At 42.1% G+C, this 107,864-nt stretch overlaps 1 protein-coding gene across 1 annotated transcript; it reads left to right on the forward strand.

Moving 5' to 3' along the window:
• Positions 1-22,068: 22,068 nt before the first annotated feature.
• On the forward strand, positions 22,069-96,286 carry TBC1D22B (TBC1 domain family member 22B). The gene is made up of 13 exons (XM_049891047.1): positions 22,069-22,360; positions 35,653-35,709; positions 45,836-46,143; positions 49,318-49,497; positions 50,031-50,101; positions 51,782-51,910; positions 53,230-53,295; positions 56,688-56,802; positions 72,450-72,556; positions 73,281-73,356; positions 75,746-75,873; positions 76,177-76,272; positions 94,299-96,286. The coding sequence occupies exons 1-13, from the start codon at positions 22,305-22,307 to the stop codon at positions 94,425-94,427; spliced, it is 1,518 nt and encodes a 505-aa protein (XP_049747004.1). The 5' UTR covers positions 22,069-22,304; the 3' UTR covers positions 94,428-96,286.
• The last annotated feature ends 11,578 nt before the right edge of the window (positions 96,287-107,864 follow it).

Genomic DNA, 107,864 nt, shown 5'->3' on the forward strand with positions numbered 1-107,864 from the left:
CTCAGGTTTTTTTTTTTTTTCCTCAGGTTACCCCTTCTCAAACACCTTCACTGTCTTCTTTCTTCTTCTTTCTAAGTAATATTTTATTGTTTTTTTAAATCTCTAAAAGATGAAAACTCTTTATTTTTAAAAAGGGTCAAAATACCACTACCACACTTCAAAAAAAGCTTAATGGTAATTTCTTAACATCCAACCTGAGAGGGTTCAAAGCCGTTGAAAGTTTTTTTTTTTTTTTAATTGTGATCTAGATGAAGGTTTACAGAGCAAATTAGTTTCTCACTGAACAATGAATACACATATTGTTTTGTGACATTGGTTGCCAACCCCACGATGTGTCAACACTCCCCGCTTCTCCACCTTGGGTTCCCTCCCCATTTCCATTCATCTAGCTTTCCTGTTCCCTTCCTCCTTCTCGTCCTTACCCCTGGGCTGGTGTACCCATTTTTTTTCACATGCATGGTTCAGCTTCGTGTATTGTTTGTTTTATGGGCCTGTGTAATCTTTGGCTGAAGGATATTTTATTGTGTTTTTGGTGAAGGTTTATACAGCAAATTAGTATAAGTACGGTGGAACCTGTGGTAGCTGGAACTCGATGGGACTGCCTTGTTTTTCTGGGTCTCACAAGTTTTCTGCCTTTGACAGGGTGCAGTCTTACTCTACTAGTGGAAAATATTTGTGTTTTCCTTCTCTGACAGACTTCTGCCTTACATGGATTTCAGCTCTTGCAGGTTTTACTGTATATAATTTTTAAGCCATACTAATATTTTAATTTCCTAATGTTAGGTTTTTGGCACACTTTTCTTGGAAAGGTGGGATATGCAGATACAGGTGAATGTTTGCACACTCTTAACTTGCAGTACAGTTGTAATAACTGGATAGAGGTTGCACGGCTTTCACTTTTAACATTTCCGCCTGATGGTGTTTAATACTAGTTTTGTATCTTTCTTGATGGTATTTCTTTCTTCTCTTTGCATGATCGCAGCATCTCTTGCTTTTCTTTTGCCATTAATGCCAACAAGGGCTATAGCAACTGTAGCAGCAACAGAAAATGCAAACACACAAAAAGCCTATTCCTGATTTTGCAGGAGAGATAGAAGCCTGCTGCTTCGGGGAAGATGGTGATGGCTCCATTCAGGCCATTACTGAAGTTAGAGACAAAGAGGTAAATAGGAGGGGAACTAGAAGAATGGAAGGTGGTTGCCTTTGGGAAGTGTGACCAGGGGTAGGATGCGGGAAGCAGAAGACTGCTGTTTTTTGTTACAAGCCTGTAAGTATTATTACTACACAGTATATGCTTTTAATAAAAATTAAAAAATATTTTTGAAAGTGCAATCATTTCATGAGTTCCTAATAAATCCAGATCATTAAATAAAACCCACTGGCTTTCATTAATACAGTATCTCTTAGCCTCAGAGGTGGGTAAAGCTCGCATTGTGGAGGGACAACTGGATAACTGTCATAACGCAGGAACCGGGAGCTAAAAGTGTTATCACAGAAAGTAGCTGGGAATAGTGCTAAGCCTTTTTTGTTTGTTTTTATTTATTTGTGAAAATTTCTCAGAATGATACATTATCTCAGATGCTACACCATGAGAAGTGACCTGATTCCCTCTTTGAATGTTTACAATATTTTGATTAGTTTTAAATTAATGATCTTTTTTTCTTATGTAGATTTAAAATATTCATACCAGAAAAATAAAAAGTAATTTATTAATAGAATAAAACATTGCAAAATGAAGATTTTTTTTTTTAAATCTTTCCACCTCACTTCAACATCAACATATATAAATGTATGTAATGTTTATTTTAAAATGGTCTTTGTTTTTTAGTCTGTAACCAAGCTTTTCTTATTTGGGCAGGTCTCATTTGTCAATCTGCACATCAGTCTAGTCCTTTCTGAGGGGGCTATTTTCAGGTCATGGGTGTATGTATATTTTTGGCGGTACTACTGTTCTCCCAAGGAGCCCTGGTGGCAGAGTGGTTAAAGCACTCAGCTACTAACCAAAAGGTCAGCAGTTTGAACCCACCAGTCACTCCTCGGGAGAAAGGTGTGGCAGTCAGCTTCCTTAAGGATTTATCCTTGGAAACCCTATGGTGCGGTTCTTCTCAGTCCTACAGGGTCGCTGTGAGTTAGAATCAACTCAACGGCAGTGGGTTTTTGTTTTTTATGTGTACTGTCCTCCCAGGTTCTATCTCATGTGAAGGGGTGAGTTAATTAGTTGTGTTCTGAGCCACCAAGGGTATCCTGAAAATGCAAGAGAAGAGATAGATTATAGACAATTATAAGGGCAGTATCAAGGTTAAGAGCAGCAAGTTTTACAGTCAGATGGCCAGAGTTCAAATCCTGGCTTCCCCACTTACTATGTACTTAGACTTTCTAGGCTTCAGCTTCTGCATCTTTAAATCGAGTTTTTTTTTTTTTTTCTACTAATTTGCATGAAAAGTTACTCCAAGGCTTAGTGGCATAAGACAACAAGGCACACGTGGTTAGCTTAACTAGGTGCACGGTGGGGAATTTGGACAGGGCATGTCCAGGATGACTTGTCACTGCCCACGAATTTTGTCACTGCCACGATACTTTGGGGCTTCTTCACAGCATGTTCACTGCCCTTCCCAGAACCAGTGTCCCAAAAGGAACGAGCAAAGTGGAAGATATATCACCTTTTCTAACCTAACCTCAAGAGTTCCACAGTGCCACTTCCACTGCACTCTGTTGTTTAGAATCAAGTCACAAAGACCAACTCATATTTAAGGGGGAGGAATCAGACTCCCCCTTTTGTGGAAAGGATGTTAAAGAATCTACTGAGGTGCAGGGGTTTTTGGTTATCTGAGTGTTCAGGATTCAAGTTCCCATGTTTGTCAGGGTGGGCAGGCAAGCAAAAGTTATCATAACAAGGAAATATTCACCAATGAGCTGACATCTCCCACCATAAACATCCTTCCTGGCTGAACTAAGGGGTCTCTCTGTGCATCAAGTCACCAGCCTCTTCCTGGTAAACCAAAAAAAAAAAAAAATCTGTTGTTGTTGAGTTGATTCTAACTCATAGCAACCCTATAGGACAGCGTAGGACTGCCCCATAGGGTTTCCAAGGAGTGGCTGGTGGATTCAAACTGCTGACCTTTTAGTTAGTAGCCAAACTCTTAACGACTGCTTCACTAGGGTTCCCTGAGTTTATAACCAGAAAACAGAAAATCAGTAAAAATTAATAGGCACTTTAACAAAGAATGGTTTGAGGGTGAATAAACTGCTCTGTCTACCACCCATCTTTCATACTGTGGTGGCTTGCATGTTGCTATGATGCTGGAAGCTATGCCACTGGTATTTCAAATACCAGCATGCAGTGGCGTCACTAGAGGAGTGTGGGGGGTGCAGACTGCACCAAGTGACCCTGTTAGAGGGGGTGACACCAAAATAACTGTCTATAAAATTTTTGTGCAGTGTTTCAGTAGAAATTTATTATTTTTAATAAATATATCCCTGTGGTTAGCTTTAACAACACAAAAAATTTTTCATAAGCCCAGCTTACATGTATCAGCTTAGGTATATTGATACCTACAAGACGAAAACTCTACGCTAATTTCCTTTTCAAACTTTCTAATGCGCTCAGGTCAGAGCTGTCAGTACTCAATTACAATGATGCTCTGAATCACATTGTTTCATGGGAATGTGCTACAAGGAGCGCTGTTTTTTTGTTGTTGCCGGTGTTTTTACAGTTGCTGATTTTGTCAAAATTTCTGGTATTTTAGCTACAATATTGTGGTAATTAGCATGGGGAGGGTGACACCATGAGTTATTGCATTGGGTGACACCAACTCTAGTGATGCTGCTGCCAGCAGGACCACCTATGATGGAGAGGTTTCAGCACGGCTTCCAGACTAAGACAGACTAGGAAGAAAGGCCTGGTGCTCTCCTTTAAAAATTAGCCAGTGAAAATCCTCTGAATCACACAAGTGCTTGAAGATGAGTCCCCTAGGTTGGAAGGTACTCAGAACACACAGGGGCCAAAACAGTGGATCTGAGCATATCAACAATCATGAAGATGGCTCAGGACTGGGCAATGTTTCCTTCTGTTGTATATGGGGTCTCCACAGGTTGGAGCCAACTTGATAGCAAATAACAACAATAAACAGCTATAAATTCACAAAATGGAATGTTAATGGTTATCTAAAAGGAATGACTATAGTTACACATAACAATATGGATAAATGTTAGCAGCGTAAAATTAAGTGAAAAAAGTAAGTACCAAAAGAAGGCATACAGTTAAAAACAACTATACATATATACTACACGCACATGCACGCACACACGCACACACGCACACACACACACACACACATTTTAGGACTATATATGTTGTTCTGTGTGATGTCGAGTTGATTCTGACTCATAGCAACCCTACAGGACAGAGTAGAACTGACACCTAGAGTTCCTATGCTGAAATCTTTATGGGAGCAGATCGCCAGGTCTTTTCTCATGTGGAGCTGCTGGGATGAAACAAGATCCTAACTTTTATTTGGGGTAGAGAATTCTAGAGTACCTATTAAATATATATCCCGCTTCTGACACAGTTCTACTATGTTTAATAAGAACTTTTCTGCTAACCCAAAGGTCAGCAGTTCAAATCCACCAGCTGCTCCTTGGAAAACCTATGTGACAGTTCTACCCTGTCCTGTAGGGTCACTATGAGTCCGAATTGACTCGATGGCAATGGGTTTCATTACATTATTAAAATAACTGATATTTGAAAAGTAAATAAAAGAGAGCTATGCATAGAAAAAAAAAATGCATAGACCAATGAGGAATACGTTATGAACCAAAGATTATGATAAATCTAATTGTGAGCATATGAGGTACCAAAAAAAAAAAAAAAGTGCAAGGATAATAACAGCATTTACCTCAGTAAATTGCTATGAGAATTAAGTGAATGAATATATTTAAAATACTAGAAACAATGCCTGGAACTTTAGGTGAAGGGAAAGACAGCACACAGTACAGGGGAGGTCAGCACAACTGGACTAAACCAAAAGCAAAGAAGTTTCCTGAATAAACTGAATGCTTCGAAGCCCAGAATAGCAGGGGCAGGGGTTTGGGGACCATGGTTTCAGGGGACATCTAAGTCAATTGGCATAATAAAATCTATTAAGAAAACATTCTGCATCCCACTTTAAACAGTGGCGTCTGGGGTCTTAAATGCTAGCAAGCAGCCACCTAAGATGCATCAATTGGTCTCAACCCACCTGGATCAAAGGAGAATAAAGAACACCAAGGACACAAGGCGATTAAGAGCCCAAGGGACAGAAAGGGCCACGTGAACCAGAGACTACATCATCCTGAGACCAGAAGAACTAGATGGTGCCCTGCTACAACCGATGACTGCCCTGACAGGGAACACAACAGAGAATCCCTGAGGGAGTAGGAGAACAGTGGGATACAGACCCCAGATTCTCATAAGACCAGACTTAATGGTTTGACTGAGACTAGAAGGACCCCGGTGGTCATGGCCCCCAGACCTTCTGTTGGCCCAGGACAGGAACCATTCCTGAAGCCAACTCTTCAGACATGGATTGGACTGGACAATGGGTTGGAGAGGGATGCTGGTGAGGAGTGAGCTTCTTGGATCAGGTGGACACTTGAGACTATGTTGGCATCTCCTGCCTGGAGGGGAGATGAGAGGGTGGAGGGGGTTAGAAGCTGGCGAAAAGGACACAAAAAGAGAGAATGGAGGGAGAGAGCGGGCTGTCTCATTAGGGGGAGAGTAATTGGGAGTGTGTAGCAAGGTGTATACGGGTTTTTGTGTGAGAGACTGACTTGATTTGTAATCTTTCACTTAAAGCACAATAAAAATTATTTAAAAAAAAAAAGATCAAAGCCTGGAGCATAGTAAGCATTGCACTTATAGTATTTTTGCTATCATTGGTTTTGCTTTATGTCAAAGATAACTACTATTTATTATGTATATAAAATTACCATTTATTAAGCTGCATTGCAGCAGACACCAATAGCTTCCTTCCCAATACGTGTTTCTTTATTCTTTGCTAACACAAGTCTGCTTTTGTTCAAAATGGCAATAAGCCCAGATCTAGGCAAAATATTTACTTTTCTAGATACACGTATTTGCTATATCAAGGGTGACCATGAGATGTAGTTCTAGCAAATGATGCACAAGCAGAGACCTGCTACAGGCTCTAGGAAGGCTTTTGCTTTTCCTGGTAAAAGAGGATTATATGACTGGCACCACCCCTTCTTCTTCGTTTTCTTGCCTTGAATACAGTTGTGATGTCTGGAGCCTCAGCAGCCATTTTGTTACTATGAGGCACTGGCATGAAGCCAAAAGTAAATATGCTAAGGATGTAACACTGAAAGAAAGAGTCTTACTTTTTACATTTCATTGACTACATTGAGTTCAAGCATTCCTCAGTATTGATACGTGATTAAAAATTCTGTCTAAATAAACCTAAAAAATTATTTTGATAAACAGAAAATAAAAAATTTGAAGTCATAAGAAAGCACTCAGGCATAGTTTTAAAAAACTATGTAGTATGTTTACATAAAGAATTAAATTATTTTTCTCAGTGGTAACTAAAATAACGGCGCTTCTTACAGTTGGTAGCATCTTAAATTTACTCAATTATGATAAGAAACTTATATTTTCAGTTGCTGTCACAGTTTGACTTGTAAACCCAGCAGAAGATAAAAGCTCCTTTCAGTCAGATCTTTTTACATCATTGTGTCAGGGAGAGGAAAATAATAATGACAGTGAGCAATTATAAGGCTTTAAGCCTAAAGCATTTATATCAGTTAAGAATGCATTTGGCAGTAGGGAAAAGAGATCCAACAATTGTATTTAAACAAATAGGGAGTTATTTTCTTTCTATAACAACATGTCTGGCAGTGGTAATCTAGCGCTTGGGCAGTGGCCGGTGGGAAAAATGCCTGCATGGCTAAGGAGTGGAATAGAACACTGCTATTTTTGTTGTTATTGTTGTTTGTTTAATTTTAAGCCTTTAAGTAAATATGACTGCCCCCCCCCAAAAAAAACTATCATATTAGTTATCTATCTCTGTGTAACAAATTACCTCAAACATATTCTACAGGGCAGTTCTATTCTGTCTTATAGGGTCGCTATGAGTCGGAATCGACTCAACGGCAGTGGGTTAGTGGTTTATTAGAAGTTTGTGATAACAAATATTTATTATCTCACCATTTCTGTGAGTCAGGAATCTGGAAGTGGCTTAGCTGAGTGGTCCTGGCCCAGGGTCATCTCATGATGTTGCAGTCAAGCTGTTGGCTGGGCTGCAGTCATCTGAAAGCACTACCTGGGGGAGGGAATCCTTTTCCAAGCTCACTCATATGGTCGTGGGCAGGACGCCTCAGTTCCTTGTTGGCTGTTGCCCAGAGACCTCCCTTCCTCATCCTGTGGGTCTTTCTATAGGCTGCCTGAGTGTCCTCACAACATGGCAGCTAGTCTTCCCCAGGGCAAGTGATCCAAAGCAGAGAAGGAGAACAACCAAAAGAGAAGCCGCAGTGTCTTTTATAACCTAATCTCAGAAGTGACATCCATCACTTCAGCTGTATTCAACTAGTCATACACCTCAACCCCAGTACAATGTGGAAGGAGACTACAGAAGGTGGGGGTTATTGAGGGCCAACTGGGGGACTAGCTACTACACTATGTATTTATATGTGTGTGTATATATATATTATACATTCTATTATATCTAAATTATATGATAATGGTGATCTACTTCTAAAAAATCAGCCAATAAAAGCCCCATGGATCACAATGGTCCAATCCTGTCGTGCTTGGGATCACCATAAGTCAGGGGCCCACTTGATGGTAGCTAACAATTACAATATATTATATATATGCATATATACACATATTAGTACATATATGTATCTATATATACAGACACATATACATGCACATACTATACATAAACATATATTTGAATTAATAAAATTAATTTAAAATACAAAAGTAAACAATTTAGAAACACTAGACTAAAACAAAACACCAAATGGCTGTTACTAATTCACTCTTCCACCAAAAATATCTATGCATGCCTATTTTAGTACATATTTGGCAGCATTTGGTATTGTTATTTAAAAAGTATTTTCTATCTTGATTTATTCTTTCTATTTAACCTATGTAGAAAGTGAGAAAATAATGCACTAATTTTTGCATTTTATCGATTACCCCTGAGGGTGGGCGTTTTAAAAGTATTTGTCAACCAGTTTTTAGTTCCCTTTTCACAACTTATTTGCTTATGTCTTTTACCTAATACAGTCATGTATTAGGATGTTAGTGTTTTTCCAACCCAATTTTGTTTGAGTTCTTTGTATAATAAAGTTATTATTCTTTGTCCAAAAAAAAAAAAAGAGAGTGGCCATCTAGGTGGTAGTGAGTGTGGAGACCGTGCATTCTTAGGGAAGGGTTCTAGGGAGGGGGCAGTACCTCAAAAGGGACGTCTAGGTGTTGTAGCTGAGGGGAGGACTGGACCCCAAGTAGTAGGGACTCCCAACCTAACCTTAATCAAGATGCCTGCAACTCATATGGAACTAGAAACAGGAGCTGGCGGGCTTCAATGCCCCATGCTGTGGGCTTGCATGAGGTGGATGTCAGCAGCCCCCGTGATGGCTGCGGTGAGCGGCTGCCCCTGTTCCTGCACCCAGGCCTTATGTTCAGATTCTGAGGCATCGCTGGCAGCCAGAGGAGCCCCAGCAATAGCAGAGATTGAATTCGTTGCGAGCATGGCAGTAGCAGGCCAATTTAATTAGATTTTTAGACATGAAAATGGATACTTTACATACATACACATTTGATTTCTTAGAGACATAATTTCTACATTTTCTTTCAAAAAATCCACTGACATAAAAAAGAAAAAAGGCTACTGAGATAGTTTATGACCTTTTCCCACCCCCATTCCCTTGGCTTTGTACAGCACAGTATGAATTTGCACTGTAACTGGACACTCTAATGAAAGAAGTGGCTCTTTTCTTTATTTTTCTAAATAATATAAAATCTCATTCAGCCCTCTTCCTTAAGGAGTTAGAGCTATTCTATCTTGATCAGATTGTTTCGCTGTCGCCTCTCCCTACCACTCCTTGCTTGGGTCACGTAGACACCCTGGGTCACCCAATCTTGGAATCTTAGGGAAGGGCTCTGGACTTCAGGCTGGTGGGATTACTGTGAGGTGCCTGATGTCTAAGACTCGGTGGTCTCATTGCTCATAGCCCTGAAAGCTGGGGCTTAAGGCTCGAGCCCCAGCAAGGTGCCCACACAGCCAGCATGCCACCCGAGGTGCTGGTAGGGAGTTGAACACAGCCCCCAACATGCCACATCTCCATTCCCCCAAGGGCAGGGAAATCCCACTTGCTGTAGAGGCCTGGGAACCAGTCCCTTCTCTCTCAGCTTTTCAAAACAACAGCCCCCCACATAATCTAGATCTCTGCTTCAAGAACAGAGACTTTCCAAAACAAGTCTTTTAACTCTCCAATGAGGGAAGGGACAAACAGCCCTCTTGAACCGGAAAAGAAGACATGCCTGTCAAGCTTTGGTAGTGAATCAGCCAACATCCAGGAAACCAGCTCCAACTCACTGAGGTAATGCTGACAAAAAAACCACGTACAAAGTTCTCATAACCTGACTCCAGTTCACCTTTCCAGGTGTGTGTCTGCGTTCCTTCTCATGTATGTAATGCTCTCACTTCCTAAAATATTTCTTCCCCTTCTCCACCTGGCTCACCCCTACTTATTCCTAAGGGTCACTTAGATCCTTAAAAAGGTGTCAGGGCTGTAGCCTGGCATCTGTACTTCTCTTGGTCTTTCTTTTGTGGTCATAAACTGACTGCCACAGTGCTTCACACCAGTTTCCCAAGCAGGGGTACACCATAAAACATTCTCCTCTGTGTTTTTCATAGGAAGCAAAATATTTCCCAGAAACTCCTGGTAGTCTTCCTTTCATGGCTCATTGGTCAGGACTGGGTCACATAGCCACCTGTAGCTGCAGGGGAGGCTGAGAAAACAAGTTCCTGGCAAAGCAGAATGGGATTGCCATAACTGGCTTAGACAAATCATGAATTTACCATTTGAGAACACAGTTGCCCCACCCCTCCAAAAAAAGTGTCCCCTTACCAAGCAAGAGAGAAGGAAATGGCTAATAAAATCTAGCATAGTGATGTTGTTTCATTAATTATCCCTTCTCCACTGACATAGCAGGGACTATTACTATCTTTTTTGCCCCTTCTTCTATAGAAACTAAATTTTTAGATATGAACATAATCAGCTAGAATAAAGTTTACATTTCCCAGCCTCCCTTGCAGCTGCGCATGTCCACGTGACCAATTTCTGAGTGTGGGATGAAAGGGAAGAAATGAATGTAACTACCGGGTATTCACAGAAAAGGTCATGTCCTCTTTTTCCCCATCCCAGTGGCTGAAATATGGATGTGATGGGAGCCATCTTGGACCAGCTGGACGAGGGCATGATGGAGCAACAAGGCAGAAGGATCCTAGGTCCCTGAAGATTTCACAGAGCAGAGCTGCTGTACCCACTTGGACTTTTACATGAACAGAAACACTATTCTATCTTGTTTAAAACACTTATTTTCCAGCCACACTCATATCCAACAAATATAACTGCCTCCAATCTTCTGCCTATAAGCATGCTAAAGTCTCTTCCACCTCAAACAATATCTCCCTTGACCCCACGTTTCTCTCTAATTCAGTCTTTCTCTGTGTTAGAGCAAGCAACAAATACCTACTCTTGAATTTAAACAGAAAAGGCATAGCACATGGACTTGCAGAGAGGGCTGGAGAACCACATATATCAGTTGTCTATTGCCACACTAATGCCACAGAACAACCACAAAACCTCAGCAGCATGTAGCAATGAACACTCATTTAGTTCACAAGTCAGTGGGGTTCAGCTGACGGCACTGGGCTTGGGTAACCTTAGCTGGACTCACTCAAGTGCCTGGGGTGGACTGTGGGTTGGCTAGATAACTCTCTGATTTTGGTTGAGCTCATTCATATGTCTCAGCTCAACCGGCTGCTGGCTGATCTAGGATGGTGTATTTAGGGTTGCCATAACAAATTACTACAAACTGGGAGGCTGAAAACAACAGAAATTTATCATCTCACAGTTCTGGAGGCCAGAAGTCTAAAATAAAGGTATCGGCAAGGCCATGCTCTCTCTGAGAGCTCACGGGGAGCATCCTTCCCTGCCTCTCCCTAGCTTCTGGTGGTTGCCAGCAATTCTTGGCCTTCCTTGGCTTGTAGACACATCACTCCAATCTCTGCCCCACCTTTACTTAGCATTTTCCCCATGTGTGTAACTGTCTCTATTTCTCTTCATATAAAGGCACTGGTCATTGGATTAGGGGCCACCCAAGTTCAGTATGACCCCATCTTAACTACTGATATCAGCAAAAACCTTATTTCCAAATACGGTCATGTTCCGCGGTTCCAGGTGGACATGAATTTTGGAGGGACCACAATCAGTACAGATGCCCTCAGCTGGGACAACTCAGGGAGACTTAGCTTAGTTCCACGTGTCTTTCCTCAGCCAGCAGGCTAGCCCCAACATGTTCTAATGGCAATGGCAGGAGGCAAGAGTGGGAGCAAGCACAATTACACAAGCACTTCTCAAGTCCCAATTGTGTAATGTGTGCTAGCATCCCATTGACCAAACAAGTCACATAGGTAAGTCCAGAGTCCGAATGGAAAGGTCCTACAAGACAACACAGATCCAGGGAGAGATGAAGAGTTGAAGCCATTAACGCACTCAATCTACCACACCACGTTTAGAGGTTTTGTTTTACAGGGTGCTAATCAACATCACACTGCAGATCTGGGCCACTCAGGACACTGCTACTGCCACTGATGAGCATTTAATGCCACAGTTACATCAAGAAACCTTCTAGCACTAGACACTGGATGCTGCTGCCACCACGGCTCTTCCTCCCAATTGGGCACTGCTGCTATCTGTGGCACTGACCACCACTAAATGAGTTCTTTTTTGTTTTTGCTTGTTCGCACCACAAGCTCCTCCTGATTCAAAGTCTAGGGTGGTACATCTAATTAGCAGAGCCTGCAACGTGTACTTAGTTTCCAAGGAAGGGTGGGAAAATGAGTAGCTGGCATTTTCAGCTACAAAACTGGGAGGTGGGCTCTGCCTCCCACAAAGTTCCATGGAGTGGAGAACTCTCCATCAATGGGAAAGAAGTTCATATCACGGGCAACTAAAAAATCAAAATAGAACAACAAAAACAACAACAAGAGAGGTATCCACTAGTCTCTCATTCCCTTCACAGCTAAGCTTCTTGAGAGAGTACTCCCGTTTCACTTTTCTACTTCTCCATTTCACTCCTGTAGTAGTCAGCTTTTGTCACAAAAATGATGCAAAATTCTGTGGCTTTTGTGACCACAATTATCTCTTTCTTTTTCTTACTCATGGGCCTGTGGTTGGCTGAGTGGCTCTGCTTCAGGCTGTAGGTTGGCTGGATTTGGCTCCAGGCTTCAGCTTGGTTTCTATCTGTTCCACATGTCTCTTATTCTCCTTGGACCGGCAGCTCCCCAGAGCACATTCTTCTCATAGTAAGCAGCAGGAATACAAGAAGGTGAGTGGAAACACCCAGTGCCTCTTAAGGCACACGGTCACTTTTGCTCACCTTCCATTGGCCAAAAGAAGTCTAGCAGGGAAATATACTCTTGTGCACTACAAGTTCACATGGCAAGAGACAGTGAAGAACTGAGAACAATAATCCAAACTATCACAACTCTTCCTCTGGCTTCTGACCCTGCTGTGCCATTACGGGCAACAATAAGCCCATAATTGCTAAATTAATAGACACTTCTCAGAGGGTACGGAGGCAGGCAGGCGCTAGATCATGCAAGACCTTTGAGGAATGGTTAGGGATTTGGATTTCATTCTAAGTGTAGCAGAAGCCATTTAGTGGTTGGAAATGTGACTGAAGTAGTCTTTTTACAGCACAAATCTGGTCATGCCATGTTCCTGCTTAAACTTTCAATGGCTGTCCCATTGCCTAGAGGAAAAGGTAACACAGTCCTTGAAACGCATTAGAAGTCCTCCATGATAGGCCTCTGCCCCATTATCTCCTGTCACTCTATCCCATTTTTTGCACTCTTTGTTCTTACCATGTAGAGCTACTTACAATTTAGTTTGGGTTTTCACAGAAGCTGACCCTGGGACAAGGATTTGAGCGCAAGTAGTTTACTTGGGAGGTGACGAAACACCAGTAGGGAAGAGGTGGAAGGAGCCAGTAAAGGGTGAGCTATTAAGCTAATTACCACAGTGGGCAACAGGAGCTTAATCCTGTAAAGAAACTCCAGGAAACCCACACCTCAGGATTATTCCACATGAAGAGTGAGGGAGCTGGAGTATTTATACACCACCTCCTGAGAGTCATTGGTTGAGGACTGCTCCCGGGAGGTGTTAACTCCGAGGCATGTCCAATATGCTATGGGTGTGGGTAGCATGGCTTTCTGCAGTTCTGGGGAGCTGGAGGAAGAGCCTTCAGGCAAACAGATGCACTGAACACATTGAAAGGTCAAGGCACTGGCAGCCTCTCCTACATAGCTTCCCAAATGCAACTTCTCTCGTAGACCTCTGCAGTTCCATATATGTGTCATCCTTTTGCCTAGGATGCTTTGCCTTCGCTGTGTATCTGGTAAACTCCTACTTATCCTTCAAGGCCTTTCCTAGCTTCCTAAGCAGAGAAGACCACACCCCAGTGTGTTTTCTTAAGACCTGGAATACACCTCTATTATTTTTTAACCACTTTTATCACTAATATAGATGCTATATTCTTTAAGGATACCAACATAGGGAGAAAAGTACACAGAAAAGCAAGAGGACGGCTAATACAAAATTCTGGACAGTGGTTACCCCTGAAGGGAGGAGAAAGGAGGAGGCCCACAGGAAAGAACCCTTAAGAGCCTTCTAAGGTATGAGTAATGTTATAATCCATAGCCTGGGGAGTGGGTACATGAGTTCAAATGCTGTTATTATTCTTCAACCTGTACACATTAGTTTTATACATTACTTTGTGTGTATGATATATTTTATACCTATGAGAAAATTCTATTATAGGTGAGGATGTAGAACGATGGAAACTTTCATTCATTGCAGTCAGGAGGGGTATAAATTGGAAAATCCATTTTGCAGAGCCTTTTGCAACATTGAGTAACGTTAAATTTGTGCATATCCTGTGATCCAGGAATGCTTTTCCTAGGTATATACATTAAATCAGTGGTTTTCAAGTTTTCTGACCACAACCTCTTATAAAGAAATACATTTTACATTACAACCAAGTACGTTATATATATATGCATAATTTACATACACATATCATTGCTGTGGGATACAGGGTCACATTACAACCAAGTACATTATATATACATATATACACATATTGTTGCTGCAGAGTACAGGGTCAGTGGAAAAGAGGAAGACCCTAAACCAGGTGGATTGACACAGTAGCTGCAACAATGAGCTCAAGCATAACAATGGTTGTAAGGATGGCTCAGGACCAGGCAGTGTTTCGTTCTGTTGTGCATAGGGTCGCTATGAGTCGGAACTGACTTGACGGCACCTAACAACAGCAACAACATTGTTGCTGTTGTTAGGTGCCATTGAGTCAATTCCGACTCATAGCAACTCTATGTACAACAGAACCAAACACACACATATATACACATATAAACACACATAGATACATGTATGCATGTGTATGTATGTATAAAACTGAAACAAAGATTTTGCAAAAACAATACCTATCCAAACTCCATGCAACAGGCTTTGATCTTTATTATTCCTATCTATTTTATTCATTAAAGGCACCAATCTTTAAATTTATATCAACTCACTAATATTTGACAAGGTGAAAATTGAAAAAGCCTTCACTAGAAAGTGAAGTAAAAATAATGGCAGTGAGTAAAAATAATGTTGACCACCAAAAAAAAACCAAACTAAACCTGTTCCCGTCAAGTCGATTCTGACTCATAGCAACCCTATAAGACAGAGTAGAACTGCCCCCTAGGATTTCCAAGGAATGGCTGGTAGATTTGAACTGCTGACCTTTTGGTTAGCAGCTGAGCTGTTAACCACTGCGCCACCAGGGCTGCATGTTGACTACAGCACTGTTCAAAATAACAAATCATTGGGAACAACTACTGAGGAATGTTCACACAATCGAACACTATATCGCAGTTAAAATGATTAAACTAGAGCTCCACGTATTAACATAATGTTGAGCAAACAAAGCCAGTTGCTGAAGCGTATGTACAGAGTGATAGTATTTATAAAGTTTCAAAACATGAAAAACATGTTGTTTATAGACAGCCACATATGTAGTGAAAGCCTATAACATGCATGGAAATGCTAAACATGGAACGCAGGATAGTGGTTTCCACTGGAGGAAGGGAGGGGAATGGGATCAGGAAGGAGCAAAAAGGAGACTTTAATCAGATCTTAAGGTTTTTTGTTTCTTAGTCTGGGTTATGAGTATAGAATATGTGTATATGTTATTTGTCCTTTATTGTTCATCATAAAAAGGGGTTGGCAAAATACCACCGTGGGTCAAATCCGGCATGCTGTTTTTATAAAGCCTGTGAGATAAGAATAGTTTTTATATTTCTTTAATGGTTGAAAAAATTGAAGGAATAATATTTCATGATGTGAAAATTATATAAAATTCAAATTTCAGTGTCCATAAATAAAAATAGTGGTTGAATAGAGTCATGCTCACTCACTTACATATTAGCCAGTGTTGCTTTTACACTACCCCTGCTAAGTTAAGTAGTGGCAACAGAGATTGTATGGCCTAAAAAGCCTAATATTTACTATCTGGTCCTTTATAGAAAAAATTTGCCAAATCTTGGTTTATTGTATGACTAATATGTTTCATAATAATAAAAATATGGCAGCATTAAAGAAACATTCTTAAAATTAAAGATCTATAATTCTACCATCTAACAAAAATTGCTTAATTTTTCCATGTTTTCTTCCAGTCTTTGACGAAACCCATATATTTTTATTGAAATCAGGGAAAGACATTTTGCATTCTACTTTTCACCCACTCTACATCATTCCATAAACTCTTTTTAGATGAAGGTTTACAGAACCAACTAGTTTCTCATTAAATAATTAATACACATATTGTTTTGTGACGTTGGTTACCAACCCCATAACATGTCAACACTCTCCCTTCTTGACCTTGAGTTCCCTATTACCAGCTTTCCTGTCCCCTCCTGCCTTCTAGTCCTTGCCCCTGGGCTGGTATGCCCCTTTAGACTTGTTTTATGGGCCTGTCTAATCTTTGGCTGAAGAGTAAACAAACCTCAGGAGTAACTTCATACAGGGTGCCTGGGGGCCATACTCGGAGGGTTTCTCCAATCTCTGTCAGGCCAGTAAGTCTGATCTTTTCTTGTGACTTAGCATTTTGTTCTACATTTTTCTCCAGCTCTGTCCAGGACCCTCTATTGTGATCCCCGTCAGAGCAGTCAGTGGTAGCTGGGCACCATTTAATTGTGCTGGACTCAGTCTGGTGGAGGCTGTGGTAGTTGTGGTCCATTAGTCCTTTAGACTAATCTTTCCCTTGTATCTTTGGTTTTCTTCATTCTCCCTTGCTCCCGATAGGGCGACACCAGTGGAGTATCTTTGCCCACAAGCTTTTAAGACCCTATACACTTCCATAAACTTTTTCCCTGAGCTACGTAGCATATAAATTCATGTTTTTTTAAGTTACATTTATAAATTTAAATGTATATTACATTATAATATGGTTCATCAGGTTTATAAACCACACACCATAATTTGTGTAACCACCTTCTCATGTTTAAACCTTTATATTGTTTTCATCTTCCCCCATTGGTTACAAGGCAAACAAAGAACATCTTTGTGCACAGAGATTTGTCCCCTCCTTTTTACTTATTTTCTTAGAATAAATTCCTAGGAATGAAATATCTAACCTTTCCCCTCACCCCCAAACTCTAATCACTCTCTCTTCCTCTCTTCACTCCAATAACTCTTGCTTCTTCAGTCTTCTGCTCATTCCTTTGCATTCTCTGATATAACCAATCTCTCGTTTGGCTCTTCCTAATAGTTGCTTAGTCCCTGGGTAGTGCAAATGGTTAGGTGCTTGACTACTGGCCAAAAGGCTGGCGGTTTGAACTCACCCCGAGGCACCTCAGAAGGCAGGCCTCCTAATCCACTTCCAAAAGATCACAGCCTTGAAACCCTATGGAGCAGTTCTACTCTGCAGACACAGGATCACCACGAGTCAAAATCGACTTGACAGCAACTGACAACAACAGCAGTACTTGTTTAGCACCCCAGGCAGCACACACCATTTGTGCTTGACTGCTAACTTAAAGGTTGGCAGTTCAAACCCACCCAGCAATGCCAAGGAAGAAAAGGCCTGGTGATCTGCTTCTGTAAAGATTACGGCCAAGAAAACCCTATAGAGCAGTTCTACTCTGTAACACATGGGGTCACCATGAGTCAGATCCACTCAATGGCAACTAACAACAACAATGACTGTGGTTGCTTAGGTACTGAAAAAGCTCTCTTGTTCTTAAATCCCAGCTTGGCCCCACCATCCCTCTGGCAGCCTAACGTTTTGCAGTGCATTGTGAGGGCTGCTTCTTGTTTGAATTCTTACCCCTTCTCCTCATCAGTGTCTACTTCCTTCCACTTCACTGCTTGAAGTTAAAGTCTGCCTGTGACCTCTTTGTAAGTCCAAAAGCTTTTTTCTCTATTTTTATCTTCCCCATGGAGCCTCTGCTCTAAAACAACCTCCATACTATTCTTCAGGTCTTTCTCTTTTTTTCCTGTGTGTCCCCACTCAGGGCTTATTTTTTCCATAAAATTTCCCTGCGGCGTGGGATAGCCCCACCTCTTTTTAGTCCACATTCAGCCGCTGCATATCTCCTTCTCTTAACTCTACTTCGTCCCATAGAATTCTTGCCTTCCACGCTGGAGACCAAATTCAATTCCAGGCCAATGCACCCTTTGTCAGCGGAGGCTTATGTGTTGCTATGATGCTGAACAGGTTTCAGTGGAGCTTCCAGGCTCAGGCAGACTAGTAAGAAAGGCCTGGTGATCTACTTCTGAAAATAAGCCAGCGGATCACAGTGGTCTGATCTACAACTGACCATAGGAACGGCACAGGACTAGGCAGCATTTTGTCCTATTGTGCGTGGGGTTGCCATGAGTTGGGGGCCAATTTTACGGCAGCTAACAACAACAAAAGTTGTTTTACTCCCTTTATAAATGAAGATGAAGTTAAGGAGGGGAAAGGTGAAAACCTGCAGGCAGACAACATTGAGAGTCCTTTACGTATAGCTTCAAAATAATCAAACCTCTGGGATAAATTCATCACGGAGCCATACAGTGCTATTAACAGATGTACAGCATTGGTGTCACCTGGGAGCTTGTTAGAAATGCAGGATTATAGGCTCCACCCCAATTTACTGAATCAGAATCTAGGCTTTTAACAAGCTCCCTAGGTGATGCATATGTACGTTAACAGATGAGAAACACTGGTCTAGTGGACCAGTCTGTGCCTGCCACTATGGACCTCCATCAAAAGGGCTCTAAGGACCCCATGGGAACCTCAAACTAGTGATTTTTACCTCTAGTTAGGCAAAACTTGATGTGAGGGTGATCTGGCTGCCACAGTTATCTCCCCTTTGATGGGCAGGGTCGATTTGATTAATCTCCTGGTTAGGTGTGTGGCCTCTCTCCCTCATCACTCTAGGTACAGAGACATTTCTCAGAAGCTGCAAAAGGGTTTGAAAATGACACTTTTTCCTAAGTGTGTAAGACTGTTCTTCAAAAAAGGGTATGGGCGAGCTTATAGAATCTTTGGTAAATGGACACATCCTACTAGGAGTTAGGAAACATGGTTTTCATAATCACTCCCAACCAGAAATGTATATGAACAACATAGAAGACATGAATTGTTTACACTCTCTGTTTTCTAGCTCAATAGATATTTATTAAGCACCCACTATGTGCCAAACAAGGAGATCTGGTAGCATAAATGGTCAAGAGCTCGGCTGCTAACCAAAAGGTTGGTAGTCTGAATCCACCCGGTGGTTCTGTGGGAGAAAGACCTGGCAATCTGCTTGCCTAAAGACTGCAGCCAAGAAAACCCTGTGGAGCAGTTCTACTCTGTAGCACACGGCGTTGCCATAATTCAGAATCTACTCAACAGCAATGAGTTTGGTTTGGATGTGCTAAATACTAATCTATGTGATGAGAATATAGTAGAGAACAAAACCAAGTCCCTGCCTGGGGAGGGTGGAGTTTGCTTTTCGTGGGTGGAGACAGACAAAAAACAAGTACATGATATGGCAGATAGTAAAAAAAAAAGCACTATTTAAAAAAAAAAAAAAACTGAGTAGGTGGAGCCTACTATTTAAGATGGGTGATCAGGGAAGTCTTCTCCAAGGTGAAGACATTTGGGAATACACAGGAATGGAATGAGGGACCAAGCCATTCAGATATCTGGGAAAAGAGAATTCCAAGCAGAGGAAACAGCTAATGCAAAGGCCTTGAAGTAGGCAGTGTTCAAGGGACAGCAAAAATGCCAGTGTGATTAGAACAGATTAAGCAGGGAGGAGAGTTGAATGAGATGAGATTGGAGGTGGGTGGCACCACATCATGTAGTGCATTTAAGGAATTTGGATTTAATACCAACGGTGATGGGAGCCATTACTAGGTTTTGAGCAGAGGAGTGACATGATCTGACCCGTATTTTAAGAGGTTTTCTTTGGGTGCTATGTGGAGGATAAACTACAGTAGAAGCAGGCAGCCTAATAGGAAGCTGCTATAAAGGTTCAAGCAAAGATGTGGTTGGTTTAGGTTTGAGTGGTCGTGGCGGTGGTGGTGAGAAAGGGTCCAGGGATTCTTGACCTTCCTACCAAAGACTATTTAAAAATTTATGCACCAGGATGCTGGGGTGGATTTTTCTTGTCTTGTATTTGAAACTGTCTTAGATGTAGAAGACAATGAATAGAAATAATAAGGGCTTCTCTGGGTTCAACAATGTTAACAGCATCCCCTGAGAATCAGTGTTATGTAACATTTCATAAACGATTAAGAAAAAGGAATACTTTAAGACATGTCTAGGTATACAAATTATACTCTGCTTTCCACATAGCGAAATATCAGGTCAATAGGGAGCTTCTTCTGGAACATTTCTAAAGCCATGTGAGTAGGCTGGAAAGAGGCAGGTGTCTTACCCTGTGGACAAGTGTAAGGGGGCTCACGTAGGGAAAGACAATGCAGATGATATCTTTAAGAGAATGAAATCTGAACTGTCAGTTACCACCAAGGAAAGCAATCTAGAAGTCTCTGTAGATCATTCCTTCAAGACATCAGCTCTTCTAAAGTCTGAAAGACCAGCAAAAGTTCTGGATGTCCAGAGTAAAGGAAAACATCAGCATCAACAAAAGCTCAGGACACACATCTCTGGGCTCAGTGTGCAGTGCTGCTCGCCGCATCCAAAGAAAGAAAAGAGCCCTAGAAAGGCAGCTAAAATGATAAAAAAAAAAAAAAAAGAGGGCCTTTTGTGTGATGAATTAAAAGCCCATAAAGGTGACTATCTGAGAGAAGATAAGATGAAAGTCTGTAAAAGGACCAAAGATTTGGAGAGGGTAAAAATAGCTCCTTTCATACAAGAATCCCTTAATTCTGGAATTAAGAGACAAAAGAAGCTTGAAAATGGGGGTAATGTACTTCTTTGGGGAGGGGGAAGGTCTTTAAGTAAGTTCCAACATGTGCTAGGACATGTAGTAGCAGTAAAATATGGGTGGGGAAGGGACAACCGGTTTGCCTCAAAAGTCTCTACTTTCAAAGAGGCAAAGAACATCTTTGTTGGGGCAAAAACTACTTCTCACTCCCACCCTCTGTAAATCACCATGGTATACAACCACAGAAACTTAAAAAGAGCAAAATATCAAAAAGGCATTTAAAGGATTTAAAAAGCTAATTTTAAATCTCATTCTGAGCCAAAATTAGATTGACAATGAATTTAAGGGTGAAAGATTTACACTAGATTAGTAAGTGAAATCGAAACCCTGGTGGCAGAGTGGTTAAGAGCTTGGCTGCTAACCACACGGTGAGTAGTTTGAATCCACCACCCGCTCCTTGGAAACCTTATGGGGAAGTTCCACTCCGTCCTATAGGGTCTCTGTGATTCGGAATGGACAACGGTTTTTAACCGGTAATAAGAGAAATTAAGTGGGGGAGGGGGAGAGGTACATCCTTAATCTTTGTGATTCACACCGTGGAGAGCTACTATGTTTTAGCAAGAAATAAGACCTGGTAGTTTGAACTGAAGAGCCCTGGTGGCGCCGTGGTTAAGACCTTGGCTGCTAACCTAAAGGTCAGCTGTTGGAACCCACCTGCCACTCTGAACGAGAAGGATGTGGCAGTCCTTCCTTAAAGATTTACAGCCTTAGAAACCCTATGGCTCAGTTCTAGTCTGTCCCATACACTGTTTGTCAGCATCTGGGTTCTTATAGTAAGTTATTGATTGAAACAGGGATTATTAGGTCATTTGAATTTCACCCACAGCACAAGTATTCAATTAACAGAGGCCGGGGATACTCCGTGCAGAACCAGCCGTTACTCACAAGTTGGACAGTTAGCAGCTCTAGGCTATAGAATCTGTATCATCCTCCTTCACAGATTAAAAAAAAAAAAAAGCAGAGCCCAAACCCAACAAGGAAGGGGGAAGGGAATTTGACAGGTGTTTAAAGACGGGCAGCAACCAATACATAGGGCCTTACTTTCAGGTTACAGATTTATGTATACATTATCAAGCTCTCTCTTTCCAAGAAATATTAGATTCAGGATCCCAAGAGGCTTCATCCCCCAAAGAAAAGGGAACCCTTTCTTCCTTCCAATAGGTCCCTTTCTTTACCTGCTTCTCCTGAGGGGTAGGAACTTTCAGCTCCGCCTCCGTGCTCGTCCAAGCTCCGCCTTCCCGGTCCACCTGTGTGCCCGGTCCCTGACGTTGACGTTCGGCTTCAGCAGCTTGCAGGATTTTGGCTTTCGATTGGTTCTCCCGTTTACAGCCTGCATAGCCCACCAATGGCAGCGGCGCTGGGTAAGGGGTTGCCCACTTCCAAGATGGCGCCCCCAAGAGCTGGGAGCGGGTGACCCGCGGCAGGGAAGCGGCCTGGGTTGGCCCTCCGGTTGCGGGGTCCTGGGGGCGTCTCGCCGGCTCCCCCACGGCCCGCCTACAACGCTTTCCCCGGGCCAGAGCAATGGCCTCCGAGAACAGCAAGCAGTTTTGGAAAAGGAACGCCAAGCTGCCGGGGAGGTGAGCCCAGGACGCTGACAGGGAGAGAGGACTGGACCAAACTCCTCCAGATCCTACGGTCTAAATCCCGCGGGCCTGGGGCGTCGCAGATTCCGGATGGCTGGTTTGGAGAATCCCGGTGGGGGAGCGGGGACCGCCTGTGGCTGCAGGGCAGCTGTCAGGAAGAGGAACGGGCGGCAAGCTTTGGGGGACAGCTGTGTGTGGGAGCAGAGCAGAATCTGGGGTCGGAGGTCTCTGGAGAGGCTGTCCTCAGTCAGGAGGTGGCCAGAGACCGGACCTAAGGGGCAGTGGAGTTGGGTGAGTAGCCAGAGTCCGTTCTGGGCTCGGAGGGTTGCTTCTCACTTTAAACAAAACTCCCTCTCGGGGGTCTCCACACAGGTGGTTGCTTGCACGAGGACGGCCCCTTTCCTGGGATAACCCTCAGTTTGACACATACGAATCTTTCACTTGGGTTCTCCAAAGATTCTGTTGGCGCCGCCTTCGGGGGCAAAATTCTCCAACCAGATCTTACTTTATCTTGAGTTGGCCCTTTCCCATTAGGAATTATTACAAGGTGACCCCAAAATCGGGACTATTTCTTTAGAATTTCCCAAGGATTTGGCCAGCCCTAGAGATCTCATCCTCTCCTGTGCTGTAATGCTTGCTTGTACAAATGTACCAAATCCTGTCAATTTCAGTTGCTTAGTTGAAGAGCAGACCTTCTAAGCTACTTTTTTTTTTTTTTTTGGTGTATGTTGAGGCTTTTAGCAATTGCCCATCTATCATCCTGCTGTTGGTTTACAGTCTCAATTTGTTTTGGGCACAGTTCTGAAAGTATAAGGAGGAATGTGTTTTAGTTGTGCATTTAGGATTTCTGCCAGCCACCGTCTGCCTGGTGATGAAATTCATGTTTGGTTGTGCCCACGTGCCACCTTTCCTAGTTGATTTAGCCGTTTCCCTCTGGGATAATCCTTTGAAATTGTGACTTTTAGCAAGAGAGAAATGAAGGTCAGTGGTACCTATATATAAAAAATTTTTTTTTTTTTTATGTATAGCGGACCTATTTTATATAGGATCTTAATAGACCTATGGAGAATAATGCGGGAGCCAGCTTTTTAGTAATACAGTATTAAAATAATACAAGGGAATGCAAAGATAGGTTCAGATTAAAGTGCTGTGGAATTACAGTGTTAATGCTAAAGACCTTTGATGTTTTTAGATTAGCACCACTTCCTGCCAACTGATTCCCTTTTCCTTCCCTGTCTAGTCGTGAGCTCTCCAGCTGTGCCAACTGCCAGTTGTTTGGGGGTTTTCCATAGTGAGATCATTACATTTTGACATCCTAAAATAATAATTAGAATCCATGGGAAAACTGTTAAATCAGGAAGGAATATATGAGATGTGGGACATGGCATGGTTCTTTTGTGCCTACTGACTACTGGTTACTTTTGATGATCTTTTGTTTTCCATGTTTTCTTTACTGGACTCTAGGAACAGTCAACTTTTTGAAAGCACTACTTTTGTGAGATAGGAAGAAGAGTCTTCTTTCAGTTTTTTCAAGTTTCTGGCTTCCCTTTTTGTTTCGGAGAGGAATATGGAGGCATAGAGGAAAGAACATTTAACTGCAAAAAGACCTGGGCTATTGTTTGGGCTCTCTTACTTACCTTTGGGACCAAGGACAAATAATCTATTTAATCTCTCTAGGCCTCAGTTTACTGAGATATCTGTTATCTATGAGATTCAGATAAAAATAGCTTCTTAAGGATTATCATGAGGACTCAATGAAATAGTCTATTTGTAAAGAACCTAGATCAATGTTTATTTAGCACATTATAGTTGTTCAGTAATAGTAATTATTAATATTACTGTTACTAGAGCAAGTAAACATTTAAAATAATATTTCTCACACTAGGTAAATACTAGTTTGTCTTCATTGTTTATTCTTAAGGCATTAAAACGTTGCCACAATTCACGATAGTTTTTGCTACCTCGAATGTTGAAGAGAAACATTGTTCAGCACTGTGATTTTAGCAGGGAAGCCTCAAGAGCCCCTGGTTATGGGAGAAAATTAAGGCTTTTTTAGGAAAGGTGCTTTGTCTTAAGTAAAAATGTTAGGGCATTTTCTCAAGAATAGATTTTTGCACTTGTACTGTTTTGGCCGTAGTGAAGACCAACTTTCTCCTAGGTGGGAAACAGCACAAATGACCGGGTAGTAGTCCGTGCAACCTAGAAGTGAACCGGTTTATTCTTATTTGCAAATTGAAAGTTACAAAATCAAAGTGATGGCAGCTTACTTTCAGTTTCCTGCATCATGACCCAGAGACCTTAATGACAACAAATAGGAATTTTATTTCATAAAAATAACCTAAGTTCAAAATGAATTAAGACCCTTAAAAAAAAAAAAGCTTTATTGAGATAAAATTCACATTTCATAGAATTCACCCTTTTAAAATGTATAATCCAGTGGGGTTTTTTTGTTTTTTGGGGGGCTTTTTTTAGTGTATTCAGAGTTGTGCAGCCGTCGCCACTAACTTCGAACATTTTCATCACCCCAAAAAGAAACCCCAAACTCGTTAGCAGTCTGTCCCCATTCTCTCCTCCCTCCAGCCCATGGTAACCACTAATCTACTTTCTGTTTCTATAAATTTGCCTATTCTGTACATTTCATAGAAATGGGATCTATATAATATGTGGCCTTTTGTGACCGGTTTCTTTTATTAACATAATGTTTTCAAGACTCATCCATGTTGTAGTATCTGCCAGTAAATCATTCCTTTTTATGGCTGAATAATAGTCCATTGTATGGAAATACAATTGACATGCTATTGTGAATAATGCTGCTATGAACATTTGTGTACAGGTTTTTGGGTGGACATATGTTTTCTATTCTTTTGAGTTTATACCTAGGAGTGATATCGCTGGGTCATATGCATGTAATTAGACATCCTTTTAAATTTTCCCTGTTATTCACAAAAGTCCAGGTACTTAATGCATCAAATAGTCTTCGTATTGATATCTAGTAAGATGGGAGACAGTATGTACCATTGTGGTTAAGAATACAGGCTCTGGCTCAAACAGATACTTGTACACCAGTGTTCATTACAGCACTGTTCACAATAGGCAAAAGGTGGGAATAACTCAAGTGTCCATCAACAGATGAATGGATAAACAAAATGTGGCAGATCTATACAATGAGGTATTATTCAAGCATAAACAGAAGTGAAGTTGTGATACATGCTGTGGCACAGAGAAACCTTGGAAACCTTATGCTAAGTAAAATAAGTCTGATAGAAAAGGACACATATGGTATGATTCCACTTGTACAAAATATCCAGAAATAGACAAAAGTTTATTAGTGGTTACCAGGGGCTGGGAAAAAGGGGAGGGGGAGGGAATGGGAAGTTATTACTGAAGGGGCACTGAGCTTCTGTTTGGGGTGATGAAAACTTTTGGAAATACTGGTGATGGTTGTACAACATGGTGAATATAATTAACATCACTGAAATGTACACTTAAAGATGGTTAAAATGGCTGATTTTTTGTTAAATATATTTTTCTACCTTAAAATTATTAAAAAAAAAATGAATAAAGGCTTTGAAATCTGACTGCCTGGATTCAAATCCCACCTCTGGCATTTTCTAGCTGTGTGACCTTAGGCAAGTTACTTAAACTGTCTGTGCTTTGGTCTTCTCATCTGTGACATGGGGACAGTCAGCGTATCTACTTCATGAGACTGTTATGAGGATTAAATGAGGTAATGCATAGAAAGTACTTAGGAGGCACTCGATAATCTTAGTTAATATTATATTGACAGTTATGGTTATAGTAGTTCCAAATTTTATCTTATTTCCTGCCTTGCTCTAGTTTGTTTCTGAAACTAGAAATGAAAAAAACTTAAATCAGTGGTGTGTCTAAAGCCCTTAGTAAGCCCTGGGTGAAAAAAAAAACACCATCCATTCTAATTAGGCAGAGGGTTTATGAGGCACAAAGAAGCCTAATGCTGAGTAGCTGTGGCTATCAGGTATTCATTAGTGATGAGGAGCATGATTTTGAGCAGTAATTCTCAAACTTTAGCATGTATGAGTCACCTAAAACCCAAACCAAATCAAACCTGTGATGTTAAGTCGATTCCAACTCATAGTGACTTTATAGGACTGAGTAGAACTGCCCCATGGGCTTTCTAAGGAGTGGCTGGTGGATTCAAACTGCTGACCTTTTGGTTAGCAGCTGAGCTTTTAACCACTGCGCCACCAGGGCTCCATGAGTTTTGTTAAAATGTAAATTGGTGAGCCCCCTACCGGAGCTTCAGATTCAGTAGGTCTGGGGTGGGGCCTAAGAAGTCAAGTTTCTAATGATTTCCCAAGTGATGCTGATGCTGCTAGTCTGGGCCTACATTTTGGGAACCACTGGAAAAAGAGCTCTGAATTAGACTGAAAGAAACCTGGGTCCTGGTGCTGGACTTTTGCCATACAGGTCTTGAGCAATTAATGCATGTCCACTTGGTTGCCTAATCGGTATCTCAACTTAGTATGTCTGAACAGAACCCTTGATTTGTGCATCTATACACCCCTGCAAACTGCTCTTTTCACTTCAGCTAGTACCACCATTCACCAAGTTCTTGTTCTCTCACTGCCATATCCAATTCACCTGAAGTCCTGTTGACTTATCAAGATATATCCCAAATCTGAGCAGTTTTCACTGCTTCCACCCCTACAACCCTGGATCAAACTAGGTCCTCTCTTGACTACTGCTGTATTCTCCCTGTTGATCTTCCTGCAGCTCTTCTTGCCCCTCCACATGCCTTGCATTTGCAGTTAAAATCCAAACTCTCAGAGGCACTTCATGGTTGGAAAAATAGGCCAGGTTAAGGACTTTGATCTTTATCCTAAGAGCAGTGGGATGCCATTAAAAGGTTGATAGTGGTGGAATGCATCACAATGAGATTTGCGTTTATAAAATATCATCCTCAAATGGGCACACCAGCCCAAAAGCAAAGTTGAGAAGGCAGGAAGGGACAGGAAAACTGGACAAATGGAAATGGGGACCCCAAGGTTGAGACGGGGAGAGTGTGGACGCATTGCAGGTTGGCAGCAAATGTCACAAAGCAATTTATGTATTAATTATTTAATGAGAAACTAATTTGCTCTGTAAACATCCACCTAAAGCACAATTTTTTAAAAAGGAAATAAGAAAAAAAATGTATATATATATCATCCTGGCTGCCCTGTTTGGAGCAGTGTTTCTCAATGAAGGTAGAGATGGGGACACATAGTATTTGGGCCAGGTTAACTCTGGGTTGCACTCTGGGTTGTTTAACATCCTTGGGTCCTGCCTACTCAATGCCAGGAATGCCTACCAGTTATTGGGTCAAACACCCTGCACCCACACACTTACACATTTCCAAACACTACAGCCCCTACCCTTCAGCCCCACTGAGGATCAGAGTGAGCCTAGGAGGCGAGTTAGGAGGCTACTACAGTCAATTATGGAAGAGACCATGATGTCTTGGACTAGGGCAGTGGCAGTGGAAATGAGAATAGTTGTCAAGTTTAAGAGCAACAGGACTTGGTAAATCTTTGGATTTAGGGAGTAAGGGAGGAGGTGCCAACGAGGTGTCACTCTCAGGTTTCTGGCTTAGGTGGTCAGGTAGCTTGTGATATCATCTTGAGAGAAAAAGCCAAGCTTTTGGACAGAGTACTTAAATACCTGAAGCTCAATTTCTTTATCCATGAAATGAGAGGTTTAGATAAGTGATCTCTAAGGCTCTTACCACTTCTGAAGTTCAGTGTTGAATTTAATTTACCAGCTCTATTTTTTTTATCCAATTCATGTCAGCGGATATTTCCCTTTTGTTCTGTCAGTTATACCAGGCATGGTTGATACACAGGAGTGGTTTTTTTGTTTTGTTTTTGGCTGAAGGTGGGCTTTCCTGTTTTGTGCCTTAAATATTAGCTTTGGAAAGTAGCAGATTGCTGGCCCTGCTGAACATGAGTGTCATAGACTTGTAGAATGTTACAACTCGAGTCTTAAGACCATTACAGATGAAGAAGCTGAGACCCAGAGGGAGGAAATGACTTGCCCCAAATCACACTACAGATGTCTTGACTTCTGGTCCAATGCTCTTTGTACTACTGTCTCCCCTTCTTTCAATCTTTGCTAAGGTTAAGATATCCTCTGTCATATCATCTCATCCACTGTAAGGGTGTGGACACTTGTTGTGGACAGACAGACGAGACTTAGAACAGGAGAGACAAATGTGAGCCAGAGCCTGGCTCACCCTGCTCGTTCTCATTTCCAATCCTGATGGGAGGGGCTGCTCCCTCTTTTTAAGCAAAAATGTTTTTTATAATAGTCAAGGAGAGCTTATTAGCATTAAACAGAGTTGATAAAAATGTCTAATCACTTGAATTACTTAAGAGCTCATAGATTTTTAACTAAAACTTTCTGTCATTTGATCATTTTTCATAGTATTAATGAATCTGATAGGTGGACTCTGTGTCATGGTCCTGGCCTGCCTGGTCAGATCATTACGATCTATTCTTGGCTTGAAAATGTTATCCTGATAAAGTAAGTGACTAAAAAGAAAAAGTGACTAGAAGATACTAAATTATCACTAAAACAGCATAGATCCCCAGTTCTGGAAGACTTCCATCGAGCAAGCGTGTGAACCTGAATCAGTTGCCAACATATTTGGCCTTAAATTGGATAGCTCTGTTCCCATGTTTGCTTCAGCTCCTTTATCAGCGCTAAACAAACACCTGTTGATTTTTCCTACCAAGGTTTTTGGACTGTTCCAACTACATAAAACAGCCATGCCAATACACTCGGTGGTATTGGTTTTATTAAAGAGAATGACTAGGGGGTTGACACAGATTTTGGCTCCCTTTGGTACCAGTTGCAGCACATCCCACAGCATTTCTTTTCTCTCCATATCTGAACTGCAGTGTGTTTGCCTCTAGGTTTTAGGTCTAAGTAGAGAAGGGGCAGCTTAAGCAGACGTTAGGTTTTGTAGAGTCCCAGTCTGTATTCAGTACTAAGTGCCTGTTTATGTGTGTTATACTCTGCCAGGCAGTGAAGGGACTACAGGAGAAGACCTGGCCCGACCACTGCTTCCTAGAAGAGGAAAATCTAGTTGGCACTATGGTTTCCCCTGGGCGAGGAAGCTGTGTATTGTTGTCTTTCCAGTATTTCCACTAAGCTTATGTCAATTTTGTAATCTAAAAAACTTAAAAGTGAAGCTAGGCAAAAACACATTGTTGAATGAAGGAAGCAAGATGTAGAATGATGTGTACAGTGTGCTGTCTTTTTACACAAAGTTTAAAAACAAAAAAATACCGTATGTGTTTATGGGTACTTGAATATATAGTAAAACAACAGATGGGAAGGATTCATACCAATTTCAGGATAGTGGTTTATCTCTTGGGTAGGAAGGATACAATTTATATAAAATTTTAAAAGCATGTGAAATAATATTGCTCGTTGTTTAGTAATACATACATAGAAAATAAAAACAAAAGTAAGGGTGAAAAATGCCAGATATTTATAGAGTGGTTTGCTAATAAGGGCGTGCTGGGTGTTTTAATGCCATAGTGTTGTATTTCTTAAACTGGGTGGTGGGCATCTACCTGGGTGTGCCTTATACTATGATCTCAACTATATATCTAAAATAGTTCATTAAACAAAAGTGATTTAAAGCCTGATTATGTATTTTAGGGATCAAAGAAGGTGGGGTTAGTGAATGCTGGGGGCAGGGTCAGGAAAGTCTCATATGGGTTGTACAAGTTGAAGGGAATGTTGCAGGACGGATACAATTTTGAAAAGACGTGTAGAAAAGCATTCCAAATAGGGAGAAGAGCCGGCTTTAGTAATAAAAGTATATTTGGAGGGCAGAGTGGAGACCAGCTTACCCCAGAGCTGAGTTTGAGTCTGGAAGAAGTGGGGATGGTAAGGTTAATTGGTGAATGTCAGGAAATTGAGCACCGTAATCACTGGGCTCTTTCCGTCTGTCTTCATCTAGTCTCTGTGATCATCTTGATTTCTCTTTTCTAAGTTGTCACCTACCTTTTCTGAATGCAATGAGCTGATTCATTATTATACAAATTGTTCCAGGTACAAATATATGGTGGCTTATTTCAAGAATATGTTAACAAATTCAATTTGGGTTTTGATACCTTTGCTGATGAGGTCCATCATTTATCTTGGCTTTTCTGGCTGTGCCAGCACATTGGGCTGATAAATTTAGAAGATAGTCTACTGTGATTTTAAGATCTGTTTCTTGGATGGTGATTAAGCCTGCACAATTAGCTTAGCTTTTTACCTGCATGGATTATTGGCAGGTGGTAAAACTCATTTAAGGAAAGGATCTATGAGTCCTCTCATTTTTCTACTCAGCCAACTAACCTAACTGGCCCATTGAGATCTCCCCGCAGAGTTTATCCCCTGACCTTTATATTTTACTACAAAGAGGACTTGTGGATGTGGAAAGTTCAAATGTGCTCATTTTAGAATATTTGCAAACACTGAAATACAAGTCATTGGCCATTTTGTTTTAATTTTTGTTTTGTCTAAGTCCTCTCTGTCTCTAAAGCAAACTTTTCCATTTACCCTTTGACCCGTCTTTTTTCTTTCCTTTCTCTCTGCCTAGGAAACCCTTGAAACACATTAAAGTAGCATTGTTTGCTTTCCAGAGTTTGTATTTCTATAGGAGTGTATGTAATGGTTTAGGGAGTAGGAATTCTTATAGCTAAAAAGGAGCCATATCCACAACTAAAGATCGAACACAAAAACATTCCCTCTGAAATCTTAGTAGAAATCCATGTGAAAATGTTTGAATTGGCTACATTTTTATTTAAAAGCAACTTTAGGATCACATCTATTATGTCAAACAAGGTACTTGGTAAACTTGTTTTTAAATGTTGGGTAAGGATTAAATTACAAAAATGTGAGCGGCAGGGCCAAGATGGCAGAGTAGTCAGATGCTTCTGTTGATCCCTCTTACAGCAAAGACCCAAAAAAACAAGCAAAACGATTATGACAAGCTATGAGCCCTGAACATCAAAGGCAAAGTTAGAAAATGGACTGAGCAGCAGGGGGAGGGAGAGATGTTTCAGAAGCGGAGAGGAGTTGCTGGACCTGAATCGCCAGGAACCCTCAGGCACCATTCCCTGGAAAGACTGCAGCAGGGCTGGCAGTAGCATTCCGGACATGGTTCTCCCCTGAGGGGAGAGACAGTGAGCCGCACAGTCTACTCACACCTCCAGAACCAGAGAAGAACAGAGCTGTCGGCAAAAACTAAGTACTTGCGTTTATTTTACCGCGCTCCCGGTCTCCAAGCTGGCTTCAGTGGCTGTCGATTTCCCTGGGCCTGAAATAGGACCTGCTGCACGCTCTGAGCCATTTTCCTGGCCTTGGAGAAGGAATAAATTCACAATTAGGGGAAAAGATAATCTGCCAGTTCCACTAAGCTGGGGAGCTCAGGACAGAAGTGGCTCTTGTTCAGGCATAAATGGCCTGTGGACTTTGAATACCTTTCACCCCTGCATGGACCTGTGTGGGCCCATTTCAGGAGAATAGGCCTGTGTTGGCAGACTGCAACTGCTTCAGCTGTGCAGTGGAGAGGTGGGTGTTTGATGTTTGACACCACTTTGCCTATTAAACAGGGTCCTTACCTACCCACATCAGGGGCCTAAGGTCTGGTGGCTCCACCCATGTCTTCTAGCCACCCACGACAGGGGTCCAAGGATAAGTGGTACCTCCCAGTCCTTACAACCAAAAGCATTGGGTACCCACGGTCCATCTGCAGAACCCACCTACCTGTGCACTCTATAGAACAGGGACACACTTTCCTCACAGACACTTGGGATGGTTGTCAGCCCCCTGACTTGTTCATAGAGTGACCCCCTGCTGCAACCAGACACTTATACCTACAGCAGTCACCCCTGCCCCCTAAGTCTGTAGGACAGAGCCTGTACCACACACTTGATGACCAGCTACCTGGATACCTGGATGACCAACTAGCTGAATCCATACAAGAAAAGTGAATGGACTCCTAGGCTTAGATACCTGGTAACACCTCTAGCCATCTGATGACAGGACATTAGAGCTTCAAAGGCAAAAATAATCAAGCTAGCTCACTCAAGCAGACTATTTGGGCATATCAAAACACAGCAAGAAACTAGGATATAGTAAGCAAACATAAAATGAACTAATACAATAACTTATAGATGGCTCAGAGACAATAGTCAATGTCAACTCACATAAAGAAGCAGGCCATAATCCCTTAGAAAAGCTCTCAAAAACAAAGAATCAAGGAATCTTCTGGATTAAGGTGCCTTCCTGGAATTACCAGATGCAGAATACAAAAGATTAACATACAGAACTCTTCAAGACTTCAGGAACGAGATCAGGAAGATGAGGCAATACGCAGAACAAGCCAAGAACACACAGCTAAAGCAGTTGAAGAAATCAAAAAGATTATTCAAGAGCATAATGAAAAATTTAATAAGCTGCAAGAATCCACAGAGAAACACCAATCAGAAATTCAGAAGATTAACAATAAACTTACAGAATTAGACAACTCAATAGAAAGTCAGAGGAGTAGAATTGAGGAAGTGGAAGGCAGAATTAGTGAGGTTGAAGATAAAACACTTGGCACCAATATATTTGAAGAAAAATCAAAGATTTTAAAAAAGTGAAGAAACCCTAAGAATCATGTGGGACTTTGTCAAGAGAAATAACCTACAAGTGATTGGAGTATGAGAACAGGGAGGGATAACAGAAAATACAGAGAGAATTGTTGAAGATTTGTTGGCAGAAAACTTCCCTGATATCATGAAAGATGAGAGAAGATATCTATCCAGGATGCTCATCGAACTCCACATAAGGTAGATCTAAATTACAAAAATGTAAGGGAGGAAGAAAACCAACATTTCTTGGGTACTTAATGTGTGCCAGGTAGCATTCTAATGTTTGCATACCTACCTCACTACCTGCCAGGAATTGTGCTAAAGGGCTTTTTTACACATTATTCCATTTAAACCTTCCAGTCCTTTTAAGACTGTTTATTTTCTAAAAGGGTGATGTATGTACCTGGTACTAAATCAAAAAGATCTGAAAAGGTTAGCAATGAAAACTAGGTTTTTCTGCACCCTGTCCTCCAGTCATCCAGTTTCTCTTCCTGGAGGCAAACCACTGCCACTTGTGTCTTGTGTACTCTTTCAGAAATACTCTATGAATATATAGACCTGATCATATGTAAATATGTATGTGTATTTTAAAGATTTTTACAAAAATGTTGGCATTTAATATATATGATTCAGTGCCTTCTTTCAGTTACTGTCTCAGAGTTCATTTCATGGCAGTGGGTATAGAACAGGCTCATTCTTTTTAACAAATGTCCTGTAATTTGCTTAACCTGTCTCCTGTTGATAATAATCCTTTTTCTTTTAATAGATAAGCTTAACACATATTTATTGGGATGACTGATATGTTTGGTATTAGTTCTATGTATAATATTCTCTTTGAAAAAAAATCTTTTCATGTATGGACAGTGTTTGCTTTTGGGGGGCATGCATGAGTATATTTGATAATTTGGGAGGTTTATCTTTTTATTCTAATGATTGAATTTATAAGTACAACTGTATACCATATTTCATTAGAAAATATTTATTGACTCCCTACCATGAGCAATGATAAAACTAGTAGTTATATTTTCTGCTGCTTCCCCTTCCCGCCTGCTTTTAGCTGATTATATTCTTTTTCTTAGTTTTACTTTATACATTTAAACATCCTCTATTACTTGAGCTATCAGCTTTAAATATCTTTTGAATCCTGTCAATAAAAGATAAGGAAACCAGCATACTTATTTATACACTTTTTCCTCCTTCCCATTTCAACATTTGCCGATTATATATATATTTTTACATTATCTTCTGCAACCATAAAACCTCAAAGACTTGGTCCTAAGATTAAATCAGTTAAATGCTCCCACTACTCCTTTGCCATGGTTTCTCCTAGGATCTCATGATTAGTTGAAATTTGTCCTCTAGTAGTTTCTTCGGGAAGGAGTCAAGGAAACCATATTCCCTGAGTTCTTACATGTTGGAAAATGTTTTTCTGTTGACTTTATACTTAAACAGCTTAACTTGATGTCAGTTATTTTTGGGTTGCTTTTTTTTTTAATTGTGAAATATTACACACAGAATAGTGCATAAAACAAATGTTTAGTATGATCACTGATGAATAAATTGCAAAGTGAACACCTGCGTAACCACCACTAAAGTCAAGAATTAGAACTTTACCAGCACCCTAGAAGTCCCTTGTGTTTGTTTTCTATCACGCCTCCCTCCTTCTCCCCAGAGAAAACCACATCCTTTTATGTTATTCACTTCTTGCTTTCTTTATAACATTACTACTGTGTATGCATCCCTAAACAATACCAATCATTTTTACCAGTTTTGAAGTATATATAAATAGAATCATGCAGCATTTACTCTTTTATACTTTTGCTCAACATGAGTTTGTAAGATTCATCCATGTTGTTACTTGTAGTCCTAGCTCATTTATTTACATTGCTGTTTAGTATTCTTTTATCTTTTAACTGATCATATTGCAGCTCATTTCTCTATTCACTGTTGACGGATTCTTTCTAGTTTGGGTCTAACAGGATCCATGATACTATGAATACTTTTATACATGTCTCCTGATACACATATGTATATATTTCTCTTAAGATATATACTGGGGAGTGAAAATACTGGCTCTTAGGGTACACATATTTCATTTTTCCTGGACATGGCCAAACCTATCTTTGAAAGTGGTTATATTAGTTTATACTCCAATAGCAATGTGTGAGAGTTGTCGGGCCACTCTTTCCTTGCTATGTAATGTTGCTTCCTTGTCTTTTAGCCCAGTGATCCTTTGAGGTAGGTAATATTCCCATTTTACAGATGAGAAACCAGGTTTAAAGTAGTAGAATAACTTGGTGCAGGGTTACAGTGGTATTGGATGCCAGAACTGGCTTTGAACTCCGCTCTCTCTAACTCTAAAGCCTGTTATCTTTCCAGACTGCCTTCTTTACAGATAGGACTTCCTGGCAATCAGATAAGTAAGGCACTGAAACTTCCTCAGGGAAGGTAAACATTCTCAAAGACTTGTTTGTTTGTAAAGAGTAGGTTGTTATCTTTTGGGGATGAGCTGGAGGATAGTCCTTCTTGGGAGTAACCTATTTCTCAACGTCCTTTCCAATTTTGTATGATACTCATCCAATATTTAGTTTCCTAACAGCTTGCTTCTTCCTTTTTTCTTGATTTTAGCATCCAGCCTGTGTATGGAGCACAGCACCCTCCTCTGGACCCTCGGCTCACCAAAAAGTAGGTCAAGACATTTTTTTTCCCATGCATGTACTTCTTACATCCCACCACCACCTCCCGCCCTCCCCCCACCCCCTGCCCCCGCCACCAGCACCCTGACCTGATTTGTCAAAATGATCTTTCTACTTTGGCCTTTGGCCTTTCCACTTTGACCTTTCCTAGCTTCTCTTTGCTCTAATTAAGCAAATTTTTTTTAACCTCCAAATGATCTATTACTAAATGGGAAATTAACTTACATCAGAGATTTTGTATTTTCCTGCATTGGAAGCTCGTATATGTAGGGTTTGGTGTGGGAGACTGTGTTCTGGTCAAAAGGTCTATATTGATTAAATATTGCCCTGAAAATCATAGCCTTTATTAGCACTCATTATTACATAGATTTATTTAAATTATCAAAGGAGCCCTGGTCGTGCAGTGGCTGAGCACTTGGCTACTGGTTGAGGGACTGGCAGTTCAAACCCACCAGCCATTCTGCGGAAGAAAGATGTGGCAGTCTGCCTCCATAAAGATTACAGCCTTGGAGGCCCTATGGGGAAGTTCTGCTCTGTCTTGTGGGGTCACTATGTGTTGAAATTGACTTGATGGCAGTGGGTATTTAAATTAGCCTTACTTATAGCATGGTCTTTAGAGTATGATTTATAATTGAAAATTCATAAGCTTTTACCTGAAACAGGAAAAGCAATTGACTCCTGGAAAGCCATTCTTCAAAGACAACCAATATTTTGTCCCATTGGTTCAAACTGATTCTGAATATTTTGCCCCATTGTCTCATCAAGTACTATAAGACAAATCATGTTTTTTTATTTTTATTATTCAATAAATATTTACTGATGATCCAAAAAAATATATATATATTTCCTTGAAACTGAATGATTGAAGACCCTCTTTGAGCAAGGAATCTAGTTTCTGGGGCTTATTGCTTCTGAATATAGCTAGGTCTGCCACCTTTTTCTCATTTAGGAGAACTAGGGCAAATAGAACGTACTATGGGCTGGCATTCTTTATGTCCTCTTTCTCTTTGACACACTCAAGGAAACCCATGCATACAGTAGAGTAAAAGGTCCCCGGAGGCTATTTCTCTAGTAACTCTAGTAAATTATTTTCAAACACAACAGAGACCCTAGTTAAATCTAAGGTATGTGGGCATGTATCCATACCCCCAGTTATCACTTTAGCACACCATTCTCTCAAGGGCCATCACTCAGCCACAATGAATTTATATGAGTCAGGAGGTGGGTCTCTTTCTCAGATTGTCTAAGAACTATGGCCTCTATCTTTGTGCATGCTTAGTCTTAGAGACTTGTTCTTAGAAAAGCTGTAGCTTATAGTGAAAATGGGATGATTTGGGAGGTACAGGAGACCTAGGTTCTCGTCCTCTTGGGGCCGTGTAATCTTCCTTCACACTCAATAGGGAAGTAAAGATAATGTGCATTAAAGTATTCTGAGTACCTAGAAAAAAATGCTAATTAAATATGCATTACCAGTACTTTAATGTTTTTTAAAATAATGTGTAGTGCATTTACTATAATTCTACCAACTCATTCTTGTAATTTAGCCAGTATATAGAAGGTACTATCTTCTGAATCACTGTGGAAGCATGATTGCTGTTTTCTTCTGTTAGATGCACAATTTATATTTCAGAAACCACTAGAGTGTAAGTGCCTTGAGGGCAGGGAATTTGTTTTGTGTACTGCTATACCCTGAGCACCTAGAACAGTGTCTGGCTCACAGTAGAACTGAGTAGACATTTATGGAATGAAGGAATGAAACTATCTCATTAGCTTGGACAATGGGCTTTTCTTTAATGTTTCTTAGTTTACACCTTGTGTTAGCTCTTCTTCTTAAGGGCAGCATGCCTTCTGTGATATTTCCATTCAATAGAATGAGTTCTACCATTTCCTTGGTTTTATCAAGAATAGATCATTGGCCACTGTGGCAGGCACTGTTGATTATCCACCCAACAGTCTTCACTCCTCTTGCTTCTTCCTTGCTCAGGAACCATGATTTTATTTAGATATTGAGCAGTTGGCAGTGCACGTAGGGCAGGTATCAGGGTTGGCTTAAGCCTTTTATAATAATTCCATGGTAAACATGTTTTTGGTTTTGTTTTGGTTTTGGCCAATGAGATGTAAAAAAAAAAGGCAGGGAGGGGGAGTTCTTGTAAAACTTTTCTTTTGTGATCAGAGAGAGATCATTTTGCAAAGAAAACCTGTTTTTACTCCACTCACCTGTTTTCTGCTTTTGAATGTGGTGGTGTGAAAATGAGACGCTAAAATCTGTAGTGGTTAACTCATAACCCTGAGAAAAGGCCTAGAGAATTGCAGAGATACCAGCCCATGGCATCATGGTCTTTACTATTTAAGCATCATAGTTGAGTATTCTGTTACTTGTAGCCCAAAGCATTCCCATCACAGCCAGGATTTATTGATTGGTAATAGATCTATTCCAGCACATTTTATAATCAATAGCCTTTGATAAACATGTGGCTAACGATTAAATCTGTCCATCCACTCCTACTTAAGGTAGTGGGGTATGCTGTCCCATTTGATATTTGGGTCAGTGTCACCAAACCGTTTCTATATCTGTCATCGATTGAGTTTTCCCATAGTCCGTCTTTAGGACAGGTCTTGAGGATATCACTGTATCCCAAACTGCCAAACTTTTGTACTCTTCTTTTCCCACCTATTAATGATGTGAAAGCATGAATGTTTTTCACTGATCATTGAGCAGAGTTGTCATCATACTTAAGTAAATATAATCACTTAACTTGTCAATCTGGGAGGAATATAATTGTCATTGAATTCATTGCTTCCCTTTTTCATGCACATGGTGGTTTGGCATTAATACTCTACAACGTGGGACAACATCTAGGCCTGCTCTGGACCATTTTACAATTCCAGATTGTTGCTATAAAACATTTATCACCCTTATTTTAGTACCTTTGTTGGGACATTTTTATTACTTTCCCTTCTACATGATTATTGTCCCACTACAGACTGTCATTAATTACTGTGTGGTTAATCCCCATCAGAGTGGAAACCTTTACATTGGGTCTTGAATCATCTGAACTGCATGAGCACAGTAGGTCATTGCCCGTCTGTGTATATTGACTTCAATTTGCCAAATTATTACCATTAGTGATATTATTACCTGCAATAATTTTTATTGCTCAGATAAAACAATTCTTCCTGCAGAGTGGCCTCATTGCCACTTGATGTTATGACAAGGTTCTAAATTTATTGTTTTCTGCATTGATACCGAAGTAGGGTAAGTCTTAGTTCTGAATTACAAAACTAGTTCACATGAAGCCACACTATTACTGAGATGACTAGGTTTATTTGAATGTTATTAAATTTTCCCACATGCTTAATGTCCCTTATCAGAATCATTGTTTTTCTAAATAAAATTGTGTCATATTTCTGTTAAGTAGAACAGCCCCATATCACTAAAATAGTGTAGTATTATTGAATTACTAGGAGCCCTGGTGGCACAATGGTTAAGCGCCTGGCTGCTAACTGAAATATTGGTGGTTCAAACCCACCAGTGGCTCTGTGAGAGAAAAGACCTGGAGATCTGCTCCCATAAAAATTAGAGCCTAGGAATGTCAAATGGTGCAACCACTTTGGAAATCGATTTGGTGCTTCCTTCAAAAGTTAGAAACAGAACTACCATACGATCCAGCAATCCCACTCCTTGGAATATATCTTAGAGAAATAAGAGCCTTTACACGAACAGATAAATGCACATCCATGTTTATTGCAGCACTGTTTACAATAGCAAAAAGATGGAAGCAACCAAGGTGCCCATCAACGGATGAATGGATAAATAAATTATGGTATATTCACACAATGGAATAGTATGCATCGATAAAGAACAGTGAGGAATCTGTGAAACATTTCATAACATGGAGGAATCTGGAAGGCATTATGCTGAGTGAAATTAGTCAGTTGCAAAAAGACAAATATTGTATAAGACCACTATTATAAGAACTTGAGAAATAGTTTAAACTGAGAAGAAAACATTCTTTTGTGGTTACGATAGGGGAGAGGGAGGGACGGTGGGAGAGAGGGATTCACAAATTAGTAGATAAGAACTACTTTAGGTGAAGGGAAAGACAGCACACAATACAGGGGAGGCCAGCACAATTGGACTAAACCAAAAGCAAAGAAGTTTCCTGAATAAACTGAATGCTTCGAAGGCCAGCGTGGCAGGGGTCTGGGGACCATGGTTTCAGGGGACGTCTAAGTCAATTGACATAATAAAATCTGTTAAGAAAACATTCTGCATCCCACTTTGAAGAGTGGCGTCTGGGGCCTTAAACTCTAGCAAGCAGCCATCTAAGATACATCAATTGGTCTCAACCCACCTGGATCGAAGGAGAATGAAGAACACCAAGGACACGAGGCAGTTAAGAGCCCAAGAGACAGAAAGGGCCACATGAACCAGCGACTACTTCATCCTGAGACCAGAAGAACTAGATGGTGCCTGGCTACAACCGATGACTGCCCTGACAGGAAACACATCAGAGAACCCCTGAGGGAGCAGGAGAGCAGTGGGATGCAGACCCCAAACTCTCATAAGACCAGACTTAATGGTCTGACTGAGACTGGAAGGACCCCGGTGGTCATGGCCCCCAAACCTTCTGTTGCCCCAGGACAGGAACCATTCCCGAAGGCAACTCTTCAGACGTGCATTGGACTGGACAATGGGTTGGAGAGGGATGCTGGTGAGGAGTGAGCTTCTTGGATCAGGTGGACACTTGAGACTATGTTGGCATCTCCTGCCTGGAGGGGAGATGAGAGGGTGGAGGGGATTAGAAGCTGGCGAAAAGGACACGAAAAGAGAGAGTGGAGGAAGAGAGCAGGCTGTCTCATTAGGGGGAGAGTAATTGGGAGTGTGTGTGTGTATATGGGTTTTTGTGTGAGAGACTGACTTGATTTGTAATCTTTCACTTAAAGCACAATAAAAATTATTAAAAAAAAAAAAATTAGAGCCTAGGAAACCCTATGGGGCAGTTCTACTCTGTCACATGCAGTTGCTATGAGTTGGAATTGACTCCACACACCTAACAACAACATCATCAAATTGTAGACTGATTAATCTTTTGTGGAAACCCTGGTGGCATAGTGGTTAAGAGCTACGACTGCTAACCAAAAGGTCGACAGTTCGAATCCACCAGGCGCTCCTTGAAAACTGTGTGGAGCAGTTCTCTGTCCTATAGAGTCGATATGAATCGGAATCGACTCAACGGCAGTGGGTTTGGTTTTTTTTTTTTGGTTTTTATCGTTTGTGTTCCTAACCAGTATAACCTGTGGCTGCTCTTTTTCAAAATATCCATAGGGTTTGTTTTACCATTTAACAAGTTACTGTTCCCCAAACAACCAAGTTGCTCTCAACATGCCATTTATTGTGTTTTTGAGAGTTTTTAGTGTCACCAGAGCTTCTTGAATTTCTTTTTCTTTGACACTTCCTAGCAGCATAGCCTTGGGCAAATTACTTAACCTCACTGAGCCTTAGTTTCCTCATTATAAAACAGAGAAAAGACTGGCATCACAGAGTGGTTGTGAAAGTGCTTTCTCGACTGTAATTTGGCATATAATTTTAAGGGAGTATGGTGAAGATGCCTGTCAGAAGCCAGTTGGCTGTAACTCTGATATAATTCTGTTTCAGTAATCTTGGTTAAACTTCCAGCCATACTGTGGCATTCTTGTACCTTGGGTTAGATACAGATTAGTTGGGACCATGTTAAAATGGGGCAGCCTATAAAGCGAAGGCACTTGTAGCTAGAATACCTGAATTAACTTTTTGCTGAGGCTTTTTTTTTTTTCTTTCCAGTTGTTATTGAGTCATTTCCGACCCGGGGTGACCCCATGTGCCTCAGAGCAGAATTGTGTTCCGTAGGGTTTTTAGTGACTGGTTTTGCAGAAGCAGATTGCCAGGCCTTTTTCCTAAGACACCTCTGAGTAGATTTGAACCACCAACCTTTCGGTTTACAGCCAAGCTTTAACCATTTGCACCACTGGGGTCAAAAGAGAGGAGAGATGTTTCTTCTCCAGGGATCTCTAGTTGTGGCTTCTCAGAATGGACACATTGCTCATTCTGAGTAGACAGGAAATTTTTCCTACAAGGTGAAAAAGTTGGAGCTATCGGCATGTACACATAGAAAAGTTATAGCCGTGATGTTGTATGACTCAGTTTGCTTGGCAATTCCCCTTCCCAAGCTGCAGATCCTTCTCGGCCTTGGCCCTCTTCTTTTTAGCCAGTTTTTCTAGGTATAGTAGTTAGTGCATTCAGACTCTGGGGTCAAGTAGACCTGGATTTGAGCCCAGACTCCATTGCCTGCTCTGTGTGACCCAGCCTCAGTAACCCTGTTTCCTTATCTAGTACCTACCTTATTAATGAGCATTAAATGAGAAAATGGATATATATAAAAGCTTGCACAGGGCCTGGTACCTAGTAAGTAGCCAATAAATTTTAACTATTATTTATGTATGTATGTGTGAACTTATGTATCTCCTCTGGAGGCAACAAAATTGATAAACATTGAAAAGCTTCAAAGCCATAAGTCTTCATAGCATTGTCCCTGGACTACAGACTGTTTTGCCTTCTTTCAGTGGTGACGCAAAGTGCCTCTTCACACTCCGCTCTCCTCTCATTCTCAGGGGTGTTTCTCACCAACCTTGTTTTGTCCTCAGACTCCCACCATTTTCTAGGTGATACCAACCCCTTCCTCCTTGCAGGCCTCTTTTCTTTAAAAAGGCAGATCTGACTTTTTTAATTGGTTTGTTGAGTTTTAGAGTTTGTGGAGCAAATATCCCTAAAATAATTTCTGGCAGCCTCCAAATGGTCTGCCTTGAGTCACATGTCTTTCTGTCATAGGAAACAATGGCCTTTCCTCCCTTCTTTCCTCTTCATTGTGTTGGAATGTGTATCCTTCTGATTCCTATTTGGCAGTAGTCTTCATCTGAGTAAATTCTAATTCTTAATCTACTTCAATTATACTGAATCTTCATCTCCTTCAAAAATAGAATAAAATATTTTAAATCATGAAAAGGTATAAAGAAATGTAGCGAACGCTCATGGCGCTATCACTCAGCTGATTTACCTTCTTCGTCTGTACAGGAGGCTCAGCATCTCTTGGAGCCTGACAGTCAGCCTGGCCCTTCTCTTGCTATAGTGATTCTGTCCAGTCCAGGGTGTGCGAATGCTTCACCTGTTAGACTCTCAGCATTGGTCAACCGTTTGGCCCGAGTTAAAATTTAGCGTCTTGATTTGATGGCTTACTTGAAGAATTCCCAAAACATCAAGAGTGTATTTAGGAAACATCAACTAGAAAGAAACCAGTAGTTAACCTTGGGATCCAAAGTAGATTTATCATTTACAATCCTCATGTACTCGTGGCCTCCCTCCAGGGAAGAAAACAATAATAATAAACACTCCTACGTAGTTTTTTATAGATGACAAATCTTTCTTATACATCTGCCTATTCTTTACAGCAACCCCTCTGAGGTGTGTACTGCAGGTGGTGGATCCCGGGTTCCCTTTTGTATGGGAGAAAATGGTCACAGTGAATGAGTGCAGAACACACAGCATTGGTGTGTCTGCAGAAGAGTAATTTACCTTCTATCCAATGAGTGGATTTTTGACATATGTAGATATTTGCACTGTGTTGCCTGTTTTATTTTATTCGGCTTGGGCTCTGGTTCATTTCTGATTGTTCATTTAGTAGGCTTATGAGTACTCTTTCTCTGGAGATCAGTGAAAGCCAATAAAACACCTTAAAAGCAACCTTTTCCACTGATTAATATAAGTAATATGCTTATTGTAGAAAACCTGAATAATTTAGAAAAGTATAAAAATGAAATTAAACATCACCTACAATTCCACAGGTGGGCCTGGCAATCTACTTCCAAAAGATCATAGCCTTGAAAACCTTGTGGAGCGGTTCTGTTCTGCACACGTGGTGTCGCCGTTAGTTGGAGTTGACTCCATGGCAACTAATGACAACACTTTGATGTGTTTTCTTCCTGGTCTTTTCTATGCATATACTTTTTTTTTTAATAAAAGAGGTCATATGAAATGTATAATTTTGGGTCCTATTTTCACTTTGTTGAGATCATTTCTCTTGTTAATAGATAACTTTCCAACACATGATTTTTAATAACATTTCATTTGGTGTTGGAACTATAACTTATTTGATGAATTCTAATTTGTAGGTGTTTATGTTGTTTACAATTTTTAACCAAAATAAGTAACACTGGTATAAGCTGTCTTGGATAATCTTTGTCTGCATCTCTGATTATTTTCTTATGGTCAGAGATTATGAACCATTTTAAGGCTCATTAGGTATACATTGCCAGCTTGTTTTCTAGAACGGTTTTACAACATACACCCCGACCTGCAGTGTAAGAAAGCTAGCCTCACTACACCCTGGTCAGCACTGAAGAGTATAGCTTTTTAAATCTTTGCTAATTTAATTGGTGAAAAATTTTACCTTACTTCCATCACATGTGAACTGTTATGTCTTGTAGCCTCTTTTGTATTTTGTGTGATCTATTTTCCTTTACTCTCTGTGAGACTAGTATTGAAAATAATACCATAGTAATATCTTACCCCTTTTTTGGTGTTAATGATAGGGACAAAATGATGAGCTGTCTGAGTTATCAGACTGTATTTAATGCTGTTAATAATAACTATCTTTCAGAATAAATGTTGGACTTATCTAGGGAGATGAGACAGATTAGCAAGCCAGGCACCTCTACCGAAAGGGTAGAAACATCTCTTGAAGATGGGGCAATATCAGCTTTTTCTCCTGACAGAGCCTTATTTCTACTTTAGAGTTGCCTTGCCTTGTGGGGGTTTGGGGAATAGAAGGTGAACAATGAGACATTTCAGTGGTATTTTTACCCCCATTGTATTCTAGTCCCCAAGTACTGTAAGCTTACATAAGGCTATAACTTCTACTTCCCTGTTTGAGTGAGAGGGATGCCAGATAAGACTGAGTTAGAAATGTCTTAATCAGATAGTCCCCTAGAACCAGAATAAGGGTCCCCAGGGAAGGTGGAGAAAAAGTTCAGGAAATTAGGAATGGTCTACATGATTCTTAGGATTCTTTTTCCTCAATGGGTTAATCTTGTGTTCCCCAAGCTTTAGTCATGTGCCACCTTCATAATTTTTTTTTTGTTATATTCTATACTAATATTTAGTAAATACATTTTTTTAAAAAAATAAGCTCATTTTATGTACTCAGATTTATTTTAAAAAATTAACTATTCTATAAATGGAAAACCATTATCACTTGCCATAAATCAAAAGTAACCTTAAAAATCAACACAGTGAAAAACAACAGTCTTATTAAATTCTAAGCCAGATTCTGTTGCTTGCAAATGTGTTGATCCTGAGGCTGCCCTCCCTTTGTTAAAAAACAGCCTTATAGACAGAGTAGCACCATACTGAGACTTTCTCCTCAAGGCTAGCAGAAGGACTTTAACAGAATAAAAAAAAAAAAAAAAAAAAACTTTTTAATTCAATATTTAATGCTATGTATATATGGACTAAAAATTATCTCCTGTTCTAGGGTTAGGCTAGGTTATGTTGCCATAACAAATTAACCCTGAAATCTCAGTGAATTAACCCAACAGTGGTTTATTTCCTGCTCATATTATACATACAAAATGGGATTAGGTAGGGGGTAGAGGAAAGGCTCCGTGTAGTCATTCAGTGACCTAGGTTGAGGGCTCCACCATCTGAAAGCTCTCCAGTCACCACAGCAGAAGAGTGCTTATACAGAACCCACACTTACTCTTTTATATTTCAGCCTGGAAGTGATAGCCTCACTTCTCTTCTCAACCTGTTGACCGGAAGTAGTCATATGGCCTTGCCTAGCAGAAGGGCTGGGATATATAGATAAGCACATGAATTATTTGGTAAACATTGCTATGTCTGCTATAAAGTACGGCTGGTTTAGATGCATTTGATGAGGAACGGATAGGAGTGTTTTTTATTTGAAGAAGGTTGATTACATTTGGGGTAGTTTGTAATATTATTAATATTATACTAAGCAAATGAAGATGGTCAGATACGTCAGACTATCTATCCCTTGGTAATGGTGTCTCCTCTCTCAAAGTTTCATCAAAGAACGGTCAAAAGTCAACACAGTTCCTCTGAAGAGTAAGAAGGCTTCCAGTTTTCATGAATTTGCCCGGAATACCAGTGATGCTTGGGACATTGGCGATGATGAGGAAGAGGACTTTTCCTCACCTTCTTTCCAAACTTTGAACTCAAAAGTTGCTTTGGCAACTGCAGCCCAGGTCCTGGAAAACCACAGCAAGCTGAGGGTGAAACCAGAACGGTCCCAGTCAACAACATCCGATGTTGCTGCCAACTACAAGGTCATCAAATCCAGCAGTGATGCCCAGCTGGCCAGAAATTCCAGTAAGTCCATCCTGCCCCTCCATAGCCACAGCCATCCCAACAGAGAGCGTTTTAAATAAAAAAGATTTTTTAGGAACTCACGCAGATCTTCCATTGGATGATAAATAAGTAAGCTCAACCCAGAAGTACAACATCAATGAGCCTAACTGATCATAAGCTCTGCTGGCCCCCTCCAACCTTGATGGCTGCTTAGCCCTATGACATGGAACTTTACTTCTGACTCTCAAGTGTTGCCTGCCATTCTTGTCTTTTTCTATTCTTCCCTATGGTGGGGTCCAAAACTTTTATGGTTTGATTGTTTCATCTTGCTTTAGTTAAGCCTGGTCAGGTTTAAGAATATGGACTAAGGGATTTCAAGTTGCTAGTGGCTGAATTTCGCAAACACTTGGCACCATTAATGGGCCTCCTTAGCTCTGGGAACAGCCATTAGCATGAAGTTGTCTTTTTCCTGTTTCTGAGGGACTGGGTCACGGCGCCCTGACTGCCAAGCATGCCCATCAGGTTGGATGGGGTGAGAGGAGATGCCAGGCCTGTTTCTTTTTAGGAAACTGGTCTCAATAACCACTTGGGGTGGTGATGGTTTTATAAGACGTTTGGAGACTCTCAGTATACCTTTTTAGCATCCATTGTTGTGTTTTAATGTTGCCCTAAGGGGTTTTGTGGAAGTTGGTTATTCTGAGCTGGAGAGGGAAGTTACCATCATTCTAGTGAAAGCTAAAAAGGCTGGTAAAGCGTGAAACCGAAAACCAAGCCAAACTCTTTGCTGTCAAGTCTATTCCAAGTCATAGCAACCCTGTAGGACAGAGTAGAATGACCCTATAGGGTTTCCAAGCAGCAGCTGGTGAATTCAAACTGTTCACCTTTTGGTTAGTAGCCTGAGCTCTTAACCACTACATCACAAGGGCCCCAAAGGGTGAAAAGGAAGTAGAAAATATCAGAGCCCTGAAGTGTATCCTGGCTCATGTTGTAAGAAGATTTCTCCTTTTATAGTTTCAGACTAAGCATATGGTCATGAAATTAGGCTGTAAGGCCTTTAAAAATCATTCAGCAGTCACTTTCCTTTGCTGATTCAGGCACTAGCTTGAACCTTCAGTGCCATGTCCAGACAGTCATTCCCTGTTGATTGACCACGTGGCCACAGCTGCAGGCTGTGGAAAGTGTCTATGCACCGTGATTGAGGGTCTCCAGAGGTTTCCAGGGTGAGGGAGGAACCCTCTCCATGATTCCTAATGAGCTGCCCTTGTGCAGCCAGGGCCTTCCAGAGCATTCCTCTTATGGAGGTTCCGTCCCATGAGCAAATACCTCTTAATAGTAAATATCAGAGACACACATCTGTCTCAGCTTTGCAGTGTGTGGTCTGTATTTTCTAGGCCCCATGTTACGCTAGACCTCCCAGCTAGGTACCTTGGGGCAGTTGTTTCTGTAAACCTCATTGTGCTGGTTTGTTAGTATTCACTGTTTAATTCTTGTTGTGATGACTACTTTTTAATACCCAGATATGTAAAAAATATGTAAGTCATGAATTAAAAACTGAATTTTGTTGAGGGGTGTCTTAGTTATCTAGTGCTGCTGTAACACAAATAGCACAAGTGGTGGTGGCTTTAACACACAGGAATTTATTTTCTCACAATTTAGGCAACTAGAAAGGAGCCCTGGTGGTATAGTGGTTAAAGCCCTCGGCTGCTAACCAAAAGGTTGGCAGTTTGAACCCACCAGCTGCTCTGTGGGAGAAAGATGTGGCAGGCTGCTCTCATAAAGATTTCAGCCTTGGAAACCCTATGGAGCAATTCTACTCTGTCCTATAGGGTCGCTATGAGTCAAGATCAACTTGACAGCAGTGAGTTTGGGGTTTTGGAGGTGGTAGCTAGAAGTCCAAATTCAGGGCACCAGCTCTAGGGGAAGACTTTCTTTGTGTCAGCTCTAGGGGAAGGTCCTTCTCTCTTTTCAGCTTCCTCTCTCTCTCTGCATGACATCTGCCTTCCTCCGCCTCTGTTTGCTTGCTTAATCTGCTCTTTTGTATCTCAAAAGAGATTGATTTAAGACACAGCCTACACTAATACTTCCTTAAAAACCTAACAAACCCATTCCCAAATGGGATTATAACCACTGGTATAGGAGTTAGGATTTACAACACATATTTTCTTGGGGACAAATTCAGTCTATAACAGGGGGCAATAAAATAAACAAAGGTTTTGCTGTCAGACATAATACCTAAGGTGGCATCTTATCTCTTACTTGCAAATTACCTAACCTTTCTGAGCCACAGTTTCCTCATCTGTAAAACAATAATAAATTCCTACCACATGTTGTAAGGATCAAATGAGAGATCATATGTGAGTGACCAGCATAATGCCTTATACATACTAAGCTCTCAATAAATGTTAGTCCTCTATTGCTCATTTCTCTTACCCACCATCTGTTGAGACATGTATGGAGCCAGACATAGAGTTCAGCTTGAGTCTGTGTTCCTGTTAACTCAGTCAAGTACTGGCAGAATTAAAAGCTGGTAAAAAAAAAAAAAAAAATTTTTTTTTTTTTTTTTTCCATTTTGTCAGGAAATGTAGGCACACAGAATAACTGCAACCACTCCAAAGCAGGATTGCCTTAGGCCAGAGCTTCTCAACCGGTATGCAGGGCACACTGGAGGGCCAAGAACAGGCTCCAGTTGTGCCACTGATATTGATCCTCCCGGCCCTTGGGGCAGTCGGATGGGGCCTGGGGCTGCTGGAGAGCAGCCACCTCCTTCCATTGCAGTGTACTTTAAATTGTCATCATTTGTTATGTGCTCTGTGATGTGGAAAGGGAAAGAAAGCACTGCTTCAGACCACAGTGCCATGGACCTCACTGTTAGCGCAGAGGAAGGTTGCAGGCTGGAGTAGAAAGAAAACATTTGAGTTTCTTCTGGAGTCGCCAGAAAGTTCTCATAGTTGCTGCAGCATCTGAAGTGTCTGTTACCACCCAAGGCGCGTTGGTATGTACGGTGAAAACGCAGTCCTTCCTCTGGGCAGACGGACGGAGCATGAGCTGGATTCCCCAGCTAGGCACCTTCAGGCGGTGCGCACTGCAGTGGCAGCTCTGGGAGAGGAGACACCATACTGAACAGTTATGTTTAAGGTTTCTTGGAATCTGTGTTCTTCAAACAGCCTGTTATGTTTCTCTTCCAAATTGTCTCAGGTGATACATGCCTGAGGAACCCTCTTCACAAACAGCAGTCACTCCCACTCCGACCCATCATCCCCCTTGTTGCCCGGATCTCAGACCAGAATGCTTCTGGGGCTCCCCCGATGACTGTGCGGGAGAAAACTCGCCTAGAAAAATTCCGGCAGCTTCTCTCCAGCCACAACACAGACTTAGGTGAGTTCCTGTGAGCCCCAGGCAAGGTAGGACCTCTTGGTGACTGGAATTCTCAGAGACTCGGAAGCTATTGCTCTTTATTCTTCCTTCTTTTACTTTTCCAGCATCTCCTGATCTGATGCCCATTGCAGTGACATGCAGGTATTAAGTCAGAAGTATGTTTCTAGAGATTAGGGACCAAATGAGGTGGGACTGGTTTCTGTGGCCTGTAGACCCTAGTGCAACTATTCTGGCTTTGGTCTCCTTTACTTCCAGGCGATTCTTACTGAAATCCACACCCACTGGTCTTCAAATTCCCCTCTAACTCTAATCTCTGAGCTGACTGGATCGCTACAGCAGAGCTGTGTCCTTGGCACTTTGCTGCTCAGAGCTGCTGTTTTGGGCTTTTTCCCTTTGCTTCTCAGTAGCAGGTGGCAGCGGCAGTGGTGGTGGTCTTACTTGAATGACGGGAGGCATCTGGCAGTGCTCCTTGAGGGTAGTTTTAGGGCATGCATGGGAATTGCTAATCCAATAAGACTGTTGTCTGTTTGCAGATGAATTGAGAAAGTGTAGCTGGCCAGGGGTTCCCAGGGAGGTTCGACCTGTAACCTGGAGACTCCTGTCGGTGAGTTCTACCCACTCCGTAGAGAAGTGTGAGCCTCACACAGCCCTTATTGCCTCATGAGGTTAGTCTGGGCATGTTAGTCTTTCTCCATAGGCTTTTCTAATCCTGCTGGATATGAACAGAACCATGGGGTTGTGGTCCTGATTCTGTGCATAAAGCAACATTTTTTTTTTTTTTTTTAGCTTATAAGACTTTTTTAAAAATGTTTTTTATAATTTATTTTTGTTGTTGTTCGGAATATACACAGCAGAACATATGCCAACTCAGCAATTTCTACATGTACAATTCAGTGACACTGATTACACTCTTCAAGTATAGCCATTCTCACCTTCCTTTTCCGAGTTGTTTTTCCCCGTTGACATAAAGTCACTGCCGCCCAAGTTTCCTATCTAATCTTTCAAGTTGTAAAGCAATGTTCTTGAGAGTGTATTCCCACACATGTAGAGTGGGAATATATTCTTATTCCCACACATGTAGACAAGCACAGCTTGCTCCTGTAGTCATGACCTCACTTTCTCAACAGAAAGGAGGAAGAATATAGTGAGCCAGTGTGATCTCAGCGCTTGCTTTGGGCAAGCTCCCACATTCCCTGTGCTTCACTCCTTGACCATTGTGAATCACCAGAGTAGTGGAAACCAGCTCTGCGACTGTGTGGAGTTGATAAACGGGCCTCCATTGGAAGCCGGTGCTCATCCTGATTTCACTGAGTACGGAGCACTGTGCCAGCCACGGCAATAGGAACACTTGGATTTCCTGAACCTGTAAAATTCATTCGTTCATCTGATAAAGATTTGTCGAAGTGCCTGCTGTTTGCCAGGCACAGTGCGAGGTGCAGTGAGGGTATGTACAAATGAATAAACTACAGTCCCTGCTCTCCAGGCGTTCACTATAGAATGCATTACGTAAATGTCTACAAGAGGAAGAATCTCTCTCCTGACTGCCCTCCCACAGCCTCAGTCTTGCAACCATGTAGTCATTGCCTTTGCACTTGTAATAAGTTTGAATGCTATTCAGAGTAGAGTTGGTGAAAACGGAAGGGGAACAGGAGATGAAAGAACTGAGAATGGAATCTAGACCAGGGATAAGAATGAAAGCTGGCCTGGAGCTCTGGCCAGGAGGGAGGCTGTTCCAGAAGTTCTGTGGCTCTGTGTTGTAGCTGCCATGTTGGAGGTTCCATTCAGTTTCCTAAGCTAGAAATTCTGAACATTTCAGTGGAAAAGAATGTGTAACTGGCACCAACTTACTTGGCACACCACAACACGCACCGTAGAGGTTTCTGGATCCCCGTGATTCTCAGGAGTCTGGCCCTGCACACACATAGCCCTCAGAGGCCGTGACACGGGCCCAGGTCCCTCCCACTGACCTGTACTGACTGCTGTACTGTGCCAACTCTGCAGCTCTGGAAGCTCAGCAGCCACACACACTCCAAGTGCAGTGTGGGGCCAAAGGAGCAAGTAGCCCTGGGAACTCGGCCCGGCTTCATCTGCCCGCATGGGGATCTCACTGAATGGGGAGAGGGCAAACTGGGTGGCCAAACCAGAAGAAGATTTACCCTCGTCCCCTTGGCAGCTTGTCTGCTGTTCCTTTGATCGTTTCCAAGCCACTGCTCAGGCTTAAATAAAAATTAAGGACTCATCCAACCAATGTCTATCCCCATCTGACTGGCAGTCCTGTCTATAGGGCTATCTCCCAGCAAACACTGAGAGGAGGAAGTTGACCCTGCAGCGGAAGCGGGAAGAATATTTTGGCTTCATTGAGCAGTATTATGACTCTCGAAATGAAGAACATCACCAGGATACTTACAGACAGGTACAGCCATCACTTGCTACCTCTTCTTTCTTTCTTTAATAGTGATAATTTTCAGGTATATCTCCTGGTAATGCTATCAGGGTATGGGTTTTTCCAACTCTTCATGCAATAGCATGCTGGTTAGGAATTTTTTCCCCCAGCGCTGCTGTTTTCTTCCTTTCCATTCAGCAGCTCTAATTTTATCTATCTACCTATATAAATTTTTTTTTTGGTTGAGGGGACTGGTCATTGGCAATGCGTCTCAAAACTTAATATGCATACAAATCACCTAGGATCTTGATAAAATCCCACCTAAGGGATTATGATAAAATGCAGATTCTGATTCAGTAGGCCTGCGTACTTCTCACAAGCTCCTAGGTGATGCTGATGCTGCGGGTCCACAGACCATATTCTGAGGAGTGAGGGTTATTGGACACAAGGCAAAAGATGAGTACACTCAGCAGTGGTTCAATCCCTCTGCACTGTGACATCATTGTGTTCTTTGGCAGCTGCAGTGCCTATTCAGCACCCAGTCTGCCTGTCTGCAGGAGTGTAGCCATCAGCAGCCTCGATGGGGCACTTCCTGTCATTGCTCAGAGTGTACCCCACTGCCTGAGAAAGATCTGCAGGAAACATCATATGTTGAGGGAGAGTAGTCCCTTGGTTACAGAAGGTAGAAAAAGACTGCGGGGTGGGCAGCTGTCTACAACTGGGGAGTGTCATTTTCAGCCCAAGAACTAAAGTAGCTTCTGCTGCTGTTGACATGTCCTTAGGATTGTTACATTGGACATTGGGAAATCCCCAAAGGCCTCTCCCCTGAAGCCGAAACCAACCATAGTGACCTCTTTGGTAACAGAAGTAAGAACTTTCAGCTGCAGTTACTGAAGGCCAAGTCCCCTGGGTCCCTCCCCACTTCTTAGACATCATGATTCGTGAGCAAGTCCTTCTCCCTATCCTGGCATAGTATTGTGGCTACAGGGCTCTTTTAGTTCTTGGGAACTATTGGAAGAGGGGTACACATTTTGACTATACCTGTGAAATAAGTGCCAGTCCAGAGTGAAACATAGATTCTAGAGCAATAGGAAGAAGCAGTTGATTCTCTTAGGTTGTGAAGCCCATTGCTTTTTGACATAGGCTATTGCTGTCGTGGAGACACACTCCAGATGGACAGGTAGGTTTAACTAGATTTTTTTCTGTGCCATTCAATTGTTTCTACAGATGAATTGTGCTCTAACTCTTCCTTTCTTGATTCTCAGCTCTTAAGAAAATTACTTCTTAAAATTACTTGTCAAAAGAACAAACTGGCATTTGTGTTTTTGGACATTGCTTCTCTTTTTCAGATTCACATTGACATTCCAAGGACGAATCCTCTCATTCCATTGTTCCAACAGCCACTTGTACAGGAGGTGAGGGAAATACCTAACATTCCCCGGCCCTTCTCCCCGCTTCCCCTGTGGTACCCGTTCTGTGTGGCTGAGTGCGGTAGTCCTCCCTCCAGCCATGGGCAGGTTTATGGCTAATCATGATAGTACCTTATATTCACTTATGGAGCTTTGGTCCCATCAGAGTACTTTCTCATGCATTCTCATTTGATCTTAATAGCAAACCTGGGAGCTGAGTAGTGCTTAGAGAGATTGAGTCTTGCCCCAAGTTTTGAGATTATCTGGTAGCAGAGTGAAGACTACAGCCCACATCTTAGAATTCTTACTCCTATGTTTGCTGTACTTTATCGAGCTGTAGGTAGTGGTATTTTGAGAACTAAGGAGTTAAAGCTTTTCATAACAAAGTAGTGAAAGGCCTCAGTGGGACTAGTTCCTCTTTAGTGAGAAACCTTTGTCAAGGTCAGAGGTGCTGTGAAGGTACTAGGGGAAGAGCCAGGAAATTATAAATACTGTCCTTCCCATCCCTCATGGAAAACTTGAGTGCCTCCTTTACTGTTACCTCCTTCCTGATAATGCAGGCCTAACCTTACAGCGCACCTATAATGTGAGTCTGGGGCCTTGATTCTGTTTGGTATTGTTTTCTAGTTGTTTATATTGTGAAAGTGTTTTGACCCAAACAATAACTTTAAACTCCTCGAGATTAGGGGTTTCATTTGCAGCTTTCCTGTAGGTAGGCCACTCTTTGAATTGAGCTTTCAATTATCTCCATAATCCATAATAGAGAACCAAAAAAAAAAAAACAAAAAACCCGTTGTTGTCCAGTCGATTCCAACTAATAGTGACCCCTATAGGACAGAGTAGAACTGCCCCATTGAGCTTCCAAGGAGTGCCTGGTGGATTTGAAGTGCTGACCTTTTTGGTTAGCAGCCGTAGCACTTAACCACTACACCATCAGGGTTTCCACACATAATAGGGAACGACAGTGGTAAAAATGACCAAGATGATTTCTATTTAACTTTGGATTATATTCATAATTCTGTTCAATAGACGTCTCCACTGGAAGATTTTTAGGGTAGCACTATTATTTTACCTATAAGATTCATCTCAAAGGAAGCTTAAAACCCATTCAGGATCCCATTGCTAGTCCTATTCTGTTTCCCGTGGTTCAGTCCTGCTTATTCCTCACTTTAACTTGGAGATATGCAGATACTTACCTTTTACTTGTGCATGTATTCTAAACTTGGGAGTGGGGAAAGTTTGCTTAAGAGCCTTTTCCTAGTAGTGGAACCTGAATGCAAAGAAGGAAACTCGAACTATATTCTTTCCAGTTTTCTTGAATCATTTTTTCATCTAGTAGACTGTAGTCATCTTAAGGATAGTAAAAATGCCAACTGAGGAACAGAGAACAAAGTGGTATTGAATACTGAAAGGCTGGCTTTGCAAGCCTGAAAGATACTTGAGAATTGACTACAGTTAAGTCAGAATTATCCACACTAGAAGAAGAGTTGTAGGAAAAACCTTCAGGGTTATCCCGTTCACGCCTGTCTATAAGGCAGGATTATCCTGACTTTCATTGTGAAGATTCACTGGTCTCCCCTAGTAACGAGACTTGGTGCTCTTCAGTTTCCATCTCTTTGGCATCTTCACTCATACAGTGTGAATATGTCCATCTGCCCTGTCCTGTCTTTACTAGAGAAGGATGATTGCAGGTCTCCTGATTCTAAACAGCTAGCTTCCATGCACTTGGCCATTGTTAAAGTCAATGATCAAGAATTTGTATTTTCACAAGGGATTGAGAGTAGCCCCCATGAGTCCTCAGAAGGACTGACCTGGAGGAGTGTACTTTTTAACAGCATCCAGCATCTCCTGATCTGATGCCCACTGCAGTGACATACAGGTATTGAGTCAAAGCTATGTTACTAGAGATTAGAAACCAAATGAGGTGACCACAGATATGCACAAGGCACAACAGGTACAAGGACACAGGGAGTGGGACAGGGAAACCTTGAGATCTTCCTGAACAAGGTGGGTTCTAGCTTGAGCTACAATTTCAAGAACGGGAAAGGGGTCATTTATCAACAGAGAAAGTGACAAAGTCTAGTGGAGGCAGAGGCTTGTTCTCACTGCTGGTGAGAGCAGGAGTGTTGATAGTGAAAGTGTTTACTCAGCTCTGTCAATCAGCTGGGCGGCTGACTCAGCTATCCATGACACGAGAGCCAGAAAATATGTTTTATTGTGTCTCTAGATTTTCTGCTTCTCTCCTATTACTAGCTAACCAACTCCAAAGTCATATAGCCCTTTGCTTTTTATTGGTCTCCCTGGGAGGTTTTCCTCCTTTACATTTGGCTTCTAAGAGGGCCTCTTCAATCTGACGCTAGAACTGACTGGCTGGGACTCTGCTGAGTCGATGACTATGGCCATGTCCACTACTGAGGCTCTCTAAAATCCTATCCCACCTGTATGTATTCACCATTACCTCTGCCATCTGTCTGGTGTGGTTCACAGAGATGTGAGGCATCCCAGTCAAAGACAGTCTTAAGAATGTGTCTGATTGAGGAGTTGTGGCCACCCCAGAGTGAAGCTAGGAACAAGTGTTATCAGGTTGAGAGATGATGAGGGGTGGGAGAGAAACTCAGAGGACCTAATGAAGGCAGAGGGAAGTGTAGGTGACTGAGACAGGGCAGGACTCTGTAAAGGGATCGTAAAGGCCTTCCATTTCATCTCAGCCTAGGCTTTCCCATGGGCATCCTGGCTGATATCTCTGTTCCGAAATTCCTAGCTGTCGGAGTCCATAGGATTTAGTTTGTTTGACTTCCTGTCCTCAGCAAACATCTGGGTTGCATCCTGATATATGAAGTGACTTCCTGTATGTACAGTCTGTCACTTCTTCCTAGTCAAGCTGGGTTAGAACTAAATCTATATTTGGATCTAGATCTCCTTCCTTTTTCTCAGTGGTAGATGAAGAAGGATAGTAGAGAAGGTATTTCCTTTCTAAATCCCGCAAAGACCAAAAACGATTTAGAAAAGGGTATCAGAACTAAGATGTTCCAGTGTCTCACTCCTGGACATAGAAAAACATCATCTACAATGAGAGTGCGGTGGCCTGAACTAACAGCATCCATAGCAAACCTTTGCTAAGCTATTTGTGTCACTGTTTCTTTTCCTTTTCCCAATATCCTATTAGAGTGATCAGATACTGAAAAGATAAAGGGCAACAGGTACCTACCCCTGCGTGAAAACAACTAATGTCTTAGAAACGTATTGCATCTATATACTTCTTTGTCCCACTGTATTTTAAAATTTTCCTAAGCATTCTTCACCAGCCCTAGGATAAATTATGAGGTAGATAAATGGAAGGTGGGGAGAATGTTTCCCCATGATTTAACCCTCACGTCTTTTTCTTTCTCTTTTTCTAGATCTTCGAACGAATTTTATTTATTTGGGCCATCCGACACCCTGCCAGTGGGTATGTCCAGGGAATTAATGACCTGGTCACTCCGTTCTTTGTCGTCTTCCTCTCAGAATATGTGGGTAAGAAGCACGAGTACCAAGTTGAACAAGCTATTGCTCTTTCTTATCTGTGATCTGTCTGTTTTTCCAAAGAGTGCAGCCAGTGGATATGTCTCGCTAAAAAGGAGACAGTGACTTTGGAACACACAGCTAAATCTGTTTTAAAAGCAGCGGCAGCAGCCTGGAATTTATCTTTTGAGATGGTCACACCTCTCACCTAAAAAAACCTGCTGTGTCACAAGAATGGCCAAATTGGTGTATTTATGTTCTGAGATTTTGATGGTTATTTTAGGATTATTTTGCACTTGTCTCAAACCCAGGCCCTCACGCATGAAAGTTGGAATTTGAGGTTTTACGTCAGGCTTTCGTGCTTCAAGTCACGTGCTGTATCTTAGAAGCAGAATGTGGGCGTATAGAGGAGGAAAGGCCGTGGCCCCAGGATCCATCTCATGTAGGAGGCAATGGAATGGGCCAAGAAGAGCAACAGGACCTTGGTTTCTTCCTCTTCCTTCTTCACCTCTTGCCCCACTGAGAGTGTCGCTTTGGATAGAGTGGTTAGAAAACCCAGCCATGGCAGTGAGGTTTTCTTTCAATCCCAGCCACCTCCTCTAGCCAGCCTAAATTAAAAGCAGTTGAGGATCCTCTGCTTCTCCTTTTTGGTTTCCTTAATCACTTGTGCTTAGGGATTCACGGGAAAACCCATCCGTCATGACCTGATGCTTTGGTTCTGTCTTTTCTGTCAGATAAGGAGAAGCTCACGTAGGAATCAGAATGTTGAAAGGGACCTTAGAAATTTTCTTGTCTGGCCCCCTCACCTCACAGATGGCTTATAAGAGTCCCTGCCTCCTTCCTAGTGGCAGAGCTAGAACTGGAGTCCCTTTCTTTAGAGGTGGTGGATGATTGTGGCTTTTGGAGGAAGCCATGGTGGGGAAGGGTGGGTAATGAGAAGTAGAAGAGAATGGAGCCCCATGGAGAAGGAGGGTGTCATGGACTGAATTATGTCCCCCCCAAAATGTATGTATCAATTCGGTTGGGCCATGATTCCCCATATTGTGTGGTTGTCCTCTATTTTGTGATTGTAATTTTATGTTAGAGAGGATTAGGGTGGAATTGTAATTTTAAGTTAAAAAGGATTAGGATGGGATTTTAACACCCCTACCAGGCCACATCCCTGATCCATTGTAAAGGGAGTTTCCCTGGGGTGTGGCCTGCACCACCTTTTATCTCACGAGAGATAAAAAGAAAGGGAAGCTGGCAGAGAGTGGGGACCTCATACCACCAAGAAAGAAGCACAGGCAGCAGAGTGCGTCCCTTGGACCTGAGGTTCCTGCGCTGAGCTGCTCCCAGACCAAGGGAAGACTGATACATCACAGGGACCTTCCTCCAGAACCAACAGAGAGAGAAAGCCTTCCTCTGGAGCCGGTGCCCTGAATTTGGACTTCTAGCCTACTGGACTGTGAGAGAATAAACTTCTCTTTGTTAAGCCGTCCACTTTTGGTATTTCTCTTAGAGCAGCACTAGATGACTAAGACAGAGAACGTAAGAAAGATCTCACATGGTCCATCCCATTCAAGCTTTCTGACAGGGCTCAAAGGGATAGCAGTCTTCAAAGTGAAGGTAGGTATTTGACAGAACTTTTGTCAGCATCTCTGTGGCTGGAAGGAAATCTAAGAACACCATAGTTTAGGACTGAATTTCAGTGTCGAAAAGTTCAGGGGAAAAACTGTAGAAAGGCGATGTAAATCTCTTTCCAATTAAATTATATCCAGAATTCCCTGCTGGTCTATAGATATTGATCATAATTTAATGTGAGAAACCTAAATAACAGTAAACTAAGAATTATGTGCAAATATAATAAAATTATAAAGTAATAAACACAGCTCCTGGCATAAAAGAAAGACGTTAAGGCAAATGAATGACACAATCCCTGGTCCCTGTGCAGTAGCAGCAACCAGGGTAGCACTGGGAGTGAGGGTGAAAGGTCGCTCTTGTCCGTGCCCACAGGCGATCCTGAGCAGCAGGCAAGAATAGTTAAATTTCAGCCTCCAAAATCATAAATTAAGCTTTTGTAAGAGGATTTTTTCGTCCCCCCAGCCCCACATTAATAGGTCAACTTTTGGAGGCAGCGTAATTCTGCTGTGTTATTTTTCTTAAGAGAGCAGTACAGCTGATCTATGGAGATTTCGAGGTTGCTTCTTGCAATAGAGGAGCCCTAGTGGCACGGCGGTTAAACTGGTTGGCTGCTAACCGATGTGGCAGCCTGCTTCCATAGATTCCAGCTTTGGAAACCCTGTGGGGCAATTCTACTCTGTCCTGTAGGGTCGCTATGAGTTGGAATCGACTTGACAGCAATGGGTTTCATTTAGGAAAGGAGCCCTGGTGGCACAGTGATTCAAGCACTTGGCTGCCAACCAAAAGGTCAGCCGTTCAAACCCACAAGCAGTTTCGCAGGAGAAAGATGTGACAGTCTGCTTCTGTAAGATTGTAGCCTGGGAAACCCTATGGGGCAGTTCTGCTCTGTCTTGTAGGGTCACCGTGGGTTGGAATTGACTGCCGACGGCAACAGGTTCTTGCAATAGTAGTTTTCTAAGGTAGTACTAAAGCACAAGCCTAGGAAGGTATCATTCCATTCATTAATCTACATTTGAAGCCAAATGCTGGCATGAAGTCTCAGTAACAGTATCATGCCGGTTAAAAATAATCCTCGAAGCTGCAGGTCTGATTGGATATATAATTATCTCATTAGGTATTATTTTAATACCAAGTTTTCATTTACTTTCTGCTGGCATCCATCCCATTGCTGCCTCGACCCCATTAGTCCCATCACACTCTGTGCCTTCCTTTGATAGCTAGGACTGCCTTCTAATCTTAGCAGTTGGTTGATCAGCCCCACATGCTGACCAGTGAAACTGTTGCTGACCCACAGCATTTACTCAGTGGAGTGTGGGCTTCTCTGTCCTTTCTAGGCTCCAGTCTTGGCAAGACTTAGTTTCACCCCTGTAACAGGCTTCCTGTGAGTCTTTGGCACCTCTTCCTATAGCTAAAAAACCAAACCAAACCCACTGCCGTTTAGTCAATTCCGACTCATAGCGACCATGTAGGAGAGAGTAGAACTGCCCCGCAGTTTCCACAGAGCACCTGGCAGATTTGAACTACCAACCTTTTGGTTAGCAGCTGTAGCACTTAACCACTACGCCACCAGGGTTTCCCCTCCTATACCTAGAAAGGTGGAAGCCATTCTTTTTTTTTTTTTTAATTGTGGTAAAATGTATAAAAAGTTGCTGTTTAAGCTATTTTTAGGTGTACAATGTAGTGACATTAATTACATTCACCATGTCGTGCAATCGTCACCACTACCCGTTTCCAAAAATTTTCCATCGCTCCAGGTATCCTTCACCCGTGGAACGGGCCAGGCAGTTGCCCTCATCATCCTGGGCAGATCTCACCAGGCAGCCTTGTCGTACCACCCAAGCTCACCGAACCATAGTGTGGGGCATCTGCCCTAGTGGAAGTATGGGATCCATGTGTCACCAGGGCATTGTTTGGCCTCTCTCATATCTCCTCTCCTACTTTTACCTATCACCACTATCCCTTTTATAAGTTAGTACCTAAGCTTGCTTCATGCATTGTCATGTTTGTTGTAAAATAGTTGGAAACAGAAGGTCTAGTGACTCCCCTGAGTGGATAGAGAAGTTGTCTCTAGCTAGTCTAGAGCTAGCCCCCAGCCAGCTTCTTTATCTACTGGAGCCACCTTCCCCTGTAGAAGTGAATTCTCTGTGGATAAACCAGCTGTGTTTGCATCTAGTGATGCCAGTGCTGGAGGGTCACCCATGGGGAGAGACAGTCTCTGGACTGTGATCCCTGAAACTGTGGTAGACACCTTAGAGACTCACCTCTAAGATCTTTTAGGCTTGGGTAGGTGTTATCCATCTAACTGAACATATTGAGATACATTTGATACCTAACTGACAGTGTGATCATCATGAAAATAAACTGCTTAACAGCACCATTTAAGTGATGCATATGAGGAAGTCGAGGTGGCAGTGGGTTTTGGTTGGTTGGTTTATGAGGAAATCATGTAGAAAAACTGAGCTCATTATTCATATAGCATGATGTGTCCTATTTTCAAAAGAAGAATGTGCCTGGCAATTTCCTTCAGTGCAAAATGAAATACCAAGTATCAAATAACTCTTTCCCCCTTTTTTGTGAAACAACACAGTAGAATTTTGTTTCAAGTTTTATTTAGGAGCATGATGGCAATGAAATTTTCAGATGGAAGTCCTTTGCAGACCTCTGATTTATGTATCCGGTTCCCTGTTTGACATTTCCACCTGAATATGTCATAGATGATCAGTTAGGATTAGCTTGACTGCATGCGACAGGGAACCCCAAATAATAGTATCTTCAGCAAGATTGAAAAGCTTATTTCTTATACATTAAAAGCCCAGAGGTAAGGAGTTCAGGGCTCTGTGCTCTGTGTCAGAGATGCAGGTGCTCTGTGTCAGAGATGTAGGCTTCTCTCTCTTGTTCATCATCCTCAGCATATGGTTTCCTTCTTGTGATCCAAGATAGCTGCTTATGCTCCAGCCATCACATCTACATTCCAGACAGTAAGGACAAGAAAAGAAAGGCATATCTTTTCCATTTAAGGACAGTTCCCAAAGCTGTCCCTAATACTTGGGTTTGGTTCTCTTTTGTCTGAACTTCAATGTGTATCTTAAGGCCACACCTGGCTGCAAGTGAAGGTGGAAAACAGTTTTTATTCTAGGTGGCCAGTACCCTTAGGGGTCTATCTTGGTCATCTAGTGCTGCTGTAACAGAAATACCACAAGTGGATGGCTTTAACAAGGCTAGAAGTCCAAGTTCAGAGTGTCAGCTCCAGCGGAAGTCTTTTTCTCTCTGTTGGCTCTAGAGGAAGGTCCTTGTCATCAGTCTTCCTCTGGATTAGGAGCTTCTCTGTGCAGGAACCCTGGGTCCAAAGGACACACTCTGCTCCCCATGTTGCTTTCTTGGTGGTATGAGGTCCCTAACTCTTATAAGATAAAAGGTGATGCAGGCCACACCTCAGGGAAACTCCCTTTACATTGGATCAGGAATGTGACCTGAGCAAGGGGGTTACATCCCACTCTAATCCTTTTTAACATAATCTAATCTTGCCTCATTATCCACAGGCAGAGATTAGGATTTATAACATAAGAAACATATCGATCACAAAATGGAGGACAATCACACAGTACTGGGAATCATGGCTTAGCCAAATCGATACACATATTTTTGGGGGATACAAGTCAATCCATGACAGAGTCTATCTTGGTTATCTAGGGCTGCTGTAGCAGAAATACCACAAGTGGATGGTTTCAACAAACAGAAGTTTATTCTCTCACAGTCTAGTAGGCTAGAAGTCCAAATTCAGGGCCTCGGCTCCAGGGGAAGGCTTTCTTTTCTCTGCCAGCCCAGGAGGAAGGACCTTGTCATCAGTCTTCCCCTGGACTAGGAGCTTCTTGGTGCAGAGATCTTGGGTCCAAAAGACATGCTCTTCTCCTGGCACTACTTTCTTGGTGGTATGAGGTCCCTTGTCTCTCTGCTCACTTCTCTCTTTTATATCTCAAACGAGATTGGTTTAAGATACAACCTAAACTTGTAGATTGAGTCCTGTCTCATTAATATAACTATGGCTAATTCTACCTCATTAACATCATAGAGATAGGATTTACAGCACATAGGAAAATCAGATCAAATGAAAAAATGGTGAAGAGTCACACAGTACAGGGAATCATGGACTAGCCCAGTTGACACATTTTTAGGGGACACAGTTCAATCCATGAAGGCCCTATCATCAAGGAGGAAGGGGGAAACAGTTATTAGTGGACAACCGCCAATCTTTGCTACCCCTGGATTCCTCATACTCAGTGTATCCAAAACCGACTCCTTTCCTCTCCACACCCAGCCACCCCTTTCTCTTAATTGGCAGCCTCTCCTGTCACTTACTCAGAAATGCTAAGAATTACTCGTGACTCCCTTCTCTCACTCCCCTGTATCTAGTCAGCTAGAAACCGCTGGTGATTTTATGTCCTAAATGTTTCTCGAGTCGGCTTCTTTCCGCCTGTGACTGCCATAGGTCAGGCCTGGGTTACTGAGGTGACCAAGCATGTTCTCCCATCTCTCATTTGTCTCTTTCAGGAGCATCCCATTACCTATGGGATAGAATGTCCAGGTTCTCTAACTTGGCGTGTCCTTGTCCTGCATCATCTCTTTATGCCCTGAGCTAATCCTTGTGCATCCTATAAGACTCCCCTTTCTCCTGGAAGCCTGTCCTGAGACTCCTTCCACCCCCACCACCCAGATAGTATTCTTTCCATAACCCTGTGCGTTTCTTTTGTAGCACTTTACGATATTATTGTTTGTATTTCCCTCTGGCCCTCAGCCAGCAGACTCTGACTCTTTGAGGCCAGTACTTCTATTTTTGTGTCCAAAATAGACATTCTACACATGTCTAGATGAATGACAAAATGAAAATCTCAGGATAATGTTGTAAGATATTCAGGAACTAAAACAGCCTTCCTGGGATTGGCCACTAGAGGGCAGTGAATTACAGTGTTCTGATACTATGCTGAGCCAGCCAAAAGTTCTATCTTTTCTAAGGAATGGAGATGGAGTACCACCATTCATTCATTCCTTCAATAAATATATATTGAGCACCTATGCTGTTTCAGGCATTTCTCTAGGTACTGGACATACGGCCATAATCAAAGCAGATAAAAATCCCTGCCTTCTCCTTCTAGGGAAACCCTGGTGGTATAGTGGTTAAGTGCCATGGCTGCTAATCAAAGGGTTGGCAGTTCAAATCCACCAGGCCCTCCTTGGAAATTCTATAGGGCAGTTCTACTCTGTCCTGTAGGGTCGCTATGAGTCGGAATCGACTCGACGGCAGTGGGTTTGGTTTTTGGTTTTCTCCTTCTAGGTATTTGTCCAACAAAAATGAAAGCATATATAGGCCCCAAAAGATTTGTAGAAGAATGTTCACAGCAATTTTATTCCTATAGACAAAAACTGGAACTATCTAAATATGCTTTAACAGGAAAACCGATCTTACAATGTACAGGAACAAACTGCTGATAGATGCAATAACATAGGAGAATCTCAAAAAAAAAAAATTATATTGAACAAAAGAAGCCAGATTTAAAAAAAAGTACATATTGTTTGATTCCATTTATATAGAGTTCAAAAATCAGCAAAACTGATCTATGGTGGTAGAAATCAGAACAGTGGTTGGCACTGGTGGGAGATTGCCTGGGAAGGGGCATGAGGAAGCCTTCCTAGGGTGATGGAAATGTTCTCTGTTCGGACTGGGGTGTTTTTGTTTTGGTTTGGTTTTATTTTGTCGTTGTTAAGAATATACACAGCAAAACATACACCAATTCAACAGTTTGTACATGTACAATTCAGTGACATTGATTACATCCTTTAAGTTGTGCAACCATTCTCACCGTCCTTTTCTGAGTTGTTCCTCCCTCATTAACATAAGCTCTGTGCCCCCTGAGGTTCCTGTCTTATCTTTCGAGTTGCTATTGTCAATTTGATTCCATACAGAGAGTTCTTAAAAGAACATAATGCTCAAGGCAGACATTTTTACTAGTTAAGCTAAACTATTGTTTGGTTTAAAGAAAACTTCAGGGGATATTTTTGGTATAAGGTTTAAAGATTATCTCAGGGTAATAGTTTCAGAGGTTTATCCACCCTCATGGCTCCAGAAAGTCAGGAGTCCACGAGAATTTGAAGTTCTATTCTGCATTTTCCCCATTTTGATCAGGATTCTTCTATAGAATCTTTGACCAAAAATGTTCAGTAATGGTAGCTGGGCACCATTGGACTGGGTTTTTTTTTTACATAGGTGTATACATGTGTCAGAACTTAGGGAACTATGTAGTTATGTGTAGTTTACTGTATGTAAATTACATCTTAAAAAAATCTCTTAGAGCTTAAATTCTGGTAGACAGAAACAGACAATATATTGACAAAAATAGCTAAAGTATTTGTTGGATTATGATAAGTTTTTGGAGGAATCAAAGCAGGAAAGGAAGACAGAGACATGATGTGTTGGCAGAGACGGGAAGGGGAGGCAGGTTGCCATTATAAACAGGGTAGTGAGCCAAGGCCTGAAGGTGGTGAGGGGATGAGCCATGCAGTTATTTTTGATAGTTAACACTGAGATTTTCAGAGAAAAGGAGTTATTGCTAAGTAACGGCACCACATACCGAGATCATAAACCCTGGGTTATTATGGATTATGCTCTCAGTTCCAGGCAGGCTTCATCGTTCTCCATCCCATGTCTGACTCTTTGCATGTGATACCTGCTCTACCAACCCTCTTCCCTGTCTGGGTAGATATGAGGCCAAAGATGAAACTAGACAAGCTTCCAGAGTAATGGTGGGTTTTCATTATTGTCCCAAGAGGATATTCCTTTTTTGCTCTTGTTTTTAATTTTATTGTGGTTAAATATATATAAGAAAAAAATTCACCATTCTAACTATTTTTAAGCATACAATTCAGTGACATTAATTGCATTTACCATGTTGTACAACCATCACCGCTATGCATTTCCAAAAGCTTTTCATCACCCCAAACAGAATTTTAATACCCATTAAGCAATAACTCCCCATTCCTCCCCTTCCCCCAGCTCCTGAAAACCACTAGTAAACTTCTGTCTAGTGCATTTGCCTATTCTAGATATTTCATATAAGTGAGATCATACAATATTTATCCTTTTGTGCCTGACTTACTCACTCAACATGATGTTTTCAAGGTTCGCTCATGTTGTAGCAGGTATCAGAGCCTCATTTTTTGTGGCTGAATAATACTCCGTTGTATGTATGCACTACATTTTGTTTACATATCCATTTATCTGCTGACAGACACTTGGCTATTGTGAATAACGCGTCAGTGAACATTGGTGTACAAGTATCTGTTTGAATCCCTGCTTTCAAGTCTTTGGAGTATATACCTAGGAGTGGAATTACTGGGCCATATGGTAATTCTGTCTTTAACTTTTTTGATAAACGACCAATCTGTTTTTCACAGCAATTCACCGTTTTACATTCTCACCCTTTTTTGCTTCTTTAAATGTAAACTTTATGTTGCCGCATACATTTAGAAAAGTGCACAGATCATACACGCACAGCCCAGTGAATTTCCCCACAATGAACACACCTGTAGCAGCAGCACCCATATCAAGACATGAAACATTTCCAGCACTCCAGAAGTTCCTTTGTGTTCCCTTCCAGTCCCTACCTCTGTTCCTTCCTCTTCCTACCCCCCAGCAAGGGTAACTACCTTCTTGAGTTCTAATGCCTAGATTAGTTTTGCCCGTTTCTAAACTTTATATAAATTAAATCATATAGTCAGGCTATTCCATTTTCTATTTTAATACTGTTGGTTTTGGGGGGAATTGGGAAGTGGGGTTGATGCTGAGTTCTTTAGTTCCCACCCAATTTGGGACTGTAACCCTTTCTTCAAGATGCCCCCTGACCCCATCTTCATAAATGAAGCAGCCTCATATCTGACAGACAGTTGAAGAATATTTGAGGCTCTTCCCAGCAACAGACATCTATGTGGAGACAGCTCAGCCAGAGTGCTGAGCTAAGCTGCTTCCTGCTGACACTGGAGAGCAGTGTGTGTGTGCGTGCATTCGGTGGAGTGTCCAGTGCTGGTTTTCCTGTCATTATAGAAGGCAAGTTCTCCAAGGGCAAGTTGTAGCTTGTCATCTCTGAGACTGTAAGACCTAGCCTGCTCTCTCCCTGGCAGTGAACAGGGTAGCTCTCTTTTTCTCTCTCTTATCTGACCCAGGAAGAAGTGAGAACTTGCAACAGAGCAGAAGTTGAGGTAGCCAACATGCTCCAGATGTTTGAGCCTACATGAGGAACCTCTCTTTGGTTGACATTGGCATTGGGTACCCTGGACTCCCCAGAGCCTGTTCACATCTACCATGCCTTGGTGACATGCTGCTTGTCTCTGTGGGTGGCCTTTGGGCAGGACCTAGAATAGGAAGTGTGCTGGGCCTTGCCCTACCCTTTCCCCCAAAACCTGAATACTTATATAATTTGAGCTTATATAATCTGGGGTCCTACAGCCAGTGCCAAGAGGCTGAGTTATCCAGCAGCCACTAATGTTTATTAAATAAAAGGAAAAGTAACACAGGAACCCAAGGAAAATCAGCAGTATTGTTGGTTTTTAAAATTTTAACTAGGGTATGGTGCCACACCATACACACCAACCACCCCCCGCCCCCCGGCTAAGTAGTGTACAACCAGAGTTCTTCTACAATTCCAGGTTAATGTTTACCTTTTAGTCACTTCTCTGACTGATGCGCACAGTGTCAGGAAGTGATCAGCTGCTCCTCTGTATCTTCAAAGCAGCACGTCTTCTCTGACACAGCCTGAAACATGGTCCTTGTCAGACAGAATCACCTCCCTGCAGCCTCTCCCTCCAGCAACCTCCGAATAAGTCTTTCTTCTGACCCTGTCCCTGGAGTGGCGACAGTCTCTTCTTCAGAGAGCAGCTGTCTTCATTCTCCTTTCTTTGTCGGGCAGATTGAGCTGAGTGGCCTCTCCACCCTCTCTAAATGTTTGTGACGGTGTTATTGCCTCAGCTGCTTCCACCAAGTGCTTGCCTGAAAATGCCAGATAAATAACACCCAACCATACGGTTATACAGCACTTGAGCCACTTAAACATTATTATACACAGGTGGTCAAATGAATTCCTTAATGCTTTTCTTAAAACTATTTTTCTGGATGAAATGTTTAAGTTCCTGTTTTATAAAGCTCTTTAGAGATATGGCCAAAAAGGTTTATTTTTTCCTTTTCTCAGTCAGTTTATTTGTACGATCAGAAAATATTATGCAAGGTATTCTGATGAGAGTCTGGCTTTAAAAAAAAAAGACATGAATGAGGTAACCTGGAGGCTTTGGAAAATAAAGACACTGTTCACAGTCTCATGCCTTGAATCCTCTCAGTCCTGCCAGTCAGGCTGAATTCTTCTGACCAAACAGATCATAAAACCTAGAAATTGCCCTGGGGTCACAGATGGTTCCCAGGAAACTCCTAGAGCAGTAAGCGGACAAGTTACTGTCATCAGTTGAAGCAAAGCCAGTCTTGCCAAAGCTGTCGGTAAGTTTTTGAGGTACAAATTTAGCTGATTCAGGCCCAGAACTCAGAGTTCTCAGGCTGGAACCGCCACTTAAGTCCATTTTATCAGCTAATAAATTGGCATGTTCTTGTCAAGCCCTAAGTGGGCGATCTGATTTTGATTTTTTTTTTTTTAATTGTGCTTTAGGTGAATTGATTTTTGTAAAAAGCTTTGGTTGTCCTCTTGTTGGATGCTTTGCCTTTTCAAATAGTCATAAAATATCCCTTAAAATCCCATTGCCTCTGGCCTGAATCCTGGCTGCCGTGAGCTCTGTAATGACAACTGAAGACTTGGCCGTCACTGAAGGCTGCACTGCTGGCCTGGTTTCCCATTCTGCCTTCAATTATCTGTTGAATTTCCTCGAGTGGGACATCTAATGATCCTTCGGAACAGATTGTTTACGCTGAATGAAGCCCTTCGGATAGCATTTGGTCTCCGCTTCCTCTGCTGCTCTTCGCTGGTGCCTTAGCTCACAGTTTTTGACTGAATGTGTGAATTTCTTCCTCCCAGCAGGCAGAAAAATAGAACTAAGCCCTCCCTCCTACTCTGAAATGCTGGTGAACCATCTCGCTGTCTGTGAAAGCAAAGGACTAACGGGCAGACCAGGTGTTAGGACAGAATGTGGGGAAATAACAGCCGCCCCTTACTTAAGGGCCCAAAATAGGGTTGAGCATCTTGTCTGTTGGTCTCTTTGCTCCCTGAACAGCTAAAGCTTTGGAATTGGTACAGTTACTGTGAGTGGCATCTTTATCAACAGCTCATGTTGCTAGTCAGATTTTCTGCTTTCTGAAAGATCTTCACACAGTACAGACCCATTTTCCTCCTCAAGACCGAAAGGTGGAAGTGGGAAGCTTTGAAAATTAACTTATTTTTAAGGTACATTTTGGGATGGTAGTTAGGGATTCGTTGTCATTTGGGATGGTGTTAAGATTAGGTTTGGCTGTGAATAATAGAGATCCAAATTAACAGCGGCTTAAACAAGAGTTTATTATTGTATAACAATAGTAATGGCGATAAGCAACATTTACATTGGGTTTATTTTGTGCCAGGTGGTGCTGTTAGGACTTTTCATATATTAACTCATTTAATCCTTATGGTATCCTATGACCTTGGTACTGATATTGCCACCTTAACATATGAGGAATCGAGGCACAGAAGGTAAAGTCATTTGCCCAAAGTCACGTAACTAGTGAGTGACAGAGCTTGGACGTGAGCGATACAATCTGGCTTTAGAATCTGTGCTCTTAACTGCATGCCTTTTGGTGTGACAAAACACACACACACATACACACAGATTGCCAGGGCTGATATGGCAGCTGTGGTCCACATTGTCCTCAGGGACACTCCAGCTCTTTCTACCTTTTAGCTTTGCCGTCTGTGGTTTCCATTCCCAGTTGCATTCCAGCTGCAGTGTTCTGGAATCAAAGAATGCCCAAGTTGAAAAACACTTTTCAAATTATTATGGAGGTCGGGATCATCATTTGATACTTGTGCATGATCAGAGAAGGCCTGGAGCCTTCCTTGTAGGTTTCACTTATTTTCCTACAACCCTATTCTCATAAAGGGGGAGCTGTTGCTTAGGACAAGTTAGTGTGAGCTGCCATGCTTACAAATAAGGATACAACAGTCTTCTATGTACACTGTTTTGCACTGCCGTTGGGAGTCAGTGAAGGCTGCTGAGGCTGGTCCTGGCATGTGGCCTAGAGGTGCCAGGTGAATTAGGTCCTCATGAACCTATGACCCAGAGCAATTCTCGTGTAGGGTTGAAGGGGAGAGTTCCTTGTGGCATTGCTAGTGGGAGTTGGAGGCAATCTGGGTATCCATCCCTGGGGGAATGGATGCGTGACCTATAGTAGAAGCACACTGTGGAGCAATAAGCTAAAGGCACGTACTGCAGCATGTAAGGGTCTCTGGAACATAATATAAAGCACAAAGAAAAAGGAAAATTCTGAACTGGGTCTTATAGCACAGTATCATTAGCTGAATCAGAGCCCTGGTGGCACAGTGGTTAAGAGCTCGGCTGTTAACCAAGAGATCCGCAGTTCAAATCCACCAGCCACTCCTTTGAAACCCTATGGGGCAGTTCTACTCTGTCCTACAGGATTGCTATGAGTTGGAATTGACTCGATGGCAATGGGTTATTAGCTGAAGTAATAATATATGTATGGCCACCTGAAGATACTATATAATAAATGTTTAAATTAGGAAAAAGGGAAATGATATTTCCTAGAAGGTCTTTTATGTGATTTCTCAAATGATCTTTATAAATAAATTCTTAGTTTCTACGACCTTGGTGTTGTTTACAAAATCTTCTATTCTTTTTTGGTTATAAAAGGCAGACATAGTCAATTATGGTTCTTTTTTTTCTGATTATAAAAATTATGCTTATTGTAGAAATTTTAAAAGGCCTAGTAGAGCTGAAAGAAAAGAAAAATGCTTTATCCCCACCACCTAGGGATAAGCAAGGTAAACCTTATCTTTCCTTTGTGCTTATATAAATACACATAAGTATTGTATGTACAGTAGTTACGATTATACCATAAATAATTGTGCACCTTTTTTCCTTTAACACCTACTGTACCCCAGGCAGTATTGTTGGAACCTTACATATATTAACTATGACTGTACTTTGAGCAGCACTTTTAGATTGTTCTCAGGGTCATAGCTTTTCTGACAAAGCACCCTACCCTCCCTAAAAGTTTTTTTTTTTTCTTTACACCTTTGGTGTCCATAAAAAAATGGCTCCTTACACAGGATAACCATCCAGGTCACACGTTGTCTCCAGGAGATTCGGTTATGCGTCTTTGTAATAATTCTTATAAATGGAAGGTCTGGATTCTGAATATGTTTTGTTAGATGCCTATGTCTCCCTGCAGTACAAGGGACTGCAGTGAGCATCCTGTGTTCAAAATAGGGCCTGTGGGCCTAAGGAGAAAAGCTGCCTTTGGTGCGGAACTCAAGGGCCTGAAGTTTTTCCATGTGTGGCCTCTGACAGGTGTACAGTGGCCTTGGGTTGGGGTAGCCTGTCTTCTTGGGCGAGGAGAGCCTTTCTTACTACATCTTCTTTTCTGTGGCAGGAAGGAAGAACAAGGGAAGAACTTCTCACTCCCGTTATTTAGTTTGGGGGTTTCCATGAGAAGCTAATAGATAGTCCTCTTTGAAAGATGTTCCATGGCTGACCAAGTTTGGAATGTGCTAGATAAACAGAGTCAAGTAGATTTATTTAATATAGAATTTATACAACTTTTCAGGTACTTTGTACCCCATAATCTTTTGTGAATCTCCAAGATGGGAATATATTATGCAGCCTTTCTCAACCGCTCTTGTCTATGGAACCTCTTTTTTTTATATTATTATTATCTGTCTTAGTTATCTAGTGCTACAATAACAGAAATACCACAAGTGGATGACTTTAACAAAGAGAAATTTATTCTTTCACAGTCTAGGAGGTTAGAAGTCTGAATTCAGGGTGCCAGCTCCAGGGGAAGGCGTCCTCTCTCTGTCAGCTCTGGGGGAAGGTTCCTTGTCATCAATCTTCCCCTGGTGGAGGAGGTCACAGGGACCCCAGGTCCAAAAGACGCACTATGCTTCCAGTACTTCTTTCTTGGTGGTATGAGGTCTGGATGTCTCTCTGCTAGGTTCTCTCTCATATTTCAAAAGAGGTTGATTTAAGACAAAAACTTAATCTTGTAGATTGAGTCCTGTCTCATTAACATAACTGCCTCTTATCCTGCCTTATTAACATCATAGAGGCAGATTTACAATGCATGAGAAAATCACATCAGATGACAAAATGGTGGACAGTCACATAATGCTGAGACCCATGGCCTAGCCAAGTTAATGCACATTCTGGGTGGACACAATTTAATTCATAACAGTATCCTCTAGGGTTGATGTTCTGCAGAACCCATCATGGGAACTCCCAACTTGGTAGAATTAAATCCTAGAAGCATCTACAGGTTTGGGTCTTCTTCATTTCCACATCTTCACTTCTGAGTGCTGAGGCCGTGAGTCTACCTTGTTAGAATTTGGGGATTTCTTCTTTAAAATGAACCACAGGGGCTGTCTGGTCCTAGCTCATCTCACTACATATAGCAGTGCTAGACAGCTCACTGAACTTCTGAAATCAAAGATTTTTCCAAACCATCACCAGAGAGCTAGGTTTAGGTCATTGAACATGAGGCCTGAATTATCTGTTTCTAAAATTGAATGGAGAAATGCAGAGAAAGGGAAAGAGATGTTGCATCCAACAGATTGATGTGAGAGTGGCCTGTTCAGTGTTGTAATGAAATCCTCACAAAATTCCCTGGGACACAGCCACCACCTGATGAAGGGAGGAGAGGGGGAGGCCATCGTTCCTTGGCATCAGGTTAGCCTGGTTCTCCCCTGGCCTTTTAAGGACTCCATTGAAGACACTAGACTCTATCTTTCTCTCTCCATTTTTTAGATAAGACCTCTGGACTTTCTTCACCTTTTGTTTTACAGAAGAGGATGTGGAGAACTTTGATGTCACCAACTTGTCTCAGGACATGCTGCGAAGCATTGAAGCTGACAGCTTTTGGTGCATGAGCAAGCTGCTAGATGGAATCCAGGTGAGCTTGTTCCTCCCTTGTGGGGATGTCGGGGGTCAGGGCCCCCCCCTTAGGCCTTTGGCTTCCTTATTACTCTTCTACATCACACACCTAACATGGCTGCTGCTCTTCCTTTTTGGTCTCTCCATCTCTTTTTCTTTAACTGGCTTTACAACTTTCACAAGGCATCATCGGTCTAGTGTCCCCTGGCATCTAAGGAAATCTCCATGTTGCCCTGGCTTTTTTTTCTTTCAGTTGTACTTTAGATGAAGTTTACAGAACAAACTAGTTTCTCATTAAACAATTAGGACACATATTGTTTTATGACATTTGTTAACAACCCCGCGACATGATACCACTCTCCCTTCTCAACCTCAGGTTCCCTTTTACCAGCTTTCCTTTTCCCTCCTGGCTTCTAGTCCTTGCTCCTGTGCTGGTGTGCCCCTTTAGTCTTGTCTTGTTTTATGTGTTGCCCTGGCTTTGATGTCATCAGAGCATACCCCTCCTTTCTGCTATGTACTTCAAGCCACATAGATTTACCTCCACAGTATGGAGCTCTGTTAGGCTTTTCCCCACACTCCAGCGTCCTGTAAATTACTACTTTGTTCCCCAAAACACTGTCATTGGCCATTGGCACTAGCTTTGGAAATACAGCTTATGTTTTTATATGTGTTTCAGGGAACTTGAGGGATGGGAGCACAACTGTTTGAAGCCCCTACTAACCCTGGCTCTGTATCATCTGCAGGATAACTACACCTTTGCACAACCAGGGATCCAGAAGAAGGTCAAGGCTCTGGAAGAACTTGTCAGCCGAATTGATGGTAGGTTCAGAGGAAGCAGAAGAGGAATTTTCTAGCAATAACGCCATACGGCTTCAACATGAAGTAGTTAATACTTGTGGGTTCTCTCCTAAGCCTCTCTCTTACCCATGACCCTTTCCAGTTTATTCACTGCTGTTGGCAGCACCATCATCCTTCGACATCTCAACAGGAAAGTGAGATGAGAAATCTGCTGTTATCTTGAATTCTTCTTCCCCTTTAGTTTTCTCTCTCCAAATCTTATCAGTTCTCCTTCAGCACCTCTCCTCAATTTCACCCAACTTCTCCATTTCTCTAGCCACAGCTCTGGTCCAGCCATTCCAAGATTTCTGCAACTTTCTCCTAGAACTCACTTCGGCCGTACTCTTTCCTTTTCCAAGCCATCTGTCACACAGCTGCTGGGCTCATCTTTCTAAAGCATCTGTCTAGTCACATCCCTCTCTCTTCTGAAACCTTCTGTGTCTTGGTTGCTTTTAGCATCAAGTCTGTAGTCTGACCTCGTTCTTGATGTGGTGATGTAACTCAGGACTCCTGGGCTTGACCAAGACAGGGCCCTCAAGTCTAGCTGATAGTCCAGCAGGACTTTGCACAGCTCCTGATGACCTGTTTGGAATGAGGAATTGAGATGTGGCTCTTCCTGAAACAGGATGTCTTTGAGGAATAGGAGCCATTGCAGTAATTCCTTGGTTCTAGCCTAGAATCATGGAATGTTAGAACTAAAAGGGAACTAGGGAAGCCCTACTATTGACTAAGGAAAAACCTGAGGTCCAAGGAGAAAAGTCAAAATCAAGTTTCCTGAAGAACACATAGAAACTAATAGCGAGGTCTTCTGTTAAGGTGTTTCTTTAGCCTCAGTTCACTTGTAGCAACTTTTTATGACTCTACCAGTTACCACATCAACTAATCAACTTCATTCCCTGGTTTTCTCAATCATGGATTTTCTCTTCCATCCAGTCATGCTTTTTGTTTTCCTATACAGAAGTTGCATGTTTTCTCTGTCCTTTCACAGGTTCTCTCTTCATGAAAACCTTTCCTGATTTTTCCCACTTGCTCCAGCTACCTTTTATGACTAAGGATTTCAGTTTCCCCAGCTGATTTGGTTATTCACAGTTCCTTTGCATATTTTGTACATGTGATGTTTTCTCCTCTGTATCTTATCACCCTGACCCAGCTGTCAGGCTCCCCCAATGGTGGGGCCTACATCCAGGTCCTTCGAGTCCCTCACCAGAGCCTGGTACAGGACGGGCTGCCTTCAGCAGGGCTTCTAAGCTGCTGACAGAGGCCAACAATCAGTTGGGTTCCAGAGAGCAGAGGCTGTGGTTTCTGCAACTTTCTGCCCTATCCTTGTTTTTTATGCCTTTACAAAGACCTGATAAATAAAGGCTTAGTTCTTTAGGATAGGTATTTTTTAATGCATGTCTGGATTGGTTTTTTTGTATTACTCATTGCAAAAATTTAAACAATTCAGAAAAATAAATAAATAAAAATCCTCCCTCTTCCTCAAATCCTTCTCCCCAGAAATAACCGCTGTTTACAGTTCTTCTTCCAAAAATTTTATTAGTATTTACCATGTGCCAGGTGCTGTTATAACCACATTACTTGTATTTTATTTTCTTGTTTTATTCTCCGACCCCCTGAGGGCTGAAAGGTTGTCTTCGTTTTATAGATTGGGAAGCTGAGGAGGATAATGATTTAAAAACAAACGAAAAATTATTAAACATTATTTGAAGAGCTGTAAAGCAGACTAGGGAACAGATTTGTTTTGGGTTGCTCCAGAGTACCACACTGTCATCAAGGGGTGGGAGTTAGGAGGTGGCTAGTTTCTGTTTCATAGGGAGAAGCCCTTTCTGGTGAATCACTGAATGTGTGAGTAGAAGGGGCTGTCCTCGTGTGGAGTCAGTGAGCCTCTTCCACTGTCACTGTTTAAGAACCTGCTGGCTGACCATCTGTCAAGGAAGCTGGAGAGGAATTCCTCACCAGTGGGAGGATGGCCAAGGAACCCTCCAAAGTGCTTTTCTATTCTGGTTCTTTCTCTGATGAGTAATAAGGTCAAGCAGACAAGTGACCCTTATGTCTTCTGCTTAATGGCCAAAACAGGCCTGTGAAGGAAGAGAGGCACCTAGAACATCACTGTGGGATGTTGAAATGATTCCAGTATCTGCTGAACTGAGCTAAAGGCTGTGTGTATGTTTACCATGCAGTGTTACTGTGAGATGTCGGACTCAAACAAAAAGGACAGTCAGAGGCCTGTCTGCCCCTCTGTGTCAGCTTCCGCAGGGGGAGGGGCTGATAAGAAGTAGAAACTGCCAATATTTGGCTCATGTGAATCTTTCAGGGTCTGGTGAATCGTTCAGGGCCTGATCCCTAGGACCAATGGCACTTCCTGTTTCAGAGCAGGTACATAATCACTTCAGGAGGTACGAGGTCGAATACCTACAGTTTGCCTTTCGTTGGATGAACAATCTGCTTATGCGGGAGCTTCCCCTTCGCTGCACCATCCGCCTGTGGGACACATACCAGGTATGAAGAGATCCCCCACCCTCCCTGTGCCATGCTGTCCCTGAGGTGCCTGGCACCCTGCCCTAGTATGGAGTATAGCTGTGAGAAGTCCTCCTACCTCCATTTCCTTCTTACTGCTCTGCCTACCTTAGCATCATGGGAAGGGCCTCTGCTGAAGGCTTTTCTGGCTCCCATTTGCCCAGCCACAAAAGGGGTATTGTGCTGCTTTCCCATCTTCTAGGAGGATTGGAATGAGAGGACCAGAGCCAGCTCCTTGTCAGGGCTTGGAGATCTAACTGTTCTTTCTTTTTTTTCCATTCCCAGTCTGAACCCGAAGGGTTCTCCCACTTCCATCTCTACGTGTGTGCAGCCTTCTTGATCAAGTGGAGGAAAGAGATCTTGGATGAGGAGGACTTTCAGGTGAGTGGCCAGGAGCTCAGCCTGGGCTGAGAATGAGTGTCAGGGTGGGAATGAGCCCATTCGTGGGGCTGTACGGACAGAAGGGCCCAGAGCAGGTACCTGGCTGGGAGGAGGTAAGGAGAAAGGGTGCTCTGAAGAGGTTGCCCCTCCCAGCTGGCAGGAAGCCACTGGGCCCAGAGTTCTTGTGGTACAAAAAGGGCCCAGAAGGGCTGTGGGACAGCTGGGCAGGGCTAGACCTTTTGTTCATTCATTAACAAGTATTCATTGACTGCCTGTCACGTGCTAGGCACTGTTGAAGGCATAGGACATGTCAGGAAGTGAAGCAGACAGAGCTGTGTTCTCATAGAGCTTACATTCTAGTTGGGGGGAGATACATAGTAAAGCATCGTAAATAAGTAATTAAAGAGAATGTTAGAAGGTGATAAGAGATGTACAAAACGAAAAAGTGGGAAAGGGTAAAAGGGATTATTAGGTGGTAGGGAAGGAACAGGTTACAATTTCAAATAAGATAGGGTAGGCTCACTGAGAAGGTGACCTTCTGGAAAAGCTTGAGGAAGGTGAGGGAGCCAGCCAGGTAGCCATCTGGGGAAAGAGTGTGTGGGCAGAGGGACAGCCAGTGCCAAGACCTTAGGGCAGCAGCGTACCTGGGCTATTCAGAGAACCGTGATGGAGGCCAATGTGGTCTGGAGCAGAGCAATTCAGGGGAAGAGTAGGAAGAGGTAAGATCAGAAGTCACAAAGGACCCAGACCGCCAAGGACTTTGTAGCCACTATAAGAACTTTGGCTTTTATGCCAAATGAAAAGGGAGACATGAGAGGATCTTGAGCAGAGGAGTGATGTGATCTGACTTATATTTTAAAAGGATCACTCTGGCTTCTATGTAGATGTGTGGTATGGGCAAAGGTGGAAGCAGGGAGGCCACCTAGGAGGCTATTGTAGTCCTCCAGATGAGAGAGGAGAGTGGCTTGGACCAGGGTGGTGGCAGTACAAGTATGAGAAGTGGTCATATTTTGAGTATATTTTAAATGTAAAGCCATCAGCGCTTCCTGACAAATTGAGTATAAAGAATGACAGAAAGGGATGAGTCAGGATGACTCTGCAGTTTATAGAGACGGCTGTAGGAGGGTCAGGTTCACCAGGGAAGATCAGGAGTCCGGTTTGGGGCAAGTTGAGTTTGAAATACCATTAGGCATCCAAATGGAGATGTAGAGTAGACAAATAAATCTTGAGTCTGGAATTCAAAAGAAAGAGGTCTGGACTGGACATATAAACCTAGGAGCCGTTGGCTAGATGGTACGTAAAGCCAGGAAACTGGAGATTTCCTAAAGAAGTGAGGGCAGACCGAAAATGAAGAGGAGTGGGGCCTGCACCCTGGCACACTCCTGCACTAACAGGTCAAAGAGAAGAGGTGGACAGAGCAGAGCAGACGGAGATGGACCGACCAGTGAGGGTACAGTATCCTGGAGGCCCTCGGTGGGGGCTTCAAAGAGTCCCTGTGCACTTCCCGTGAAGGAGACTTAAGAAGGATATGTGTTAGGTGTGAATGCCAGTCATCACTCCAGGAGACCCCCAAACTGGGGGAAATTGGCATTGAAGAGAGATTGCCAGACCCTACAGTCCACAGAGAGAAAGGCCTGAAGGTTGCTCGTGGTCATTATGTCTTGGGGGAGGAGGGAGCAAACTTTTGTTTTTCTGATTAGTACTTTTCTAAAGTGTTTGGGAGTTGGCGGTGGTGGCCGTTGTTTAATAGCCATATATTTCTCTTTTAAAAAGCAAGAGAAGATCGAGTGTTGTTCTAAGTTCCAACTAATAATGTACGTGTTTTCTCCACGCACTTCTCGCGCAGTTGCACTCTGTAATTGGTATTAGGTGGTTATGGTTTTAGAACAGAGGCCTAGTCAGCAAAGAGATGGAAAGACAGCCCCCAGCTTGCCCAGGTAAGGGCTTTGGAAGAAAAAGGAAAGACCAGATGGAGTTAGCTTCCATGAATAGGTGCTAGTTATGGTGTGAGGCTGCGGGCCACTGATTGGGAGCCTTGGCTTCTGGCAGCAAAGAGTGTATGTGACATCCCAGGATAAATGAGGAAGAGGGCCTGGGATGGCCATGTGCCCAGCTGAGCTATCAATTTCGATAATGTGGTTGAGGTGGAGCAGGATCCTGAAAGCAGGAAGTCTGATTTAGTGATAAAAAGTGCTTCCCAGAGTAGCGCGTGAGGTAGAGGTGATTCCTGGAATGGCTCTTAGCAATTCACAGTATCGACAGAGCAGAGGGCACTCTATGATTTTACAACTACGTTAGACCGAGAGATGTTTCCCTTTACTGGTTAGCACATCAGATTAGCTGACGGATTTGAGGTCTTTGTGCAGTAACCTAAAGAACACTGGGATTGTCGTCTGCTGCTGTGTTTAAAACCGTTGCCATCAGTGGATTCCAACTCATAACGACCCTATAGGACAGAATAGAACTGCCCCATAGGGTTTCCGAGGAGTGGCTGATGAATTTGAACTGCCAACCTTTTGGTTAGCAGCTAAGCTTTTAACCACTGTGCAATCAGGGCTCTGCTGCTGTTTACACCTCAGTTAATCTTACTCATGGAGGAGTCTGACCTCTTTCTTTAAACAAAATAGAATGGGCAATTAGACTGGATATCTGCAAAGTTCCTCCTCTAATTCCATGAACAATAGAAGAAACACTGTGCCTGGCTGTGCTGGAATAGACAGGGTCCTTTCGGAGACAGAAGCTCAGCTTGGGAGTAAGGGACAAGGCGCCAAGAACATTGTGTCAAATTGTGAGATATTGGACATGATTTCTGCAGAGAAGGAAGGCACGTTCATCCTAACAGCTAAAGGGCTGCTCGTAATTGAATCCCTGCAAAGGCAGCTCTGTAAATGAATTCGGGGATCCTGCAAAGCCAAATAGGCCCAGCCTGGGAGAGGTAAAAGCTGCGTTAAGTGGCTCGAAGAAAAACTAGGTGAAGTAGCTGCAGAAAGAGAAGTGGGTGTTGTGGCAGTTCATCAGACCAGCCATTTGTTACCCTTATAGAGCAGGAAAGAAGAGCCAGGCGTAAGGGGAGCCAATTGAGGGGATGTCAGCCACCCTCCTACCAAAGTTGGGGCCCATGCAGAGTAGTAGAGTGGTTAAGCCACAGTCTCTGGAGCTGCATTGCCTGGTGTTCAGTCCCAGTTCTGCCACTCTATCTTTGTGACTTTGAACAAGCAAGTTGGCCCTCTGTGTCTCAGTTTTCTTAACAGTAAAATGGGGATAACAGTGCCTACCTCCTAGGGCCTATTATGAGGATTACACAAATTAATACATGTGAACAGCTAGAACAGTACACTTACTGGCACGTAGTCCTCAACACATTGAGCTGATAATTATTACTACCTGCAGAGTACTCCCCAGCCTGGGAAGCAGTAAAAGTGAAGTCAGAGCTTTAGGAACCTAAGTCTCTAATTAAGTGTATTTTAACTTGAATAAACCATCCTAGGCTAATCCTAGGTAAAACTGCTGAGTTGGATGAATAAACTGGGCTGACAGGAGGCATCAGAGTACACAGGGGCAAAAGGCAGTGCCCTAGCTGTGGTGAAAGCTTCCAAAAGGCAGGGTACCTGCTTCTCCCTGGCTGAGCAGCCATCTGGGGTCACTGCCTGGGAGGGAGAGGGGACCAAGAACTCACAATGAGGCATCATTTATGAGGTTGTCTTCCTGAGACCTGAGCAAGAGACCTGAGGCATGGCTGTGGCAGAATGGCTGGCTTCCCCTGAGCCCATGGGTGGCTTGAAATGAGAGCTTTCCACAGAGCTGGGCCAAGGCTCTTTCATGATAGAAGGGCCCTCGGCAATTCAGTCCCTCAGTCTGGGCTGGTGTGGTAATAATAATGATGATAATAATATTAGGTTATATCATATGAAATGATTGTTTTTATAGGTCAAAATGGTTGAATACTGGCAATTTCTTAAGGTTCAATTGAATAATAGCTCCTTCTTAGCACCTTTAATATTCCAGGCACTATGCTAAATGTTTATCTGTGTGAATTCATTTAATCCTTGAAACAATCCTATGAGATAGGTCATGATTAGTAGCGCATTTTACAGATGGGGAAATTGAGCCACAGAAATTAAGTAACTAGGTGTCTTAGGCTGAGTTCTCTAGAGAAGCAAGACCAGTGAAGTATATATATATATACACAGAGAGAGAGAGAGAGAAAGATTTCAAAGAAATGGCTCACATAGTTGTGGAGGCTGGCAAGTCCCAAACCCATGGGTCAGACATCAGGCTGCTGGCTCACGTCCCAAGAACCAGAGATCAGAGGACGATGAGTCAGATGCGATATCCAGAGAGGGAACTTTGCCAGAACATCCATATATATTGGATGCAGGCCACACTCCCAAGGAAACTCCCCTTTCAACTGGTTGGCTGCTCGCATCAGATCACAAAATGGAGAATTCTTACATAGTGTCTGCCAAGCCACCAAGAGTCATGGCCTAGCCAACTTGGCGCATAACCTTAACCATCACACTAGGCCAAGGCCACACAGGGAGTGAGTGGTAGAGACCCAGAATCTGACCTTTGAATCACTGTGCTCAGCTGCCTCTCTACCTAGGGCTTCAGCTGGTTGCTTCCTGGAGCACTTGAGTCAAACTCACACCACAACTCCTTCTCTCAACACTTCCCTGTCCCCCACCACCCCTGTCCTCTCCTTGTTGACTGGTAGCAGGTTTTCTTCTCACAGAGTAAATGTTTCAGAGATAGTGGTTGTTTTAAAACTGAAAAAAAAAAAATTACTCCAAGGTCCTCCCTTTGATCTCCTCTTATTCTGGCTCCTGGATTTTTCTCCGTCCACTGCCAGAAGGACCTGTGACCTCCTTCCTGGTTCCCTTTCGTGCTCTCCCCCACGGAGAGCTTGAAACCACACCACACCACACATGTCTTTGTGAGCAGCAGAGGCTCTGTCACTGGAATTGACTGCAGCAGAGGGTTCCTGGAGACTAATGCAGGCGCATGGAGCAGAGCCTGGGGGTCTGGGCCTCTGTCTGGGAAATACGAGAGCCTCCTCCCTCATGCCCTGAGCGAGAGGTCAGGCTTCAAATGTGCACAAAGACTGGAGCAGTAGACTCAGGAGGGGCTGGGGAAAGGAGGGATTCCACTCAAACCAGATTTTTAAAAACTTTTTGTTCTTCTTTCTTCTTCTTCTTTTTTTAACTTTTTTATTTTGAAATAATTTTGCGCTTAAAGAAAAATTGTAAAAATAGTGCCGCGTTCACATGTATTCCCACCCATGTTCACTTAATGCTTGCATCTGACATAGCCATAGTACAGTTAATCTAACCAGGAAGTTGGCATTGATACAAATAATATTGTTTAATCTGCAGACCTTATTTTACCAGTATTACTGTTAGTGTCCTTTTTGGGCCAGGATCCAATGCAGCATCCCAATCTGGGGCAGTTCCTCAGTCTTTCTTCGTCTTTCACGACATAGAAAATTTTGAGAAACTTTCCAAGAGTATTGGTTAGTTATTTTACAGAGTGTCCCTCAATTTGGGTTTGTCGGCTATGTTTTCGTAATTAGATGGAAGTTCTGCATTTTGGGGAAGAGTACCACGGGGGGCTGTGCCCTTCCCAGCACATTGCATCAGGAGGTGAATGATGTTGGCGTGTCTCATTAGTGCTGACCTTGCACTTGGTTAAGGTGAGGTCTGCCAGGTTCCTCCACTGTAAAGTTACCATCTTCCCTTTTTTTTTGTAGGGAGAGACTTTGAGACTATATAAATACCCTGTTTCTCATCATTCTTTCACCCAGTGGTTTTTTTTTTTTTTATGTTTTTTTCTTTTTTACTTGTAATTTAGATGAAGGTTTACAGAGCAATTTAGTTTCTCAATGAACAAGTAATACACATATTGTTTTGTGACACTGGTTGCCAATCCCACAACATGTCAACACTCTCCTCTTCTTGACCTTGGATTTCCCATTTCCATTCATTCAGCTTTCCTGTACCCTCCTGCCTTCTCGTCCTTGCCCCTTGGATGGTGTGTCCATTTAGTCTCGTTTCGTTTTATGGGCCTGTCTAATCTTCTTTTTTTTTTTTTCTAATCTTTGGCTGAAGGGTGAACCTTGGGATTCACCCACTAATTTTAACATCCATTAATGATTCTTGCTTTGCAATAGTCATTACTATGGTGTTTGCCTAATGGTGATTTTCTATTTTCATCATGCCCCTACATTTATTAATTGGAATTCTACTGTAAAGAAGAGCTGTCCCTTCTCCCCCGTTTGTTTATATCAATATAAATTCATATTTGTTTTATTTTATGGGTTATCCAACATTATCATTATTTATTTTGCTGTCCAGATTGGCCTAGTTTTGGGAGCTCCTTCAAGTTAGCCCTTGTGTCTTTCTGACATGCCCCCACTCTACCGTTTTTTCTTTTTTTAATAATATTTTGTTTTCAGTAAAAGTTTACATAGCAAATTAGGTTCCTCTTCAACAACTTCTGTAGGGTGGCTATGAGTTGGAATCGACTCGATGGCAACAGGTTGGGTTTTGGTTTCAACAGCTTCTACACAAATTGTTCAGTTACATTCTTCACGATGTGTTAACATTTTCATTATTTCCAGCTGCTGGTTCTGTTTCCAGTAATCTAGTTTCCCTGTCCCCTTACCTTCTTATCTTTGCTTTAAAGTAATTGTTGATCATTTGATCTCATACAGATGATTTTTTAAAGAAGCACAGTACTCATGCCACCCTATCATTCTGAAGCACTTCCTTACTTTCTGGAACCACAGGTGTTCCAGGCTTATCTTGTATTTTTCTTGCCCCAGCCTTGGGATCCTTGAGTCCTGGCTAAATCAAGTTTTTGCCACTAAAATGTTCAAAAGTGTCATAATAGCTTTGAGATAAGATTGTAGGAAAGCATTCAGCTGATGTTCAAGAACAGGCAAAGGTGATGGTAATGGAAGTCAGGTCAATGGGGGTTGGTATTGACTGGGGAGATGCATGAGCCACGGGCACAGGAAGTGTTCTCTGTCTTGGTCTAGGTGGTGGTTTCATGGGTGGGTACATATGTAAAAAAGCCATTAAACTGACTCCCTTTAGTTAAAAGAACCTGAACCGTGTCAAATTGTGGGTACTCAGAAAAACATGACTGAAATTTGTAGAGAATAGAGTGAATAAACCATAGGAAGCCTGAAAACTATTTGGCTTATTGAGTGAAAAAAGTAAGACACAAAAGGACAAACACTGTATATGGTTCCACTTACATGAACCATCTAGAAAAAGGAAATGCATAGAGATTAAAGTAGATTAGTGGTGACCAGGGGCTAAGGGGAGAAAGGAATGGGGAGTTATGCTAAAAATAAATAATTCAGACAAATAATACTTATTCATTTATTATTTTTAAACTATTTGATTAGAACTTGATATATCTAGGAAAAGTGTGTGTCCCAGGTCAGAGAAAACAAGCACCTAAGCAAGTGCCTGGTCGCCCTACAATCTAAAAAGTCACCTCAGGAAAACAGCATCTGCGAGAGGGCCCAGAGGAACATGGGAGCCCACGGAGATGTTGGGACAGGTGCCAACAAGGCCTTCAGTTGGCTCAGAACTGATTTTGAGAAGCACCCTGCAAGGGACTGGAAAGGCTAATAATCATAATCAATGCTCCTTTAAATACAAAAAAAGGGAAATGGTAAGGGAGTCCATGGAATCAGCTGAAGACCCTAAACCCAATCCAAGTATCAGATGCCTTCAGAGAACTCTTTGCTTCTGTCTTTACAGAAGAAAACCTTGGAGAGATTCCTACTCTGAAGGTGCCTTTTGTAGGAGACAGGTCAAAGTTATTAAATGAAATAGTGCTAAGCCCGTGGGATGTTCGAGGCCTAAATACCAAACTAAATGTAAATAAATCCCGTGAACCAGATGGCAGCCACCCACCACTTCTGCAGGAACTCAGGGGCGGAATTTGTGGAACATTGCCCAAACGCAGGCTCTGTCTTTACAGACAGTTGGTGAATTGCCAGTTTGAATCCTGCTCATAAGAAGGGTTCCAAGGGAACCTGGGCACTAAAGACCTTCTACCCAAAGTAAGCTGGTATGAAAAAAGGCATAGTTTCTACATGTAAACAAAAGCAAGCCTTTGAAGGTAGCCCTGAGTGGTTTTCTCTTAGGGGAAAGCTTGCCTAATGCACTTAAACAAACCAAAAACCTAGTGTATCTAGGAAAAATGTGTGTCCCAGGTCAGAGAGAACAGGCACCTAAGCAAGTGCCTGGTCACCTTACAGTCTCCGACCCATAGTGACCCTGTAGGTCAGGGTAGAACTGCCCCATAGGATTTCCAGGGCTATAAATCTTTATGAAGCAGATTGCCACATCTTTTCTCCTGCAGAGCGACTGCTGGGTTCGAACAGCTGACTTTTCTGTTAGCAGCCGAGCAGTTAACCACTGTGCCACCAGGGCTCCTGCCTACGGCACTAGAGTGCTTTTAAGCAGGGAAAACCAATTAATAAAATTTTGATTTTCAAAGAGTTTATATCAAGGGACATATTTGCTTTATTTTGTTTTTATTGTGGAAAAAATATATATGTAACAAAACATTTGCCATTTCGATATTCTTCACCTACAGTTCAGTGACGTTAACTTATGTTTATCATGTTGTTCAGCCATCACCCATATCTGTTCCCAGGCTGTTCCATCACCCTTAACAGAAACAAGGACATGTTTTTGAAAAGGTGTATTGGGACCAGGGGAAATGTTTTGCTGCATCACTGATTCTCAAAACAGGGGAGTTTTTTTTTTTAAGTACATATTTGCCTAGGAAAATATTTTTATGTACTGAATACACTTTACATTCACAAAGAATGTTCCAATAGTACAAAGTGATTCTACCCACAGTGTCTTATTTAATAGAGTATATTTTATATGGCCATCTAAGTTCTTTGGCTGTTAATTATTACCTATCTTTGACAGTATTTGCCCTACATTGCCAAATAAAATTAATCAATTTTTCAAGATTTCCTTCAAACAGCCTTTTCTATGACTTTTTTTTTCCCCCTTCTATTTTATGGCCCACTTTTCTCCTCACTTTAGAGCTGACAGTCTACAGTATAGTGGTTATGAGCACAAACTCTTGAGCCAGAATGTCTGGGTTCAAATCCCAGTCTAACACTACTCTGTGACCTTGGACATGCTCTTTAGCCTCTACCTCAATTTCTACATCTGTAAAATGAAAGTAATAATACCTTCCTCATAGAATTGGTGTGAGGATTAAATGTGTTAATACAGAGTATTCATAAAACCTTTAGAGCCTTATCTGGCATGTCATAAGTGCTCAATAAATGATAGCTGCCACTGTAATCATCTTTTATCCTTGGTGATGTCTTTCTTCCTTCTCAGTTCTAACATTTTTTGTACATTCTGTAATGGGTTTTCCCCATACCTTTCCCTTATTGAAGTTTCTTTGCTTATTACCTACTATCCCTTCTCCTTTGTCTCCCTCCCCACCCCACATGCACCAAACCAAACCAAACCTGTTGCCATCGAGTCGTCTCCAACTCATAGCAACCCTGTAGGACAGCGTAGAACTGCCTCATAGGGTTTCCAAAGAGCAGCTGGTGGATTTGACCTGCTGACCTTTTGGTTAGCAGCCAAGCTCTTAACCACTGCGCCACCAGGACTCCCCCACATGCACACATGGCTGGAATTTCTTCTCTGTTAAATTCCATTTTCTTTTGGGATTTGTGGATTCTTAGTAAGTACCTGGACCAGGCCCTTTTCTGCTTATTTCAGCCATTTGCAGCTTTTCTTCAATGAAAAACCACTGCCTCATTTCTATTAATGGGAACCATTCACTGGCTTGCCCTTCCGAATTTTGAATCTCTGCACTTTGCCCTACAAACCGTCTTCTTCCAACTGCAGTATCTCATTTGACTACATGTCATGCTTAATGCTCCCATGAGCTGGCTTTGTAACAAATCTTTAGTCGTCCTCTGCCCCTAGATAAAAAACACCTGATTTGTGATTAAATCCTTCCTCCTCCGACCATGATTTTGTTTTCTTCTTTTTTACCCATTTCCCCAATTTATCAGCTCGTTGGACAGCTTCCCATTGTTGCAGCGCTGATGGGAGGAAGGTGTAGTTCTGAGCCATAGCCACCAGGTGGCAGAGTGGCTCTTCACAGCTAAGCCTCAGTGCCCTTGGGAGAGGTGTAGAGGATAACTTAGCCAGGTGTAGAATTATTTGGAGCCTTCTGGGAAATTTCTAGTAAGGCTAGAAGAACTGGAAATTATATGTAGACCCTCCATCCCAGCAAAGAATACGTTACATTATAGGAAAATTAGAAAATACCGACAAACCAAAAAAAAAAAAATTTGTTACCTGAAATATTACCATACAGAGGTAAACACCGCGTGATCTCTTTGATACATTTCCTTCCAGAAATTTCATCATGCACATCTACATGAATAAGTATATGTTATATACATGTAACTGTTAAGGGAGTAATTTTGTACATCTTGTTTTATAACCTGCTGTTTATCACTTTGTGAAATATAGACAATGTTCATAATGTCAGAAGGTATAGATTTACATCATTTTTCAATTTTTTCACACATTATGTAAGTATATAAAACCCGTTGCCGTCAAGTTGATTACAACACATAGTGACCCTATAGGACGGAGTAGAACTGCTGCATAGGGTTTCCAGTGAGTGGCTGGTGGATTCGAACTGCTGACCTTTTGGTTAGCAGCCAAGCTCTTAACCACTGCGCTATCAGGGCTGCTATATGAGTATATGCTTATTGCTAAAAAATATTATGAAAAAATTAAAATAATGACTTGGCTGCAGGGTATTCCACTTTACGAATTTACCTTAATTTGTTTAATGAAAGGTCACCGTTTATGTGAAGTCTGGGGGTTTCCTTCCTTGGGATCTTGCTGTTAGGCCTTCATCCCAAATATGCTTTTAATTTTTCTAGGGTTTTTTTTATCGCTAATGGTGGCCCCAAACCTGGCTGCCTATCAGGATTGCTGGAGAAGTTTTTGAAAGATACGGATTGCTGGGTCCCACATCGTGTCTTCAGAATCCAAAACTCCAGGGGTGAGGCCTAGGCCCTTGTATTTGTAAGAGCTCCTCCAGTCAGTTCAGATCTGAGCCTGGTTAGAAACCACTTGCTGTGATGACAGGAGAGATGACCACTTGAAGCCCCAAAGGCTTCATTGGAGACCCAGGGCCCTGGCTTAGGCTAAGCAAATATCATTCCTTCAGATACAGCTCCCCTTCCACGGAAGGCAGGGGAAACTTAATGATACAGGATAATTTCAGAAGGTTGGTTCAGATGTAATGAAGTATGTCCTCAAAAAATAGGATAGCAATTTTGACCTCACTCAGCAAGTTGGTTGAAAGTAGAAATGAAATTCTATGCTGATGAAAAACAATTTATACAAAAACAGTAAGTTTTTCCAGTGAATAAATTTTTTTAATTTTTAAAAATTAATGTTACTATGGACAGTTGGGTATTAAACTGGCCTCTGAAGTGAAGTGTAATGAGAATTCTTACTAGCTGTGTGGTATGGATCAGAATAGGGCAAGCTACTAGATTAAGGGACGTTATCCTGGAGTCCACATTTTCTCCTAGTGTGTCACCTTCCCCATCCCTCGCCACGCCATATACACACAAACTAGGAAAAGTATAGCCTCTTTTTGCCAGCATCTTCCTCGGGGAGTCAACTTTTATCCTAAGTTAGGCAGAATCTCTATTTTAAGGGACTTTACCTTTTCTGTATCTTAGACCCGTCAGCTGTTTGATGACACCTATGATTCCCTTCTCAGAATAATGGTTTTAAATATATAAAATAAAATACATAGTATCAGAAAGGAAACAAAATTGAAATATAGTTATCAAAATATTTTAAAAACAAATTTGTGATAATGCAATATATGTATTTTATTATTATAGTGTATATAACAAGCTTTGAGGAAGATGTAGAACTGAGGCTAACACAGAACCAGGGGGAACTGGTAACTGAGAAAATGAGCACAGAAATTTCACATCAGGTAAAAAGGAGGATTTTTAACACTAAACAGACAATAGATAAGTGGTAACTTTGGTGAAGGGTAAGACAGTACACAATACTGGGGAACCCAGTACAGCTTGTCCAAGGCAAGGTCATGGAAGCTTCATAGACACATTCAGACTCCCCGAGGGACCGAATTACTGGGCTTAGGGCTGTGGGAACCATGGTCTCAGGGGACATCTAGCTCAATTGGCATAACATAGTTAATAAAGAAAATGCTCTACGTCTTGCTTTGGTGAGTAGTGTCTGGGGTCTTAAAAACTTGCAGATGGCCATATAAGATACTCTACTGGTCCCACCCTGTCTGGACCAAGGGAGAATGAAGAAAACCAAAGACACAAGGGAAAGATTAGTCCAAAGGACTAATGGACCACAACTACCACAGCCTCCACCAGCCTGAGTCCAGCATAACTAGATGGCCCCGGCTACCACCACTGACTGCTCTAACAGGGATGACAGTAGAGGGTCCCGGACAGAGCTGTAGAAAAACACAGAACAAAATTCTAACTCACAGAAAAAAAAAAAAAAACATTTACTGGTCTGACAGAGACTGGAGAAACCCCGAGAGTATGGCCCCTAGACACCCTTATAGTTCAGTAATGAAGTCACTCCTGAGGTTCACCTTTCAGCCAAATATTAGACACGCACATAAAACAAAACGAAACTAAATGGGCACACCAGCCCAGGGGCAAGGACGAGAAGGCAAGAGGGGACAGGAAAGCTGGTAATAGGGAACCCAAGATTGAGAAGGGGAGAGTGTTGACATGTTATGGGTTTGGCAACCATTGTCATGAGACAATATGTATATTAATTGTTTAATGAGAAACTAATTTGCTCAGTAAACCTTCATCTAAAGCACAACTAAAAAAAAAATCTGATAAAAAGAGATTACAGCCTGCAAAAGAGGGGGTTGGGGGGAGCAGGATTTTTAAAAGCGATGATGACATCTGAGTGAGTTGAGTATCAGTAACCGGTTGAGTAACTGCCGTGGTTGAGTGAATTTTAGTAATAGTGGTGTGATGGGAAAGGGTGCTTACCTGGAGGGTATGGGAAAGAGGCTGCCACCGTGAAAGAGGAAAGTATGGACATGTAGAGAAGCATGTAGCTCGGTTCCTTTGTGATACATTCTTCCTATGGATTCTCCGCCATTTTGACTTAAGCCTTTGTGTTCTATTCTCAAGCTTCAGGTCTAAGGGAAAGGGATTATAATTAATGAAGCTTGTCTGTTTAATGAGACTATTCAATGCTAGTGAAGATCTAGGAAAATGGCCATTTTTCTGGAATGCATTTTCTGATGACTGTTAAGTACCTTTGAAATGTTTGTGCCCTTTGACACAGGAATCTGGTTTCTCGGAAATTAGCCCAAGGAAATAGTAATCCAAAATATGGCATTACATACAAGGATGTTCATTAGAGTTTCATTATGGTGAAAAACTAGAAATAATTAAATGCTCAGCAACAGGAGGATGTAGAATAAATTATGGTATATCTACATTATGGCAAGCTCTTTGGCCATTGAAAATGTCTACAAGGAGTTTTTAATATTAGAGGAGATGGTTACTATAAATGCTGAATAGGTTTCAAAATTATATAGAAAGAATGATTTCAGCTATATAAAATGTGCAGAGAAAGGTCTGGAAGGAAATATGCCAAGAAGTTTAAAAGTGACTTCATCTTGATTATGCAGTTATGGGTAATAATTTTCTGCTTTTTTCTTTTTACTAAACAAAATTCCCACAGTGCGTCTTACTTGAAAAAAAGTTCTACTACGCAAGTAATATACAAAGACCTTACTGTAAAAATTAAAAACAGAAATACTCAAAAGATACAGAAGTATACAGAAAAAAGTCAAAGTCCCCCCTCTCCAAAGGTATTCACTGTCAACAGTTTACCACCTACCCTTTCAAAATACTTATATACATATAAAACCAAACACCAAACCCACTGCCGTCAAGTTGATTCCAACTCATAGCAACCCTATAGGACAGAGTAGAACTGCCCCGTAGAGTTTCCAAGGAGCGCCTGGCAGATTTGAACTGCCAACCTCTTGGTTAACAGCCGTAGCACTTAACCACTACGCCACCAGGGTTTCATATATATACATATATATATATATATATATGTACAAACATGGTGTTGTGTTTTCTCTTTTATGTAAATGCGATCATACTGTATGTATTTTTCTGCAACTTGCTTTTTTCCTAAAAGTATCTTAGGCATCTTTCAATGTTTAGTACATGTAGACCTACTTCATTCTTTGTAAGTGCTGCCTTGTATTTTTTATTTTATTTATTTTGTTATTGTTGAGAATATACACAGCAAAACATACACCAATTCAATAGTTTATACATGTACAATTCAGTGACATTGATTACATTCTTGGAGTTGTACAATGATTCTCATCTTCCTTTTCTAAGTTGCTCCCCGCCCATGAACATAAACTCAACTGCCCCCTAAGGTTTCTGTCTAATCTTTCAAGTTGCTATTGTCAATTCGATCCCATATATATAGTTCTTAAGAGCATAGTGCTCAAGGCAGACATTTTTTACTAGTTAAGCTAAACTGTTGTTTGGTTTTAGGAAGACTTCAGGGAATATTTTTGGTTTAAGGTTTAAAGATTATCTCAAGGCAGTGGTTTCAAGGGTTCATCTACCCAGCATGGCTCCAGAGAGCCTGGAGTCTATGAGAATTTGAAATTCCATTCTGCATTTTACCCTTTTGATCAGGATTCCTCTATAGAATCCTTGATCAAAATGTTCAGTAATGATAGCCAGGCACCATCCAGTTCTGGGTCTCCTGGCAAAGGAGGCAGTTGTTGATGGAGGCAATTAGCCACACACATTCCATATCCTCCTCCTATTCCTTACTCTCCTTTCTCTGTTGCTCCAGGTAAATAGAGACCAATTATGCCTTGGATAGCCACTTGCAAGTTTTTAAGACCCCACCTTGTATTTCCTTATATGGTTATCTAACAATTCCCACACAGATGGACACTTTCCTAGTGTCCTTTTTCCCACTATTTGTGGAGCGATACTGTGAGTACCCTTCTACAGGCATATGAATATTCCTTTCTAGAAGAGGGACATAGAAGTAGCATTGCTGAACCAAATGCCATGTGCTTTTCTAATTTTGATGGCTACAACCTATGTTTGTTTAAAATGATAATAAGTTTGTCTATTATAACCAAGACCCCAACATAACAGTTACTTAGAACAAGATATATGTTTAATGGCGTGGAGGTGTCAGAGGTCTTCTAACTTCATGGGGGGGAAGAACCATCAGCATCAGCCCAAGGCTGATTCCTGTGAGGTAGAGGTCAGACATACTTCCTCTCTCTAACCTTTTTTGCCAGTTCTGACACCAGCCATCCCTCCCGTGGCACTCTCTACTTCTCCACTGGGTTCAATAATTCATTGCATTGGCCACACAGAACTCACAGACAATACTCACAATTATGGAATTTATCAGGGACGTATCAGGTTACAATTCAGGATAAGGCACAACTGAGGATACAGTTTTTCAGTCAGGACCGCTTCTTCTCGGCTGTGCCTGTAGGCAGGCCTCTCTCTGGCCCTCGACCCCTCTGTCCGGCTTCTGCCCTGCTCAGGCAAGTGTTACAAAGCTTTTTAGCTCCACCAGTAAGTGCCCGGGGACACCCTACTCTACTAAGAAGCCTCAGCCTAAAGGCACTCAGCTCTCTCACTCTGTGGTTTGGCAAGCCTAGCTCTGTTGACAAGTGCTTGAAGGCACCCGACTCTGCCAGTAAACCTCCTGCCCAAAGGTGCTCAGTTCTCTCCCTCCATGGGTTGGCACACCCAGTGTAGCCACCTCACTCTGTGGGCCAAGAAGCCCACTGCACCATCTCATGCCGATCTTCTTGTTCACTGCCACCGTTTCTTTGCCACTACCTCTTGCCAACTCACACCGTCTCCAGTGTTACAGCTCTCTCTCTCTCTGTCTTCTGGGTCTGAGAGGTTCTTTAAGCACAGGTACCCTGGGTCCAAAGGACATGCTCTGCTCCTGTCTCTTCTTTTTGGTGGTAGTGAAGTCACCCCTCTGCTCTGGGATTCTCTTTTTAAGCCTAGGGAATGGCAAAACTGACCAATTGCCTTGTTAGGATTCCATGTACCTTATTTGCATGATCCCACCCAATGATTACAGAACCATCACTGGCTGAAAGGGCCATATTAAGTAATTCACTGCACCGCACTTCTCTTCAGTTAACAACAACAACAAAAAAATTATATTTATTATTTTTTGCAGCCTAGGTATAATCAGTCCAAGGCTAACATAGGCTGTAGGTGGCAGGGACTCTGTTTTCTTCTGTCTTGTCATTCTGCCGTCTTCAACACAGCTTTAATCTTAGGGTCTAAGTGACTGCTTCCATTTTGCCATTTACACCCACTTTCTACAGTGGAAAGGGGAGAAAGACGTATTTTAGTGCAAAACTCCAAACTTACCCCTATCATTTCTGCTCTCATCCCATTGACCAAAACTCAGTCATGTGTAATCATGTGTAATACGTGCCCTGGGCAGCTTCGTGCTGAGCTGAGCTGCTATTACTAAAGGAAGAAATGTCAGAAAAGATGTGTAAGACTTCTACACTGTAAACTCCAAAACATGGCTGGAGCGCTCAGGGTTTTTAAAAGTAATCATAGCCTGTGGGTGGGCCAGTGGCATTCTTTGCATTACCTATTTGCATCACTATGATTTGTATGCCTTTTTTCTTACTGGTTTATAAGCACTCCTTATTGATTATAGATATTAACCTTTTGCCTTTCATAGACATTAAAAATTCTTTCTCAGAGTGAGTTTCTTTTAACTTTTTTTTTTTTTTTTAAATCTTTTAACGTACCGATGTTTCAAAATTGTATGTAATCAAACCTGTCAATCTTTTTATGGCCTCTGGGTTTTGTATCTTGCTACTATTTTCTAATCAGAAAAATAAGAAGAATACCCAATTCAGAAAAAGAGACAGAGAAAGAACATGAAATAGCAGCAAGAGAATGGGTAACTAAATTACAGAGATAACCTAAAACCTCACGTTCACTTTTGACTCTTAATAGCCACTTTAATAGGCTAGCCCCATGGAACTGTTTGAGGGGACAAAGTCAAGTGGACCTGTGCTTAGAAAGCTGAGTAGGATTTAGATAGGTGGAGGAGAAAAAAGGCTTTCTAGGTGAAAGGGACAGCATAAATTAAACTCCAGAGGTACAGATAAACCTGGCTGAAACGGGCCTGGCTGGATGAGGCGTGTTTACTGAGAATGAGGCGTGTTTACTGAGAACAATGAGAGATAAGCTGGACAGGTGGGTTGAGGACAGTCTTTGGAGAGACGGGCAGAGGATAAATACAGTGGTTACAAGTGAACATCAGGATTAGGAGAAAGAAATCACATACAAAAGGTTACATGCTGCAGTCTTCCCAATAAAGGTAAAAAAAAAAAAAAAAAGGCAGCAACAAATTAAGTATCTAACAAAAGGGAAATGGTTGAGTAAATTAGAGCATAGCCACATGATGGAATACTAACATTAAGAATTATCATTTTTGAAGGTTGTGTGGAAAAAAACACAAAGATTAGAGCAAAAAAGATGGTTAAAAAGCATATAAAATCATAATTATGATTACAACTATTTAAAGAAATATGCATGTGAAAAAAGATTGAAAGGGAATACTTTAAAATTAAAAGAGATGCACTTGGATGATGAGTGATTATTTCTCTCTTTGAAAAATCATTATTTATTGTTGTCATTCATAATATTTTTTAAGAGGCAGGTGTTAGTGGATCGGAAAATCAGCAGAGGCTTTTCCTAAAGGTGAACTAGGGGCTGAGAGCTGTGTCCTGCTTGGGAGGCAGGAGGCCGGGTCTACTGTTTGGGTTGTGTGACCCAGGAGGAAGGGCCCCATTCCAGGCCTTGGTCTATAGTTCATGGATGATAAAAGCCCTCCCTTGTTTTCCAGGGCCTCCTCATGCTGCTACAGAACCTACCTACGATACACTGGGGCAATGAAGAGATTGGGCTGCTTCTCGCGGAGGCGTATAGACTCAAGTACATGTTTGCAGACGCCCCCAATCACTATCGCCGATAGGTGCTGTCTCCCTGTGGGGACCCAGACTGCCCCCATCTCTGATGGCAATCTGATCACTGTGGCCACTGTGCGAGCTGTGGACCCCGGCCAGGAACCACTCCTGCTGTAAAAAGCTCACACCCGCCTCCCAGGTCTGAACTTTGGCGTGCCTGTCCACCACTCCATGTTTCTGGATGTGTCTCTTGGACCACTGTCAGTATTCCATGCCATGTGGATGGGCCCAGCTCTGGGAGAGGACAGAAAAGGAGGTACAGGGTCATCTGCCCCTCTAAAAGAAACTGGACAAAAGAAGGGGAAGGCTCAGGGTCTCAACTCACATTGTCCCTACATGGACTGTCTGCCTCTCACCTCCCAGCCCCAACTGATACCATTGCTCTTTGTGACATAGTTTGATTTGATCACAGGTCAAAAACGCCTTACATTTAAGACTCCTGGCCCTTCCCTTTCTGCCCTAGACTGAGCCAGTGAGGGGAGCTTTTCGAGACCACTGCTCTCAGGTGGAGGAGGCACTAATGCTTATAACTCTGGGAAGAGACCTATACCCAAGGGCTAGGAATTTTATCTTTTATTTTCTTGGCAGTTATCTGTGTGTGTGTGTACATGTGTAAGCACATGCGTATACACACCTCTCAGCATTTAGGTATGTGTCTTAATTTCTGTGTCCAGACTAGCCTGACAAAAACCATCTGGGAAGGGCCCCAGCAACCAGGTGTCCAAATGTCCCTTGAGAAAGATCAGGGCAGGGGAGAGAGGAGGGGCCCGTTACCTCTCCAAACCCTTCTTCCATGATGACCCACTCCAAGATATTATGTGTGAATTGTGTTATTATGTATATGGGTAAAGATGTACAAATATATGTCCTCTTTGTAGCAGATATGATTTTATATTTATAATGTGCATCAACATGTGAAAGCAATCTAGGTCAGTAGCACAGATGAAGTTACCAGGCCAGCAGCTTCAGCAACTCCAGGTTGGTCAATGGGTGCCCTCCGGTGGGGGGAGCGAATGAGAGTCTGCTGGAGTCAGCACGGCGGAGCAGATGGAGCGGCTCTTAAACCCAGCGGCAGCCATCCAAGCGTCAGTGTCTCAGAATTTTTCCCTTCCCCTTTCTTCTCACTCCTCCCTGGGCCTTTCTGGAGCATCTGTCCTGCTCCCTCCCCATCTAAAGCAGAAAAGGATGTGAAGACAGAACTCTCCACCCTTCATCCCTAGCAGACTTCCAGAGGGGACTGTAGCGGCAGATGCCCTTTCTGCATGGTTTTAGCCTCTGCCTTTTCCCGGAATCTGGAGAGAGCTTTTGTTTTTATATTTTTTAAATCAGCATATTATTCAGGACAGAAGCTGTGACTGACCAGTCAGTGCCAAGGAAAGAAGTTTGCCCTGTGTCCCTTGGTTTGGGGGCTCTTCTCAGAGAGAGGTATTCTGTGTCCCCCACTGTCACCATCACACCCCACACAGCTCAAGAGACCTGTGACCCACGTTCGATTTTTGGTGTTTGGTAGTGGAGAGGTGGGGGGATGGTGGCAAGCAGCTGTCATCCTCTTGGGAAGCCAAGCAGTGACCCCAGTGGATGACACTTTGAGCCTCATTGCCGATGAAGCCCCACCATGCTGGTATGTGTTACATTTCTCATCTGGAGCTGTTTCTCAGGCATTCTTCCTCACCGTTTCCTTTTCCCCTTCAGTGTGCCTCAATAGTTTCCTTCACAGAGTGAGAGGGCTTGTGACCCCTCCCTCAACCAGACTAATTAAAGAAAGACACTTGTGTTCCCAAGTGGTGGTTTTATTTTTTTAGTTTTTATGTTTGTATGGGAAATTGTGGATAAAGTGAAAGAATTGTAAATAAATAGTGTATTTCCTCCTCCATCTGCTGATTTTTTCCTTCCGTGGATTTGTGTAACCTGGGAACCTAAGGAGTTCCCTTTTCTTGGGTTTCTCTTGCTGATATTAGCAAGTCTAATAAGTATGGGGGACAAGCCTTCTGTAGGGCAAGCAGGGGATCAACAGATTAAAAAGCATTCTCAGAGGATGTCCGCAAATGTTTACTGAGCATCTACTATGTAAAAGGTACTGTGGAAACTACAAAAATGAATGACATGGTTCCTAGTAGCTGACGTTTATGGAGCACCTTACCACACGCCAAGCACTGCAATAAGCACTTTACATGGATTATTTCTTCTACCCAAAAAAAGTATATAATGTAATAGAGGTTAGAAAATGGACTAGAACTTCAGTGCTGGACAAAAGCCTAGAGATACCTAGCTCAACAACCTCACTGTTCACAGATGAAAACCCAACCCAAGGCCAAGGAAGGAATTGTCAGAGTCAGAACTAGAATACAGGCGGACCTCTTAGCTTGCCTATTTGGTGTTTTTTCCACCTAACCTCATAGAACTAAAATATGTTCAAAGACTGGTCCTGCATTTAGGGTCTTGTTAAGGTTTTTTTTTTTTTTTTTTTTTTTGGTTTTTCTCTTGGCGGCTGTCTTAGCTTCTTAGTGCTGCTACAACAGAAATAACACAGCTGGGTGGCTTCAACAAACAAATTTATTTTCTCACATTTAGGAGGCTAGAAGTCTGAATTCAGGGTGCCAGCTCTAAGGAAAGCCTTTCTCTCTCTCTAGACACTGGGTGAAGGTCCTTGTCTATTTTCAGCTTCGGTTCCTTGGCAATATTCATGTAGCGGGTACCTTCCCCTCCATTTGTGCTTCCTTCTCTATGCCTAATCTGGTCTTTTTATATCTCAAAGATGATTGGCATAAAGCATACTCTATACAGATGTCTCATTAACATAACAAAGAAGTCCTATTCCCAAATGAGATTACATCCACCAACATATGGGTTTAGGATTTATGACATATTTTTGGAGGACACAATTCAATCCATAACAGCAGCCTTACTATGAAGTTAGTTGGCTGCCCTTTTCATCTACAAAGGATAGATTGAAATGGTTTTCCCATCTAGTAACCCCTTCTTAGGGTTCATCTGAGAGTGTTTCTTGATTTCACTCGTTAGGAACTATCTAAGGATTAAATTCAGCTGAGACTAACAGAAATCGAAAAAAACAGTGGCTTATACAACACAGAAATTTACTTCTCCTTCACATAAAAGTCCAAAAGTAGGCTCTGTTTCACAAAGTCCTTTGGACCCTGAACTTCTTCCCTAGGTTTTCATGATCCGCAATGGCAGCTAATACTCCAGCTATTATATTCACTTCCCAAGTAGCAAGATGGATTAAAGATGGGAAAACAAGAATGAAGGATACACAACTTGAAGAATGTAATCGTTGTCACTGAATTGTACATGTAGAAATTGTTGAATTGGTGTATGTTCTGCTGTGTATATTCTCAACAACAACAAAAATAAAATAAGTTATAAAAAAAAAAAAAAAAGAATGAAGGAAACATGCCAGCAGTGTTTTAAGGAAGGTTCCAGGAAATTGCCTCCCAATACTTCTCTCACAACTCACTTGCCACAGTCCTGTAGTTGTTCACACCTAGTTGCAAGGGAGGCTGGGAGACATACTCTATTCCAGGCAGCCATACACCTGGATAAATGTCACGATTCTGTTACTGTAGAGGACGAGGAGAACAGAAACTAGGATTCTAGTAGCAATCTCTACCATGAAGAGTGTATAAAAATAATTTGAAAATAGAGACCTTTCCCAAAGGCATATAGAGGGAAATTTCACTTCAAAATTCAAGTGAATCTTCACAGATAACTTTGGAATTGAATCTTTGTCATAAAACATCGATAGTATTTCTACTTGATACAATTCAAACTGTGGCCATTAATTGTTACTTAGGCTGGTAGAGAAAATAACTGACCTGAACTAGTCTTCATTTAAAAATTCGGTTTTTCATTCATGCGGGAAGCCAAGCATTTTCTGAAATATGCTTGATAATGTCTAGAGAACTAATGAAACCTCTCGGATTAATCCTGGCATACTCTTCTGACCTGCAATTTATCCAATGTTCCTGCAATCTCAGTTTCTAAGTTCTGCTTACATAGACCCGACCTTTGTTTTCATTCATCTGTGAAGGGATAGTGGCACAGATTGCTCAAATAGTGACCTCATTTGCTTCCAAAGGCAAGAACTTCCTGTTGACAGCACTTGGCTTGGCTTGGATTGGACTCTGCATGTTGAGCGGCTTTGTAAAGCTTTGAGGATGGGAGACAGAAACTAAGCCCCAGTAACCATGCCCTTCATACCTCTCCTGGGGATTTCCAACACTCACTTGTACGAGACGGTTTTGGAAGCTGTTGTGGACTCCAAGGAGGTGATTTTAGACTCACGATGAAAAAGATGAAATTCACACAGAAACAGAGAACATAAAAGTACATTGCCGTGAGACCAGATTGCTCCAAGCCTGTGCCAGGTTGCCAGGGTAGTTGCAGCACGCCCACGGCTATGGCAAATCAAAGCATGCCCTTGAGGAAAAGCATCCCCTTGTTTTGGCAAAGGCTGAATTCACATTCTTGGATGCAGGGAGAACCCCTGTTCCGTTTGGTTCTGCAGATAGTTTGTGAACTGTGGCTTCTGGGGGGTGAGTGTGACAATCCTGACCTGAAGTGATAGCTGTGGTGAGGAATCTGGGAGCCAGCCTTGGGGACTCACTACTTTCACTTGTCTCAGCAGTGACTCTACTACACCTATCCCACCCCACCCAGCTATACAACAGGTGAAAACCCAGATCTTCTCTTCAAGCCACTGGTCTCCAAACTTTTTCCATCCTTTTATTTTTAACCTATCTATGTCTTTATATTTAATATGAGTTCCTTGTAGACAGGATATAGTTGGGCCTTGTTCTCTAATCTAATCTGATAATCTGTTTTTTAATTGCTACATTTAGACCATTTACAATTAGTATTATTGATATGATTGGATTTAGGTCTACCATTTTATCTGTTTGCTCCCTCTGTTTTTCCTCTCTCCCTCCTTTCTTGCCTTCTTTTGGATTATTTGAATTTTTTTTTTATTTCATTTTAATTTACCTATTGACTTTTAACAGTGTCTCTTCATATTTTTTCTAAGGGGTTACTCTAGAGACATAACTGTTCCGTCTATTTCCAGTTAATATTTTATCACTTAAGTAAAATCTAAATGCCCATGTAGGTTCTTTTTACCCCTCCCCCTTTGTGTTAGAATTGTTGAATGAATTACATCTACATGCATTGAAAACCCCTCCAGACACTGTTATAATTTTTGTTCTCAGTAGTCATTCATATTTTGAAGAACTTAAAAGGAGACATTTACTATTTATGTTCTGCCTTCACTCCTTAACTTTCTAGTTTCCCTCTGGTATTGTTACTTCTCTGCAGTCTGAAGAAGTTTCTTTAGCACTTCTGTTAAAGCAGGTGTGCTAACAATTCTCTGAGTTTACTTTCATTCCTGCAGATATTTTTTCTGGATATAGTTATTTTCCTTGAGTACTCTGCAGATATTATTCCACTGTCATCTTCTATGGTTTCTGATGAGAAATCCACAGTCATTGAAATCATTGTTCTACATTCGTCATTTTTCTCAGACTAAGATTTTTTTCTTTGGCTTTCAGAAGATTATGTATCTGGGATATTTTTATTTGGTTGATTTTGGTTTTTGAACTTACCTTGTCTAGAGTTCACTGGGCTCCTTGAATTGGTGATTCTATGTCTTTCACCAAATTTGGGAAACTTCAACTATTATTTCTTCAATTTTTTTCCCCCCACCAGCTTCTTACTCTTTTCCTAAAGCCCCAGTGAGGCAAATACTAGGCCCACAGTTCCTGAAACTCTGTTCATTCTTTTTTCAATCTTTTTTTCCCCCTTTTTCTTCTTCAGATTGGATAATTTCTCTTGATCTGTCTTCAAGTTCATTGACTCCTGTCATCTTCATTTTGCTATTAAGCCCATCAGTGAATTCTTATTTCCAATATTGTAGGCTTTAGTTTTAAAAATTCCCGTTTGGTTCTTTCTATAGTTTCTATTTCTCTTATGAGAACTTCTATCTTTCCCTTCATTTCAAGTTTGTTTACCTCATACTAAAAAAAAAAAAAACCCGTTGCTGTTGAGTCAATTCCAACTCATAGTGACCCTATAGGACAGAGTAAAACTGGCATAGTTACAATAACTGTTTTCAAGACTTTGATAATTCCAACATCTCAGTAATCTTGGAGTTAGCATTTTTGATTGTCTTTTCCCAGAAAATTGGTCATATATCCCTAGTTCTTTGTATTTTGAGTAATTCTGGAATGTATGCTGGACATTTTGAATATCATCTTATTAGGCTTTATGTTTTATTAAAATCTTCTAGAGCAGGGGTCATCCAACTACGGCTTGTGGGTCAAACCCAGCCCTCCTCCTATTTTTGTAGATACAGTTTTACTGGGACACAACCAAGCGTATTGTTTACGTATCGTGTGTGGCTGCACTGGCACTACAACAGCAGATTTGGGTAGTTGTGATAGAGACTGTAGGCCCACAAAGCCTAAATTATTTACTCTACGGCCCTTCACAGAAAAAGTTTGCCTACTCTCGCTCTAGAAAATGTTGATTTTACTTTGTTTTGCTTTAGCAGGCAATCAACCCAGTTCAAACTGCAAGTTCTGTCTCATCTGTGGACTGTGGTTCCAGTGGCAGTTCAGTTTTTCAAAAGCTTTGCCATGCTGCTTTGGGTTTGTTTTGACCATGCAAATTTTGTGCCTGTACGTACACAGAATTAGGGGATGCCCTACTCCTGCTTGCTCCTCTCCAGGATTCCCTCTGCACTCTCTGGTTGACAAGGGCTCCTTTTCCTAATCCATTAGCCAGAATAACGGAGTTCTTGAAATTGTCGTTGCCCATGCTACTGCTGCCATTACTTCACAGCTGAGACCTACCCTTGGGGCAGGTCCAGGAGAGAAAAAAAAAATTTTTTTTTTTTTTTAATGGGGCTTTCCCCCACATAGTCTGACTTACAGAGATCCTTTTCCCCAGTCCTCTGGTCAACAGGATGGGATTTCTCTGTGCTATCACGCAGCTCCCCAGGTGGAGCCTACTCTTTGGTCAAAGCTGTGAGAGAAAAGAGGAAAAACTGATGGGAAACTTACCCCATACAGATTGCTTCTTTAGGCTTTAACTCTGCTACCCCAATTCCCCTGCTTGTTTACTTTTCATCCTCAAGCAGTTGTATTTTGTCCAGAGTTTTATCAGTGGGGGAGAGAGGTTGCAATGGGCTTGCTTCATCATGCCTGGCCCCAGAAATTCTCCAAACTTTTTTGACCACAACCTATAGTAAAACACACACACACACACACACACACACACACACACACACACACACATTATACATTAAGACCCAGTACACACACGGACATAAATACGGTAAACGTTTCGCAAATAAAAACCTTACTATGTGTGATGCCCTCTGACCTAGTCTATTGTCTTCCGCTATTTTTAAACACTGATCAAGACTCATTACTGAGTGCTGACCTGAGTTTGGAAAACACCTCTCTAAACATTATGACTGAAGTGGGAGAGGTAGGTTGCTACCAGCTGAAACAAATTTAAGCACACTTCAACAAGTCCTGAATAATATGTGCCAGAGCTGATGGTCCAATAAATGTGTGAATCAAAAAATGTGATGAGAATTGCATTATAACCTTGGATTGAGGAACTCAAGTTTCTCCATGTGAGAAACTCTCCCACTCCCCACCCCTCCCCCAATCCTGGACAAAGGTGGACTGAGTTAGGGCTCTTGTGATTTTTGTAGTCCAAAAATAGCCAACTCAGCTTAGAGTGATACAATTCTATTCTAAATTTTAGAATAGAATAAATTTTATATTAGGCACTTAATACCATGTATTACTTGCAAAATAAACAGCCTGAAGCCAACTCTAAAGTGTAGGGAAAGGAGAAAACAAGGCAGTAATTATTGATGCCTCATTCTCACTGCCTTCTCTCACTCCCTCCCCCTGCCCTTCAATAAAATCGGATGGGTAATAAATATTTGAACTAGATACTGATCCTTGGCAAGTTAAAGGATTTAGATAAACTAACCAAAAGAGAATAAGGTGGTCTCCTGCAATACTAATTTCAAGTACCTCCAGAACTCTCACCTTGATTACTGACTACAGATACCTCCAGAATATAATAAACTTAATGACTCATTATAAGTACTTCCAAAATATAATAAACTTGATTAAAGGTATCAGAAATGTCTTACAACTCTATACTTGAAATCCTATGTTTGTATAAAATAGCACTTAATACACAAGCTGTCCAAAGCAGATGGTCCCTGTTTCCCTCCTCACCTACTTCTGGTTTTCTAAAATATTTCCTTTTCAAAAATAAAAGCCATCTTTCCCTGATTCCTTCAGCATAGCTACGTATTTTTTTTGGCAGGGGGTGGGGTGGGGAAACAAGATGGTGATAGAAAACCAACTACATTACAGAAGGGGGATAGGATAAATGAGTAAAAGAAAGGGTAGAATGAAGGTGGAGCCCTCACCACCACCACCACCACCCTTCACCCCCCACCCCTACCACTCACACACACACAAAGACTGCATCATCCCATCTGGGATTTCACCTCTCCCAAGTCAACCTGAATTCTTCCAAGTCTAAGGAACCCATCTATGCCCCCAAGATGCCTGAATACAGCAATCTATTGAAAAGTTGGCCTGTGATCTCCAGATTAGAAAGCACATAGGGAGAAAACAAGAGACTTCATAATGAAGTCATAAACATAATGAAAAAGCTCCATCTCATCTTTACTGAACCTCACACAGAGGAGCTACACTTTAAATCAATTGGCAGAGCTGTGCACCCAAAGTGAATCGACCCTTGCTCATAGAGGGAACTATTTGGTTTAGACATTGAAAAAACCCATCGTGCTTGGAGATACATTATAAAAAAAAAAGTCTAAAATTGATTGAAGGAATTTCTATTTTATAGCTTCACTAGTTTAAAGGAGGAAAACATCTTGGGCAAGAGGGCACAGAAATGGCACAGGAGACAGAGTTTATACTCTGCAGGAGGTGGCTTCTGGAGAAGCTGACTATTCTTCCACAATAGCAGCTGTCATGGGTTGAACTGTGTCCCCCAAAACTGTTGTTGTTAGGTGCTGTTGAGTTGGTTCCAACTCATAGCGACCATATGTACAACAGAATGAAACAATGCCTGGTCCTGTGCCATTCTCACAATTGTTGCTATGCTTGAGCCTACTGTTGCAGCCAATGTGTCAGTCCATCTCCCTGAGGGTCTTCTTTTTCCCTGACCCTCTACCAAGCTTGATATACTTCTCCAGGGACCAGGCAAAACTATGTGTTGTAAATCCCAACCCCTATTCGGTTAACCTACTTGAGGGCACCTAACAACAACATGTGGTTAGGGGGAGTCCTGGTGGCACAGTAGATAAGAGCTCAGGCTGCTAACCAAAAGATCTGTAGTTCAAATCCACCAGCCACTCCTTGGAAATTCTATAGGGCACTTCTACCCCATCCTATAGGGTCACTAAGAGTTGGAATTGACTCAATGGCAAGGGTTTTTTTTTGGTATATGGTTTTTTTTTTAGAACTGGTTTTTTGGTTTTTATGCCTGTGGTTATAATCCCATTTGGAAATGGATTTCCTTTGTTATGTTAATTAGGCAGTGTTAGTGTGTTTTAAGTCAATCTCTTTTGAGATGTAAGAAGAGCAGATTAAGCGAGCTAGCAAGCAAGCACAGAGGGGAAGATAAACACCACCTAATCATCTTTTTTTAATCATCAAGGAACCTAGGAGTAAAACCAAAAAAGACTGGTTGCCATCCAGTGGATTCCAAGGGTCGCTATGAGTAACCTAGAAATAGAAGCTGAAAAAAAACAAGGACCTTCCTCCCTCCCACCCAAGGGACAAGGAGAACCTTCCCCTAGAGCCAGTGCCCTGAATTTGGACTTCTAGCCTCCTAAACTGTGAGAAAATAAATTTCTCTTCATTAAAGCTGCCTACTCACTTGTGGCTTTTCTGTTATAGCAGCACTAGATGACTAAGACAGCAGTTAACAATTATTGATTGCTTAATTTTTTTTTTTACTGTATACATAAGAGCCCTGGTGGGGCAGTTGTTAAATGCTCAGCTGCTAACCGAAAGGTCAGCAGTTTGAACCCACCAGTGGCTCTGAGGGGGAAAGATGTGGCAGTCTGGTTCCGTAAAAATATAAAGCCTTGGAAATCCTATGCGGCAGTTCTGCTCTGTCCTACAGGGTCACCATGAGTCAGAATCAGCTCGATGGCAGTGGGTTACTGCGTACATACCAAGCGTAGCTATCTTACAGAAATTAACCAAATTATTCTGCACAACAATTGTATAAATTAGGTACTACCATTATCATCATTCTTACAAATGGGGAAACTAGGTTTGGAGAGGTTAAGTAACTTGCCCATGGTCTCATATGTAGTGAGTAGTCTAGCTAAGATTTGACCCTGGCAACCTGGCTCCATGGTCCCCGCACCTGACATGTCTCTAGTTTACCACTGAAGTGAGTAAGGGCTGGCCTCACACAAAAGCCATGGATTAGGCAAAATGTGGTCACTTGTACTCTACCCCTTTACCCCACCTCTATTCCATGGAGATAAAAAGAACAGCTAACTGTCCACCAAAATTCATGCTCTCCTTTCCATAATGTAGAACTGTTCCTGGGAAATGGCTGATTGACAAGTAACTACATTTTCCTTCCTGGTCATATGACCCCACCTACACCCAACCTCCCTTGGGTCTAGGTGGGGTCCTATGACCAGTTCTCTCCAATAAAATGAGCAGAGGAGATGTGTGTCACTTTGGAGACAAGGCAGTTAAGAAGCAGGTGTGCTGTCTCCATTCTCTTTCTCCTTGTTTGCTTTCTGGATGCAGAGGACTCCAAGCCCTGGGGAATACAGAAGCCACAGGATGATAATAGCCCTAGTTCCTGATTGACTTAATGGAAGGCTGTCTGCAGACCAAGAGTCCCTGGGTGATGCAAAGTATTAAGCACCCTACTAACCAAAAGGTTGGTGGTTCAAACATACCTAGAAGCACCTCAAAAGAAAGGCCTGGCAATCTGCTGCCTAAAGATCACCATCCTTGAAAACCCTATGGTCATTTCTACTCTGCACACGCAGAGTTGCCATGAGTTAGAACTGACTTGATGGCAATTGGTTCAGTTTTGTTTTTTTTTTCCTGTCTAAACCCAAACCCACTGCCCACTGCCATCAAGTCAATTTCAACTCACAGCAACCCTATAGGACAGAGTAGAACTGCCCCATAGGATTTCAAAGGCTGTAAATCTTTTCAGAAGCAGACTGCCACATCTTTCTCCCATGGAGCAGCTAGTGGGTTGGAACTGCAAACCTTTTGGTTAGCCACCAGTGCCTTAACCACTTTGCCACCAGGGTTCCTATAACCAGGAATTCTAGACTGTACACTTATGTGAGTAAGAAGTAAACTTCTATTGTGTTAAGCCACTGAAATTGGAGATTTGTGTGTTACAGCAGCTAGCATTACCTTAACTAATACATAAAGCACACAACCAACCATTGCCCAAGAACCACCAGCATATCCCCACACTCTTCCTGTTCCAGTCTTTATTGCTGCATAACAAACCACCCCACAACTAAGTGGCTTAAAACAACCATCAAATTAGGCTCACAGACTCTGTGGGCCAGGAACTCAGATAGGGTGTTGCCGGAATTGAATAAGGTTTTTGCCTCTCACTGGTCAAGAATAAGCACGTATGGCATGCAGAGCAAAGCTTTATTGAAGAGGCTTGCAAGCAGAGGCAAGGAGGGCCTAAGCAACACATACCTCCATCTCACAGAACAAAAGACTTTCCTGGGTTTTTAAAAGTTCTTGGGTGGGGAAAGACTCATGTTTATTCATAGGCATAGGCGGGGATATGTTAACCACGGTGCAGGCACAGAAGCTTTCTAAGATGGCGCCTACCCCGGAGGCCTCTGGGATTCCTAGCAGGACTTATCATGGGGTGTCGCACCTGCACAGTCTCTCACTCCCTGAGTTTGATTCCCCAGCTGCTGCTGCAGCCCCTCACTGCCCCTGGTGGAAGGTCACACAGTGGTCACAGGTGGATGTTTTGGGCTGTCCCTGGGGCTGGTTTTATCCAGCTGCTTCTGAAAGACAACTTTAAAGAAGTTTTCGGGGTATTTTCTGATACCCTGCCCCATTGTTCTGGGGAATGGCTTTAATTCTGTGCCCTAGCCCACTTCCTGTACTTTGTTTACAGATTTGGGAGCCCCTCTGTTCTCTGTCTTAGGGGCACAACAGGGATGATTTGGGTCTACTCCAATATGTCTGGGACCACAGCTGGAAAGACAAAGGCTGGGAGTGACTCATTGGCAGGGACTGCTATCATCTGGGGGCATCTCTACTCCCATGTCTGGCAGCTGATGCTGGGTGTCATTTGAGACCTCAGTCATACGTTCTGAGTATCCTTCAGAACATCTACACATGGCCCCTTCATGTGGCCTCTCCTTTTCCTCATAGTATGGTGACTGGGTTCCAAAAGCGAGCATCCCAAAAAGGCCAGGTGGAAGCTGTATCATCTTTTATGACATAGCATCACTTCTATGCCAAGGATCGGTATCTAGTTCAAATATTTACTACCCACCTAAATTCAAGGGGAAAGGATCTAGACCCCATCTTGCAACGAGAGGAGTGTCAGTGTCACCTGGGAAGGGAGATCTTGTAACCCACCTGGAAAACGTAAGTTGTCACCTTCCTTTCCGTATTTCTCTCCTCCCTTTCCCTTTCTTCTTGTCCTATGCTTCATCTCCTTCCTATCCTTTTCCTTCTTGTAAAAATGGCACGTGAGCAGCACCTGATCTCCTCCAGTTTCATGAGGGGGAAGGAGAATCAAGATCAACAACCCAAGGGACAGGAGCTGGTAGAATGGACACAGGAAATCTGGGGTGGAAAGGAGTGTGCTGTCACATCATAGGGAGAGCAACTAGGGTCACATAACAATGTGTGTCCAAATTTTTGTATAAGAAACTAACTTTAACTGTAAACTTTCACATAAAGCACAATTAAAAAAAAAATCAATAGCCCAAGGCTGACCTGTGAGGTGGAGGTCAGACATGCCTCCTCTCTCCATCTTTACCAATTCTAATACCAACCATCCCCACCACGGCACTCTCTACTTCTCTGCTGGGTTTGCTAATTCACTGCAATGGCCACACAGAACTCACAGACAATACTCATGATTATGGGGTTTATTTGGGAAGTAACAGGTTACAATTCAGGGTCAGGAACACTGAGGATACAGTTCTTCTATCAGGACAGCCTCTTCTCAGCTATGCCCACAGGCACACTTCTCTGTGGCCCCTCAGCCTCTGCCCTGCTTGGGCAAGTGTTACAAAGCTCTTTTAGCTGTACTGATAAGTGTCTAGAGACACCCCATTCCGCCACTAAGTCTCAGCACAAAGGTGCTCAGCTCTAGCTCCACGGGTC

This window comes from Elephas maximus, chromosome 1 (genome assembly GCF_024166365.1).
Source record: "Elephas maximus indicus isolate mEleMax1 chromosome 1, mEleMax1 primary haplotype, whole genome shotgun sequence".
Taxonomy (NCBI): domain Eukaryota; kingdom Metazoa; phylum Chordata; class Mammalia; order Proboscidea; family Elephantidae; genus Elephas; species Elephas maximus.

Coding starts and splice junctions, on each gene's coding strand:
- TBC1D22B (XM_049891047.1), top strand. CDS start 22,305: ATGGCCTCCGAGAACAGCAAGCAGTTTTGGAAAAGGAACGCCAAGCTG. Junction 56,803..72,449: donor CTTCCTCTCAGAATATGTGG/GTAAGAAGCACG, acceptor TTTGTTTTACAG/AAGAGGATGTGGAGAACTTT. Junction 76,273..94,298: donor TGGATGAGGAGGACTTTCAG/GTGAGTGGCCAG, acceptor CTTGTTTTCCAG/GGCCTCCTCATGCTGCTACA.